Consider the following 118,728-nt stretch of genomic DNA (forward strand, 5'->3'; position numbering starts at 1 on the left):
TAAAAACTCTTCATCTCAATATGATGTTGGGCCATGTTGTGCTGCTGCTGCTGCTGTTGAACCTTTTTTGCCCACTTGTGCCTGACCCTGTTGTTTGGACGTCCCGGAGCTGCGCATGCCCAGTTGCGTCTCTCGGTGTAACTCATGAATATTTAATGTGGCTCCTCGCTCGGCGCCCCGTGATTGGTCGCCGTGGCCCAGTTTCCTGTGTTATGTTGTGTAGAGGCGATGTTTGAGGGCATCGGTCTCAGTGTGTGAATCCAGTGTGAACGCCGCTGCTGTCAGAGTCGAACCCCTCCGGAGCGATCGCACCATGGACGGAGGAGCCGCCTCCACGCTGTCCGCACACTAACGGGAATAACATCTGGCGTGAACTTGGATTTTGTGTTGTCGTCCTGTGGGTTCGGGAAGAAACGGGTCGAGTTCAGTGAAAGAGTTTGGACTTCACTGAGGTTCCTCACACAGAGCAGCTGGACTGCAGACAGGGAGCACTGTAGAAGACAGGATGGTGAGTGCTGTTTACATTATTATGGCACAGTCAATATAATCCAAATATTTAACATAGATCCACGTGTGACCGATACAGGCTTCAGTCAATACATATCTAAAATGACACTAATTCCAGTTTCCATAAATTTCCTTTTAACTTGAAAATCTCATGTCTATATTTGTTGTATTTTTCCACATATTTACAAATAAGTGCTGTAGTGCAGGTGATCATAAGTCACTGACCCAGAACTGATGTGATGTCAGGTGTCATTTAGAAACATTGGTTCAGCTCATTCTTTAAAAACCGGTTTGTCTTGGAGGACGCAGCAGTGTGTCATGTGGAGTGTGTGTACCGTATGTGTGTGGCTTGTTGTGGGTGCGTGCATTTCGTGGAGACAGGTTTTTCCTGGTTACTGGGTGCCATTCCTGACACGCCTAGAGCCAGGTAATGGAGGAGGACGTCATGTTGCCTCATCCTTGCGTTCTGGCGACAGCTCCTCAGGTCACTGTGGATGATCTGCCACCTGACTGTGGAAGATGGTCGTTCTGCTTGAAGTTTATATGACTGTGACAATATGGCCGCTTCTTCCTTATTGGATACATCGATATTAAGTAATTGTTTGTAATTTGGTTTTGTGTTGAATTCTAATTAACACCTCAGGAATGTTATGAAAACATGTTAAAATGAAAAGAAAGGTTGATCATCCTCATAGTTATCTCCTCTTGACTAATCCCATTCCTCAATATGTTTCATGCATTATGGCATCTTAGAGCCTCATCAATAATCCATCAGCCAAATATATAGGTCTATCAGATCAGAAATCATCAGTACTTTATTGTTCCTTGGGAAAGATTGGGTTTCAGTGGCTCCAGCCAGGCAAAGAATGTATAAAGACCAAGACAATAACAATAATATCAAATATAGGTCAGATATATTTGTATTGCTTTATATGTTGTCCATTTGTGCTAATACAAAAAAAGCCTTTTTTTATAGAACATAATGTAGAAAAAGATGCTTGTAGTAACTTAGAAATGGTGAAAATGCTTTAGTAGATTAAACTCAAACAAAGAGAAAAGATGCTTTGGACGGAATAAGCTGATTTAGCTTTATTTTGATTTGTAGTTCCGTGCCCAGGTCAACCAATAAACAAGCATTTCATCTCAACTACACCAGGACCTATAGAGTATATACATCTGTTCATATTGATTAATATATCAGGATCAGAACCTTTCAACTCCATACATTTGTTATCAGCATGGGCCCAGTATCAGTCTGGCTCTACTTCATTATCTGTTCTTATGTTAATAAACACACAAACACTGTCTGTTTAAAACAAGTACAGGGCTGAAACCTGCATCCTGCCATCGTTACTGCTCAAATGACCCTGTTGGTGGTGTTTCCCAGAGAAAAACCCAAAGTACAGGGGTCAGCATTACAGAGCGTTTGCACTTGGAACTGTGACAAAGACAAACAAACCAACCATTCTTTGAATCTGCTCATGAGGAGACATTTACACACTTTTAAAGCAGGAGTTTTTACGGTAGTATTTTCCTAATGTATAGCTGTCATGGTTAAAGTAATGTCGGAATGAATGGGAGTTGTTTTCTCCCTGTGAGGTATTATAATGATGTTGAGGTTGAAAACGTAACATCTTAACTTTTTCGAGGATTTGGTCAAAGTAAAGAAAAGTTCATGTAGGTTTTGTCTTTACAATGTTTTAGAGCAGGTTAGGGCGAGTATCAGCTCATGTAGTAAAAGCGTCTGATTGTCATCCTCACTGTCTGGAACAGCAGACTCCAGCATCGCTCACTGGATCCCTCTCTGCCAGATGCTGAATAGCGAGTCGGTATGACAGCAGATGGTTTGCATTAGTTTCTCCTACAGGGAGGTGCGTACCGAGCAACCCCCCTCTCCCCTTCATTTCAAAGCTGGCGCTCCATTTTCAAACCCATCACTGCTGTAGAGATTTGCTCAGGAATTCAAGCCCTCGCTCTGAAAACAGGACGAACACCCATTCTGTGGAGCTGGGGAACTCGTTAGGCTTGTCGCTGTGGTTCAGTGCGCTCACACACTCCTCCTGATCAGTTCCATACGTCTTTATTACAAAGCTGCAGTGTTTGCACTACTCTGCTGTTTGTGATGATGGACCTCCTCTGTGTTGACTTAGCATACAGTGGCACTTGTTGTAAATCATTTTGGATCAGAGGAGCACACAAACAGCACACTGTTTTTTTTTTTATTTTATGAGGAAATGTAACATTTCCATAAATTTAAATATTAAAATAAAAACATTTCATTACACACACACACACACACACACACACACACACACACACACACACACACACACACACACACACACACACACACACACACACACACACATATATTTCATGTTTGGCTCTCATAGGCATACAGAATGATGAGAAACCTTACTAATACAGCAGAGGGATGATGCTAAACTTTCGGTCATTTGTTTGTTTGTTTCTTGGTTTCTTGGTTTATTTGTAAGAAATATATCACAAAAACTAATTGACGGATTTTCCACTGGGAGAAGGATGCGTTATGGGTCAGGGAAGAACACCTTACATTTTGGTTCTGATGTCGATCAGGGAGCATATCAAGGAATTGGCTTTAACATTGGGATATATGGCATAATTAAACATTTTCACTGTTTTCCCAGAGAATAACTCATGGATCTTGATGGAAAAAATCTGGCATATTTAGGGAACTGATATCTATGAGTGAATGAAATTTGGTGCAGCTTGAGTTTAAGGGGACTGTTGGGCCTGTCTTTTGTTTTTGTTCAAACTCAGACATGGAGCCATTCATCTGGTTTGACTGTACATTTTACACTTACACATTTAAAAAAATGTATTAAGTGTTTCATGTTCCTACACAGATAGGATTCATTTCCCATAACAATAAATATTTATATTTGTAACTATTGTTGTCTACTGGCTGCCATCTCACCATCAAATTTTAAAATGAGGAACATGAGGAAGGCTAAGCATCATCTCCACAGAAACCAAACGCCTGATTGGTGTTGTTATTTTTATAACGTCGGGTGGTACATCAAGAAGTCCAGTATTCTAGTTACGGTGAAACATGATCTTCTGACCCTGGAAGTGGTGAGGTGACGAGCACTCCGTGGTTTTCTCTCCCTGTGACTCAAGTTTGTTTACTGTGTTGTCTGAGTCCCCAGAGCACAGTGCAGCTGCACAGTTTGGCTCGGCGTGGCTTTCATAGTGTACACGACTCCGCTGTAGTGCTGGTCCTGTAGTCGCAGCCAACACGGCGTGATGAGGAGAGGAAGCAGATACATCAGCTGATGGAGCAACTGAAGCAACTGAACAGATTGGTGTGTAGGATGCATGTTCACAGAGATGAAAGTTTCCTGCTTGTACAATCTATTACAATGCTTTGTGTTTGTTCACCATCGAGCAGATAAACACTCCCATCAAACAAGGAGAAGTGAAGTCTACATTCCTGCGTCTTAGTTTCTGTCTGTAACAGTTTCAAAATGTGTCAGGTGTTAAATCATTTTACTCAGCTGTTATCGGATCATTGTTTGCAACTCAACACCCGAAGAGACCACTTACATTAAATAATGATCTCAAGAACACAATAATGCTGTTACCCCCAGCAAGGAGGTTATGTTTTTACGTCCGATTTTTTTATTTGGATCTGCACTAAATTACACACACTCATAAATATCAGTCCCCTTAACATGTCTGATTCACTCTATCCATTAATTATTCTTTGAGAAATTAATAAAATCATTGAAAAAGGTAGGAAAAAAATATTGGAAAAACCCCCAAAAAAACCTGGATTACCCCCTGGTCCAGATCCGCAACAAAATGTATAGGGTTCTTTCCTGATCCATACCACATTCTACCACCAAGTCTCGTAGTAGTTTGTCCAGTAGTTTTTGCGTATTTAACAAATGAACAAACAAATAAATGCAGACAAAAACATAAACAACTGAGATCTTGATGAAAAAAATCAGGTATATTTAGGGGACTGATATATGAGTGTGTGTAAGGGACTGTTGGGCCCTGGCGGGGGGTCTCTGCCCTTGTGAATGCCAGTCAAGTGGTAAATGTTATTTGTGACAACAGAAGTCCTGCTTCGTGCGAATGTTAATACCAGTTTCATGTTTGTTTAGTTTATCTTCCTTGCTCTTCGATCATTAACCGAGTCGTCTCCTGTCACAGCCGCTTAGTTGAATTTGCATGTATGACTTCCCTCATCATGGAAAGGGAACAAGGTCGGACTCTTGCTGCTGTCCTCTGCTTATCTGCTCTAATAGTTTCTCATTGTTTGGCTTCTGACTCAGTGGTTAAAGCCTCTCACTCTGACCAGTGGAAACATCATGCATCTAGTTGTTCTCAGTCTGCTGTAGGATTGACCTTTACACTGCTATTATTGAACCTTACTTCCTTAACACAGACACTGTACTGGTTCAGGGAAGCAAAATGACAGTCATATCATAAGTTGAGTTTACTGAGTGGCATCTTGTCTTTGTATTTGTTTGCTCTGTTGAGTCAAAATTGGATGCCACCTTTTGGTTTTTGATGCTTTTTAATATCCAAAATCAGTTAAAAATGACCTTTATCTGAATATCTTACAGTGATAAGCTCAAAGTGGAAAGTGTTTAACTTTTCCACAGACCATCAAGGAAAAAGCTTTTTAAAGGGTTGTCAGCTGTTGTATGGGGAAGACGTGAAGGAACCGGCTGGAAACAAAGTCAAAATTAGCTGGTTTTAATGAGTTGTGTTTTCTGGCTGGTGTCCCATCATGTCAGGTCTGAATCAGTACATTTCTCACTATGGAATCATGCAGTGACTGGAGTATTAAAATAGCATCCTGTTGAGCTTTAAATACTAGTTCTACAGTGTATTACACACACTCACAAGGTTCAACTGAATATGGTCTGAGAGTAAAGATAAAACTAAAAGTCAAACCGATTCCCAATCAGAGTAGATTCCTGCTGTAGCTGAATGATAGAGACTACATGCTTTATCTTTCATGCTGTATTCGGTAGCAAATCCATTACTAAGGGTTGTGACGGCCGTGATGTTATCATGTCGTCACTTTTGCTCTCCATGTGGATTTGTCTGTACTGGGCCAAAATAAATATTGACTTGGATCTGATTGACGTTGGGTTTGGCTGCTTGCATTGGATCCCTGACATTATCGTGAGATGTGGTTTATTTACAGCAGCAAGGGTCACAGTTAAATGAATTCAACTAAATACATCTCCAACATTATTTCTTATTGAACTTCCTGCTCTTGTGAATTGCGTCTGTCTGTACATTCGTAAGCTAATTTTCCTGTTGATCATATTTAAAAGTGGCAGATTGTGGTTGAAATTAAAAACTGTGATTAACCACTGCAGAATATGCTTTGTTCTAAAAAAATTACAGTGAACAATTATGCATTTATGTGTAGTTTCATTGTACTTAAATTCTCAGACATTCGGTTAGCTCGTTCTCATTAATGAAAGATTAGGGGAACTAGATAGCGCTCAGTCCAGCCAGTGCCTCCGCCAAGGCCAAATAGCCCAGTTAGATTCAATAAAGCTGCACCAAATTACACACACTTTTTATTTTCCCCCATCAAGATCCATGAGTTATTCCCTGCGAAAAGTCAATGAAAATGTCAAAAAACACCCTTTCTCAAAATGTTCCCCGAAATTGAATGGGTTCATCCCTTATTCATATCTCATCCGTCCACCAAGTTTAATGGAAATCAGTTCAGTTGTTTATTGTGTTATCTTGCTCACAAACAAGCAAACCAACAAACAACAGGGGTGAAAAGATGATCTATTGGCGGAGCTTGATCACAACCCGACCAATCATGCTTCTCTACCACAGTTCTCTTTTAGCTCTTCGTAGAACCTCCTAGATTTGGAACAAACTAAATAAAATGTGGTTTACTGAACCACATGACCCACAATGACCTTTCTCACAGCAACACCAGGCACCTCCGACCAATGTTAGACTGTTGGACTGGGCTATTATCAACACTTATCAACACCAATCCCCATGATGTTACTGTTATTCAGTGATATACCTCTGCTTTAGAGGTTTATCTGTTTGAATGGGGATGATAGATTTCCCACAAACGGATGCACTGACCCTGTTCTGGGTACAAACACCCTGATCCAGCTGGAAGCTCTCTTGGAGACCTTACTTGCCCAAACTCATAATTCTAACTCCACCTTTCTCCTTTTACCTTCCAAGATGTGAAGGATGTGTTGAAGTAATTCCTGAGCCGCAGCCAACACAGAAAGCCCTCAGGTTTAGTGGCATTTCACCAAACCATGTGCTCTGTCAGGCTTCTCCTCCCTCTTCAGTTTGAGATGAAAACACTGCCGTTTGTGTCCAACATGTATTTTTCATGTATCCAGTTGCTAGAAGAGGAGATGCTGGTTTGGATTTCCTTAATTGACACTTGCAGTCTTGTTGTGGCACGAAGCACGGCTATGAATGAGTTTCCACTGCGGATGGCTTGTTTACATTCAACCACTACTGAGACTGCTTTACAGAGGAAGCACAGCACTCTGTGACATGTCTCTTGTCTAGGATTTCAGCTGAGTTCCACCCGAAAACCACATTTTCTTTGATATCAAAGTCTATTAGTGGCCTTGGTGCTGTTGTCATCCATTTAAGAGACTGATTCGGTTTGAGACGTTTAAAGTAAGCAGCTCTAGAGTGTCCACAGTTTCACTCCAGTTAGATAAAGTAGGATCGAGCCTGTGTGAAGTTGAAATGTAGCTCAGTCTGAGATGTGTTAAAAATCATCCAGTGTCTGTTTACACTTAATCATTCGGTCCTGTTTGTCTCTGGGAGGGCTGGTGCTCACTCCCGTCCTGCAGGCACAACATTACAGCGTCATCACAACCAGTCGCTTCTCAAGTTACCACATCGCAGCAGGATAATACATTTCCTTTCATTCTTCCCTTGTATGTGACCTCTCTCAGTTCAGATCACAAACACTGTGGCGTATCTAGTCATGGGCAGGGCCTGGTGGTTGCATTATTTATGGTGGTGTGCCCATTACATGCAAGTGACCAAGGCACCGTTTGAGATGCCAAGAGAACTCGTGATCTCTCCTCAGCATCATCTTCTACTGTGTAGTGTTTACATTTTTATATATTTCTTACTTCCAATGACTTTGTGGTGATGTCTGAACTGCTATGGTTAGTTATCCCTGGCTATTCTGGGTATGTGAACAGATTTGAACCATATTTTAGATCACACAAAAACTTAATGGCTCCACAAATTCACAGCTTAGTTCATATTCAGCTGCAGAAATAAAATTACTGCTGTGTTGACAAGCATCAGTCAGGGCTTTAGATGGAAGTAGATGGATGGAAATGACTTCAGATGGTATATCAGAAAGTTGTATTTTTTTCCTTTTAAATTAGGTATTGACATTTAAGAAGCTGGCTCACCTAAAATCACTTTATTTACAGTCTTATAATGCTGTGATTTAATGATTGTTCTAGAGATTTCTGTGGAAAACAGGGCACATTGTCAGTGATATATAAGTCAGATGTTTTAAAAGAGAGTAAGTATAATATGTGAGGCTGTGAATATTCTGTACATTTCTCTATGTAATAAGAACAGATGCTTCTCTCCAGTTTGTTGGCAGGTGAAGCAACTGGTTACCTACTTTCTTCCTCCTCTGTGGTGCTGGCTCAGATGTTACTGCATGTTGGCTGTAGCACCACATGATTGATTGTGTGGTTTCAACTGGGAGAGCGATTAGACTAGAACATGAAAATGTACACATATAAAACAACTTTTATTTGTCAGAATATATTTAGTTATACCAGCGTTTCAACCTCAGGGACAGTTGCAGTTTAGTTGTGCAGCAACACTTTTCCACTCTGTGTAATTCACTGTGGATTTACTCTCTAATCAAGTTCCAGCCGCATCTGTATTTATCAGCATCACTTTAGAGAGAGAGAGAGAGAGAGAGAGAGAGAGAGAGAGAGAGAGAGAGAGAGAGAGAGAGAGAGAGAGAGAGAGAGAGAGAGAGAGAGAGAGAGAGAGAGAGAGAGAGAGAGAGAGAGAGAGAGAGAGCTTGATGAATATCCCATTCCTCAGAATTTCAGATGGAATCAGACTGTCTCTCCCTGTGGGTCACTGCTCCTCTGACACCACACACATGCATGCACGTACCCCCACAAACACACATACACAGATGCACATTGCTTCTTCTGCTGCTTCTAATACACTTCACATCATTGTTGGTCTTCCCCCTCTAAAGGCCAAGATCTCGCTCAGCAGTTTTATCAGTATCTCGCCTGAAATAACACACACACACACACACACACACACAGTGAGTAATCCTGGACAAAGTGCAAACACAAGCAGCAGAGACCAGGTGGAAATGCTGTTTAGAGAGTAATACTTCCTTAAGCCCTTCTGAGATCAGATAGAACCAGATATGCTTCAGTTTCAAACAAGAGCAAGAGAGGAAATAATCGGTCAAAATCAGCCCTCACGTTTTTGCAGTGAATTTGTGCTGGAGCTGTTCCCCGACTTCTTTTGGCTCCGTTCAGGAAGTGGACAATCTTGGGAGCAATTAGAGCCCTTTCAGTAATTCAGTCATACCAGGCCGGTGAATGGTGTGAATGGTTGTCTTTGATTTTATTTCCCCACTATTGACTGCATGCACTGCCTTTCCTACCTTATCCTCAATGATAAGCAGATATGGCTAATGGATGGATGGATGGATGGATGGATGGATAGCAGTGCTATACAAAGACAATGAGACAGACATGTATATTCAGTTCGGTTTTTCTGAGGTTGGAGGTCAGATTTTTCCAGAAATGTTTGAACTAATCAGTGAGCTCTGAGTGTAGAAGACATTTTTATTCTTTCTTCAACTTTTATATCCAAAAACTAAAAAGAAACGAAAGTCAAATCAGTGGTTTTGAGACTACAAAGACCGTTGAGTAAAATAATAAATAGAATGGTACAAGCTCTTGATAAAGGCTCACAGTGTTCTCTAAACATGAAACATACTCACAGAACACAATGACCTGTGTATTGCTGCTGTGTGTAGTTAGACTGTGTAATAATAAGAACTGCGGAGCAACAGCAGATTTCCTGTCTGGTGTTTTTAATTTTGATGGCGAGCCAAACCCTTTTGTCTCCATTTGGACGACAGATTCTCTCAGAAAGCCCATTACTAAATAATTACTGAATGTTCCTATAAAAAAAAAAAGAACATTTAGAAAACCCTGCTTTATGTTACCAACACAAATCAAAAACACAATGATTTTCGTAGGGCAGACAGAGTTTTGTTGGAAACTCTTTGGACTTGTTCAAGATAACTGGAATTATCGTAAATTTTTGCTTTAATTTGTGACACATGTTAACTAAATTGGATTACTATTGGTTTTTTGTTCTTGGCTCTTTCACCAGCTGCCTTTTCATCACACAGTCTTTGGCAAGTCCTGATAATAATGTGGAAATAGCTTTTACGTCTGACTCCCACTTATTCAGTGCCCCTACACCCACAGGCTTTTATAAATGGAGAATTTTCTTCTCTTTGACCAACACTTGCCCTTCAAAGTAAAAAAAGTACAAGTACTGTATTGTTCTGCAGCCACTAGTGCATATGGGAGAGACCTGATGTTTACCTCTGCCAAAGAGGTTGTATGTTTTCAACTCTGTCCGTTTGTTTGTAAGCAAGATTAAATAAAAACAACTTAATGGATTTCCATGAAACTTGGCTGAGGGATGCGGTAGAGACAGGGAAGAACCCATTATATTTTGGTGCAGATCTGGGGGCGGATCTAGGATTTTTCTTTTATTGCTTTCTTTAACATTGCAAAATTGGGCGTTTTCTAAACAATATAACCATTTTCCCATTGATTAATTCATGGATGATCTGGCACATTGAGGGAACATATATTTATGAGTGTGTGAAATTTGGTGCAGCTTCATTGTATTTAAGGGACTCTTTTTTCTAGGGCTGAGGTATGCACATGTTTTAATTGTGGGTTTTTTTCACAATCAACACAACCACAAAAACATGCTATAGCAGCTATGAAAATGTCCTTTTGTAATACTTTAGAAATCAGGTCAAGTAAACTGGTGGTACATGGCAACACTACTAATCTTAATACACAAGGGTTTATCAGACCTGGGGTCTAACGCCTGTTCCCAGTCAAAGTCAAAGTCATATAGCTCTAAAAGAGGGTGTTTTTTTAAGATAGATTTCATTTTAGAGGCTTCAACTAATACATCCTGCAGTTTGTACTCCCCTTCATTAAAAAATGCCTTTTCTAATCTGCTGATGACAAACGGGAGACTTGGCGTGTTCCTTCACAGAAACCCAACATGTGTGTGGGACATATAAGCCCCCAGATGTTGAGATACTTGACCAGCATTAGATTTACTTTGACCACTCGTGGTGAGATGTTTTCCTCAGTCATTCCCTTGTATTGAAACTGGGTGATTTCTCCACACCTTTGTAACGGAGCGATGAACGGCTTCAGTTGCTTCTTATTTTGGAAGAGAGGAGTTTGTTCTCATGGCGTTCATCCAGATTTGCTACCAGAGGGCAGAGCTAAAACGCAGCCCTAACCAATGGTGGACTGTGTGTCAAATCCTGGTGTGGAAAAAGGAGAACGACACAGACGGGAGAGAAATGAGGGGAAAAGTGCCGCTTATGATACTGAATCAAACCCAGCCATTTCCTGTACCTCGAGCCAGAGCTGCGCAGCACTCTCCATATATGGTGATGGTATTTGCATGAAGGGAAAGCCTGGGCTTATGGATCAGGAACTGGTGTCGAAATTCCTTTGTATTAACTTCTGGGAAAAGGTTGGGTCCTCTACTTCGGGTTTTTTGGGCGGTCTCATTATCTGCCCAATGGGAAAACAGATTTTTTTTTGTATTCCTATTATTAACTTGTTACGATGTCAAATACTTAGCTCTTCTTATCACCATGTTGTGGTGATGTCAGATACAAATTTCTGGGTGTTGCTCAGCTCAGAGGGAAGCATGTGGTTCCATGGTGATGGTTGTTATGGCCACCATAGACACCAATATTTCGTGTGTGTGTGTGTGTGTGTGTGTGTGTGTGTGTGTGTGTGTGTGTGTGTGTGTGTGTGTGTGTGTGTGTGTGTGTGTGTGTGTGTGTGTGTGTGTGTGTGTGTGTGTGTGTGTGTGTGTGTGTGTGTGTGTGTGTGTGTGTGTGACACAAATTCCCCTCATCTGCATAGGGGCGGTGTTTACTGCGTATGACCAGTCACTAACATGGACAAGTGAACTGACAGCAGACACAACTTTTCTCAACGAGGAGCAAACTGTTATATTAAAAAAAAAAAAAAGTTACAGCTGCTAAATGCAGGAAGGACATCTGGTAAAATAAACCTCTGTATGTGTGAATGTTTAAGTCCCAGAGCCCCCCGGGGACATTTGGGGGGAAATAAAATATGACAGGACCATGACATAATAACCAGGAGATATGAATCTGATGGGAGGAGGGAGGGATGGGGTCTGTCACAAGGTAAATCTGTGAACTATCTATCCCCCATTCCAAAAATATATTTGATTTCATAGGATAAACCTACTTAAAGGGAAGGATAAAATAATAAAACTATGTCTGGTTATTCTGCCACTAACACACCCACTAAATCAATATCAGTAACTCCCACAAGTAATGTAATGTAAGTAAAGCGATGCAGACAGTCTGTGTTACTGTGAGCACGCTGCTCCTACGTGTCAGGTTGGTTCTGTTCTTCTCAAGCAGCTGACAAAGGTTTACCATTCCCTCCGATGAGGATCTATATCTCTCATAAAGACACTGATTAGGTAACAGGATTTTGTGGGTCTCTGAAGACCCTTGTCCTCCTCAGAGACTCTAACAATCTGCACCCATGCGGCTCCACATGATCCTTTTTTTGTTTTATTTTATTTCGCATGTTTCAAAGGAATTGATTGGTCAGTGGGCGGAGCTTTTACACTGGTTGATCTATTATCTCAAACTTAACCTGCTCTGGAACAGGTTAGCCATTCAGCATAAGTTACCATGGTGATTTACCCTGATAAGAAGTGAACGAGCCTCGTAGGACTGAAAACCCTGATATAAACCTGAAGTTACCCCGATAACCGCAAATCCTGCTTGGTAGTACAGGCCCCTGGTCTTTTGTTGTTGTTTTGATGGCGAGACCCCTATAGCGGCTGGATGTTGGATTACTGTGTCTGCAGTTGGTATGAGAAGAAAATCCAGAATTCACTAAAACAAAGGGTAATTTATCATTTTCCAGATTTTTTTAAAGTACACAGTCAACTCACAGTAAAAGTATTTTTATTACGAGGATGAAACATCTGCAGTGAGTGCAGAATATTACTGTGTGATTAGCTTTTCAGGTGAAGTGTCTGGATATAAACTGGCATAGCAGAAATGTAATGTTGATATGCAGAAGCATTTTTAGGAATAGCTACTGGTTCAGTGACCCCATCACCTCAACATCATGCTATGCTACATTCACTTTAGTGTTGGACCTCCAGCGCCTGGTTGCTGTGGAGTTTCTCAGCAGCAGAGGAGTGCGGTTGTTTTCGGGCACCTCCCTGACGTCTTTGTGTGTAAGTGTGCAGCCCACTTTCCCTGTGCAGCTACTCCCTTATGGTCCACTCCTTGAAGCAAGAATATTTTCTTACTCCTCTCGCCTCATTACACAAGGCCTAAGTCAAAACAGATGAAACAATCTTTGGAATATTTGACGTTCACCTCCATGGTCTCATGTTCATTACTTCTCCCTCCTTCAGTCTGCGCTCGTTCATTCCAGACATAGCAGAGAGAGGTTAAATATAGCGTGTTCAATTGTTTTCACTTTGTGGTCGGGGCCAGCACTCTCTTAATGTCTGCTTTTAGAGAGAGGCTTTTCATTTGCCTGAGTATTACTCTTAATAAGAAGGTGGAAGTGAAAGGATACCTAGTAATTGCTTGAATTAAAAAAAACATTTGGTGACAACAACAGTAAATAAAAGATTCAGGTTGTGCTGGTCCTGGAGATCACTGAGGCCCAGTCAGACCCTCAGAGGACAAAGTGAAGTCAGATGAATGAACACAAATCTGCTCTGAAAGACTCAACGTGGTGGTAAAAATTGTGTTAAATGTCCTGAAGCCCTAGAACCACAGGGAATAAGGCCGCTCTTATCGACCCTTGTCCACAGCCACAACCTTTAAACCAAACACTTAAACATTTTGCCTAAAAGTTTACCATGAAACTCAAATCACACTTATTTACTTACCCAATATTATACTTTTTGTAAGTTATTTACTGAATGTTGTCATTCTTTATCTCCATTTCCTAACTGTACTCTCTCTACCTCTGTGCAAACTGTGTAAAGGACATATATTGATTGTTCATCCTGAAAGAGCCATTTCTTCTTGTTCACGTTGGTGTGTTGTTTCTCTCTGTGTCTACTTTCTCCACGTCACAAATTAACTACTTGGCCTCCCCGAGACATCAGCTCGTCATCGTTGCTAAGGGAGGAGGGAAGTCAGCAGCTCCCTCTACAGCGCCCAGCAAGTTGTAAAACTTGTTAATGGGTGTGATCTGGAGAATTAATCCAGCTATAATTGGCTGCTTCCCTCCTGAGGAGAGAAAACTCACTGAATTAGGCTGAAAAAGTTGTTAACATTCCTCACCACAGCACCATCTCCCATGCTATGACAGAGTCTGTAAAGTGGTTTTAATTTTTTACTGCTGTAAAGAATAAAATCAGCCTGGAGGACATTAAAAGCTTGCTGGCTGTCCTCCATGATTTAGTAAGTTCAAGTTAATTACTAAAAGTACAATAACCTTCCACTGGTTTGGTTGTTTATGGTCCTTGATATTCACCAAGGTTTCTGTCTTTTACTTTTTTTCTTTCTAGTTGTGTCTAGTGTACAGGCAACTGCATTTATTGGTTCACAACATACATAACCTCGAATAACTTTTCATAATGAGGTTGAGACCTTACATTAGAGAAACTAAACAGTTCCCAGAATGAGCACAAATGTTCTTTATACAGGAAAAAAACTTGAACATAGCCAGAATGTGTGTGAATTATGATTATTGAATGTTACTCTGCTGTTTATGATGTGCAATACTGTTATCAGCAAGATATTACAATCTCTGAAAGTGAAAGGAAAAAGTAGGACACAAAAATACAGCTGAGGTTTAAAGTGCATTCTTGACATTGGAAAGAGCAGTTGAGAAAACAACTGGAGCTTTCAATCATATCACTTGAGCTTCATCAGCAAATTAACAGTGTCCTGCTGTTGTGGAGTTATATTGTTTTAGCAATTAAATTAAAATAGTTGCGTAAGAGTTGTTGTAGTACTTTTGTATAGTAGCTGTGGCTGCTGTTGCAGTCTTCAGACAGTTCACTCAGTGTATAATAGACTGTTTACTCAGAGTATATTCGAGATGGTTCACTCAACTGCTTTTCAATAATGAGTTTCGGAGCTCAGCTTTTAAGACAACACAGAAGAGTTGATGCTCAGAACAAATAACAAAGCTACTAAATACAGCCACTATACTAGAATGGCACTCAGTAGAGCGTATACATCCGCCATGGCCCAACAGTCCCCTTGTTTTCAGTCAAGCTCCAACAAATTCATAGGTATCAGTTTACACCAGATTTTTTTTCTCCATCAAGATCCATCAATTATTCCCTGGGAAAACTGGGAAAATATTGAAAAATGCAATTTTGCAATGTATAAGTAAGTGAAAAAATAATAATTCTGAATCCGCACCATGATTTGAATCTGCTACCAAAGTTTAATTGGGTCTTTTCTGACCCATACCGCATCCTTCAACTAAGTTTTGTAGAGATCCGTTCAGTTGTTTTTTTCATTTTAACACAAATCTAGATTATTCTTCAAAAATGAATTACTTGCTACATAAAGTACAGTGTCTTTGTGAAAAATCTATTCTTTTATTTTCCATTGGGAGCATTGTTTATTGTCACTTCCTCTTTCCACACTTCCTCACTGAAGACGGAGGAAGTCAAGAGTTAACTTGTGTGATGACTAATGTTCTGGACGCTCTCTGTGGCTTCGAGTGGTTCTGTGTCCAGGAGAAAGAGACTCACTCCTCCGAGCACGTTGTGACTCTCGTCCACAGTAGCCAGACAACACTGACTCATAGCGCATGATGAATGACCTCAGTTCTCCAGAGACTCATTCAGCTCAAACAAAAACAGGAACGTAGGGAGAAACTCAGAGTGGCTGACTGTGGGGGGAAAAAAATCTGGGTCAGAGCATCTTTAACATTTAGACAAATAACACGAAGCACTTCTGGGAATCTGACCTTGCACTATTTCAAAGTAAACATGGCTCATTATACTGCTGACATCAGAAAATGTCTACACGTTGAGGTTTTTACTGGACTGATAATAAACATTTTTTCCCCTGGCTTGAGTTTGGTCTGATTATCTGAACACTGTGATAAAAACCACACTACCTCGGCCTCTGAGTGCGTTTTAAAGCCACAGTTCCTTAATGTGTGTCTGTGCAACCTTTATGTCAGACTCTCGTATCGTCCACACCATCTCATTGTGTCTCTCTCAGCGAGCTAACAGTTGTGCATTGTGTGTGTTTTGTTGCAGGGGAGCCGGGGCCACTACCGGTACCACTGGCAGAGCCACAATGTCAAACACAGCGGCGTGGACGACATGGTGCTGCTCAGCAAGATCAATGAGGACGCCATCGTGGACAACCTCAAGAAGAGATATATGGATGACTACATCTTTGTATCTTTTGTTCACGATCGCAGCTCACACCCCAGTGAGGAATAGCTGAGTCCCATCTCATCTGTGCTGTTACCAGAATAGCTGAATGGTGCAGCAGTGAGTAATAAGTCAGTGTTGGAAGGTGACGCCTTCCCCCCGAGACACTGCTGTGAGCGGGGGGGGCAAAGGGCCTCTCTGTTCAAACTTCCTCCCAGACCTCTGGCTCCTGTTACTCCACCAGTGTCAAATTTACTCTAGCTTTGTCTCACCGTGGTGCAAAATGTGAACAAAATGGTGTGAAGAGTAGCAGATTGCATAAAGGAGATTATTTTTTCTTTAATCAGAGCATTGCTGCTGTCTTTTTCATAGTTTTCATTGTGGTAGTGAATTCGACTAGAGTCAGTGGCAAGTTTGGTGTGATTTGTACACAAAATATTGGCAATATACATAAAAATTGAATAAACAGGCGACCAGACATTCACGGGTGCTGAGCTCTGTTATGGCAACAACATTCTTAGAATCCCTTCCTCTTTAGCAAATTGTCTTCAAAGTAAAAGCGCAATGTTCATATTGTTGCTGTAATACTTTATATCGAGCTGAATCACAGAGCTTTTATTTTGAAAAGTGAAATGTGAAATGGAGTCCGAAACGTGTGTTGATAGCTGAAAAGACCTCTGAAATAGCCGACATGCAATGTATAAATAAATAACAGCAGTTTGGAAACTCATTTAAAATGATATGAAACCTTCACATTCTAACAGTAATGAAGCAAATTTAGTTACATTTTATGAAAAACATTGACTATGAAATCTTCATTGCAGATAAACCAGGTAGGATAACATAAAGTTTTCTAACTTGACTCTGCACCATAGACTGTTTGTAAAAAGCTCTGCACCCAACGTCCAGCGCACAAACAAGAAGTGACAGTATATTGTCAAATAACTGTTTGAGGAGGACTCACTAATTACAAGAAATAATTCAGAAGTACCTCCGAACTGTTACCATAGGCTTAACAAGCATGTTGAGAACGGGCACTGCACTAGTCACACAAATGCTAGGTTTGGGCTTTAAAAGTACAGCTGTGGCCATGGACACACACACTGTCACTGTTAGTGACGTAAAAAAGAGTTGATGAATGAATGAATGGAGCCCTTTGAAAAGCAACATTCTCAGGGCAGCACATTACATAAACTCCAATCCACACTCTGGCAGCGCTCAGGATCATGAAGTTTGGTAAATGCCGGCAGTTTTTAGGTTTGACAGCTCTGAGTCGGGCCTTTGATTTGGGTCAATCAATCGCTGTAACTGTGAGATCGGCCCTGCCAAGGCTGCGGGTCGCTGTCGGCCGCTGAAGGCCACCCACAATAGCAGCTTTATTTGCCTCGGGCGGTATTTTTGCTGCAGGGCATAAGAACCTCACAGTGTTACACGGCCAGTCTATTCTCTGTCATTTCGTAAGCACTGGATACTCATTTAGACTCAGGCCTCATCACCAAATACTCCACTGCTGCACTGGTGCACACTGTGTTGACGTCTCGGCCTCAGATGAAGTCATCTCTTTCCTACACATTCTCATTATCTCTCTCATTATCTCTCTGTAAAAACGTTATTTTTGCAGACTCTTGTTGGAATTAAACATTTTCAAACTTAAAACAAATGTTTGAACTTCCAGGAAAAGATGATTTTAATGGGATCCGTTCTTTTGTGATATTTTTGTCTTCACTGTATGATCCTTAATGCATCATGTCATCAGACGTATATCGGCCCTGTGCTCATCTCTATCAACCCTTTCAAGCTGATGCCGTACTTTGGAGAAAAAGAAATTGAGATGTATCAGGGTGCTGTAAGTACAACTCTATCTTTTCAATGACATGCGATAATACATGACACACTCAGCATATTTTAGAATTATTGACGTGCAACTGAATTATTGATGCCTTATTGAAATCCTCAGGGTTACTGAAGTGTTACCGGTGTATTACTGAATGGTTTAGGATGGGAGCAGAGTGAAGGACAAATGCTCGGAAATGAACTGGGTTAGGTGCGGTGCGATCTTCCCAGCAGGCTGGCGCAGATGTTGCTGTCAGAAACTTGACTCAACCATTGAGAGGCTTGGCAGCACCTTCACAGAACAGCCTGTTCAAGTCTGCCTTCTCTTGGCCAGTCTGCTGAAGACTGGGCTCGTCTACTTAAAGCCAGGAGCACACTGGAAGACTTTTAAAATCCTCCGGACTGACTGTGAAAACACTCAGTGTGACACATGCCAAATTTCACAGATTGGCAGATTATCATTTTTGCAGAAGTGCACTGGGTTCTGATTTGCAGAGTGGGCCAGCTCAGATTACAGGATGAAGTTCAGATTCGATCAGAATAAGATGAAACATTCATGAAGCTGCTGACTTTGTTTCCTATTTAAAGGGCAGCAGATTTGTCAGAGCAGTGCAGACGTCACAGACTTGGGCTCGGTAATTTCCTCAAGCATGTGGACACAGCAGTTTTTAACAAATGTTTTACGAGCAGGAGTTGAAAGTGCATTTCTTGTAGACTATTTTGAGAGGTGGATAAATACACATTTAGCACACCAGTGAGTGTTAACATGAAATTTGTTGACAGTAAGGAAAATAGTACGTCTGCCAAGGCCCAGCAGACCCCCGCATAAAGACTTCATGGAAAATAAAAAGGAAAAACCATTTGCTTAGCAAACAGACTAAAAACGTGGGAGTTACAACCACGCTGGATCTGTCCAAAGTTTATGAAATACAACGATATCTTACCAAATGCTAGAATGACCCTAAGTAGAGTGCAAACCTCCACCAAGGCAACAGTCCCCTCAAGAAACCACATTTAAATGCACAAAAACTGGCTTTTTATTTGGATCTGCACCAGATTGCACATACTGTCCCATAAAATATATATTTTTCCTCAAGATCAGTGAATTATTTTCTGAGGAATCAACGAAAATGTTGACTCTTGTAATGTTAAAGAAAAAAAAATCTGCACCAAAATTGAACAGGGTTTCCTCCCTGACCCATGCTGCATCCTTTCAAGTTTCATAGTAATTTGTCGTTTTTGTGTTAATCCTAACTAATAAACACAGATGAACGCACAACCTCCTTGAGTTAGGGAGGTAAATATACAATATCACCAGATTTATCCTCAATATGTTACAACCTTTAGTTTTATGATAGCTACCTCCACAGTGTTTATCGAAAGCTGTTTAAACACTGATATTTGCTGAATTATTCTTGTCAGGCTCAGTATGAGAACCCTCCTCACATCTACGCTCTGGCAGACAACATGTACAGGAACATGATGATCGAACGTGAGAACCAGTGTGTCATCATCAGGTGAGACTCTCGCACAACATTCTCCACCTTCTCTCACACACCGTGAACCAATGACATGTGACAGCCATAGTATGTCGCAGCACACAACAGAGAAAGTATTCATCTCTGTGCAATACGATGGCTCGTAAACCGATTGAATGTTGACCCTGTCACGTCACCTGTTCGCACTGTGCAGGACGGGAGCGAGCGAGACAAAGAGTGGAGATAGTAATCTGTGTGCAATGTGATCTGTGGGAGGATATAATGAAGCTGAAGTGAAGCGGAGCCAGTGCAGGTCATGATAATGGTTTGGGAGGGGAGCAGCTCGGAGAACCGACCAAACAGGTTGCACCACATTATTCGGTGCAGCTGACTGACCGAGAGTGACACACCCGTGGTGAAATGCAAAGGAATGAAAAAGTATATAAATGTGGATCATAAACAATGGATAAATCTGCCCATTGCTTTTATGCACCACATGCTTGGAATGAGCTGCAAGATGTCCTAAACTTAGAATCATATACCCTCCCGTGGTGCATTTAAAAATCATAGAACAATGCTATTGTTTTTAACATGTGCCTTTTATTTTCGATAGTTTCTTTTAGCCACAGATTCCTATATCCTTGTATGTCCTTTATTTTCAGTCAGTTTGCTGTTTCTGTGTGGTATTTGTCCCTGCTGGTATTTATATTAGAACATTGCTGCCCATCTTGACAAGGAGGCAGAAGAGATATTGTACTCAATGGGAAGTTTACCCATAAAAAAAGAATAAATGAAAATGTCCGTATATGGAAACAATGTGCGGTTCACAGCAGGATCTGGCCTCTTTTAACTTAGGATGTGAGATGAGAACAAAGCATCGTTTATAAAGGCTATTTTTAAAGAACTTCCTGGTTGAAATAAGAAAAAACACCTGCACGACCCTCTGTGCAGAATCACTCTCTCACTGTATTTGGGGGATTTTTAGATCCTTTCACAGCCTGTTTGAGTTTGTTGGTGGTTTTATTTTTTTGCGCTGCAAAGCTGCAGAGAGAAAAGTGTGGTGTCATGATCGGGCCTTTATCCTGTAGTCCTGTCACCTGAGCACCACGGTTACTATAGTGCTTACCTCATGATGAATGACCCCTGCTTCAGCACTTTCGCCCGTTGTTTGGACAGCCAGCAGTTGCTCGTTCAGTTTCCCACATAAAGGCACCGAGGTGGATTTTGTGACCAACTAAATCAGCAAACAAAAGCATGGAAGTGGTTTTTTATGATGAACCAGGTCTCGGCAAACAAAGGCTCGCTGTGAACTGCTGGCCATGCAGGCGGTGCGGTCAGCATCGGCCTGTGCAGGCGCTTTTTCATATTTACTAAGGAAACCCGTGTATTAAACGTAAGGGGAATTCAGGACAAAGAGGTCGAGCAGTTTTGACGACTCTTGAAGGGATACTGTGACTTTCCCAATAAAAAGTTATTTGTTTTATTCAGCAGTTTATCCATTTGCCATCTGCTGACCATAGCATGTGACTGACGTGCCTATCCTTAGAAAACCTTTATCAGATTTTAAAAGGAAGAATGGGAGCAGGTAATGTACGTAGGTGGTGATATCAGTTTGTCTCTCAAAGTATTCGATGAAATCAGGCCCATGACATCTTTCAAAGGATGATCAACCGAAACTTTTGTTATGTGAGAACCAGCTGCTTCACATCTGTCCCGTCAGAAAGAAAAATGTTTCTCGCCAAACAGAAGCTCCTTAATGCTTTAAAAAAGCCAGTTTATTCTGTGTCAGCTGGGTTATTAGGACTCCTTAAATTTGTTTTTCTTTTTTTAATGATCGCCTCATATTCCCAGACATGACTTTCTTTTCATCAGGGCCAACTGAGCTGGCTGTTAAAATAAGACCTGCTTTTAAAAGTACAACGTGTATTGAGAGATTGCCATGTTCTTTTTAAAAGTACAGGTGTAGTCACAGGGTGTTGCATACTGTTCCCTCGTAAGTGTTCCTTAAATTTGTTTAGTTAAACCAACAAGCAATACATTGATCTACTGTGTTAATGCACGAGGCAGAAAACGTTGTTCAGCCACCTATATAGGATTCATACAGGAATGAAATTGGATTACATATTATATCAAATTGTTTTGAATAAATAAGTAAAGGTCAAAGAACAGGCCCCATCTACCTGCTCAAACACCGATTTACAACCTGGATAATTATTACCTCTGCCTGGGCTGTTGTGTCTTCACTTTGTCTGACTTTGAGCATGATTACTGGACGGATTTCCACGAAACTTAGTGGAAGGATGTGGTGTGTATCCGGATCAGGGGGCGGATCCAGGAGTTATTTTACTTCCTTTTAACATTGCGAGATAGGGTGTTTTTCAACATTTCCCTTGATTTCTCTGAGAATAATTCATGAATCTTGATGAAAAATGTCAAGACGTTTAGCAGCCTGATATTTGTGTGCAATTTGTTGCCGATCCAAATATTAATCTGGATCTAGTGAATTTAAATGTGGTTTCTTAAGGGCAATGTTGTGTGCCATTTATGTATATATATAGCAAAGCTAAGCTATGATCTAAAGCTTAGGTGCCATCATGTGACCAGTATACAATAACAGTTAGTCATAGACCATAGCCATACAGTGGATGATCACCACTGTCTTTGTTCAAATATGGAATGTCGATGAGCTTTTTGATCCTTGTTCAACTGTCGACCGACTCCTTTGTCCGTCGATGACTTTGATCTCATCTTGAAATGAATCCAGCTCATTTTACAGATGTGCTGTTCTCCACAGCTGTTGCATGGGATGTTGTTCAACACTCCATCATTTTTGGGGGCAGCCAATGCGTTTTAGGCTGAATGGACGATTGAACGCGCTGCTTTGAAATGACCCCATCAGCAGGTCAGACTGGTTCAGACACGGTTTTGTGCCAAGAGTCAGATGTGAATCAGAAACTTCATCAAACACTGACAAGATAAATATTTGTGTAAAATAATAATCAAAGCAGCGAATGTCTTAACTCTTCTGCTACAATACGTCATAACACCATACTTCATGTCGCATTGGAATTCTGTCATTGTGTGAATTTGTCTCCATTTTGATTGTTTTTAGACTTTATTTATTTATTTACATCCATAAAAATGTTTAACCAATATGTTATTAATTTTCTCCTGTTAACAGAAGTTATTCAAAAAATGCACATAGAAATAACAAGTACAATCCAATGGCAATAACCACTTATTAATAGAAATCATGATACAATTCTAATGTAAAGAAAAAAAGAACATAAATGCTTTAATAACACAACCACATGTAAAGCTTCAAAAGTCTCCAAGCACTCTTTTGTTTGATTGCTTGTCATTTTATTTGTATCCGTTAATATGAATTTGACACAGACTCCAATAGCTTGGAGGGCATACAACGAAACCTCAAGTCTTTCTGTGGGAGCGGAGTCTCTGTTATACAATACCAAACCACCTCAACTAGAACTCAGTGTTGCGTGTGCATCTCCTCTCATAGCGAGGGTCTGTCATGACTTCTGAAAGTTAATGTTTAAACCTCCCTTCCCCCTGCATTGCCTTTTTTAAACTCATGTCCTTGTTTGGTTAATAAATCTCTGCAGAAGTTAACAAAGCTTTCAGCTCAATGGGTTTTCCCCATTGGGAGCTCAAATATGACTCAAGACTCCGAGCAGCTTCTACTTAAAATAGCTCTTAGGAGAATAACTTGCAGGAGCAGAAACAATGCTAAAACTCATTCAATATTTGTTCCCCCACTTCTGGTTACTTGAGTCCTCTGCAGAGAGGATATGGAAGTAACGAGGAGTTACATAGGGGGAGGGTTACAAACCATACAGAGAGACTGCAGTGTAATAGAGTGGCTCCCATGACTTCCTCTGGCAGCTCCTAACAGCCTGCAGCTGTGCTTCTCACAGAGGCATTACCAACCTGACCCTGCTTTAAGGCACAGAAAGAAAAACAGACTCCACTGTCATCCACTGCCAAACCACATATGTCAAAATAAGTATGACCCTGGCAAAGTGAAAAGGCAAAGAGGAAAATAGACAAGTGTGGGTCGAGGTAGGAGAGATACGGGGGAGTCCGTAAATGTGACACAACTGAACCAGTCTCATTATTACTGCAGCAGTTCATCGGTCCAGAGGTGCTGCAGCCAATCACTCATCCAGAGTTGACTTTTGCTTCTAGTTGTATAAACCATATTTTGGTCCATGCAGTAAATGGAGTGTGTACAAATCTTATCAGGGGAATGGATTTGACCTGTTAATTCAGCAGACTCAATATGACTGATGGACTCAAGGTTATCTTTACTCAGCTGGAAACATTTGCACAGAAACAGAGACGCACACAAAAAACCCTGCAAATTTGTACATCACAACTTGCTCTTACTTGTTTAGAGTGTGAAGGTTTACAATCTCTAAAACATAATGAACAATAACAACAGTTATGACTTTATTCAATGCAGAATTTTGACCATTTGAATGAGGAATGTGAGCTTGTAATAGTTTTGTAACCTCAAACATCATCATCAGGTGGAACATGCAGAAATTAGGTTTTAATTAATCCACAGACATTTTGTAGTCGGACCTTTTCCTCAGTGGGACATTTGTCAGACATCAGACGGCCGCAGTGCATCGGCCTCAGATATTCACAATAGCGGCACAAAGAAATAAACAATGAATACAAAGTGTCTTAGTCCCTTAGTGGACGCTTCCTGCTCTCAGGGTCCATCGAGCAGCGTGGATAATGGAACAAACAAGGCGTTTTCATGCCTCTATGCCAGCAGCAGACATGGCCAGAGGCTTTATGTGTCTGGGTTGTCAGTCCGTCCATCTGTCCCAATTCTCAGCAACACCTCGAGGGGATGTCTTTGAATTTGGCACAAACATTCACTTTGGACTCAAGGATGAACAGACTGGATTTTGGTGGTCAAAGGTCAAAGTTATTATGATCTCACAAAATTGATTGTTGGACATATTGCTCGAAGACCCACAAACTAATTGTGACAGAACTGCGCACAGACATCTTAAACACTCAGGTCCACCTACTCTTAAATTACTATCTGCCATTTGAACTATTTAATCTATTATTTAATTTATTAAGCTGGACCTGTTAGTGCATCTCAACTGAGCAGCTTTTATTGTGTTATTGTTTTTGTGGATCTTTGTCAACACATGTCTGTATCTTGTTTCGTCTTCTTTTACTTGCCCTAAACCAAATTGCCCCCAGGGATTAATACAGTTGTATTGTATTGTTTTGTAAATATCTAATAGGACTAAATGATGAAGTGGTTAAATATAATATCTGAAAGGTCAACTTCACTGTGACATCATAATGTTCTGCAGAAACCCTTTTCTGGTCATTATCCAAACCATAACTCAGGAAGAGAAGAGGAGATTGTGACCACATGTAACATTTGGTTAGATATTAAATTGCAAACACTAATCCTTGGTGCCCACCTTGAAACTGTCATGATTGTATAAATCAGGTCGATGCTGGACAGGAAACATTGATATGTTTTAGCATTTGTAGTTTTTTTTCATTTTGCTTTTTTAGTTTGTCTCAATGAATTACACAGTAGGAACACAGCAATAGGGCGGCACGGCGGTGCACTGTTCGTATCCCGGTTCGGTCGGGGTCTGTCTGTGTGGAGTTTGCATGTTCTCCCTGTTTGTGTGGGTTTTCTTTGGGTATTTTGAATTCCTCACACAGTTCAAAGATATGCAGATTGGGGTTAGGTTAATCGGAGACTCTAAATCGTCTATGCATTTACACAAAGAAAATCAGTTGATGTGAGGGACTGAAAAATAGTGTCAACCTGAACATGCACATGCAGTCACTCACTTGCCCTCCGCAGCCATAGGCTATCATGCCAAACAATCACTCAAGTGCACATGAAACACTTCAGGTGTTTCATGCCATTTCACAGTGCACCTGGTGGGTGGACTTGAATTTCACACAGCGGATCAGATTGCTTGTAAGAGAAAGCATGTGCTTACATTTTTATCTTGTCTTTCAGTGGAGAGAGCGGAGCGGGGAAGACTGTGGCAGCCAAATATATCATGGGCTACATCTCCAGAGTGTCAGGGGGTGGACCCAGAGTACAGGTGAGACTGGCTGCTTCTCTTTCTCCGTCAGGACAGAATGTAAAAGATGCATGAAACATGTGAGATGTTGAGCAACAAAGATCTAGATGGAGATGAGATTCAACGTCAAGCAGGAAAGTCATTTGCAAAATGTATTGACTGAGGAAAAAAGGTGGTCAGGGACTTTCTTTAAGTATCCCTTCTTAAATATTGTATTACAATATTTTAACTTAAATTAAACATTTGATTATCTCTTACATTTTGTGACTTCTCAAATTAGTGTTTGATTATATTTTGTCAGTCCTACTTGTAGAACATATAAATAAATATATAAATATAAATAAATAAATTGAGCATAACACTCTCATAACCTGTTGCTACTTCATTCCTGCACTTCTCCCTCCCTCTCGGATCCGGCCCTCATCTTATCATCCTCATCCCTATTCCCCATTATCAGGCCATCAGCGGCTTCTTGCTCACCCAGCCCCCTCCTCAGCCATCTGGCAGCCCCCCAACTAGCAGATGTCCAGTTCCGTAAGCTAGATAAAGATCTAAAGTTTGATGAGGAAATGCCTTCACCATGATGGCTGTGCAGTTTTTTTTATTTAATCCAGTCGGAGCTGCTGCTGGCATGGCCACATCAGAAATCATCTTTTGGCTTTGAACAGTAGAGTTGGTAGACTTTTTAGATTAAAATGAGTTATACTTCTATGGTATAATTCATGTTTTGTGTTGCAATTAACAATATAAAGGCACTTTACTGAAGGAAGTAAAAACATAAGTTATTATTGTTTGTTTGAACAAATGTGACTCACATTTGGTCTCCTCCACCTCATCCAGCTGTGTTGAGCTCAGTAATGCGTAGGACAGTACATTCTTATGCAATGTGGTCACATAGTTTTGAACAAATAACAACTCCCTGTCTGTTCCATATCTATTCATCTGTCTAAACATTGCCCTTATGAAACAGCATTTAAATTCCTTAGATCTGGATTTTTATTTGGATCTTCACCAAAATTGCCACACACATTGATATCAGTCCACTGTAGAAATCAACAGAAATGTTGTTCAAGAAAAGGGGGAACAAATCCTGCATCAGTTTCCTGGTCCGGATCAAAACCAAAATTTAATGGGTTCTTCCTTGATCCATACCACATCCTTCCACCAAGTTTCGTGGTAATCTGTTTTTGCACAATCCTGTTTACAAACCGACTAAAAACAAACAGACAGAGGTGAAAACATAACCTCCTTGGTGGATGTAAATCTAAATCTAAGGTTTTAGTTTTGGTTACTGAACTCAGCACGGATTGTCTTGGAGGAGTCAAATGTGATAAAATAAAAGACAAAATACTGCTTGTTTATTTCCTGTCTTTTAAAAAGAACAAAGTTTGATTTAACAAAGAAAACAAGAAATAATTTCCACTCAACTTCTGTGGACAGAAATGGAAGTGGGAGTAGCTGTGTCTGCTCTGCCGATTTAAAACTCATGTGTTTCTGACATGCAGATGGCTCACAGGAAAGATAATGTCTTCCAGACCTTGTGTCTGTCTGTCTGTGTGTGTGTGTGTGTGTGTGTGTGTGTGTGTGTGTGTGTGTGTGTGTGTGTGTGTGTGTGTGTGTGTGTGTGTGTGTGTGTGTGTGTGTGTGTGTGTGTGTGTGTGTGTGTGTGTGTGTGTGTGTGTGTGTGTGTGTGTGTGTGTGTGTGTGTGTGTGTGTGTGTACACACGCTTGTATTTGAGTGGAAAGTTCCAGGCTTGTACACAGCAGCCTGTTAGTGAGGGTGTGAAGTGTGTGGTGTCTGTACCTGCTGCACAGACCGTCTGTGACGTAGCTAACAGCTCATTGCGTCTGTCTCCTCGCAGCACGTCAAAGACATCATCCTGCAGTCCAACCCGCTGCTTGAGGCCTTTGGCAACGCCAAGACAGTGAGGAACAACAACTCCAGCAGATTTGTAAGGATTTTGTTTCACTTTTTTGTGAATCAGCGCCTCACATTCTGGCTCAATAAATAACTGGTTCTCGTTAACCAAAGAACTCGTATTCTTCCAAGGACACATTTCTTCAGCCACATTTCGTGTGTGTTTGCCAAATCTGGTTTGCAGCCTAAGTGAAGATGATGCTGGGAAAAAAAATGAAATAACACACCGTCAATGCAAATCCTATGTTTCACAGAGAGAAATAAATGCAATCGGTGCTGGAATAACTTGAGGAGTCAACTTTTTTGTGGTATATACCTTTGCATTCGAGCTGAGTCTTTGGAAAACAAAGATTTACAGTGACCGTTTTTTCGCCTGACTCCTGTTTTACTGGATGAGGCAGCAAACATCGTGTGTGTCCTGGTTAACCAGAGCTGTGCTGTGAGAGGGCTGTGCACAGAAAGACATACATGCACAACCACTGAGGCACATCCTCCACTGCTTATTAAGGAAGATGGTCAGCAATGACTTTAAAAACATGTTCCCTCAGAGTTGATTGGTTAAGTGTTTGCATACAAAGCAGTATTGTCTCAGGGTTTGCGATATTTTAGGAGTTGAAGTTTTGGGGAAAAAAACGTTGGTTTCTTTTAAGAAACTGTCTTTGGATTAAAAGTGTCTCCACTTCAGATTTGCTCCCACCGTGACTGGAACAGATATTACATTACATTCAAGAGAAGAGGGCATTGCAAAAAAACAGGATCAGATTTTTTTTTAATGTACACACACATGCACACACCAGCAGCAACATTAGAACAACCAGATGCCAGTTTTTACAGATCTTACAGCTTAAACTTTATTGCAGCTCCCTCTGATACTAAAAACAAACCTGCTTTGATCCATCAGGGGAAATACTTTGAGATCCAGTTCAGCTCCGGTGGCGAACCAGACGGAGGGAAAATCTCCAACTTCCTTCTGGAGAAATCACGTGTCGTCATGAGGAATCCTGGGGAACGGAGTTTCCACATATTCTATCAGGTGATTTTTCAAGCTGGAGAGTTAATGGGACACATTTGTGGAGAAGGTGCGTGTGTGTGTGCGTGTGTGGATCTCAGGACATATCGGACTCAGTGTTCCCTTTGGCTTCAGGAGGAGGGTGAATCTGTTTTCATTGTGCATGACCTGATTTTCCTATTCCACATAGAGCTGTTCAGATTTCTCCAGAAACAGATTGAGTAGATGTGCACACTAACACTACTACAGTATTTGTGAGATGTCACGTGTATAACTGCATAAATATACACTGTTGATTTCTGCCGTACAGTTGATAGAAGGAGCCAGTGTCGAGCAGAAGAACAGCCTGGGAATCACTAGCCTGGATTACTACACTTACCTCAATCAGTCTGGTTCCTACAAAGTGGACGACATCAACGACAAGAGCGACTTCCAGGAGACAATGGTTTGTTTTCTTTTCCAGACGATCCCCTGTTTTTTGTTGACCGGTCAAACCACGAGAGGAGTAATTAGAGGACAAGTACAGCAGGAGTTTGTACAGTATAAACCAAGCCCTGATTGTTTTTCTTTGCTTTCTCAGCACGCCATGGAAGTGATCGGCATCTCGGCAGGGGACCGCTCCATGGTGCTGCAGATTGTGGCCGGAGTCCTGCACCTGGGAAATATCACTTTCAGGGAATCGGGCAACTACGCTGCTGTGGAGAGTGAAGAGTGTAAGTGGGATCACATCAGCAGTTGTTTTGTGCTCAGTGTGGTTCAAACCAAAAACAAATAACCAAAGCTCACATTAAAACAAACAGGGACTATTTTCAACGTGTTGTTGAGATTTTGCTGGAATGGACAAATAAAGAAAATGAAAGCATGAAAACAAATATGTACAGAGAGAAAGTATCTAATTATAACTGAAAAGACTAAAAGTTTAAGATAATTGTTTATTAGTCCCACCATGGGGAAACTTACAGTCATGCTAGTGGCTAGAATGGTGAACTTTGACTCTGAGGCACAGCTTCGTGAGCTAACATTAGCTGTTGGCACCAATCCTGCTAGTAGCTTTCTCTGTAGCTTATTCTAGAAATCTAAGCGTTGAGTAAAAACTTTGACATGATGGTGGCGTCAGAGAAAAAGTCAGCACGATTGATCGTTTGGGGACCATGAATACTGAGATATTTCAGTGTGGACCATATTGTGTATGACCAGCATTGCCATGTGGGTCTTGTTGTCGGCGTGGCAGCACAGATACACTTGTATTGTTATGACTGAGGTGTTGTTCAGGCTGAGCAGTAACTCTCTTCTTCTGATTTCATTTGTCCTTCTCTGAATGTCTCTCCTCTTTCCAGTGCCCTGAGCTGCTCCTTCTCTAGTTTCCTTTTCTCTCACCACACTCACTCCTTAAAGTCTCCTTGAAGTTTTATTGTGTTAATGCAGGGATGCAGCCAACTGTCTGGAGTAATCCGAAACCATGCTAGATTACCATAAAATAAAATGCTATTGCTGAAGCTCTGGTCATATTTCGTCACAGACTAAAATGACTCGGAAAAATACTTCTCCCTCTGTTCCCTTCCCTCTTGCCACATTTTATTCTTCTGTCCTTTTTCCCCTCTCTCCTTCCTCCTCACTCTGTTTTGGTATGATGCAGTTGAGCGGTTGCCAGTGTACAAAGCCTCGGTCTGTTCTGTGCAGACAAAACAGTGGCACGTCAAAATCTCTGCTTTTCCTGTTCCCTCCAGTCTCACTTCCTGTGTGCTTGAACTGCACACTCCTACTCTGCTCTCCATATAAAACTACACCAGCCGAGTTCACATTCAACATCACATCACACTCAGCAGTGCAACATCATCTGATGTTGACTGTACTTCCTATAAATGACTAATTTAGCTGGTTGGACATTAAGGAACTTGAGAGTGGTACAAATGACTATTTTATTTCAATTTCGTTTTTTTTATAAATTCTCATCTTATATAAATGTATCTTCTAAAACAAAAAATGATTATATACACTATTGAATTTCATATTTAGTGCATATACACAAATCTGTTGCCCACAAAGGTGAACGTGTGAGAATCTTATAAAAATGGATAATGTTGATAAAAGATGAGGTTTTTTTTGAGCTTCATGGTTTTTTTCAAGTCTTTCTTGAGATTTTCTGAACTTAGATATTCAAATATCCAAGATGCTATAATTCCGACATTGAAAGTTAAGCAGAGTCAGTACTGTAAATGAACGTGAAAGGATCACTGTGTGTGTTACAGCTTCTTGAAAAGAATGAGGCCACGAGCTTGACAAACTTCTGTACTGATAACCCTTCCTCCAGTTGCTTTTATTAGTCACTGCTGTTTTAACACATTTCCTGCAGGGGAACTTGTGCATTGTTCCTGATATAAACAATGTGTAACAGCTTGCAGTTTGTACACTGTAGTATGTAATCCATAGTTGTCCTGCTGAACACATACGATGGCTTTTCCTGGTGATTTAAGCCGGCGTATGGTCAGTCACACCCTAATGTCCCAGAAGGGGAGCTACTGCAGAGGCCTGATGCATTCCCAGACACAGTGAGTCTGCAGGTCTGAGAGCTATTTCCTTTTAGGGGAAGTGAGTCACTGTAATAAGGCAGGGAGGGGCTCTCTGGGGACGATATCAACGCCAGGTTGGGGCAAATGATCTGTGGTGTGCTCAACACTTTTTTTTTTTATTCCAATGCTTAGCCCAGTACTGTTCTTCTATTTAGCTGTAATTCAGAGCTCATCTGTGTTGAATTTTCTCTGGAGGAAGTTTCGTTTTGGCGGTTTAGCTCCAATTGCATGCGTTGTGATTGTCAGTAGAACTTTCTCTGACTCGTGAGACCGTAACACTGATTAGTGAGAGTCAATGTAGAGCTGAAGGAACGTTGGAACCCTTATTTGCAAAGGTTACATAAGGCTGTTTGTCAAACGTATAACATCCTGCATATTGATTTTCATACAGATTTTTCCTCCTGGCTATTTCCGAGCAGAACCCAGGGCAAACTGCCTTAACTCTCAGTTTATCATAACAGTACAGCAACTACACAATATACTGTGTAGTTGCATGAACAAAATGGTTATATTCATTATGTATTTATCCTCCAATTATTTTGTAATATAGATTTCAAAACCCAACTATACCAGGACAAGACAAAGAAAAGCAGCAAATCATCACATTTAAAAGGCTGAAACTAGGCAATGTTTGACCCATTTGCTCCAAAAAACAAGTTTAAGGATTGTCCGAATATGAAAATAATAATACCAAACTGACTCTTTGTTAGAAATGATTGTGGGTGGTATTATTATTATTTATATATATATATACCATTAGCTATATTTTTACGTATATAAAATACAAAAAAATAGTAACTGTCTGCTGTTACATGATTTATTCCAGTTGAGTGTACAGATTCCAGCGCTGTCTGGAAAAAGATGACTGGAACAGTTTCAGTTGGGAAAATAAACATTTATAAAGTTACCTTGCCTTTATTTATTTCCCCTTGTCTCCCCTTCTTCTTTCTCTTCCCTCTTTTAACAGTTCTAGCCTTTCCTGCGTTTCTGCTCGGCATTGACCAGAACCGCCTGAAGGAGAAACTGACCAGCCGGAAGATGGACAGCAAGTGGGGGAATGCGGTGGAGTCCATAGACGTGACACTGAATGTGGAGCAGGCGTGTTACACTCGTGACGCCCTCTCAAAAGCCCTGCATTCACGGGTGTTTGACTACTTGGTCGAGGTATGATCTTACTGCTGTACGGCTCAGTGCGTCTCAAATAAATATCCACATATTTCCACGGATAATAAAGCTGCAATAAATCTACAGTAACACTCTTTGATTTCAGTCCATCAACAAAGCCGTGGTGAAGGATCATCAGGAGTTCAATATTGGGGTGTTGGACATTTATGGATTTGAAATTTTCCAAGTAAGTGTTTTTTCTTGTCTGTTTCACGAGCTGACACATGGCAACGGGACGTTTACCCTGCAGCAACACATAAGTTAGATTAACGGGCATTAACTTAAACAGATTAAACATCAAGGATAAAACTAATTTATTAAGTATGTGGATTAAGTCCCATCTCCTGATTGAGGCAGCAGACTTCAACATGTTCTTCTAAGCTGATTGTATCATTTGCTTAATAAGACGTCCTTGATGTGTCAGGAGTGGACGACCCAAATGGAGATGTATTTGTTTTATTTTGGTTTGTAAGGATATCAAGGTTGTTGGTGCTGAGCACGATGACATCTACTCTGTCAGTTTAGTTTCTTTGTATGCACAATGTCAGATAAGGCCAGCTGCATCTTGGTGGCCAAAGATTATTAACACAGGAAGATGCAGGCCGCAGTAGCATAAGGCTGAAAGCCCATTGTATGGGCTGTGAATTGCACAATATGGCCCTTCCTTTAATGCCAGCCAATCTGTGTGGAGCTCCCGCTCCAAACAATGGCCCCTGAGCTCAGAGGAAATCCGTCCTCCGCTCAAGATAAATCTCACTTAGGCTTTGTGGGTTTTATTAACTACATCGTCTATTCATTAGAAAAATGGATTCGAGCAGTTCTGCATCAACTTCGTGAATGAGAAGCTGCAGCAGATTTTCATCGAGCTGACTCTGAAGGCGGAGCAGGTAACGCCCCCCCCCCACACTCTTCTTCTTTTCTTTTTTCTTTTTTTTAATTTATAAGTTCTTCACATGTTTTATGTACTGACCCCGGACTCTCTTTTGCAGGAGGAATATGTGCAGGAGGGCATCAAGTGGACTCCCATCGAGTACTTCAACAACAAGATTGTCTGCGATCTTATCGAGAGCAAAGTAAATAAACAATACAGAGAACAAACTATGAGTTCACTGAGTTCACAACTCCCACAGAGGGTGCATCATTTTTACAAAACACAACATCACATAGTATAAATAGCCCTTGCATCAATTTACTTTAAAAGAAATTGGGACATGTAGAGTAGTTTTTATATTGAACATTTGTTAGTGTTAGAGTTCCACAAGTTCCTGCCAAGTTCCTGCTCTGTTGCCAGGACTTGCCGCTTAATATCCTCAAATGTGCCGACGTACCTCTTAATTTGATTTATCTGCCCCACTGAGGGGTCTAATCCATGAAATCCACAACAAGGGCTTTACAACAAGCCTCCCTCTGAGAGGAGCGGGGGGGATCTGTATCGGTGCCTGACACTTCAGCTCTGTACACCAGACCCACTTTAGTTAATCCAGAGACAGAGACGCGTGTTCTCTGAGTCCGACACACTGTTAACACTGTGCACGCACGGAGCAACACTGATCAGCTTTAATGGAGCCAAACAGGGCAAAGTGTGAGAGTAATGTTGGACAGAGGCCGAGCTTAACCTGCGACACAGTCTGATTTAGTTTACATCTCTTTTAGATGCTTATTTAGTGTCATAAAGATTTTGTACAAAAGTTTTTACATGACTGATAAAGCTACAAGCCGTAAATTGATTAATTCAACCTATATTTCAACTCATAAATACATAATAACACAATCATTTACTTTCCTAGAGGCTATAAGGTGACTTAAAATTGTCTTTTTTATCCCACCAACACTTCAAATATCTGTTTGATATTGATTTCACATAAAATACTAAAGAAACAAAAAATAACAGAAGTTGAAACCACTACATTTTTATTATTTTTTCTTTAAGGATTTAAACAATAACCTCAAACAATACGTGGTTTAGAGGATGGATAGATGGATGAATTTAAACAATAGTTTTCTCAACGAAGTTTTTGCTATTTCAATTTCTGTCAACCTTATAATTATTTTAGCGATAGCACATTTTAAACCTTGTATTGTTATTTGCATTTGGGTCTTTTTATGATTTTGTCCCCCAATAATTATAAATAAAGTAGCGAAAGGTAAAATATTATCTGCAGTATCAACAGTGTGTGAGCGACTAACTTCATCATAAGTGACACAAGTGTTGTTAGTTAAATGTCATATGTTTCCTTTGTGTTTTCCCAGAATCCTCCAGGCATCATGAGCGTCCTGGATGATGTGTGTGCCACCATGCACGCGGTGGGCGAGGGAGCCGACCAGACCATGCTGCAGAAGCTCCGAGTCCAGATCAACACCCACGAACACTTCAACAGCTGGAACCAGGGCTTCATCGTCCACCATTACGCCGGAAAGGTCAGTGTCAGTTTGAGTGCACTTCGCCCAGAGTGTGTTCTCGGTTTGAGCTCTTTATGAACACACACACACACACAGAAAAACCTCTTGTTACTACTTGTTGCTGCTTGCATGCTTTGGTTGCCAAAACAGAAAGATTTAATATTCAATATAAAGTTTACAGCAGCTCTATGCACTTGTCTTTGCTGTGGTAACGACTGTAAATCAATATGTAATGCCGACTGCCTGCAGTTGGGAGCTGTAGCTTCTACAAATAGAAGCTTATTAACATGTCATTTTTGATGGTGTTGGTATGGAAGCTGTTCCCGTCACTCCCCACTTCTACGATCTGTCATAAATACCAGTTTTGCAGCTGCTGCTTTATTTCTGGAGTTTCTGTCGTCATCTTCGTATTTTTAAACTTTTCAGTTCTCCACTCATTATTCTTCTTCGTCATCTCCCAGCTCTGTTTTTTGACTATTTAAGGTCTGTTTGTAACAGTGTCTAACGACGTCATGCATGTTGATCAGCTTTATTTCGCCCGTTCATTACAGTCCAGTAGCTGCCTTTGTTTTGCCATCCTTCTTATTTCTGGTGGTCTGGGCCGAGGTCGTCCCGTGTCATTCTCCAGATGTGCGGCGGCCTCAGCCTGGCACACATGCCGCAGGCTTAATGAGCCATGCCATAAAGACTTGAGGGGCTCCCATGACCGGGCTCAAAACATTCCTCCAGCCTCAGCCGACACTATAAGAGAAATAAAATGGTTCATTTTCTTCACTTTTAAACCACTGCTGGGTTTATAAGGGAGCTAATCCTGGGAGGTGTAAAGCCTGGATACGCAACCCGTCATTTTCTTTCCCCATAAAATTCAAGCCACTGATTTAGGTCAAAATATCAGTTACCATTTTTATCTTCGCACATTTACAGGTGTCGTTTTTTCCTTTTTGCAAGAGGTTTCAAATGGTTCCACCTCGTCCTCTTTGGTTATCATGGAATCTTTCTCTGTGTCTCTCGTCCAGGTGTCCTACGACGCGGAGGGTTTCTGCGAGAGGAACCGAGACGTCCTTTTTTCCGACCTCATTGAGTTGATGCAGAGCAGTGAAATGTAAGTAACTCCCATTTGCACATTGCACCAACAGGTGGTGAGGATTTCTATGGCGCTCAACTTGAAAGAACTCTTGTATTGTGATGCATATGGTTATAATTGAACACATGTGAATGAGCGCATCAGATGCTCCAGTGCATCTGGGAACTGGTGGGAGTAGCAGAAGTGTGCAGGGCTGGGTTGTGCCGTGCCCTCTGCCCCAAATCACGTCCGGCTGCTCTCCCGGTTTGCCTGCTTTATGGGGGTCTTCTCAGTCCGGCCTTGAAAGTGGGGTCTCCCTCTGGGGAAACACAGTGGTGTCTGGTCCCTCTGTGTCTTGGTTTCTTGGCCTTTCTTTGTGTCAAAGGGGCCATCTGTGCAAACAGCCGGCATTATCTGTGTAAACCCTGCAGACCTCAGCCGACGCTCGTCCCCTTTGTGGGCAAGTGTTGTGAGGCGTCACAGGCCATTGTGCCAAATTCACAGTCACGCACGCGTTGTAAAATACATACTTGAACTTCACTCTGCAAACATGTGCACATATAGATAGTTTGGCACCATCGGAGATAAAGGAAGCACGAGGAGGAAGGAAGCAGCCTCATTCCTTGGAGCAGCAGGTCTGAATAGAGAAGAAAGGAATGGGCAGTATTGTCAGCTGGATAATATTAGAAGACTTCTGGTCTATTTGTACACACGACATGCTGATCCTTTCTTCTGTGTCCATGGCCCAGAGCCTGAAATGTCAAATCAAACAAATACCAATGTGGGAGCAAACTGGAAAGGGGCTGGAATTAGAAGGGAGAAAAAAAACTACATGAAAACGCACTTTGAAATAATAAAACAATAAACATCAAATGCAGCGACATATGCAAGTTGAAATGTGTGGAATGCTCAGCTGCACTACGTGTTCGACCAGTCCTGACGGTCACCACATTTCTGCCTGAATGACAGATGTGGTGAAAATAATACTGAAGAAAGTGTTAAATATAACTACTGTCCTTCATTAAATTGTACCTCAATCAGATTATATATATTAGAGTATTTTAAATGTGTAACCTTCAAATAAGTTTTTGAATAAGTCGGACATTTATAACCTAAGTCTGCTGAGAAAAACTAAGACATTATTGTTCATTTTATTTTACAGCTGTGAGTAAAACCCTGGTGTTATTATAATATTCCTGTGTATTCATTTTCCTTAATACAGGAACATGTTGACACACAAGAATATGAGACATGAGTAACAAAAGAGTTAAATTGTGTTTTATATGAGATCAATATTTGTATTTGGTGTCTTATTGTGGCTCAGTCCAGTTCGGCAGGTGGCTACAAATGTTCCTTTGTCACCATATATACACACATTTCTCTCTTTTACCACCATATATTAAATTCTATTTAAAAAGAGAAACCTTCAGTTTTACTGTTTGTATACATCAGGGCTTTGGTTGAGACAAACGTGACGGATTTTCTTCAGCTGCTGAAAGATTCTTATTCATCATTTCACAATCAGAAGAAATGTATTCTTTTTATTTAACCAACCTTGTTGTCAGATAATAGCAGCATCACTATTCCTTTATATAGAGCTGTGGCCTTGGGGAGATCTGGTGCACAGAGGGGTCACACACACACACACACACACACACACACACACACACACACACACACACACACACACACACACACACACACACACACACACACACACACACACACACACACACACACACACACTTTTCCCACCAGCTCCGACCTTCCCAAGAGGTTCAGGAATTTAAACCATTGACCTCCGTTAAATGTCCTTGGTTCTTTAATCATTAACTTTGTCTTTGTTTTTAGCTTCCATGGTAACTCATTATATATGTTTTTAGGTCTAAGATACTTTGTTTTGGTTGGAACGAGGATGATACCAGTGTCTCTGTGTCCTCACTCCGTGTCCTCCCCCTCTCCCCCTGACAGCGCCTTCATCAGAGCACTGTTTCTAGAAAACCTCAACGCTGAGAAGAAGGGTAGACCCTCAACTGCAGGCAGCAAAATAAAGGTGTGTGTTCAGTAAAGTTTGCTTGTGTGTATGTACACCTGTCCCTCCGCCTTATCAGGGTGGCTGTGGGAGAGGCCTTCATCAAGAATATGTGCGTTTGTTGTTCAGTAGCATGTCCTTCAGCCAGTCATTCATTCTCAGTGTTTTGGGTTTTCATGACTTTGACATCGTGATCCTCAGTCTCATCATCGTCTTATTCCTCTTTTCTTGATATTTGCTCAAACTACTCTCCTCAGAAACAAGCCAACGATTTGGTGAGCACACTGATGAAATGTACCCCGCACTACATCCGTTGCATCAAGCCCAATGAAACCAAGAAGCCCAAAGACTGGGAGGAGAGCCGGTAAGTTTCACTGTGGCCCCTCACAGTCACACACACACAGACATTAGAGACAGCAACCATCCACGGGCTGTATGTATCATTATATGTAAGAGTGCTCTGAAGCAGCAAAGTGAGAGTAGAGTACAGACTGAGAAGAATAAAACACACTTATCAAGTTCACAACAACAGGAGCATTCAGGAGAGGGGTGGCACCAGAGTAGAGCAGGTACAAGGTCGGATATGACGTTTAAATTCCCCTGCGGCGATCTCATGTTTTTTTTTTAAACACATCAACACCAGAATTGGCTCTTACAGCTTAAAGCTCTTCTCGAACTCAAACATTTGTCGGAATCTTCTTCGTGTATGACTCCTCCTTTTCATCCAGAGATATTCGTATTCTTTTCGTTTTGTTTTTTTTTACTTTTCCATCCGTCGCGTATTAGAAACTCCATCAACACGTAAACACCATATTCATTCAACTAGGTTATCCATCATCATATCCAGATTATATTTTGTGTTTGGTACAATCACTCTTTCATTTCAATTTTTTTTGACTTTTTGTAGTTTGATAAACACAGGCCTGTCTTTTTAGTTCTCACACAAACACAGGATCTTATTTTGTATTTTTTTTAATGTTTGTCTTCAGACTAAGTCATGTGAGATGTGTTGGAGACATTCCCTCGCCGCTCTTTATCCCTTTGTTTCAGCTTCCCGCTCTTTCTTCCCTGCTCGCAGGCGTCAGGCGCTACATGTTCAGATGTATTGTTCAGAGCCGATGACCTTCCTGTTGTGAGTCAGGCACAGGGTGGCTCATTAATTAGCAACGGAACCGTTGTTTTCACAGGAAGTCTGAGTGCACTAAGTAGTCCTTAAGTTCTTTGTGTGAGGAAAAAGTTTGCAACATGCAGCTGTTTTACATACAATGACCTGTGATAAGTCCTTCCGCCAGTGGAGAGGAAGCTTCTTGTGCTGAAGACATGGCAGCTAATATACTGGTGAAATGAAAAATTGTGGGTATCAATCAATGTTGACTAGAAGGGCACTTTGAGAGTGTATACTTCTGCTGATTGGCCACTTTATCAACATATACGTACAGAATATTGCTTCAGATACATAGACCATGCACACACAAAGGAACTGCTTACATTACACAACACAATATAGTGAAAGGGATATTTGTATATTTGAGGAAAGAGCATTCGCCTAAAAATACTTAATTTGATTCTCAAAATGTGGATCATTATCTGGATAATGATCTGCACCAAATTCAATGAGTTCACAAATATTAGCAGTTTAAAGATCTGTGCATTCATTCTAGTTGAAAAACGCCCTAATTCGCATTGTTATAGAAAGTGAATGTAAAATTTCATGTTTAAGGTCTTCCCTGATCCAAACCTTCCACCAAGGTTCATGGAAATCAGTCCTGTAGTTTTTGCATAATCGTTGATTAACTGAAGAAACAGAAGCTTGTTCATTTTCTGCTCATGTTGACTCTGGCTTCTTTTTGTCTCGTCTTCAGAGTGAAGCACCAGGTCGAGTATCTGGGTCTGAAGGAAAACATCAGGGTGAGGCGTGCTGGCTACGCCTACCGCAGAGTCTTCAAGAAGTTCCTCAACAGGTAACTCAGCTCACACTCACAGCACGGCCACATGTGTTTCTGACGGGGATCTCGTCTAAAAGTTGGGCTTCGCTTTAATGGTATCCAATGGAGTTCCACCTGGAATGGTTCTAATAAGATTTTTACCATTCAGGTATGTGAGTGATAAATATCCAGATTTTAGGTTTTTGGAATTCGATTCAGGACAGAAAACATTGAGTTGGTCCCACATCAACATTAAACTTCATCCAGCTTTGAACCAGTGTCCTATTGTGCGGATAAACAAACACCCTGTCATCCTAACCCATACAAGCAGCCCATCTAATGCCAAATTCTTCACAACCTCCTGGTGCTCAGGTACGCCATCCTGACCAAAGAGTCCTGGCCAACGTGGCGAGGAGACGAGAAACAAGGCGTCATTCATCTCTTACGCTCTGTCAACATGGACCAGGATCAGTTCCAGCTCGGTCGCACCAAGATCTTCGTTAAAGCCCCAGAGTCGGTACGTTTTTCGTCTACCATGTGTCCATCATGTCTTCTGCTCTACTGCACTTTGTAAACCCACAGAGTTATTAGAAAGCTTTCCAGGAAAATGCACTACGGGGCAAAAAAAACTTGCAGACCAAGTTTTTCACATGTTGTTCTTGTATTGAGGGAAAACTCGGATCACATGTCAGAAAGTCCGCTGGTACGTAAAGGCCTGTTTGTAAGAAGGGAGAAAACTGAACGTGCTCATTTTACACTAAATACCATAAATGGGCACTAATGTCCCAAATCATGCGGAAATCCTTGTAGCAGGGGCGGAGATTGAACCCGACCCTCGCACCACGTCAGCACTGAGTCAACACCGCTCTGCAACTAAAACATAAGCACAGACTGTGGTTGCAGAGTTTGGGGGGGGGGGGGACATCATAAAGGCTCGTCTTTTTCCACCATAACTGCCCTTTTTCATGAGTCCTATGAAAGCAGCACTTGTGTGACGCCTGTGCGCTCACTTGTTGACATTTGTACACTTTGTGCACAAATGAGCATGCACGTGTACACACACACACACACACACACACACACACACACACACACACACACACACACACACACACACACACACACACACACACACACACACACACACACACACAGATGTATGTTTAGAAGCTTATACACAGGCATCTTAGTCTTAATTCAAGCCTTACAGCTGACCCTGAATGCCTTTACTTATTCATCGCAGCCAGGCACTGCCAAGAGGGTCCCATCCCCCCACGCTGCCAGACTGAGAGTCCAAGTCATGGAGGTGTGCTTATGAAAGGCAAATATCACACAGGGCGGGCCGCTGAAATGAGCTGCCAGGCTTCTCAAAACAGCTCTGTCTGATAAGACACTGACACCAGTTAATTAGTCGTAGGACTGAAGCTTTTTCTTTTTCGGGTTGGATAGAATTAGTTTGTTTGACATGAAGCCAGATGTTGGAGAAGAGCTGCTCCCTCCAAGTGTTGATGGATGAGCTGGTGGGTCACTGTCAGTCAGAGGTCTCACTAAGGCTGCACTGGGAGCTGCATTTGGCTTTAAATCCCTTCATTCTTTAATTTATAAACAGCATACATGTTTTATAATGGTTTATAAAGCAGGGTTATGTAGCTGCTGTAGGGACATTTTAAATGTTTTTAATTTACACTATTTGTCAGCATTTATAGCTTTTCATATGACGACTTTTACATTTTCGTTCATTACCTGTTTAAACAGCAGATATAGTTAATTAGACATATAACATAATTATATAACTGTATGTTAATCATTAATTAACAGAACTATATTATAATGTCTTTTAAACCATTTATTAAATGTGAGGGGTTACTGACTAACTCAGCAAGTAACTACCTAACTATTATTCACTCAAACAAAGAGAATTTCTTTTTATAATAAAAATAATCGATAGTTGCAGTCTCAATAATGATTATTACTGGTTTGGTACAAAGATGTCGGATGTTTTTTGGTAAAACTATATAATATAAACCCAAACCCCACCTGCTGTTTGTTCTTGGATTTGTCACAGTTCTGGTGAAAAACTCTTGGTTGTGTAGTTCCCTTGTCTCAATCAGTGACTCAGTACATTTTTCTCCTCACAGCTATTGTGGTTAAAGTTTGTTCCGTGACGTTGTGTTTTGGTTTTTGCTCGTGGTCGGTTCCGGCCCCATCGCCCTGTGGCCTGTGGCCGGCCCAGTCGATGCCAGTCCCGTCTCAGCAGCGAGGCAGTGGGCAGGATGTTTAGTCTGGGTGGGAGAGGACAGAGAGTGTGATTGCATATCTACAGGCCTGTCAGGAAATGACATAGGCTGGTGAGAAGACTGGTGGTCGTCAGCTCCTTGTACAGGAAATTATGAAATGACTTTATGGCCAAAGAATAAAACTATATATTTTTTATATTATGGTAACCATTATATTTATATACAATATCAAAAATCATGCCACCTTAATCTTTTAATCTGGCCAATAAAATACTAACATAATCCTATTATAATTCAAGTATCTAAAGTTTAGTTGACTAGGGTGAGGAAAAGAAAAACACAGAAACATCAGGAGAGTCACAAGTGATGGATCCCTCTCACTCTAACTGGACATAAGTGCAATAGAAGTCACGTTTAACAGAGCACGTCAACAAAATAACAATATTTAAAATATAAAAGATATTTTCTAACATAGAGGTTTATGTTCAAGCTTTTATGCAAAAAGCAAATGTCAGACAGAGCAGCAATGACAGTGGTAATGATAAAGGTGTGGCCTGCAGCATATGTGGGCAGGCACACTGTATGTGTAACGATTACAGTAAAACTTCATGTCAGCACAGTCGTCAGGGGCACTTTGGGTTCAGTATCTTGCCCATGGACACTAGGGGAAGACTGGGATCGAACCACTGACCTTCTGGTTAGAGGACGACCCACTCTACCTCCTGAGCCACAGCTGCCCAAAATATGGAAGACTGTCGATACGTTAGAGAAAAAAAATCACACACACACACACACTGACAGGTTTGTACGTTGCTACTCTACAGTACTGAACGATCTGATCCCAGCACTCGGCTGTTCCTGCTGTCAGATAGGGATCAGGACAGTTCAGTAGTTGAGTTGTTAACGTTATCAGTTGACACCAGAGTTTAGTGAATTCACCTGCACACAGGTATGTTCAGTATGTACGTGTTCTCATTCCTTGTGTCAGTGTTTGGGTTCGTGTCTCTTACATTGTTTTCCTCTCTGTTTGCCCTCACAGCTCTTTCTGCTGGAAGAGACGAGGGAGCGCAAGTTTGACGGCTACGCCAGGACCATCCAAAAGGCCTGGAGGAAATATATGGCTCGCAAGAAGTACGTCCAGATGAGGGAGGAAGGTGAGTCTCGGGACATGTCACAGCTTTATCTGTTTATCCATCTCCCTCCGTCATGCTCCTCTCACTCTCTCCTCCTCCTGGGTTTATCTAGCTTCTGACCTGCTGGTGAATCGAAAGGAGAGGCGGCGACACAGCCTCAACAGAAACTTTGTAGGAGACTACCTGGGGATGGACGACAGGCCAGAGCTCCGGCAGTTTCTGGGAAAGAGAGAAAAGATCGACTTTGCAGACAAGGTCACAAAATACGACCGTCGCTTCAAGGTTGGTTTCCTCAGGCTCCGTCTGCAGCCTGTTCTCTTTCTTTCCCTTCAGCTAAAGAACATCTATGGAGTTTTTGTGTCTTTTTCTGCTCTGTAGGGAATCAAGAGAGACTTGATCCTGACGCCAAAGTCCGTGTACCTGGTTGGAAGAGAGAAGGTGAAGCAGGGACCAGAGAAAGGTCAGGTGACCGAGGTGATGAAGAGGCGGATTGAGGTGGAGAAGATCTTGGCGGTATCACTCAGGTATGAACTAGTCAGAGAATTATGGAATTATATAAATAGGATTACTCAGTGGAAATAAAAGCCAATGTCAATCATTTGTGAAAGAGATCTCCATCTTGGAGAGGCAATACCGATGTTTATCCTCGTTTCTGTCATCACCCTTTCCAATTTTCGCTTCTTTGACGACACTGGTCTACGTTCCCTTGCTTTTTCTGTTGTTTCTCTACAAGTATGATCCTCCATTTAGCGTAATTTCAGTTTTCAAACTTCCGGAAAAAATTTAAGAACAACCTCCTCACCCAGCTTCTTCTTCTTCTTTGGTTTTTCTATGGACGCGGTTCTTCTTCGTCCGTCAAATCAAGCAGCTGCATCAATGTACAGACACGGAAAAGCCATCTCTAACAGATTTGTCCGTTCTAGGCTACTGTAGAAACCATGACGGTGCAACAAATGGCGATTTCTTGTTTGAGCACTTTGTAACCTCGTTTAAATAAGAGATATAGAAATGAAGTATTATGATGATGATTATTATGGTTGGATAGGATTGAATTTGAAACCTCTGTGTGTGTTCTGTGCTTGTGTGCGCTGCTGCGAGCGGATACCAGTGGGTAATGATTTGTTTCCACAACAAGACACTGGCTGTTCAACGAGCAGCAGATTGTTTTGCAGGGATCCGCCATATAATCTGTAGACAGTGCAAAGAGCCGTGAATCTACTTCAAGGCCACAGCCTGTTTTTGTAATAACACAAGAGACATGTGGAGATTATTAAAATGACCTCTCGTATCCGTCTGTGTCCCTGTTTGTAATGTTGCTGCAGAAATGTTGCTGTGATAATGAACAATCAAAAACACTCGGGTGAAAGAATGTAGGCTGGTTCACTACAAAGAAAGAAGAAAAAAGGAAGAGGAACTGAAAGAGTCGCGGGGCCTTTGTTGTTGATGGGAACTCTGTATAAGCGGTTTGAGAGGTAGGATTCACAGAGCTGCTGGTGCGGGCATGTGGCTTTTGAGTCACTGGGGTAATACGGACCAGGTGGCGCAGTGAACGAAAGCAGGAGTTGTAAAGGGCTCATCAGAGAGAGACTCCACTTCACTGGGAGGAACAAAGTATCCTTGTGTGGGTTACGGGACACGAGCTGTCTTCCCTCTTCAGAAGTGAGCGGGCCCCGTGAGGCTCCCTCTGTGTCTATGCAAATGTGAAAGACGATTCTGACGCTGAGGCCTCATCAAAAGGACAAAAGCAACAAAACCAGCTGTGAGATTTATCCTTTAACGGAGTACGTCTTCTTCACGGTTTTTCCAGCACGATGCAGGACGACTTCATGATCCTACACGAGCAGGAGTACGACAGCCTGCTGGAGTGCATCTTCAAGACCGAGTTCATCAGCCTACTGTCCCGCAGGTTCGAGGAGAAAACTCAGAGGAAGCTACCACTCAAGTTTAGTAACACGTAAGTCAACACACGCAGCACGATCCCAGACAACCACACAAACCAACCACAACACATGATCCTATACTTCTGATTCTGGTTTTTGAATAATTGATGAATTTAAAATGAATCGATCAGATAATAGATGATCAGTCATTTGAACTAATATTTTGTATTAACTATGAAAAGAATGATGCCGCTAAGTAGGCTCCTTACTGTGATGCGTAAAAAAAAAAGGATCCATGAATCCATGATGCGTTTAGTGGCTTTTAAAAGCTAAATGTGACGATCAACAGAAAATATCGGAGCCCACCGCCGTTAAATAAACAATAAAAAACACTTTGGCTACACATACTATGAAAAAGATCTTATAGTTGTCCTCACTTAAAAGAATCAGAATCAAACCGGACCCTCGCTGTAATATGAAGCTTTTATCCATGTCGTTTTCAGACTGGAGTTGAAACTGAAGAAGGAGAACTGGGGCTTCTTGAGCGGCGGCGGCTCCCGGCAGGTCTTGTTTGTCCAGGATCAGGGAAACGTGGCCGTTCTGAAGCCTTCCAGCAAATCCCTGCAGGTCAGCATCGGCCCCGGGCTTCCCAAGAACACACGTGAGTATAAACAGCCCCGTCAATGACCTGCTCTGACAACGAGCCTTAAAAAAAAACATCTGACTCTTGGATTTGAACCTCATCACTCGAAGTAGATGATGTCAGAGGCTCATTCAAAGACAGCACAGATGTTTTGGTGTTTAAAATATAAACATAGAAACGTATTTAACCTGTATAAGAGGATGTATCTATCGCAGACATCTAGTCTCATGTCTACCATATGTACACATGTATTTCAAGCATAACCTAGGGAACTTTCACACCTTGTTAGATCCAAAACAAGAGGTGTGAAAGGCGCCTCAAACCACCGTCGTGATCGTTTGCAGTGTGAAAAACTTTTTGGGACCAATTGCAGGAAGTTGAGAGAGCAGTAAACAACAGAAGAAGATTAAGATGCAGAAACAGCTTCAGGATTTGCTTGTAGTCTTCACCTTAGACGATATAATGTTTGAAAGATGAGGACGTTCATTTTTACTGCTCGAAAATAATATAATACAATGATGGTGCCAACGAAATTAACGTGTTTGATTCATTTTCTCCATTCAAACTGAAAGACAACTATTTTTCTAGGCACTTTCTTTATAAAAGTTAACGATACAAAAGCTGAATCAACAACAGGCCGACGTCAGACACACAAACCAATCTATGTCAAGTAAAGGTGACACAGCCCATGTAGGTGATGACAACAGGACGTATGTGACGTCATACAAAAGTCTCCAGTCCGCTCTCTAAGCTTCAAACTAAAACTAACTGGATCAAATGTTAAAATGTATAAATGTTGGCCATTTCTACAATTCCTCTCTCTCTCTTAGCATTATGTCAGATATTTACTTTCTGAAAATCTCTTCCTCAGGCCCCACCAGGAAGAGCTTCACTCAGAGTCGCACGTCCAGAACCCACCAGAACATCCCTGCGCGGGCTGCACCAGGACCTCCAGGTACGGGGACCCTCACGGTGTTCCAGCTCCTCTTCTACACTGTCCCCAACACAGCATCACACAAACCCATACTTTGTTTCCTCTCCACAGGCTCTCACCAGAATGGTGGCTTGAAAAACACCAACCAAGTAGCCAATCAGAGAAACTCGCAGCATCACAGCCAGAGGCCTCCGCCGTCCGGCAACTCAACGCGCCCCTTCCTGCCGAGCAACATCAGCCAGCTGAAGGAGCGAGGCGGCAGCCGGCCGCCGCCCAACCTCGACTGTCTGAAAGTGCCTGATCAAGGAGCTGCAGGGTGAGAAACCCAAAACACACAGCACTGCGTACACGCAGAAGTTGATGAAATAACACACACACACACAAACACTAACATGTTAGTGCTATGAGGATGGGCCATATTAGGTTGAATTTAAATGTTTCAACCCTTCACATTGGAGCAGAAGTTTATCATATCTCTTCTGGTTGGTTTCATCGTGTGAAAACTCTTTCCAGCTCTCACTGTAAGTTGTACAGTTTGATTATAAGCCTCAGTGCAGGGGATTTGGTCTCTTTGGAGATGTTGTGTAACTTTGTGTAGATCAAGTTCATACGTTCAGCTCACAGCTCCGAAATAAAAATCTCACACCTGCACGGTTAAAACCTGAAAATAAAAAGCGTTGTGAGTGATACAAAGCTGGTGATAAGCAACAAAGGTCAAAATCAAGGAACGAGTTTAGTTTCCATTGGCACAAAGGGCAAGTTGTTGGATCTTTGGTGAGACCAGACTTCCTTTTTTTCTTTCCATTATATTTCATTAGTCTCATATATCAACTCATCAGCTGAAAAATGCTGTTTATTGTCCCTGAACCTAATACGGCCCAATGCTGTAGCAGTGTGATTTACAGTTCAAAGTTTATGATCCTTATTTTTTATATTAGTTTGACTTCTCTGTGTAAATAAACGTACGAACTCACATAGGACTCACATAAGACACATTTATTTATATTTGATGAAGTCTGGATTTCTTGGCGTGCGAACAGCATCTCTGCACAAAGCGGTAAAGCTCTCAGGCTGTTCTATGTCAATAGAACACTCATACACGTACCTGTGTTTCTGTGATGTGACATAATTTGGATGATTTATTCTTTTGTAGTAATGGAGACAGACGACCAGCTTCCAATGGAGGAATGTGAGTTGGAGTGTTTGCGGTGTTTCTGGTGGTGGTGGTTCACGAGTAGCAAAGCTTCCAGCAGCAGCACATGTTGATGCTTCTGCTCGTTTTTTTTTTATTTGATCATCCTGGAAATGAAATAGTTCAACCTCGCTAAAGGAGCCGACTGTAGCACACAACTAATATTTCATTTTCTGCTGCTGATGCTCATTCTAGTGGATATCAGAGGTGACCTGTTGGGACGCATCTTTCATGTGTGTCATGAAAGACGATTGAAAGAGTTTTTTTAGTGAAAGAGTTCCTGCTGTGCCTCAGGAATCCTCTTCACTAAAGAAATTCATGACATTTACTTTCACGTACACGGGCCATAACTGGAAGACATATATTTTTATTCAGTACATAAAATATATTGTATAAACTAACTACTTCCCTCTGTGCTCACTGCTCCCTGAGGTGACGCCACCTAAACTATTTGGTCCTCAGTTAGTTGAGTCGTTCTTTGACAGGACCTTTTATGAAAAGCACTAGAGCACCATCTTGTGGCGAATGTGTGAACAGCTGAAAAAAATTGATTTTTCATATTCATCACAATATTTACACAAAGGAAAAAAAAATCTAAATTGGAGTATTTTCATACAGTGAAACAAGATGGTGATTATGCATGTACTCGTATGTTGGGATATACTCTACGACGGTGTAATATCCCATTTTAAAAAGCCTTCACCTGAGTTTCCTTCACAGCCACTGCAGCACAGTGAACTCAATCTTTCACTTCTCGTCCGCCTGCACGGAGCTCGTCCTGACAGTCCTGTGGTTTCTCTCTTTGTCTCTTGATCCCTCAGAGCCCACAGACCCTCAGCCAGCCGACCTCCGCCGGGAGGAGGACGACCCAAACCTGCCCCCAAACCCAAGCCTCAGGTGCCGCAGTGCAAAGCTCTGTACGCCTACGACGCTCAGGACACGGACGAGCTCAGCTTCAACGCTGACGATCTAATCGACCTCATCAAAGAGGGTGAGCGCACAGCAGGACTCTCTCTTTCTGGAGGTAGAGGGGGTCGTCCACTAACCAGGAGGTCGGTGGTTCGATCCCCAGCTCCCACAGGCTGCATTCCAAAGTGTCCTTGGGCAAGATACTGAACCCCAAATCGTGTATAGAACCTGTGTATAGAATTACTGTATGAATGTGTGTGTGAATGGATGATTGTGACTTGTACTGTACAGTAAAGCACTTTGAAGGTTCAGTGTGTAAAATTTAGTGACATCTAGTGGTGAAGTTGCATGTTGCAGCTGAATACCCCTCACCTCACCCTCCCCTTCCAAAGATGAACTAGAACCTGTGGCCTTCAGTTGTCATTAAAACTCAAAAGATGTTTAGTTTGTCTAGTCTGGGCTACTGTAGAAAACATGGCTGCCTCTGGAGAGAGGACCTGCTCCCAATGTAAATACAAATTATTTCAATATAAAGGGACAGTTCTAGGGTAAATAAAAAATGTATTTGTACAGTTTAGATGAAACACACTAGTGAAAACAGCACTAGGATTAGTTTATATTCAGTTTCTACCAATAGATCCCTTCACCTAAATCTTATACAGTGAACCCTTAAGACTGGAAAAGCAGTAATATGAATACTGTCCATTTATCTTAATAAACTTTGTCATTCTTCTCATACTCTCGGTTTGAGACTGTAAACTAACTGAGTCATGTTTTCCCCAGATGCATCAGGATGGTGGATGGGACGACTGCGTGGAAAGCAGGGACTTTTCCCCAACAACTACGTCACCAAGATCTAAGAGCTGCAGGTTTACAGCACAAGGAGGAGGGAGCCTGCTGCGGGCCCGCCGACCCCCTCAGGCGACGGCGTGGAGACAGGAGCACTGCGAGCTTCCCTGAGGAGAGAAACTCCCGCTTCCTCCACTTTCTGCCTCGTGGTGCATGAGGGGTAACCCCTCGGCTCTGCCACCAGACCAAAAGACCGTCAGGCTCGACAGCGAGGCTCCGCTTTAAAGACAAGAACACTGTTTGACCCAGGGGTCTGGTTCCCTCCACAGTCCCTTTGAGTAGTGAACAAAAACTATTTATTGTATTTATAGCTTTCTGTGTTCTCCTCGCTGCCATTTATATTCTTGCAGAGGATTTGAGCTCAAACGTTTTGAAGCGCTGGAATGAAGTATGCTTTATCTGTGGGACCAGGCTGTGATTTATTTTTATTTTTATTTTTCAACATGTCGTCTTTCGATGAAGGTGTGCTCTCCGAAGCCCGGGCGGTCGTCTCGGTGTCCGAGCTGCAGAGAGACGGCTGTTTTACCAGGTTTTATTTATTTTGATGCAAAAGCTGTAACTGCTTCCTCGGGAAAGGACGTTCAGTAAATCACCACACTGTGATTGTTTTTAAATGATTTTTACCAAAGGAATATAAATTTGAACAGGTCTGTCCGAGGGCAGCTGGGTGACTCACCTGGAAAAAAAACACCTTCATCTTTGTTGTTTTTTTTTTGTTTTTCTATCACACCAGTATACTTAACCTACAGAGTCGAGGCCATACTGTAACCTGAGCATGCTGTCTGTGGTGTATTAGCACTTTATTGGTACAGGTACTACCTTTGGATACAGACACCGTCACTCGTTCATGCCACAGCCAGTAAGTTTAGTCTATGAAGGACAGGTTGCCAAGCTAAAGCAATAAGCCCAGTTACTGAGGAGAAGAAGTTGTTTACATGAGATGATGAAACTAAACAGGCGTCGTAGAGCTGATTCTGTATATGTGTTCATATTTAGGAACGTGCCTGTCGTTGGTTAGATTTTAAATTATTTTTTTTTTGTATTTTCTCTGAAGGATCTTAGTATTCTTTAGTTATTTTTCCTGCTTTTGATATTCACGGAGGGCTGCTTTGTTTCCATTTCAGCTACAAATAGATAATAATAGTTATCACACACGAGGGTGAATGGATTTTTGTTTTGTCAAGTTGTTTTGGTAGAAAGAAAAGATTTGTTCACATTTTTCCCACGGCACTACAAAGAATTCCTTTTGCTTCTGCTTGATTGTTTCTGCACATCCTTTGCACTGCTGTTGAATTACTCACACATTCCTTTAGTCATTTGTTTTTGTTTTATTTTCATTGAATAACCACATTATACTCGAGTCAGTAAAGAGACATGCTGGGACTTCTTGTCACAGATCTTCCGCATCATCAAATATAGTTTGATCTTGGATGGTTTAAAACATCCTTGTGCAATACAAAAACAGTAGATGAGTCTTTTAATGAAGCATGTAATATTGTATATTGAACTGCTTTTTTGTTTTATTAAAAAGATCATTAAATGAATGACCATCAATCTGAGGTTCCTCTTTTTTATCTCGCACACATGGCACCAGGGCTGCGTGGCTCAGGGTAAGATACATGTTGACACATAATAAACTTAATAAACTTATGTTGAACAGAGCCCAAACTGTCATAAAGCCCTGATGAGGAAATAACTGAAACCACTGAACTGTATTTTTTTAATAGATGTTTTTTTTAATTCATTTTTAAATAATAAAGAGGCTGGATTTAATAATAACTGCTGTTAGCAGGATGACCATTACAAAGATCTGGATAATGGGCAGATCCAGGATTGTTTTTAAAGTGGGTTTGCCTTGGCGGAGGTCTGTGTCTCTGATTGTTCTTCTAGTTTCTTTGAACCACGGAACAGATTTGCACAGAACTTGGTGGAAGGACAGGACATGGGAAAAGAGAGTCTGGGAAAAAAGGGACAACTCCAGGATTTCATTTTTTGTGTATTCATGTTTTTTTCCCCAAATACATTGAGGAAAATCTGGCAAGTTTAGGGGATTATTATCTGAGTGTATGCAATTTGAATGTGGATTCATGAGGGGACTGTTGGGCCTTGGCAGAGCTATGAACTGTACGAGTGTCATTCTAGTTGATCCAGTTTCTTATGTAACAACCTTTACAGTTCTCCTACTCAGACCTGAAGATACTTGTCTTTCTTAACTAAACTAATAGAATCATTTTCGAATATGTAACTCAAACATCACCACATCATTGCTGTGTGGTTAGTTTGTTTCAGTCACTTGGTCAGAGAAAATAAAATCACACTCTAAAGTTTAAATGCAGAGTATCACAGATTGTATCATGGATCTAATGACGTGAACAAACTCTTCCCTTCACTGTTTATTCATGGTCACTGATCTGTCCTCCACTGCAGCTCCTCTGCTCTTCCTCTGCTCTTCCTCCACCCTGCGGCTGAAGCTGGTACTGCATCTTGATTTACTGATTTAAAAGTCATACATTTAATGAATAATACAGCAGCAGCCATGTTTCTTTATGTAGAGGTGGTGTGAAGTATTGTCGTTTTGGTTGTCTATTCAGACGCGATATTAAATTGAAAATATGAATAAGAAATATTTTCTGTTTTCATGAGGAAAAAAAAAGCTGCTCTTTTTGTCTGAATTAGCAAGACAATTTTCTGTATTTCTGAACAAACGACAACAAAAGCTCAAAATCCTGCGAGAAGCTCTCATCTATAACTTAAAGACAAAACTATTTCCCAATGTCAGGAAACTAAAATAAGACTGAATTGAACTGCACTGTCAGGACATGTCTGCTTCAACACTCTCTGAGCTACATAAGAGCTTCTTTTGGGATTTTGCGTTAGTTTATCTCAAACAGAGCATCATTTTCTCTCAGGTGAATGCACTACACTATACATTACGCTTCTGTAGCATTGATTATAGTATATATAAGCATTAAAGTGAGTATAACTTTTATAATAACACATTTGTCTCAGACATGAAACATGATCATTAACTGATAACACTCATGGTCTGTATGGTTTTACTGAAAGTGACCTTCAGCCTTTATTACATCTCAGAAAACTCAATTCATCCCAATTCATCCTCACCGTTTTCATTTCCTTTGAATCTATTCATGTTTTGTTCAATTTTTTGCAGCCTAATGCTCAAATAAAATCGACTTATAAATACATAAAGAAGTGTTGCATAGTTGTGTTAATGTGATATTTCAGTCTTACTTTTGATGAATTTGCAAAAATTGCTGAAAGTCAGTTTTTGCTTTGGTAATATTGGTTATGAAGAGAAGACTTATGATTGAAAATTACAAATTTGTTTTATTTGAGTATGAATGGACTGAACTTCCTGAAAGGGGACATTTTCCTCTTTATACAGATTTGTGCAGTTTAGGTTTTTACACTTTAATAAATCTTGCAGCCAAATCAATTTGAGTATATACTATATTAAGTATATAACATTGGATGTGTTTATTATTAAGATACAACTTGGAGGTGATTATTGAAAACGATAATATATCCTAAAAAATTGTGAATAATTTTTCTATGTCAAAAAATGCTTTTAACCCGACATTGTTTATATACATGATAAATACATTTCATATTTGAACATTTTCTTCAAATATTTTCAGCACTTATTTGAACAAATACAAGACGTTTTTAGGATGAGTGTATTAACATTGTGTATTTACTAAATCAAATTAAAACATATTAAATCATAAAACACCAACAATCACTCAAACATCCGCGTTTTCAAAGAGCACGCCAAGGAAAGGAATCAAGAGTTATCCAAGTTTATTATTTTTTAAAACTAATATAAATCCCACAGAATATGATCCTGGTGCCTTTAAGTCAATGAATGCATGGATACCTGCTTTAAGTACTGCATTTCAACACTCCATTCAAAATATTGTTTTTTTCTTCTTCTTTTTTCATATTCATCAGAGTCGAAATACATGCCCTCAGCGCACTGTCATATTCACTACTATTCTCCTACCTTTTTCTCTCTTGTGCAAGTCTATGCGAGTGAGTTAGTCAACAGTATTAGTGTTTTTCTTTGCTCAGCAGCCGGAGCGGACACTGCTGCTCGACCACAGAGAGACAAAAGGGCAGGTGGATAAAAATGGTTTTGAAGTGCGAAGAACAAACAGTAAATATTAATCCCACATTGAGCTGTGCATTTCCCTCTGAACACACACTGGAAACCAAAGTCCACACCACTGCCAGTATCAAGTCGACAAAAATGACCCCAGGTTGCAGGCTCATGCGAAATGTCTTTACACTCACACACACAGCCCTGAGATCATCCTACCGAGATCGAGTAAACTGTAACAGGCCTGTCTGCAGGGGGGGGGGAGAACCCCCCTCCCCCCCGACTAAATGAAGAAAAAGATTCACAGCAGATTCCCCCAAAAAAACGCTCGGTTTAGAAAGAACAGTCAAGAGAGGGATGTGACATTCTTTTTCTGGTTCTCTAAAATACATGAGATGGTGGTGCTAACGGTGTTCTCGTCAAATGAAGGTGCTGGAGGAGGGGGGGGGTAGGAGGTGTCATCGTAGCAAAGCATGTGCATATTCTGGGAGTGAGGTGAACATTGGAGTTTATTTCCACTCTAGAAATACTGGGTGTGCACTAATACAGCAGCTGATCTGTTAACATATTTCCCTAGTTAGGAATGTCTTGATTTACTTAAAAAACATCTTTCACTAACAATCCACATCTTCTAAACATAAACTAATCAATACAATGATCGGTAAAATGAATCCTGCAATGTTTTTTTTTTTTTTCAAACTGGAGGCTGACATTCTATTCTAGTAAAGCAAGGCATTAAGTTTACAGAAATGCGTCTTTACTAGAGCAGCTATCCTCACCTGCAAATTGTTAGGCCGTGTTAAGCCCACGTTATATGTGCAAAGAAATGCATTGCAAGGAAACATGCAGAGAAACAAAAACAAAAAAATGACACTTGAGGAAACAATCAAAAGCTACATAAAAGCTTTATAAATACAATAAAATCTTAAACCCTTAATGGAGAATTCTAGCTGTTGTAGTAATATGTGATAGCTGGCACTCTAGGCTCAATGCGTTTATGTCAGATGTTTTTTTTTTTATTTTCTCAAAGTGGAGCTGCACAGGTAATTCATGCCATCTTTGGTTGACTGCAGTACTGAAGAGATAATTCATATGATCTCAAAATAAACTTTGAACAAAAGGGGTTGTTAGAAAAACAGCATCAACTCTCGGCAGACAGCTGCGCCTCGATGTCCACTCTGCAGATGGGGCACTTCTTATTGGTGAGGAGCCACTGGTCCACACACAGCTGATGGAAGAGGTGCATACATGGTAGACGTCTGCAGGAGAAGACACACAGGCCAAGAGAGATGAGGAGCGGTACAAACGGAAACACACATCTTTTTATAAACCTACGTATATGTGGGGAGATCCAGCTCATCATCTGATGTACCTGCTGCTCTCTTCCTGCTCTTTTTACCTCCACCAAGGACCTTATGTTTTCACTTCCTTTACCATTGCAAAATAGGGATTTCTGTACATTTTCAGCAATTTCTAGGGTGAAATTCATTTATCCTGATATAACAAATTGATATCTGTGATATGTGTGCAATTGAATGAAATAAAGAGAAACTGGTGCAAGTGAGTGCCATTCTAGTTTTTTTGTCGTAGTAATGTACTTAGACCATGTGGTTAGTTTAAATATCCAGGTGAAAGACTATATCTTTTTACTTTCACCAAATCCCGTAAGACCATTTCCAACAATGACATCATCCCTCTGAAATGCGCACAAGCAGGTTCGCGCACACACAATCCTCCTGCAGTAAAAACCCTGTAGTCACTAGACTTTAAATGTCACATTTTTGACCAACTCTTATCGCAAACTATTGACTGATGTAGGAACCTGAGGCTAAAAAAGCCTGAACACAAAGTGTTTAAGTCCAACAGGTTTGGTCTGTTAATGGTAAATGGTCGCAGTAAAATGTGAACTATCGCTGACCTCACACACAAGAGCGAGTAGGGAGCCGCTGATGTTTCACACTGACTGAAGTGTGAAAAACATCAGACTAAAGGAGAAATGTGTAAAATATAATCTACAACCAGAACCATTTGATACATGTACACACTCAAAATCTTTCAAATCTTTGTGGTTCAAGGACAGTAAAATGTTTATCAAAAACCTTGATTTTAAAAACCTGAGTTTTTGTACAAACTGAAATGTGAGGCTCATCATCACCTTTGTACCAACAGAGGGCAGACAACGCTCTCCCAAAACCTGAGTGTGTGGCAAAGTACAATTCCTTGAGGTGGGTAATTTTGAGGCACTCTGGGGTTTTCTGCTGATTAATATACCTCTGGGTTTTTTCAAAAACATATCTCTAGAGATGGTGGCGAAACAGAACAGCTACACCTGCCACATGTCTGTTTTTAAAGGCTCACACAAAAACACACACACAAACACCGACACACTCCACATACAAAGCGCAATTTAACACACTTAAAATTGTGAGCAACAAACACCCAAGAGGGGAGCCATTTACCTGACGTCCTCCCCCTCCTCTAATATTGACAGACAGATGGTGCACTTTTCTTCCGTGTCTTCATCTGCCCCCTCGTCTTCCTCTTGCTTGCCAAGCAGCTTCCTCTGTTTGTGAGAAACGTTTGGACACGTGACTTTTGATCAGTACACACTCATTACATGTGGTTAATAATCATACTAAATCAATATTGAACTGCTCAACTAAACACTGCGGTAACATTACAAATACATATTTTACATTTGTATGAAAATAGAAATGTTGCTCATGAAGAGGTAACTCTACTTAGAAAAAAACATTTCAACAAAAACATTACATTCTTTGGGGACAGAGAGAATGGTCATTTTGTCCTTAAAACTGTTTCTATACTACACAGATAAAGTTGTTCAAATCAAAAGGTATTAGCCGAATTCCCTGACCCACAAGACTAACACTAACATCTACTGTACATGTGAGCAGAGACATGATTCCAAATTGATTTGTTCATTATTTCTCACCGATTCTGGGGTTGCGTGCATATTTTTCCCAATAGATGCCCAAGCTTCAGGGGTTAACTGTTGGTCAATGTCTCTCTCCAACACCTTCTGTATTGGGTGGCAGGGTGTTAGATTGCTTATTTAGATACATTTGGAAAACTCTAAGGAAACTTTTCCCCAACATTGTCGTCACAGCTGCAATCTCTGGTCAAAGACACTACAGTATTTTCTAAATGTTGGCAAAACATCATATGTTTGAAAAGAGCACAAAAGACCACTACGCACTCTGTCCCAGAATAAACTGCAACAGTCATGCACATCTACATACAGCTTCTGTAAAATACATTGAACACTGAACACAGCACAAAGCTGAACACAAATTCTCACAGGTCCTCACCTTTTTGTACTTGTGTGGGTAAGTGCACCTCTCTATGGTTCCCTGAGAGGCTCCTCGGTTCACAGTCCCCAGTCGTTCCTCTAAATGCAGCAGGTCCTGACGGAAATAAATTAAGAAGAACGCGATGAGACAATAATCAATAATCCGGACAAACTTGGCGGAGACTAAAATAGTCTGCCAATTAGTTCTATTTTTAAAAACATCAGTGATCACATTGACACCCGTGTGTCTGCCCTGAACTCTGGCAGAGATTGTTGCATTCAGGTGTCAATTTGCTGGAAAAACAATCGAACAGCAAACTTTAAACATTATTGTATTTCCAGCTCAGAACAGGCAACTGATATCAAATTACATTCACTTAGCAGAAACTCCTGTACAAAGCAAATTTAATTTTTCACATACACATGTATTGGTATTAATTTGAGGTTCAGTCTCTTGCTGCAAGGAATGTTGACACTTGGTCCACATCTTGTGGTATCAGAGTCAGCACAAGTCAGTGCCGGGAAGGGGAAATGGTATCTGAACATATCTGCTTGTTTCCCTGAGCTATATGACACGTTAAACTGGAGGCTGAAAAGCTAGTATGTGAATTTTACTTTTTTCTTCTCCTTTCCTTATGAACACTGTTCATCCAGTTCCAGTGATGGTTCTAAATATAACTAAACCAATATTGGATGGTGACAGTAAGTAATAATGACTTGCTTGTTTGTTTTATGTGTTCCCGAAGCACACACAACCACAACAGTGGTATTTCAAACAATCAAAAACAGTCCTCACCTCATAAGTTCTTCCGAAGCCAGATGAGATGTACCGAATGTGCGGATAAGTCACATCAGATATGCCAGTGTGCTGCGAGGGAGAAAACAAAACATGCACAACACATTACTTTTAACCCTGAGAAAACACTGTTTCATAAAAAAGACTACCTTCAGACACAAGACTACTGTACATTCTTACCACACAGTTCTTATTTCTTTTAACAGGCTATAAATACAGGGTTAAATCAGTGGCTGAGTACTTTGACTTTCAGCTATAGTGTGTATTTATAGTTGTGTAAATAGCAGAGCCAGGAAGGATGTTTCTTATGGAGAGAAGGACGTGTACATTTTCCCAGGGAGGTAACATTTGGTTTAACTACATCTTAAAAAATAAACAGCTGAAAAAAGGGAACTTCTTTGCAAGATGAATGTAGGTATTGTTTGTATTAGAGGAAAAAATAAGAGGAGCATCTAAAAGTGTTCACATGGCACGTATGTAATGATGAAGGTCACACACAAAACTATAATTAAAACTCATCTGCTGAGTTCATCAAAATTCTTGGGTTCCACTTTGCTACCACCGGATTCTGAGCATCATGTTGTGATTAACTGGATACACTCAAAACATCTGGGAAACTTTAAGCTGCAGCCTGACTTCACATGCACTTGCTTTGATGCTTCAAAGAAGAAGCGACTATAGAGGACAACTGATGTTCTGTTGTTTGAGGGTGACCATGGAAGGAAACAAAAATGTCACAAAACTGTCGACTATATTTGCGCAGGATCTGACTCGAGGCTTTTGGATTTGTTGAGTGTGCATTTGAAATGCCTGATGAGCCACTATTAATTGCTAATGAATTATTCATCTGGTTCACCAAACCATCCTTGAAATAACTGATGTTATAAATAAGAAGCCAGCACCATTAATCTCAGCTAGACTTCATATAAAAGTGATTCTCTCATTTATGCTAATGTATGCATGTGTGCTGCTCACCATGAAGGGAATGGGGAAGTGGTGCAGTCTGGGGGGTGGGTGGTAGTGGGGCAAGTGGGAGTGCAGGTGCCCTGAAGGGTATGGTGCCATAGTTACTCCAGCCTCAATGCCAAGCTCCCTGTTGACAAACACATAAACAGCCATTAGTCATCACTACCAAGGAATCATAGCTCCGCGTTAAACATCTGTAATATTTGCATGTCTGATGCTGACCATGCTGTTCTCTGCTCGGGCTGGCGAGGATGGGAAGACATAGTTTGTGGCACATGGATGTGGTGTCCATGGCCATAGTTGGGGTGCATTCTGTGGGGGTGTGGAGGCGGCCGTTCATGTGCTCGTCTGCAAGGAAATTAAAATTTCAGTTTGACACTGATGTGCATCACAGCTGGAGATTCTTCTACAGAAATATAAATACTCAGAATACTCACGTGGGGTGCTGCATCATCCTGCGCCTCTGGACCTCCATCCTCTGCAGCATCTCGTGCTGATGGAGCCTCTGCACAGATGTCCCCAGCGCCGGCATATGGTGCGGCAGGGTCTGGTGTTCTGTAGGCAGGTGCTGGGCCAGTGGGGCACTTGAACTAGAGAGGTGGTGGCCAGACAGAGGTGGGGGAGGGGCAGGGGGCACAGCGTGGCCTGGAGGGTGGGATGGCAGTGGCGGATGAAAGGTGACAGTGTGGGGGATGACATAATCGCCTTGTGGAGCCGGCTGAGGTGTAAGCTGGGGGTTCCCATGGGAGTGAGGGCAGGCGGAGGAGGGCTGATGATGCAGTGAGCGTGCTAGAGAACCATCTGGGTGAGAGGAAAGAAAAACAATTATGTTTTTAAACACAAAACAATAAGGCTGCTGATATTCTTCATTTTTGTTGTTGTTGAACAAATCTCGGTGAAAGGCCAAATTCAACAACATTCAAGTCAGTGGATTTCATTCATTCTTACTAAAGGCAGAAAGGGGTATTAATAATGGGTTATGAATACATGCTTACATAATTAGAAGGCAATGATTCATTTTTATGGCATTGAAAACAAACTACAGAGCCCATGCTCGTTTTAATGAAGAAACATATCTCACATGGATCCCTGTTTCTGTCTTGGGCTTGAGATTACTTTTTCTACAATTTTTAGTTCTATCAGACTTTGGCCACACAGGAAATGGATGTTTATGAGATTTAGGTGTTTGTATGTTTGCTGTCAATAAACATTAGAATGTCACCTGACCTTAAAGTTGCAGTGTGTAGAATTTAGTGACATAAAGTGGTGAAGCTGAACACCCCTCACCTCATCCTCCCCTTCCCAACATGAAAGAGAACCTGTGGTGCCCTTCAGTTTTCATAAAAACTCAAAGGGTGTTTAGTTTGTACAAGAAACATGGCAGCCTTCATAGAGAGGACCCCCCCTGATGTAAATATAAAGTATGTCATTATAAAGGGCCCATTCTAAGGTAAATAAAACAACAATTTGTATAATTCAGATGAAACACACTCGTGAAAAAATCCCTGGGATTACTTTATATATAATTTTTGTCAATAGATCCCTTTCACCTAAATCTTAAACACTGGACCTTTAAAGAAAATATTATTTAAAATGTATCAGCAGAAATCATCAGGTTACAGATATGTTATGGGATTCAAATGACTGTTTTCTGGGGGGGAAACAGCAGTTTAAAAGCAGTTTAAATTGACTTGTGACTCATCCAACTAATAAATGTTCAGTTTTATTGTAGTTTGGAGAAACAAGCAAGAGAGGGGTGATCACAAGCACCAGCAGCCACTAACAGTTTTGTTCCATACCCACATGAAAGCCTTGTCACTCTGCTTCACTCTCCGTACTGAGCCATTCTGAGTAGAATGAGCATTTAACTATTTCTGCCTGGTACAGTGCCCACAGCACTTGGGACATTAAGCATCAGCCTGTGTTAATTACTATTAGCATTAGGATTTAGGAGTGTAGCTGTCAGCAGACAATTTTCACTAGTACCGCTAGTTTTTTTTTTGAATGTCTGGTTTCCTGAACTGCATAAGGGCGATGTACTCACATGAGGGGTGGATGTAATGTCTGCAGGGCTGGGGCTGTGTTTGTGGCTGGGGCTGAGCCACCATGGGGGAACTGAACGAGTCCACCACGGCTGGCTGGCTGGGCCCAGGGGTGGCCTGAGAAACGTAAGTGGGAGGCCGCGAGGTGGAGCCTGGGCAGCACGGGTCAAAGGCCGAGGTGCTGCCATGGAAACTTGCGCCGCTATTTGCACCACCACGAACACTGCTGTTGCTCAGATCCACTGGCAGAGTTTGCTGTGGGAGAAAGGCAGAGAGGTTTTAGAAAGAAGAGGGACAATGTTCCCCTGTGGAATGCGAAATTAATCTACAAGTTTCCTTCAAGGGACATTTTCCCAGGCTTCAAATGTACAATGAAATCGACTTTTTCTGTTGCTCTTTCAAGACGGTAGCATTGATACCAAAATCAGGACTTTGATACTATTCCTGCATAAATAACTCGACACCAATACTGAATACCAAGTCTGTTTTCATTAACTGTGTTTATTAAATCTAATTTGACTGAATAAAAAAACTAGAGAATGTGCTCAGTGGAGTTCAGACTTCTGCCAAGGATGTGTGGGAGACTACTAACGGTATAAATCACAAGCTACTGTACAACTACAGCATGTAGGTGTTAAAGGCAGCATAGGTATACCTGGTCGTGGAAGTGGCCTGTGTTGCTGCTGCTACTACCGCTGTTACTACTGCTGACTCCAGCGCAGGGAGCAGGCAGAGCAGTGGGCCTCTCCACAGGGCAGCTGGCCTCTTGAAAGGGCAGGGTCCCTGGGGGCTGGGGTGCTGGGTGATGGACATGGTGGAGGAAGTGGTGAGCATTGCTGTGGCTGTGGCTGTGGCTGTGCTGCGAGCCGCTGGTCTGCTGAGATGACGACGCCTGCAAGCAGCTTGAATGGGAGTGGCTCAGGGACAGGTGACCAGGAGAGGGGCCTCCACACGGGGAGTGCTGCTGACAGCATGATGGGAGTCTGGGCATGGCCGCGCCTGTGTTCTCTCCTGCTGTGGCTGACAAACCTGGTCTGCTGTCATCTATAAGAGTCAGGAATATGATTGGGAAAACGTTTGGGTAAGACAGTACAAACATCTTAAATTATATCAGCAGCTGAAAAGATGTAACATTAGAACCAAGCTGCCTCCGAGTTTAACAGCTGAAATAAAGTAGTAAACAGCAGCTGGTTTCAACATGCCTTGTCCCGTCTTACCCTCTGTGGCTGTACGAGAAGAGCCACTTGGCCTCTGGGTGTGCATACTTTCAGGTATTGACCCTGGGCAGCTAGTAGAAGGGCCTGGGGCATCATTGAGCTCTGAGGTAGAGGCATGATGGGAAGATGATGATGACGACGACCTGACTGTTTGAGGGTGAATGCCGCCGGAGGTTGTTGGCACAACTGACAGATCTGGGGAGACAGAGGAAAACACAGGAGATTCTGTCAAAACCTAGCTTGTGGCTGGACCATGTGTGGTGAATGTGTGAATTGGAGAACTTAACTTAAACTGTAATATGCTAATTAACCCTCCTGGCATCATTGCAGTGTATTTACATTACGTATAAAATCAACCAGTTTCAGCCCTTCATCTGTTTGCACATCAGCTCAGACGGATATCACACAGACTTTGCAGAAGGGATCTGGAGGTTTAATATCTATTTAATGACTGGTTCAAGTAATTTGTACATTTGCGTTCACACATGAAAGCAGCTTTTTTGTGGCACATAGGTGGAGCAGCAGTTTGTTACCCAACGAAGACTGTATACTCTCTGCCACTATCTGAGCACAGGAGACGTAGAGACTGGTCTGCCCCTCACTCACAGGGCAGCACCGATGACTGTTCTATAAAGCCTCTTTTCCACTGGTTGAAAACACTACCAACACCTGATAACATCTGCCTTTTGTCTGCAGGGGGAATGGAGACAATCACCTTCCACTCGCGGCTCAAATGACTCTGCAGTTGATACATGTTTGTTTAAATCAGCCCTGGCTCCAATCACCAGTGATGGAAACATGACACATAGGTAAATGCGCCAATATCTTCTTCTTCTTTATTTTAGCAGACTAGATGCAAGTTTCAGGACTTTGGTGCATAAATAGCCTTGAACATGCTTAAGTGATTTTGTCTCCGTATTACACAACACTGGCAAGACAGCAAGTTGAGAGAGCTTCTCAGTTTCCGGCAGGTTTGTGATGTCAAACACGAATCACACTCATCTACTGGCAATAGGAAAAGGCGTCAATTGTCTTTTTCAGCAGGTGTTCAGTAAAACCTGTGTGTACCCACCACTTTTGGTGTAAAAGAGGTGTAAAGCAGGAACTGTTCAAAGTAACTATTCATGTCATACACAGACATGATACATTCATCCATTCAGGGATGTTAGCGCGGGACCGGCAAATAATATGAAAAAAGGAGTCCGTAGGGAAAGAAGGATTAGTAACAAGTGTTTGTGAGAGATACAGGAATCATTTCACCAGTCTGTATATTAAAAATAAGGAAATAAAAGAGGACACAAACAACAGTCAAATCTCGAATTACTGACACAAATGAGAAGTAATGAATGATCCCAAAAATCTGCAAACAGTTCACAACAAAATCAACAGTCGCTACAATTAGAAGGGTCTGGGTTCTGAGTGTGTGTTTAGTTTTACACATTATCCTAATATCAATGACATTTTATGATGTTATGCAATGTTAGGTTTCAAATTAATTCACAATAACACTTGATGACATAAGAAATCAAGAGGTACCAGTTGTTAATTTGTAGATAAACATATATAATTCTCACATTTCTAATGACCATCTAAAATCCATCCTGACACTATTATCCTCATTTTGGGCTGTAGCATGTGTGCCTGCAAAAACTGAGCAGCCAAGGAGAAGAGCAGAGCTTATTAGCATTCCAGTGTGTGAGCTCTCTCTGGTTTTCATATTCACAAATTAATTACCCCCTCGTTCTCCTGACAAATGCAAATATTCTAATACTCAATGCTCCACAGTTTTTCTGTCCATCATGGGTGTGGGCTGATAAAGAGACTGACATTAGACTTCAGTCACATAAACACCTATGGTCACAAAGCAGCCTGCTTTTACAGAAATGAAGGCACTTGTTTACTGTTGTAAGAAATGCATGGATATGGTACTGCTTCAGGTTAATGGTTAATAAGCAAAAAAAAAAAATGTAGATTTTAGATATCAAGACTAATATTCCTTTAATTAACAAACATCATTTCCACATCTGTACAACTATTTTGATTGCTCGGACTCTGACAACTTTCTAATGAGAAATTGAATACGACATATTATTTGCAACATTTAAGGTATATCTTAAATTCTAGCTTCCTAAGTCTTCCATAAAACTCTACTCTCATGTCCACCTTAAAACAGAGATTTTGTTTGGGGCCTAATTTAGTACAATCTCTTATTTAAAGTTAAATCGGAGATTTAATGTTTGATTATGATGTGTATTTAATATTTATCATTTTTATTTGCTTTCTGTTTTTTGTAATCCTGTAAAATGTTATTCAGCAGTGTTAAAGGTGCTATAGAAATAAAATGTATATAATTATTATTTGCAGATGCAACTTCTGTACAATTAAATCCAAGGTGAAACATGATTCTAGTCGCTAAGTTGTAAGTTATATCTCCCTCTCTCGACACTAATGTCTTTAGTTAGATTGTCTAAATACATAGACCATAATTTACATCTTCAAGATACTAATTAGACTCATTTCACAGATAAATAGTTACTGTGATTTCATGAGTAGTTTGCTTTAAGAAAGCATCACAGAGTAATGGCATGTGCTTTTGTGCAGCTGGGAGGAGGCAGATTACTAGAAAAGTCGAACCTGAAGTAAAGACATGGTGACAATGTAGTTGGACGGGGGACTTTTCTCGGTTCATTCTTACCATCTTCATCAACAGTGAGATCCACCACCTCCCCAGCATTCTGGCGCAGTGGTTGGATAACAGTGGAGAGTCTGTGACGTCCTCGTGGCTCCTGGAGGCGATTCTGAGAGCAACTATTAGCCCAAATCCTGCCAAGACCTCCCACTGAGCGTGACCTGTAGATACATAGACATGAAAAAAAAAAATCAATTACACCAAACCAGCAGGAAAATCTTAACAGCTCAACTGTGCAGCATTTGCTTTGCCAGAGCCAGACTCTTGTTTCCAGGACAGCGGCTGCTTAGAAAAGTCAGCTGGTGCAATAGTATGTGTGGAAGAAAACATGGACAATTATGATAAAAGCATTCAGATCTGCTTTCAGAAAATGTATGTATTGTGGTTTTTACTGGCCTTTCTCTAGATATTTCCTTCACATATGAAGAATGCAGCAGGAGATTGTCCAAGTCAGATGCATTCACAACAGAAAAATATCCGGAACATGGTGGTGGCTGGGTAATGCATGCAGGAGGCAGGACATGACATACAAATTATCTTCGGTGATGTCTTCTACGTGTATGTCACCTCTTTTTTCTCCTGAGATTTATGTATTCTTGTTTTTGTTTTGTTTTTCAGTTTTACGTGGCCACTCGCTCACTGTACATTTTTCAGACATCATCCTGCTCAATTCTCACATGGGCTCACTCTGACATTCTCTGGACATTTTACTTGGGGGCTGGTTGCAAAAACTCTTCACATGCAGCCCCCTCGGTGTGTAAAAAGGTGATTGATCCTTATATGATTACTAAGACAACTTTTGTTTATTATATTTAAGTAAATTAGTGGTAATAAAACAGCACTTTAAGGGCATACAGACATATCCGAAGCTGAAATGGAATACCTGCTAAGACTTGTGTGTTCTATGACAACTATTTAGGATAAACATTTTCTAATACATGTTTATAAATGTGTGTTGTTTTCTCTTGTGTCACAACTGATCATGTAACAAAACAGTGTTTATAGTCTGTGTATTAAACGCTGTCAGCTGTATCCATGACCACCCCAACACTTCCTTAGAAACCTTACTATTCATTCCAAATGTTTTCCTTTTCCTCCCCGCTTCTAAGTCGAATTCTCTGCACCTCTCTCGCTGTGGCTTCTGCCCTTCCTTTTTTTTTTCTCCTCCTTTTAATTTTCTCTCTCAAAGGCTTCTGTCGCGGTAGCCCTTGTTCTCTGAGACTGGAGTGAGAGGCCAGGGAATAGTTGTATTTCCCCACAGTGCCGTAAAGCCAGGTGATCAGAGGGAGGAGGGATGAGCCTTAGGGACAGCTGATAAGAGACTGAATGGGAGTGCCGTAAACCTGGACACCATGGAGATGTGCTACTCAGGGAATTCACTGCTTCTCCCTGGGTGATTTTTAAAAATACAAAGGAGCAAAGGGAAAAGGCTGTATATGTGAGTGCCAACAGCACGGCTTTATTAACCACAGAGCTGTTTGTGTCGAAGTATATTATAGACAGGCTCGCTGATTCTTATAGATGAAATCATGGATACATAAAAAACTACAAATGATTCAATTAATCCTTTTTGTGATGATGTGAGTTGTTTTTTCTCCCTTTGGCTGCATGGATTTCCCACAGACCAAATTCAGACAGGTAACGTGGATTAGAAAAATAAAACTGGCTTCATGTCAATGTACTGTTTATGTGATATAATGTATTTGTCTTTGTGTTAGCCTTGTGACAGATTAACAAGCTACATATAAATACAGTGATAGGCTGCACACAACTGTGAGGAATACATGGAACAATTATTCTGACAATACTTCTGTTTGGCTATTCTACCTTTATGATATGAGCTCTTAACTAGTAACTAACTCGTGACTAGTGTGTATTTAAAAGTGTTTCATTCACTCAAAAAAAATGAACAAATTTGTTTCTACAAATCAAGATAATACTAAAAGGTGTGATCCTATGAGAGTGTCCTATGAGACACACTGCACAACTATGAAAATGGAATTAAGGAAGTTGCTTATCTGTCTGAATTCACAAATGGGAAATCCACACACACACACACACACACACACACACACACACACACACACACACACACACACACACACACACACACACACACACACACACACACACACACACACACACACACACACACACACACACACACACACACACACACACACGAGGGTGATATGCAGAGGGGGGCGTGTGGTGGTTGTTGTGGGGTCTAATTGGCCAGGCTCCACAGCTCTGGGTTGATCCCAGGGAGCCGGCCTACCCACTAGGGAGGAGTATCTAATTAGGTAGACCTGGGATTATTTTGTAAATATCTGTTTACCACCATGACCCCCTGAGTGTGGGGGGGAGCAACCAAGAGGAAAACAGTACATTATAAACATGAAAGCTATGGGAATGGGTGGCTTGGTTGTGCCAAACCGATGTGATGTGAGCCACGTACCCCGGGGATCTGAGCAGGGCTGAGCACTGCGATAATGTGGAGCAAACTGCAGGGACCGATGCTACTGACAACCAAGGCTGGGAGTTTGGGAGTTAAAGAGGAGGAGATCAAGCAGGTGAAGAATAGCACAATGTAAGTGGTAAACAAAACACGTAGAAAAGCATTGAGTTGGACTTTACAATTAATGATAACATGATGTCACTTTCTAACTCTCAGCACTGAATATCTGTCACTGAGCACATATCTGACACAAGAGGGGTCTCGACGACATTAGGCAGGTAGTTTTAATGTAGTGGCTGATCGGTGATAAAGTGTTGAAGTTTCAGAAATGAAAATGGGAGGCTACAAGATATATTTGGGCAGAATAGATTTTAAGCTGGAAGTTGCAACATTTGCTTAATCTCCAACTTGAATGGAATAGGTCTTTATTTTAAGTTGACAGAATACACTTATGAATCAGTCATGCAACCTGAATTACGTCAATACCTGATTGTTTTCAGCCAAACACAGGTACAACATTACCATGTTGTACATGATCACTGGAGTGACAGCTGATGGCAGAGTGTTAAAAGAAAGTCTAATAACATACAAAATGTTTTGTGATCCCACGACTGTTTGTGTCCTGAGCTGAGCTGCAGAATCAGGGCAGAGAGTGATCATGGCCTTTTTAAATTGATCCATATCAGCTACACAATCCTTGTTTATTGTAACTCACTGCGCTCTGGGTAAAGCAGCTGCCAAACACGCCCCACAGTGCGCTGTTAAAGCACTGGAATGTTCTCCTAATGCACTGCTTTACAAGTGAGCAAAGTGTGGAGTGGCATGAACAAATAAATAACACCCTGCAGTTCAAATTAAAGATAGAATGGCTCTGAGCAACGTGAGAGGGGCAGGTTTGAAATGATGGCTTTACCCAGATTTCAGTAACTTTTTGCAGCATGTCCCTAAACTGCTGTTGTTTGAATTCCAACATTTTGTAGGAATGAAGCTGGGAATGAAGAGAGGCTTTTTTAAATCCTTTCCAAGCCTTTGAGCCACAACTTCACCAGACTGCCACTCTCGTATTCACAGATATTATGATAAATACTTGTTAGACTCTATCAAAACACCAAAGGAAACATTCAAGGTAAAGCATTATTTGTTCATATAAATGTTAAGTGATTTTTACTGAATCAAAGAAGGCCAATCTGTGCACTGTATAGCTAGCTTATACAAGAGAATGCAAATACCCCACTGAACATGGTATTTGCAAATAGTCAAAACTTAATGGATGGGATCAGAGGCAGCATACCAACCAACTACCAAGTAAATGAAAAATACTTTTGAAAAAACTATGATAAAAAAAAGCCATGACACAGTATGTATGTGTGTTTTGTGTATGTGCAAATGTATAGTGCCTATGTTGACATAAACTACACACACAAACACACATCCACCAATTGGAGCACCGACAGTGTAAACAAAGATTTCATTGCTCATTCTGTTGGCCTTTGATTCTCCGCCCTCCCGCTCCACTGCTGCCCATCCCCCCAGTTAGTGAGGCTCATCTCTACATTCTCTAGCGAGCCAGGACATCTTTGGAAGTCAGGAAAACAGGCAGATTAGACAGGAGGCTATGGCATTCCTTAGTGGAATCGTTTCCGGGGAACTATTTTCAAATATTACTGATACATTCAAATAAAGTACGCAAAGAGGGAAAGGTACTGGAAAGGCTTGTAAATTTAACTGTTTATGCACCTACAACAGGAATTGGGGGAGTTCTAAGACAGGAAGTCATATCATGAAAATGAGGAAATAAGATGAAAATGGAGATAACTGAAGTAGCGGTGGTGGGAAATATCTCTTGTAAATGTATTGCTCTCGCACTGTATTTATATGTATGTATTTATATGTATGCCCTGATGTATCCAGTTGAAAGTGTTATGTTCCAATTCATAGATCATCCACTGAGAAAACCTTAATGTACTCCCTCATATAACCAGTTACAGATGAATGATATGTAGCATTTAATACATGATATGGTTTGACTGCTCTAGTGTAGAATGGGTGTTAATTGTCATCACACTGCACAAAATAGTTTATTTTCTAGAAATCTAATAAAATTGTTCACATTTAATGACCTGGGGTTGTAATGTATGAGTTTTTCACATGTAGCGATGGACATTAGCTCTGCGCTCAGTCAGTGAGCATCTTGTCGAACCTGGTACATTAATTAAAACATCTATTACTAAGAACTACGTAACAGAAAATCTGAACTACCATTGACATGAAGCTTACTGAAATACATTTTCTATGTCCTGCTAGTTTTGGCTGGGTGGTGTGACAACGCATTTAACACTAATGTATTTCTTGAGAAATGTTTTGTTTTAAAAATCAGAGTCTATATAATTTACACTAAATGGGCTACAGCACACAAAACACTTTTATAATAATATTATATAATATATCAATATTGCAACATGGGGCAATTTTCAACACTTTGATAAATCTTTCAAGAATTAATGCACAGGTTTTTTTGCTTTTATATTTCTACAATAAGAACTGGACAATGATGTGTAGGATTGTTTGGCCCTGGTGATCTACTGAGTGCCATTCCAGTTACCTAATGTATTTCATTTCCTGGGACACTTCTTTGATGTCAAACACCAGATCAAATCAAATATTAGCAACACATGGTTTTAATATGTGAGTTGCCTGCGAAACAATGACCCTTTCACATGCTCAAAGTGCCATGTCCACTCAAGCCATCCATCTGGGAGAAAACTAATTATGAACATTCAGTCCGACAGTCGGAATGTTTTGGGGTAATGTCGACTGAATTGGCATATGACGCTGTGTACAGTGAAACATCGTGATGAGGGGGGTGTTACAGGTTTGCCAAGCTCTAACACTAATAATCGTCAGCAAACATAATTCGCATTAGCAGTGCAAAGCTGTCACCAGGGTAAAATAACAAACATGGTCGTGATTCTCCGTCAAATAAGCTGTAAATGATTATCTCGATGAAGGGCCTAGATTAAACGTGTCTGTTGTGTGCTCTCTGCTGCTCCCAGTTCTTGTCAAAGACAGTTTGTGACTAAAGAACAACAACTCTGTAACACAACTGTACAACCACAAGCAGAGTGTTTTTTCAGTGAGACATCTCAGCATTTTCATTATAGCACTGACAGTGTTAGTATACTCAAGAATGAAACCATTCATTCATATTATATAATTAATTAAGCCAACAAACTATATATTTTTAACCATAATTTAAGCATTTGTAGGAAAAAGCTCAAAGCTGGGCTAAGTATCATGATGACTATCAGCCATCGGCAAAGGATGAGGACATCGTCCATCTGCCCGACCCTGATGTGTGATGATTCTAGAAAGAGTTAAATAACAGGAGCGTTGCACACATTGCTTCAGAGTGATGTAGTTTAACTATCCATACAGCTCTACTATGCCTGTGCTGTCTGGGCAAAGTCAGCAGGGCTATGGAATTCATGAGCAAATCCTAAAGCAAATCCATGGGAGCAATACAACACACTCTACCCTGTGCTTTTTCATCTAAAGAACTATCCCAAAGTCCTTAAAGGCAAGTCTTGCCACTTGGCATCCATCTTGAGAACGCCCCAGATGGTTTTCTAACAAAAGCGGCATCCTAACTAAATGAATGGGTTGTGAGTCACAACTGCACTGTCACTGGCACAAAAACTGTATACAATCCCCCATTCAAATCTGATTTTAAATAATGCTTTCAAAATTTGGCTACATCAAAATGCTTTTCCTCCTCAGGTTATACTTCTCTGCATGCACACAGCATCACAGCCAATGGCCACACTCTAGCTAATGTTTTAATAAGATGAAGGTATCACATAATCTAAAACATTATCCAGCTGGCCAATAATATATATAGAGTAATGATTGAAGTGGCAGAACATTATCTATCATCATTGCCTACCCTGAAAATAAAAGGTCTAAGAACAAAAGGCATGAACAATCTCCCACTCTCATGATGTACTACTTTTTAAAAAAACACTGAGCATCACAAACAACTGTCAACACTTCAATATGCAGATAGTCTTCATACAGTAAATATCATTTGTAAGGTGCACATAAACCTTGTGTTTTCTCTTGCAACATTATCCACTTCTCAATTGTTTGTTCCAAACACTCATCGGATTGCCTGAATATTGCTGCACACACTGCTTCCGTTAGTTGCTTGCTCATGGGTGCAATCAAAAGTGTGACAGGCTCAAGAGGACGCCCAACCCATATCACCAACTCTAACTTCTGCATTTCACAAACAGTACGCAGGTCAGTCCTGTGTGCTGCTCAGCTGTAGGTACAGTGCTGTGTGAGTTACTCCAAAAGTTACTGTTTAATTTCAAGTTACTGTTTCATAAAAGGTAAAAAGACACAAGACTACCCCGACATATAAATAGCATTACCTATGCAGAAGAGGGAAAGGGGCTTCGTTTTGTTTGAGGAGTCCTGCAAAGATCCTGATGAGAAGCTTTCCCTCAGCCCCAGGCTTCTACAGACCTGACTCCTCGTGAGTGAAAAATGTTCCGACAAGCAATGACACATTTCAGATACTTTTCTACCTGGAAAGAAGTTTGATTTATAGCTCTGCAAATGAACACCTCTGTCATCAGTCTACTGTTCAGTTTTAGTTTTACTGGAACCCAAAGTTTATAAAAGCTATGGATGCCAGAGCGTGGAAAATTTCCCAACGGGTAATAAACTCATAACAACACAGGTGTTACCAATTACACCTGACAATTTACAAGAAACGACAAGTGTCAGCTCAATATCTGTCGAGTGCTTACTTCTGATCTTTAACGTTAGATTTTGCTGCGGGCATCCTCACTCTTGTGCTCTTGAATGTGTTTGTATATAAGAAGTGTTACAACCAAGTGCTGCCACCTTTCTCACACAAAGTTTCGCCCCATCAATGTTATCAGGTTCCATTTTGGCATCAGACACCCCAATGCTCAGCCTTGTCCATCACTTCTCTGCTCATCACATAGCAAGACTCAGCTACTCTGCTCTTCTCTGCATTGAACTGACACGTTTCAGTAATTGCAGTGTACAACTAAGTATTAATCAACATTTTACAAAGTGAGGTTTTTTTAGATGATAAACATGGGAGCTACTGCTGAACATGCAAAAATTAAACAAGACTTTTATGTTATTAAAAAAATGTTCAGAACAAAGATCAGGATTTTAGCTGGGCAGCGTACACACATGGCTGTAAAGAAAACTTTAAAAACTAGAGCAAAAGAACATGAAGTAAATAATGAACTGAACTGTGTTTCACAACAAAGAGAATAAATATCAAATATTTGTATCCAATGTATCTGAGCTACAGCACAACAACAACAAAATTATATGAAGCACACAGCGCACATCCATTTTTCCTGAGGGTTAATTTTATCATCAAACATAATGCAAAGTGTGGCTGAAAGAGCTGAGGTGCTTACCTGAAACCATCCCCGACAGTGACTATCTCCACCTCGCTGTCTGTTGACGTGACGTTGATCTCCTCATTTGCAGGGACAGCGGGGGCTGGAGCTGGAGTCGCCTCAATCACCACCACATCCTCATCTAAAGCACCTGAATACATGGTTGGAAGTTAGTATATAGCTCTGTTGTACACATTATGATCTCACAAGTATACAACTAAAATAACTAAACATGCCTGAAATGAGTTTATGGCTATTTGTCATTTCATTTTAATGCTTTGCTCTGTCTGGAATTTGCACATTAAAGTTGGGTGAATAGTTTGATGAGAAAAAGAAACACATAAATATGCCTTTCTGTGTTTTGAGTGCAACAACATTATAAGGCCATCGAGATGTACTTCTATTCTGTGGCATCACCAAAACAAACTGTGTCCTTCATCTGTGCCAAAGTCATTCTGCAGCAACAACAACCCCAAACATACAACTTGAGTCATCAAGAACTATCTTCACAGCCAGCCCCCCGCAGAGCCCTGATCATGACATCATGGGATACATGAAGAGACAGTTACAGAGATAGTCTACCTCCACAGAAGAACTGTGACAAGTGCTTCAATCAGCTACCTGCAATATTAATTGAAAAACTCTGCACAAGCGTTTTAAAGACTAGGTGCATTATTTTCGAAAGAATCCTTACTTTACTTTTAGTGCCTGAACCATCTGCACAGTAATCTATCCGTGTTAAACTGACCAACAATGAATATGCCTGTATATACTTCACCTCCTGCATGTGTATTATTGCCGTCCACCTCCTAAACAAGGGACCTAGTCCATCACACGAGTTAGTCATAGCAAACTAATTTGAGACGAATGCATCATTCTCCTCAGACAGTGGAGACTGTGCCAGTGCCAATGGAGAGCAATGAGGGCAATGACTCCCTGAATATATCTGAACACACAACTTAATCTACAGGATTATTTTAGGGTGAGGCCCAGGCATTTATCTATCATTAGTTCCCACCAGTTATGAATATGCAGCATATAGTCACAGACAATGAAAATTTGTTACTTGTGCGACAGTCTTGAGCATGTTTCTAATTATTATCACATTTTCTCAGTGTTAGTGAGTGTTGCTGACTCATGCATCTGATATATGACTCAACTTTACAAATACTCTCCCTGGTTCTCATGCCTAACATGTAAATACCATGCCAAATGTTTTTGGCAAATGTGAACTATACCATTGTCAACCTGCATTCAAGACATATATATATCGACCTATAAGATCTAAGACCTTTTTCATATATTTGTTAACTGCTAACACTATGATGACAGTGAGCAAAACCTGACCACATTCACTTCATCTAGAATTCAGCTAATTTTAATCTGGTCTGTGAACGCTTGTATGACTTGCAGCATTTATTTGTGTTGTAGGTTTGTGGTTTAGTTTTGAGAGTTAAGTTTTATGCTTCAGTAGTGCAGATTGTGTTTTTGTGTACAACGCTACATGTCTCATGCGAGTAAAGTCCACAAATCCCCAGAGTGATTTCTATTCCAATGTCTCCTGAGAACTGCTGCTTAGCACCCTCTGCAAGTCTTGCTGCCTGGCACTGATGTGGTCTTCATGTGGTTACGCAAACAACAACACCTTTCAAGTTGTCAGAGAAGTGTAACAAATATTTGTAGAGTTTGGCCAGGTAAACAACCTCTACTACTATTTCCTAACACAATTTAGTAACATAAGACAAGACAAATATGAATGCCCTCTCAAATCCAACATGGGTAGCAACTTGATCAGATAGTAGTAAGAGGATTCAATATCCTCTGTAGAGTGTAGGTTAGAGGTAGGACTAACCTGTTTCCTGACTATATCACACACCCACTCTAACTCTGGAGCTGGTGTGTGATGAAGGCAGGTTTCATCACTTGCTTTCCCCTGCTGTAAACACATGGCTTGTTTTCCCTGTGAGACCGGCTGTTTCTATGCAAAGGCTAACACTCAACAGCGACTGAGTTTTCTCCCACTTGCCTCCCACCATAGAGGCATAACAACTAACTTTCCATTCTCCCTCAGGGCCACAGCAAAAGAAATATTGCTGAGGCCAAACAGCTACATGAGGAAAACAACGAGACACAGTAAAGGTGGGGCTTTTTCACAGGATACATTGAGTACATTTTGGATAAGGCAGTAGAAAGTGCCCTGCATGTGCATAGTGGGCCGAGGTTCTTCGCTGAGAGCAGAAAGTGATGGTTTAGATTTAGGAGCGACATAAAACTGTTGCTTCAACAAGTACAGAGGGCAGCCCTTTCCATTACATCCTGCCAGGTGAGGGGTCTTGAGAGGCACAGGGGAGTAGATGTTCCTTTATCAGTGGTGCAGAAGCAACAGAGACCATATTCTCATGCAAGCTGCAACATTTAGCAAGAGCAAGAGCAAAGCTATAATAAAGGTTTATAACTATCACCAAGTTATTTGTAACTACACCTACACCTGGGGCAGATAAGAGCCATTTGTGAGAATATTTTCTAACCTGTCAAGTACTTTGCAAAGACTATGCAAGGTGGGTCCTCTGACTATATGTGTGGGAATCTCATGATTTGATTCATAATCAGATTCTTACTGTCATGATGATTCTTGATTCAATAAAAAGAAAGTTGAATTTTGATTCCGAACCTGACAGGCATTCTGTTTTTTGTGTCCAAACCCCACCCGAGCCCTATGCAAATGATATATGCTGCACTGAGTGTGTGTTACCCTGTCCCTGACACGCATGGTTATTTCATGTTTTCCCTGATGACAGACATGTGCAGTTCAAAGGAAACCTCAGCCTAGCCAACTTGACTAACTCAATAGCGGAAATAAGAAAATGAGCATGGCTCTAGCCAACATAGTTATGGAGAGATTTGGTCTGACATACTCTGAGCTATATACGTATGTGCCATGACCAAGCTAGCTTGCTTCTGAATGTTATTCTGATCACACTGCAATGACACTGTACTTCCCTGTTGGTTTACAATGCTTTTAACCATATAACATAGCCTACTTAAACATACCCTGATGCCATAAATCAACATATGTTATATACAATGCAGAGATTACGATCTAAAACAAAGACACAACAGTACTAGGGTCAGGGTTTGTAATTACCTGTGGCTACAGCAGCACTGTTGGCCTGGCTGCTGGTGCTGCTGACATCTACATACAGCTCATCTTCTGCTTCGGTAGACGAGGGGGAGGAAGAATCACTACTTAGCTCCTCGCTTGAACTACTGGTGCTATGGAGAAGAGCATACTTCCTACGTGCAATCACTTCACGTTTCTTCCTCTGCAGTAATAGTCGCTCCTTTTGCTTCTGAGTCCGCTGACCCCCTCCAGGAGTTGTTTTCACAAAGCGTTTCCTATGCAGAGGCCGTCGGCTGTTCATACATGGCCGCTTCAGCAGCACTGGCTCAGCCTCAGACCGCACCCACTTATGAGAGCGATTCCCCCGAGTTCGACCCAGAACAGGACGCAAGCCATGTCCAGTGGCTCCTCCTGTTGTAAGGGCAGGAGCCTTGTTTTGGCCCCCTGTCGCTCCAGTTTCCCCATCTTCCTCTGAACTGAGAGTGTCCGATTCCCCAAATCGTAAGCTCGAGGAAGGGGAGGAAGCACAGTCACTAAAAGAGGAATCGTGATTATGTTCATCCTCGCTGGGGTGCTGTAAAAGTTCTACCCTGGGACGCTGAGGGGTCAGCGAGCTCTCACTGATGTGGCCCTCCTTCAGTGAGCAGTCTGACGGCCCTGCCTGTTGACCTTTTCTTTTTCTTCGTCCAGGGAGGCTGCGTTCTGAGTCTCTGTGTGTTGCTGTGTCCCTCAGAGGCCGATGCCTGGACTCACACAAGGTTTCAAATTCACTGCCTGCCTTCCCGATCACCTCCATGTTGTTGGGAAAGCTCTTGGCTGCCTCCATTGGCTCTGGGTTAACCAGTGGCTCCTTCAGATGCTCCTGTCTGCTCGGGGCCTCAGATGGCACCTCACTCTTCATCGTGGCAGGTCTATCCTCACAAGGGGAGAAGGACAGATCATTATGTCAGTGACAGAATTGAAAGTGTTGGAATATCAAGATCAGTTTCACATCACAAACCAAAACAGTGTTATCATCTAATAATAAATTATCTAAAAATATTTCATGTTGGTAATCAACCATTGAATACATATCTGAAAGGAATCATTAGATAACTAAACTCAAATTAATGAATTAAAACATATGCATTGAACATAACGAGATGTCAAATCAATTAATAGATCACCTATACCTAAATCAGCTTTTTTTAAACTAAAAATGTATCTCAAGTCATGGTTATGTCATGACACTGGAACATTTCTGTATTTGTGTGCAACTCCTAAGAGAAAGAGACTTGTTTCCGCACATTGCAGTGGGACAATTTGAACTGTGGGGTAATGTCTCCCAGAGCAACAACACATTCCAGCACTACCAAAAATGTTGGCAACTTCATAATAATGCAACAAAAAGTCGATATTATGATTTCATGGGTATCTTCAGAGGCCACATGGCTGAATACCCCCTCTGTCAACCAGAAGTGGTGTTAGCATTGAGAGGGGTTACAGCACTTAGTACCTGCACTTCTAAATTGGCAAGAAAGAAAAGGTCTGTATGTCCTGTGCTGTCAGTAATATTGAAGCTTTTAAAGTAGGGACTAAATGCTGGATTTTACTGATCACTGCTTTCATGAAAACTGAGCTGTTTTGGTAAATGTACTCCTCAGTAATACCAATAACCTGCTGCTTTCAACTCACACTGTTATAATGGAAAGCTATTGTATATTTGTACATTAAGAAATAAGGATTTAGGTAAATCATATATGAAAATGATTATAGTATAATACCAAAGATCTTTAACCAATATCAATGGTGTTCTATCAAGATTTTAATGACTAATAAATTAAAGGATTCTAAAAAACATGAACCCCAATACTGACCACCCATATCAGTTTGAACATCGCAATTGAGTATCCCAGCCAAGAAACACTCAGAGAGTTCATGTAGCTGCAAAGAGCAGATATGATTCAAAAGGATTCAAGGAGTTATCAAAATTGTTGTGGATATCTCTGTTGCAGCTATTACTGTGAAATTAATCACACAGGGTGACATGTTTCCAGGCATTTTCAGTGACTGCATGTTAGCGACAGATGGGTAAATGACACAAGAGCAGGCGTACACACTGAATGCAATTGGTGATAACACCCACAGCAAGAAGCTGAATACACTTCTTGATATGACGTAATCAGAAAGACAAAATCACAGTACTATTACTTCAGCAAGTGATTTAAGAACATATTGTACCGACTCTTTCTTTGTTGTCGTCTTGAAGAACAAGTGATGCAACACAGCAGAAGAAATCAAAACCGATGCTCTGTTATTGTCATCCAAATAGTTTGCTGAGTATACACAAATGAAGAAATGTTGGTGTCTTACTTCCTAGCCCTGATATGAAATATTGAAATGTTAAATATGTTATTTTATCTACATCATAACAAAGATATTTTAACAAGACATGTATTTCCATGTTGGGGGCTCAGCTGTAAGAAATTTTAAGACTTAAAAAAATATTGGACAAATCTGCTTTCCGTTCCAGTAAAAATGTAACCACATTTGTGGTAATGTTTGCTGCAGGTTAACTGTACACTAGAGTGTCCATGATGTACCTATGTGATGCAGTGAGAACAAACGGCATTGCATTCTTCCTTCCTGGGTTATTTCAGTATAATGTGCTAGTTCTCACTTGACCTGAAGCTGTAACTTTATGTTAATGGGGCTGATGTCATTGATGCTGCCAGGGGATGTTTCTCTACAGAATTTAGTGAATTCAGTGAAAACACTGAATTCATTGAGCCTGCTATTGATAGCACATGCAATAATGGTCTTTCTGTGTTTAAATACATGAGTATGAGAGTCCTTCAGATGCCACAGAGAGAGCTGCGCAATGACATGCATGAATTCAGGGGCCTCAGAGGACAGCCCTGAAGGAAGAAAAAACACCCCCAGGCATCAAAGCTGAATAATACAGGTTTCTGAATAACGATGAAGGGGAGATAATGTTTGTAAGTCCAACAGAACCGGTGGGAGCGACCTGTAGAAGAGAATACATGGTGTAACAGAAATGGAGTAAAGCAATTCAAGATGTACGACTGAAGTGCTGAGCTGCTGCTAGCGATGCCCACTGTGCTTCCAGCCTGTGAAAACCCAGCACCAGCCTCTCAGATTAAACAATAAACACCGCTACGCGTTTCTCTTGACAGCATCGAGCCTGGGACCGGTGCTGTGCATAGTTTTCTACAACGTTTAACAATCACAATAAGCCCAGCAGCAGCTGTCCGTCCGCCTGTGCCCCACGAACGCCGCTGATGTGACTGAGGCCAAAGCTATTCGCGTTGACGGGGAAGCCATTAAAATGTGAAAAATCAAATGTTATGAACTCGCGTTGCGATCGTTGCAATAAGGACTGAGGGGGAAGCGGAGTGGACCCAGTGGCCAGCTCGCCTGACACATACCCCAGACAGAAGACAACAAAGACAGCACGTACCTGGCTCCGAGTCCTTTTTTCAGAATGTGTCACCGTCCTTTTCCGAACATGGGAGGTTAAATCCTGTGGGGGGATAATAATGACACACGTTGAAACCGGGGCAGTGATCCCAATGTTACGCCGAGCAGCAACTAGACAGGCCTGTACAGAAACCGCAGGAGTCCCGCGGAGGCAGCGGCAGAGAGAGTGAAACTGACAACAGCGTCCCGAGCTGAGCCGAGAGGCGACGGCAGCAGCAGCGGGCCCTGCTAGCTACGAGCTAAGCTAACGCAGAGGCTAGCTCCACTTCACTCTGCAAATACCCGATTATACTCAGCCATTTTGACTCGCGCGGCTGTTCTATCACACCGTAAGAGCTGCTGCGACATCGCTACCATGTATGTTTTGGACAAGAGAGAAGAGTCTCACTATTAGCCCTCGACGAAGCTCCCATTCCTGCCTTGTTTACCCAGCAGGTCGTCGTTCTGCTGGATACGGCTCACGGCCACAGCTCTCGTCGTTACCCCGAGCGCCGTACGGGGGCGCCAACTCGCCGTCAGCCAGCAGCGACTTTGCGACACTTCGCGACAGTTTGAGTTAATCCTGTTTTTTTTATGGAAATTTACACAAATTCCACACAGAACAGTCGCAGAGATCACACACGTGTTGACAAAGAGAATATAAATGTTGAAAAAAACAAACAAAGGGGATCTATGCAGACCAGACTAAGAATGAGACTGAAAACCAAACACACACATAGATTACAATTAATGGGTCAGTGTTTAAGCAGCATTTCATTGTTGGAGCTGAGGTGTAGCCAATTGAAACTGCTTTATATACAATACTGTATGTTTGTGGTGATTCTCAGTCATAATGAGAAATTATCTGGATCTCTGGGAAGCTCTAACAGGCATTTTTCACATAAAACGAATAAATGATTAAAAAGAAAATCATCAGCTGATTAATTGTTTATGAAAACAATTTGCAATACTTAAGATTCTAATTATTAATAATAATAATAATCAGAGGGCCACAGCAAAGTATCAGATTAAATAGGCTGGAGAAATGACATTAAGAATCCTGGTATACAAACAATAAAAAATGTTTATATACACAAATTATCCATATGCACGCTGCAACAACTGGTTATTCAAGATGACTTTTGAATAGGTAAAAAAAATGTGGCTGGAAAACCATATAAACCACACATTACCTCCACTATCATAATTAGTCACCCATACAGAAATAAGTATATTAAAAATTATCATAGTCAAATGTTCAACATGCCTGACATAAAGGTATACAGTATTTAACAATGAAAGTGAAAAGACTGGAGAAATGTCAGAATATATATATATATATATTTTTTTATTTTATAAATTTCAATATTTAGATATTTGGATATATTATAGGCTTTTTAAATACAATTCATGTTCAGTGAGTGCTAAATTGACGGGTGTGGTAAGTGTGGGGTTCAGGAATTAAACTTGATTTGTGTCTCTGAAAGGTCTTCCATGTGACAGTAGGTCTTTCCAGTTTTGTCAATGGTCATATGGTAAGAAAAAGCTATGGCTTATTAGATTTACCTGATGAAGGTCTATAGAGCCATATTCTGTCTCCACTGGGAGAAACAGGGACAACATTTCTCCCTCGCAGGTTTAACTGAGCAAATTTACAAAAGAATATAGACCAAAATTAGTTTAGCGCGGGAATAATAAATCACAGGTGCTGTACAACACAAGACGGAATTTTACTTATTGTGAAGAACTCTATTTTGAGACAGTAGACATAGTACCTGAGGTTGTTGTGACAAAACTAAGTTGGAAAAGCTAAATGTCTTTTGAGATCAAACAGCAACAGAAGAAACTGATTATAGTGCGTGTAAAGGTATGTGCAGGATTCATGTGGGATAAAGAAACTCTGCTGACCACTCTGAACAGGACATTTTCAGCTCTTAGATTATACTGAACACCATATATCACAAGGCCTGTACCTGTTGTTTTTAACAGCACATTGTCTGTTTACAATCACATTAGTATTCTTCTCTATTTTTTTATTTTATTCTTGCTTCTGTTGCATGTTAAAAGTGTCAACATCCCCCCCACTCGCTCAAAGTGAATCCTGTGGCGATTCTCCTGCTGTTTTGTCATGTCAGCTCCTTCAGACTTTCTGCAAACTTAATACCGGGGGGGCAGATGGAGAAAGTCATCAGAAAGTCTGTAGGCTCTCACTTGGACATTTTCATTTACACAGCCCCTCCGGACAAAGTGTGAAGGATCTCCAGAGTTCAGTTCATGTTTGAAAGCAGCTTAAATAAGTTTCTCTGCTTCTTCTGCAAGGAACCCATATTGAAGGGCCCTCTCACCTGATCTTTGGATTCTTCAGGACGGAGCATATACTGTTGTGGGGGCAAGAGAGATAAAGATTATTTTGAGCAACATTGAAGGAACAATACCACAAATAGAGAAGAGGAATCGCACACACTATCCTGAACTTGAAAAAATGTTATTATTATTATTCTCAAGTGTACAATGTTTCGGTCCTGTGGACCTTCATCTGGTAAACAGTGAGACGTAGGACATTCAGACATATATAGGCTACACCTCTTTGAAAGCAGCCAATCAGAGAGAATAAACTATCAGGCTCTCAGACCCACTGTCTGTTTCCATTTCATTAATTAGTAAATATTTCACGCCACCAACAGTAAGGAAACAGCCTGCAATCAAGAAAGTAAAGTTAATATGAGTACAATAGCTCATCAGTGTAACATATTACTGTTTAGGTTAACTTCTAAAAATGCCTCTAAATGGGTTCCCATTATACAAAGTACAAATCGGATAGCCATAAGCAATGACATGGTGAAATTAAAGATTAATATATAAGATAAGATAAGATTATTGTTATTGTAAGTCACTTTGGATAAAAGCGTCAGCTAAATGAAATGAAATGTAATGTAAAAGATAAAACAAGGGATATCAAATCAGGGCTGGATGAAGATAATGTACAAGCACCGACCAAATGGAGATACAAAACAAGGGATGATGTCAAAGAAAAAATGGTAAAGATCATCCACTCAAGGTTTCAATACCTGGGTGAATAGAAACATGAAAACATTGGTGGATGACTCTGAGAATCTAATCAAAAAATTAAAGTTATCACACTATAATGTGTAAAAAACCAACATAATTAGAAATAGGGGTAGTACATTTTAGAAAAATGTATAAAACCCATTAGATCTATATAATCAGAAAGAATCTACGTGATAACAAAAAAATCAGAATGGCTTAAATGCCTTGACAGTAGAAAAAATTGACATAATGAAAACTTTAAGGCTAACCAAAGTATTGATGACTAATGTGCCAACAGTGTGTGTATGTGTGTGTTTTGATTAATAGTTTACGAAGCTTTTATCTTACACTAACTAATCCCTTCCATTGAAATGATTGAACAGTATTTATATGAAGATTGGTTTGATGTTTTGCTCCTGCGTTATTTTATAGGTCATCGGTTTGTTTACATGTTGCCAGTCACTGGCTCCTCCACAACAGTAGGTGGCGTCTAATGACAACGGATGAAAACAACGAAGAAGAAGAAGCGTGGCCAAAATGGTCCACGCACGCGCGCGGTCAGTTCAGTAATCTCGAGGTAAAATGGCGTCGGGAGCCATTTCCACGGATTCGAAGAAATTAACCGAATTAAGAGTTGTCGATCTTAAATCCGAGCTGAAGCGAAGGAGTTTGGACACTTCCGGTGTGAAGAGCGTGCTTCTAGCGAGGCTGAAACAGGTGAGTGAAAAACCAGCCTGTTTGCTAGATGAGTGGTTGCTATGCAGAGATGCTAACGCTAGCTACATCCGTGACAGGTTTGCTGTTGGCTCGATAGACGAGACCTGCTGACCCAGTTTAGCTCTACACACGTCAACCTTAACACCACACCTGGTAAACAGACGTATTAATATCGCTCGACCTAGAAACGCGTGTGAGCTGCTGGGGTGTGAATTAGCACCGGAGCCACGAAAACAACGTATTATCCTAAACGTTAGCATCGACCACGATAGGCCTCGAGACGACATAAGAGTAATGTGAATTTAAAAAAACAAACATTAAAAGCCTCACATTGTTAAATACGACATTGTTTATTTCCAGAAGTAGAGGCGATGTGATTGATCTCGGCTTGTTGCTTCTGGCTGGATCGTTCGCACAACCCTTTTAACTGTGGTTTTTAAAATGTCGAAATGTGCGCAGGGTTAGTTTGTTTCCCCACTGGTTGGTTACTATGAACTCAGCCGTTAGGAGGCATGGGTCAAGGTGTCGGACGGTTATTAGGGCCCGAGCACCGGACAGTGGGAGGCCCTATTGAAATTGTAAGGATTATTATTTTTTATTTGTTTTCAGGCAAATGAATTGGCTCTTTGAGGGCTTTAACATGCTCAAATTCTTACCAAAGATTGCAGAAAATTAGAAAGTGGTGAAAATGTACGTATTCTGGAGTAATTCTAAATGGGCGTGGCAAAATGGCTCAACGGCGCCCCCTGGAACGCGTTCACATTGACCGATCTTCACAAAAATCGATACACAGGTGTATCATGACCAGACAAACAAAAAGTCTAGAGGTGCACTTTGAAAAAAGCAACAGGAAGCCCGCCATTTTGCAATTAGTGGCCATTTTTCACATTTTTACTTTGACGAACGTGTCCCAGGGCTTTCATAAGATCAACTTCTAATTGAGATGAGTGTCATCTAAACAAGCTGGAGATAAAAACTACCTCAAAGATCGATTTTTCGTCACACCGTGGCTTCAAGGTTTGATTACACGCCATCAAAACACGAAGTTCTGTATCTCGGACATACATGGACCAAACAACTCCACTCCTGCATTATCAGCATCAAAGGGTTCAACAACAAATTAAAGCCCTCAAATTCTCACCAAAGCATGTGCTCGGGCCAATTATTTATTTATTATTTTATTTTTATTTATTATTTTATTTTTTTACAGGCAAATGAATTGGCTTTTTGATTCAACAGTTGAAAAGCTGGAACTCGCAAATATTTAGCATTTCTGCTTACAAATGATAATGTTTATTTTATATTTTATAACGTTTAATTGATTTTCCGTTGATTGAATGATCAGTTAAAAGCTGTAGCTGTCTTTGGTCTTATAACATACATTTTTAACAGATTATGTTGCCAGTTTGAATTACATGTTTTCTTTAAATGTTTTAAGGCTGTCGAGGATGAAGGTGGTGATCCCGAAAAGATGCAGCTTTCAGGTGATGCGTTACCTCGGAAAGTTGGAAAAGCTAAAGGTAATTTTGCCCTTGTCTTCACTGATGAGACAGGGTGGTGAAGCAAGTCTGTTATTTTATCCATGTTCATCTTTCTTTATTTAAACTTTCAGTGAAAAAAATGGATTCAGACGCCGACACCACCGTGGAAGAAGATGTCCTTTACAAGGTGACTGGCACAGGATTTTCAATGTTTGCCACATGACTGTTGATTTTAGTATTTATCCACCATGGTCCAAATTTTTAGATACAAATACAATCATTTCTAATAGCGTACATCTTGGGTAATTTTTTAGGAAGTTGTTTTAAGAGTTAGCAAAGGATTGTTTTGTTTGCCTGATCACCAAAATGAAAGGTGCTTGAAGGGATATTTGGGGAGTTTTCACACTTGGTCCCTTTCAGCCCTCCAAACGAACTCAGAGAAATGAGTCAGCATTTTTTGCGCATATTTGAACACTCCAAAAGAACTGAGTTCGACTCGGCTCGCTTTAACTCTGCGTTTTGGTTCGCTTAACTTTTGCATTGTGAACACAAAGCGATCCAGGTTTGCTTCGCGTTATACCATTGTATCGCAGTGAACTGTGCATGCATCGATGCAGTGACGGAACAAAATCCCTTCAAGTTTTCTACAACATTCATTTCATAGAAGTGTCCCACGGCTGCAATATTATTATTATTATTACCAATGCTAATACGGAATCAGGACAGAAGCACATTATAGGTCCGGTCGCCTTTTACCTCGTCAGTCTCTTGTGTCCTTCCTCCTCACTCCCCCACTGACCTGCACTCACTTTACACTTAAACACCATCACTGATCAGAAGGGAAGTACTAAATATACTGAACTGAGCTTAATTTGCTTAGAAATAGTTTACAAATCGTCACACTTGCTATACAGAATGTTTTTCTTTCCCAGTTAGAGCTAAATAACTGAAATTTATGTCAGAATTCTCTGGTAAATGATTGAATAATTTTAATCTACACCTTGTGGCTGTGGGATTGTTTCAGGGAGTCATAAAGAAGCATATACTCATCTAGAGGGAATATTACTGAACTAATGCAATGAAAACTTAGCCAGAACTACTTTTCAACTACTCTACCGAACAACTTTCCTCGCTTGAAATAGTTGTTTGGGCTTACATCTGTGTTCTTTTTTCCCCCCCCTAGGAAACTGAAGAGTATGAATCAGAGAAGGGTATGTATGCTGGCAGTCTTAATGCCCAAAGTTAATATTAAGTCTCTTTTTTTGCAGCTAACGTCTTATGGTGAGATTATTTTGTGCTTCTGCTAGCTGCTGTGGTATTTCACAATATGCTAAAAGCAGCCATATAGACAGGCTTGATGAAGCAGACTCCAGGTTTTTTTTGGTCATTGGTACATGTAAGAGTCATCGAATGCGGGTTGCCTTGACTAAGGCACCTGATTTCTTTGGATTGCACAAAATATTTCAAGTTAAAGAACTGTTTGCTTCGGTGGATTTCCATGCCCTCTGGCACCCAGCGTCCTACACTCCCCATGGAGACAACGAGGGAAGGTTCGCCAACAAACGGACATTTTATTACAAACAATGAATTTGAAGAGTCAGCAACTTGTAGCCCTCGAGGATCACTGCACCTTGCTGCTGACATTTTGATTGACATCATTGGTGGACAGAGCAGTGACAAGTGCACCGAATACTTCACCCCCTTTACCACAGGAATCTGGCAGCTTGTTACAGGTCTTGCCAGGTGAGACAGCCTGTGAGTGAGGCTGGTATTTGGGTAAATCAAGGACAGCTACACAACTTAAAACAAGTCTGAGGCCTTGTGTCATGAGATTCCTTAAAGACCAAGAGACGTCATTCATCACAGTCAACATCCATTTGACATACAGCATCGCCTAGGACTGCAGACAGCAGACTGTTATAACCAAAGGGACACAAACATTTTGACCACAGTTGGGTACATTTGACAGGACACATCCCAGCAGATTGGATTTGATGAGTGTCCTGAAATCTGCTGATCACACCACAACGTCATTCATTATTGACGAGATGTTAGACGATGTTTGAGATTGCCTAAAAATCAGATGACTTTCCACGGACTGATGCCATGCATTTTGTGTAATGCACAAAACTGAGGGATGAACTGATGGCCTTTTCCTCCTAATATGTACTTGGCCCAAGATTCCCACCTGGAGAACTATTACACATTGTGGGGAAACATCTGGACTTGCACATTCAGTATGAATTGAAAGTGAACCAACTCATAACAAGTCAAGAAATGAAGACCACAGAATCGTCCACATTTTCAGTGAAGATTGTGTGTTTAGTGTCTTCCTATGGTGTCTACGCCCTCGATGACCATTAACACTAAATGTGCTTTCTATTCTACTTTTTAGGTGAATGAATATGCGACATGAATGCTAAAAGTTGTTTTGCCATGTTTATCCTATTAACTCCCTCAGATGTAACTGATACAGATGATGGTACTCGCGAAAATTCTAAGCCTGCACCGAGAGAGGACAGCCTCGCTCAGTCTGAGCCTGAGGCTGAACCAGAGCCTGAAGCTGTGGCGGCTGAGGCTGATTCAGAGCCTGAGCAAGAGGTGGACGCGGAGACTGAGCCAGAGGTGGACGCGGAGACTGAGCCAGAAATAGACGCGGAGACTGAGCCAGAGGTGGACGCGGAGACTGAGCCAGAGGTCGATGCTGACCCCGACGAGGATGACGATGCTGACCCCGACATGGATGACGATGCTGACCCCGACATGGATGGGGAGGCTGAGCCAGAGGTGGAGCTCGAACTGGCTGGGATGGATGCTGACACCGAAGCCATGAATTCCTCTAAAGATGTAGAGGACGATCACCTATCCGTCTCAATCCCAAATGAAGATGCCATCACCCTAGATGTTGATGGTGACGATCTCCTGGAAACAGGTAAACATGTGAAACTTCCAGATGCCGAGAAGGGCACAGATGAGCCAGAGGCCTCTACTGATACGGGCCCAGATGATGACATGAAGGATCAAGAGACAGAGGGCCACAGAGATGGTAAGAAAGACGATGGATCCAGGTGTGAGCCCACGAAGAAAGACAGCAGAGAGTCCTTGAAGAAAGCTGACACGGGAGATAAAGAAAAAGACTCTGGGAAGAAAGGCCCCTCCACTACTGGGGCATCAGGTCAAGCAAAGAGGTTTGTCTTTCTATGTCAGTTCTTTGATACTACTACCAAGTCCAGCTCACTAAGAACGCACCATTGTGGGTAGCCTCAAGATTTTTTTCGCATAAGGGAAAAGTTCACTGATGTACCTAATCCTGCCATTTACTACTTTGATGTATTTTTGTGAAGTTGGTTAAATTCTGACATTAACCAGGAGATGAAAAAAACACCTTATTTTGTTACTTTGACGTTTCCAGAAGTTTTAAAGCCCTTTCCAGTTTCCACACAAGGCATTGTAAAAGAGCATTAGTCCCCAAGATGACAGTTTTTTTTCTTTTTGGCCAAAACATTCACTGAAGTTGAACAAAGCTCCGAAGATTTCATTGGTCCAGGGAATAAATTGGCTGACAACCTGACCCATCTCACCTCTGGAAAAGCAATGAAGCCGTTGAGTCATTGATTCAGATCCACTCTTTGCCTACAGGAATTTTTTTTCTGAAAAGTACTAAATATGTTGCTGTTTTTTTCCCACAAGACGTACATCTCTCACTTTACACCTTGGTTTTATTTGTCTGCGCTCATTTTCATCTGTTTGTTGTTGCAACATTTGCTCCATAGCTCTTCAAGAGACCGAGATGGAAAAGATGACAAGGGTAAGATATTGTCCAAACATTCGAAATAAACCCAGGAAATCACTTTTGACCAGTTGATATAGTATCTTTGTGTGTTCTGGCAAATCTCTTAATCAGGAGTCGTTAGCAGCAACGGTTCGTCTCGTAACATCTGGGTGAGCGGCCTGTCCTCGAACACCAAAGCAGCTGATCTAAAAAATCTGTTTGGCAAATATGGGAAGGTAAATAATGTGCAGTTAGTTGTTGCTTATTTTGAATAAGTCTGAAATTATCGGTCATAGAAAAATGTTGAACACATTTTGCTGCCAACAGGTTCTGAGCGCCAAGGTGGTTACAAATGCTCGCAGTCCTGGTTCAAAATGCTATGGCTTGGTGACGATGTCGTCCAGTACAGAGGTGACACGTTGCGTCTCCCACCTTGACTGCACAGAGCTCCATGGACAGCAGATATATGTGGAGAGGGTAAGTTAGTAGTCAGATAAATGGTTTCTGACCAAAACTTGACTGATCTAATGCTATCTTTTTTATTAATTGAATAATTTGGGGCATGTGTTCTTTATTTAATATTCTGCCGTCGTTTTTCAGGCCAAAAATGATCCGTTCAAAAAAGAGCCTTCAAAGAAAGAAGCAGAGGACAAAGCAAGTTCCAGCAAAACGAGTGACAAGCGCAGTTCCACAGGGATGAAATGGACTAACAAGTGAGTGACAGAATAAGTTGAACAGTTATTCCTTTACGTGAGGACAACAAGATATTAAATGTGCTTTCAATCCAACAGAGCACAGCCACCTTACAAGAAGGAAGACAAGAAATCTGATAAACTGTCAGAAAAGGACAAAGAATTATCCAAGAAACAGGAGGCGAAAAGTGGAAAATCTGACTCGGTTTCATCCAACTCGGGAGCAGATTCTCTGAAGAAAGACGACAGAAAGCATGGCCGTAAGTTTTATTCCTTTTTTCATCACCGATTTCAAGAATTCAGTTAATCATTCAGCAAGGCCTTTGTTGTAAATAGTCATTCTCTCTCTTTCTAGGGACAAAGAGCCCATGCAAGGTGATGGCAGTAGATTATAACAGAGGAGATCCCAATTTTGGCAGAATGAGACCTTTCAGAAGAGGGAGGTATTTTGAGAAGGTAAGACCTTTTATTTACAGTCTAATTATATTTAATATAAATATTTTATATACTCTAAGTTTAAATCAGTAGATATCAAATGAGAAACTTTTTGAAATACTTTTCAGCCTCCAGTCAACATGAATTTTCAAAGGCGGCCTAAGTGGTTGATTCCTCCTGAAGAGGTATGAAGCTCCTGATACGAGGGACACACACGTTTGTCTTTTCATTTACTGTGCTTCACCGATGAGGTTTTACAACTATAATCTCTCTTCTCCTCTCCTAGTTGGAGATGTTCAAAGACAAACAGCGACCTTTCATGAACAAGGGGGAAGAAAATGACATCCTGCCTTTCGAGAAGATGAAAGAGCAGAGGATGCGCGAGCGAGTGGCTCGCATGGAGCGGGTCCGCAGAGCCGTGGAGTTGCGCAGGTATCCTGGAACAACACGCATTTTGTAGACTCAAAATTTAGTTGCTCTTTTTTATTCTGCAGTTTTAAAATGAGGCATATTTTCTCGTTTGTAGGAGGCGTGAAATTGCTGAACAAGAACGACGGGAGCGTGAGCGTGTCCGCCTGTTGCGAGAGCGTGAAGAAAGGGAGAATCTGCTCAGGGAGCGCCAGAGACTGGAGATGGAAAGACAAAAACTGGAGAGGGAGCGCTTGGAGAGAGAGAGGCTCGAGAGAGAAAGAATACGCATTGAGCAGGTACAGTGAGCATGAATACATTCACCTGTTTGTAAAAGTACACATCCTTTTTGCAGTCACATCTTTATCTTCAACTGTAAAACTGGAAACTGTCCACCTCAGGGATGAATGATGTGTCAAATTGCATTATTACAAACGGTAGTATCCATCCAGTAACCATTTGTCAATTAAGCACCCCTTCAAAAAAATTAGGCCGGGGGAAAAGACAAGTGTGGATTAAACTCCTACAGACAGTGAAAGAACTCGTATCGTCAGTTAGCTTGTAATTTAGCACTTCTTTACAAATGCTTTTGATTTTTATAATTACTTGTAGCTATAACAATATCCACATCTCCTAGTAATTGATTTTAATTCGAGTATTTTAATTTAACCTCTTTCAGGAGCGGCGTAAAGAGGCAGAGCGCATGGCACGTGAACGCGAGGAGCTGCGGAGGCAACAGGAACAGCTCCGCTATGAGCAGGAAAAGAGAAACAACCTCAAAAGAGGGCGTGAAGTGGAACACGGGTACACACTGTTTGAATGTCCCTCAGTAGTTTGGTAGTTTTACCTTGATTGTAGTTAATTTATTGTCCCTTTTTCAAGCTATTCCCTGGTTTGGTTTGATGCTTTGGGTTTGTTAAGGGGTTTTACCTGTTAAAATGTACATCAATGCATAACCCCCTCTAAGCAAATGTTAGTGTTTTAATTAGGGATGCACCGATATGGAAATTCTTGGCCGATACCGATATTTAAAACAACAATCTAGCCGATAGCCGATACCGATATTTGTTTATTACTTGAATAATATGAAAAACAGAAAAAGTGACAAGTGTAACTTTAGATGCCATGTTGAAATCCTTGGTGGTATTACCCCCTCTTGAAATGTCGGCTGAACATGTCTTGCAAATTGCTAAACGGCGATCTTTCTCTGAGACAGTGAAGAAATCCCACACAGCTGCCGACATTGTCTCTGCTGTTTGTATGTAGTACCTGTTGCGCATGTGCACACTGGACCCGCATTTCTCCGCGCCAGTCAGCCCGCGATTCTCCGCTTGTTGTTGTATGTAACCCGTTCAATGTCGGGTGTCGGGGTAAATGACGTATTCTCCAAAGAAGCCTTTAGCCCCCCTCTCTCTCTCTTTTTATCTATATGACTGCTTGTGTGGCTGTAGTGGATGGGCAGAGGGGGACATTTAATTATGTGATTGGGAAAATTGGGAAAATTAAAACTCCAGGACAACAGAAGGGGAATACAAAGTATGGGATGCATATTTGATCATTTATATCATATAAAATGTCATTTATATCGTTTAAAATCATTTTTCAGTCTGTTTCCTGGCGCGATACGCTGCCGCACGCCGAAACCATCGGTGAAGGGCGCTGGCGCGCCGCGCATCGCAGCCCATGTGAACCGCACAAAGGTTTAACAGGGGTGGATGGGAGGCGCCTGGCTTTCCTTGGCGCGCTGGCGCTTCAGCGCCCGTGTAAACCCGGCGTCAGTGTACCATAATCTGGATGCCAGATTGGCAGGCTGCAGAAAACATACCAATGAACATCGGCCAATGTTATCGGTGAAAGTCAAGTTTATTACCGATACGCCGATGGCAGTAAACGAGGCGAATATCGGCCGCTACCGATATACAGCCGATACATCGGTGCACCACTAGTTTTACTAGAAAATGTCAGCACAGTATTTAATGCATATTCAGTGTTTCTGCTACGGGATCAGGGCGTACACGCATTATAGACCCGTTATCCTTGTACTGTCCCTTATCACCCGCAGCATGTCCTCCCTCCCCTGCTGACCTGCACTCACTTTACACATTAACAAAAAAATGCCATCACTAATCAGAAGTAGTTAGGACCCAAACAGTACTTGAAGTTTACTTTGTTTGTTTGATTCACACTAGAGTTTATGAGACGCCTATTTAAACACAAAAAAGTCCAACATTTTGCGTTCACCTGCCACAGACGAGACATGGTGCTCACAGCCAGTACATCTGGGTTAAAGTGACCGGAACGATACAGATTCATGATCCGGCACCATCGCTTAATAACTAAATAAATGTGATCATTTTGGTTTGTGTGAAGAGTAACAGATGGCCAGACATACGTACACACTCCTGACATGTGTCTCCCCCCCCCCAACACGAAAAAAAAAATACTGGGTGAAACGCTGATCTTGAGAGAAGCGTTTCATTGAGTTGTTTCTATTTATTCCCATTGCTCATGAGGTGTGTCTGTATGTGTTGTTGCAGTCGCAGGGACGATCCCTATTGGAATGGCAACAAGAAGATGCAGTCAGACTCTGATGTCCGCTTGAACCAAGGCTCCAACTACAACCGTCAGCAGAACCGCTTTTCAAACTTCAGCCCCCGAGAGAGGGGACGTTTTCCAGAAGGCGGCGTCGAGCAGACCAACACGTACGAAAGGTACAAGTTGTGGTGAACTGGTAAAAAAAACCCAAAACAGGTCTTGGTTTTTCTTTAGATGCCATTAGCTTAGTTTCGCTGTTCATCGTCTCCTTGGACAACATTGAAGATATATAACAACTGCAGTCATTGAGCTTTCGTTCCCACTCGTCTTAAAATAAGCTTTGAACAGACCATCAGTCAGAGGAAGCTCCTGAACCAGCGGGTGATACTCTCATCTCATGTATCTGCACAGATCTGTTTCTCAGTGTCAAGTGTCCTCAACCTCTGTGTTTAAACAACATGAAGGCATCTGTGTGATTACTTCACAACAAAATCACAGCTACACTAAGGAATAGTTGCATATAATCAGTTATATAGGCTTTACCCCAAAAATATTCTGCAGTTTGAAAAAAGTGTCTGATCGGAGACTACTTATAAATCTGACTGACAGATATTTATGTTGCCTTCTGGCTCATTTGATGTTTCATTCTATCATTTTAATCACATTCTGTTCTTTTTTTGCCAGACGTAACCGATTTGATGGCGAGCCAGAGGTAAAAAAGAGTCGCCCTGCTCCTCACAGAGAGGGTTCTGGCTTTGAGCGCTACCCCAAGAACTTTGAAACAGTCCGCAGAGCTGAGCCGCCGCCTCCTCAACGCAGTGAACTCAGGGACACCGACCGCAGGGACAGAGATGAAAGACGACCTGTGCCCATGCACGCTCGCCCAATGGGAGCCAGAGCGGGAATGCCTGGCATGTCACACAACCGTTCACCCAGGGACGGAGGGCATGGATGGAAGAATGATGGAGGGATGAACACTAACAAAGGAGACATGCGGTAAAAGAAGAGACTTTGACACTTGAGTATTTCTTTTTCTAATACGTGAAAAGTAATACGTTTTAAACCCGATCTGTCGTAATGCTTGGTTGAGCAGAGGACCGATGCGTATGCGAGCTGAGCGGTCCGGTCGGGAGGTTCCAGGTCCTGTGCTCAGAGGAGGCTCTTCGGCCAGCCGTGGACGGAGCAGCTTCGGTGATCGAGATGGAATAAGACCCATGGTGATGAGTAATCAGGTCAGCTCATGTTGTAATGAAATTCTTAAATTAAACATAAACTAAACATTTACAAACAAACTCCAAAACTCCTTGATGGAGGTATTTAATGAGACCAAATTTGTCAACTTAAGCTGTAGCTGACACATACATTTAACAGATCTCTTGTCTCCAGGCGTTCAGCTCCAGCCGCCAGGTTGTGGTGGAGCGTCACGGCAGGGATCAGGGCGTGAGGAAGGAGTGGCACGGTGGCTCAAGCTCCCAGCGCGGCGGCTTCTCTGACAATCGCAGGATGGGAGACACTCGCAGCAGCATGATGTCGGCCTCCAGGTGTGACAGATGTGTAAATAAATGATGACAGCAGTGACTCTTGTTCCCAGCAGACTTTGACATAATGTTTTTGATCTCTCTGCAGTCACTCTTCATCTGGAATGAACCGAATTGTGCAGATCACCAGCAACTCCATTTCCAGCGGTGGCAACGTGGGCGGATTCAAACCCTTCAAATCGACACAGCGGCAGTTCTAACTGCAGCCATACCCTGTAAAGCCACTTTAAAGCACCTGGAAAATTTCGGAACTCTTTATTTTTTAGGATATCAACTGTTTTAGGTGGTACATTTGTAGCCGCGAGGTTGACTACTTCATTTTATTTTGTATAGACAAGTGTTTACCTCAGTGTAGGGTTTTCCTGACAGTTCCGCTGTTACCAATAAACAACCCTTGCACATGTTTTACTTATATTTAGGAAAATATTGTACAGCCCTAGGTCTTTGTAAGTAAAGTTTTCCAGTGATGTTATGATCTTCTCTAATTGAGTGTTGTATGTACATTTTCAATAGACCAGTGTCTCTCACGGTTTCCCTGTGTACCGTCTAATTTTAGTGTATTATAGAGCTCCCTCAGTGATGAGCGTTCACTAACTTGGATGTTTATTTGTCAGGAAACATGACGCAGGACACCGGAAAATTCATACTTTGTGTTGCTTTGGAAACATTAGATTGTAAAATAACGGGCACTGTAGCAGATATTCCTCTCAAAGGCCATGAATTAAATTACACAGGCCAGTGTCTCTGAAATATAATCTAACTTTCAAGTGTGTTGCTGCAAGGCATTCACTCAAGTCTTTGAAAGGACTATCACACAGTTTCTTTAGTTGCTCATTGTTATTGCAGTTATCCTGTTTTCAGTCAGTTTTCTGGTTAGACTGATTTTGTAAGATGTATGATATCATGGCTTTATTTAACCATATGTTACAAACAGGAAGTTCTCTGATGGCAGCATATAAAATGTTTGAAAAACTTGGTACACGACAAAAGGTGCATTTTGACATAGTTGACCGGTTGATTCTGTAGTGGAGGAACCATCATTTATTTCAATTTAATTTATTCTCGTTTTCTTTTTATACCTGTCGAGTTTCTTTAATCCTTTTGTATTTGGACCAGTGCTACACACCCGGGGCTGCCATGCACCTACTCATAACACTCTTTACCTACACATCTGCTGTAAATGGTTGATAAAGCTTGATTAAACTACAACGAAAGTGAGACTCAGAATGACTTGTGCTGATTGTTGGGTCATGCTAGCTGCTGTTTCTCCTCTTTTCACCTTGTGTTGATTCTATGTAAACTCTGTTTATTAGTTACACACAGCTTCATTGTTTTCTATAAAGAGCCAGTGTTCTCATACATGAACAATACATGTAGTAATTTTATACTACAGTAAAATACCAGTTTTAAATGGTTTATTCTGGAATATGTATCAGGTAGTATTAACAAAAATAATAATTGATGTGGGTTTCTGACAGGACTGTCACAAAAAGTCCTTTTCTCTAGTTAGAGCAGCTTCCTCCTTAGAAGCCTGTCTCGTACCTTATTATACATACAATAGAAGACAAATGTAATCTCAGACTACAAAATATAAAAAAGATAAGGGAATTGAGTGCTTTTTAAAACCACTACTCACCAAACGTATTTTTTAGTAATTCGCAGGGAGATTAGTGAATGTTTTAAAGGGGAAAAAAATCCTGGATCCACGCTCTCATTTCATGTTTTTCTCCTTGGTCCATCCTAACATCAAGTTTGGCGTAAATCAGTTCAGCAGTTTTATTTAAATAATACTAACCAAGCAACCATCAAACAATCAGACATGGGTGAGAACTACCTCCTGGGTGAAGATTATGATCATAATGAATTAAGTTGAATCCTGTCTAAGCAGCAGAAAATGCAGACTTTGTGAAATTGGTTCTTGAAGGATAAAAAGTGTAGGAATAAGTTGCGACAGAGATAAATAATTGACACTGAAGTTACATTGTGATCAACAAAGTGATCGGCTGACTGATTACCAATGACAACACCGAAACCAATGATTGATCTTATTCTTTTATTATCCTCGTAACTTCTAATCAGGTTGAATGTCCCTCGTCTATAAGGCATTTTGTTATATATTTATAACCATATACAATATGTGACTGTAATGTGAAAGGCTACATACATTATTTGGTCATTTATGTAAATAGATGAACATTGAAATCAACACAAATGAGTAACCTCCCATATTCACAACCCCATTCCTTTTTGCTTGTGTGTTGTGTTGAAATATAAACACTATGAGCCGCACAGTTGAAATGATATTCCTAGGGGGGGGGGGGAGAGGGAGTTGACGATTTCATTTCTCTTAACCTTAAACTGTTGGGTCCACACGATACTGCACGAGCACCACTAAGTCTAATGTGGGCGTCTGATATTGCAATAAAGGAAAGGTCTCCCTTTAGATTGTTCAGCACTGTGGAACGTCTGTCTCGCACAATAACAACGGACAAGGCCCTCTGCTACATACATGACAACGCTCGAGCCTTGTGAAGCAGAATTTCCCCCTTTTTTTTTTGTTGTATGTTTAAGTTTGGGTGCGTCGCCCCTTGTTTGTGAACATCATGTGGTTAAATGATGGGACTGTGGTCTGGAGAAATAACCTGAATTAGAGGTAAACCTACACCAGTTTTTTTTTTGCTGATTGAATGGATGCCAGTGTCGTCTACGTGCTTTGTAGAAAACTGCTTTAAATGATGTGCATGTAGCTACTGTTGTCATCCATTACGTCCTTCACCACCCACGAGCTGTGTGCTTGTACTCAGACCTTTGAATTGGTCGAGTCTGGTGTTGGTGTACCGCTAACCTGAATATACCAAATTGCATCAAGTTCTATTGAAGTGGAGCGATCATGTTGTTGTCTTTTTACAAATGTACTCATGTCATTTGAAGCCAAAACATTTAAAAAGCCCTTTCATACTTTTACAAATGAATATTATTCTCCCGGCTTTAAGATCAACCACTCGAGATCATTCTTTTGGCCATTATTCAGTTGTTTTTTTTAAAAGGTACCAATAGAACAATAGCACTCTTGCACAATTTCTGTTCTGTATAAAATGAGGTATGTTTCTCTTCTGTTAGTGCATATAAATGTAACAGTGCAAAACCAATTACAACGATTATATGTTCAACAACCACCTTGTCAAAATACTACTTTTACAGCATTTACCCCACCATCACTTTTACAAGGCATACAAGAAACCACGCCGAGACACTGAACACACAATATCCTTCTGATCGATTCGTCATAGGGGGGAAACAAACACGTTACAACAGAAAATATTCAAATTCTGGTAATAATGACTCGGGATAGCAAGCAAAAGCACAAGGTAGTCTGAAATAAAAACAATAATAAAAATGTGTGGCTCCACGTTCTTTTCACTCTTACAAACACCAACCAAGTAAAATTGAACTCAAACTGCCCTAAGTGAAGTCTCATTTAAACCTAAACTTCCACTGGAATGATAAATCAGCATGTTCACTTGATGGGCTGAGACGTAAATGAGGTGAAACTCGGTAAAGACAAGAATAAAAGGGAAAAGAAAAAATATTGCCACAAAGCCGCCCTGTTGCCTTCTGGCTTTCACCTTATGATTATATCTCAGCTGCATGGGAAATAAAACAACAACTAAAGGAGTCAATGAAACGTGTACATAGTTAACGATGTTCCTTAACCCTGTCCAAGGAAGGAGTTTATTTTTCTTTACATAGTCCAACTTAACACAAGAGGAGCAGCTTTAAGTCAACCCTATATTTTTTTAGTGTGACGTTCACCCAGCAGGGTCTTAAATAATAATAGTGTTAAGTCCTTCAAAGTGTCAAATAGTAGTTATGATCATACACACACACAGACACTTAAAGTCGTGACGGACAAAGTGAATACAGGCCGAGGAACTGTGCCATTACAAAGAATACCATTTGAAAAAGACACTCGAGGATATATGTCCCTTCAGTAAAAGGCCTGAGAGTATTTCTGATGTCTGTGTGGAAAATGCATGGATTGTCTCATTCTGCTAATACGCCTGTTTCCTTTTGTCCTATAAAATATGCTGAAATGTCGTAAGGCGTCATATATATATTTATATATATGTACATACAAAACATAGACTTGTTGGGGCCAAGCGAACACACAAGCTCAAACTCAAACTGCAGGCTCCCACACAGTAGGTAGCCCCGCTGCCTCCGTCCTGTCCCGACAGTGAACCTGTTCTCACCGAGCCAAAATAACGGAGGCCGTTTTTTTTTTTACAAGCACTGTGAACACCTCCTGTCACAACTGTCTCCCTCAGTCTGTGGTCGAAAGGCTTGAGTCAAGGCATCCAATTGGAATGTATAGGTAGAAAAACGATTCTCAGGAGGCAGTCCCATGGTACAATAACAATGGCGCAACCCACCAGCTGGAGAAACGCATCAGGTAAATATGTACATCGTGTGTTTGCACGCTCGGTGCTGAAATGAGGACAAGCTCGTACCACAGAGGTTCAGCATTCAGAATGTATATTCAACACCTCCAGCGCAGATCAATATGTAAACCTTCTAATTTACACATCTCTGAATGTGACAGAGGGGCTGATGGTAATTTCTACTGTAATATTAAATTAGAGATAACAGTGGAGAAAGAGAAGGGAAATATCTACACAATAGAGCAGAGTCCAAACATTGTGACTGGAGTTAAAATCCATGCTTTGTCTTAATGTCCCAGTTTTGTGTCCAGTTACATGTTCACAAATATGAATCGCACTTTCCTAGTGTAGTGGAATATTACATGTGAATTACTGAAGTCTGTGGTATTTCTTTTCAAAACCTGGGTGCAGTGGAACTTCTACATCCGGAACCTAACAAAAGAGATCAGGATAGTGCCGCACACACGTTTGTACTTCTATCTTAGTGAGGACACTCATTGACACAATACATTACCTAGCCCCTTACCCTAACCATCCAAACTAAATGCCTAACCCTAACCTAAAGCTAATTCTAACCCTAAAACCAAGTCTTAACCCTCAAACAGCCCTTTGAAAAAGTGAGGACCTCACTCTGTAGGGTCTATGCTTAAAATGGTCCACACAAAGATAAAAGTACAGGAACACACGCACACATGCGCAAACACAAAAACACACACACACACACACACACACACACTGTGTGACTGTGAGGAAGAAGAGGGTCTTTCAGAACCACCACACTCCAAACTGGGTGTAATCTCATACAAATCTAATCTGCCAACAGCTCGTTGTGTCTCACACAGGAGCATCAGCTCCGATCAAAATTTGACCCAGACTTTTGTTTGTGTGTGTGACATATTATCACAACACAAAGGACATCAAATGTCCCGAATTTGCAGCTTAACTAACACAGCGTAAAAGAGTTTGGCTATTTCCAATTAAATGACACATGCCAGCCGCACGCCGCTTTACCACGTAGCACACATGTACTGTACAAACCATACACATGGAAACAAATACACATTCAAACAGAGCAGGATACGACACTGCCACTCTCTGTTAAGGCAAATCTGAACAGGGCAAGCTGTGATGAGTATTGTTGTGAAGCTACAGTATCTGGCAGCTATCTGGCATTGAGTGTTTCCATAGTGTTTCAGAGGGGACACAAACGGTGTCACTGTGAGTTCCAACAGGCAAATTATCAACAAAAGAAATCCCTTTCAGCTTAAAGAAAAAAAAAAAAATGCTCCCAAAAGCTTTGTGTTACACAGAGACATAAATAAAATGTGAATCTTGGCATCGACAGTAAACTTACAAAAAACAATACAAACATGTGGGTTTTTGTCTACAAACGTTTTGTAAATATTTAGTACAAGTAAAAAAAAAAAAAAAAAAAGCTTATAAACTGCAATAATGAAAAATTAGTGAAATGTACGATGGGTGTTTTTTTGGAAAAGATTATGGTGAAAGCATAACATTTTGTTTCTTAAGATTATATATTTTTGCTATAAAATATACCAACCCAGATAAATTTGACCCCACATCACAAATATAGTGCACTGTGCAACTTGTAACAAAGTTTGGCCGACTCTATGAAAGATAAGGGGTAGTTGTTGTTGTCGTGTCCCTTCCTCTGATGTCTAGGTTTAGAGGATAGCAGGCACCAGTGGTTTGGGAACAGCAAATCCTCTCTTAGTCTCTCCTAAATTGTCTCCTTCCCTTGTTTGTCATCCAGTGGGGCTCCGAGTTGTGTGTCCATTCCACGGAGAAACAAATGCTGTCCCTTTCCTCACAGATTAGCAAATGCACAAAACACACACACACACTCACACACACAGACACGCTGTATGTTACAAAATAACACATTTGTCTTTATCCTTCGCTTCTTTCTTGGTTTTGCGCTCCCCACTTGAGGACTGCTTTCCCGGGCTGGGCGTGGCTCCAGCTGCTGCTGCTGCCGTCCCGGCGCCGGCTGCTGCACCACCTGCCCCTGCACCTCCTCTGTCCGCCTCGTCTCCCTCCGCAGCCTCCTGCTGGCCCTGTTGCACAATCAGGATTGAAGAGCAAAAGTGTATAAATATATAGATATGTGCATGTTATTATGAGTGTGTTAGAGCTGCTTTGTAAGCATCTGCTGAAATTAATGATTCCTCACAAAAAAAGAGATCTTTGAAGACACACGATCAAGAATTGTTGATTTGCATAAAGCTGGAAAGGATTACATCTCAAGCAGTTCAGATATTCATCCGTCTATAGTTCAACAAACTGCCTACAGATGAAAGATGATTTAGTTCTGTGGTTGCTCCCCCCCTTGAAGTGAGCGCCCAATGAGATGACACCATGTAGAATGATCAGTGAGGTAAAAATATGGTCCAGAGCAGAAACAGCTGAAGGCTTGAATGAATCACTGGAACTGGTTAACGTCCCTGTTCATGAGTCACCAAACACAAATCACGGTGCCTGGTTGCATGGAGCAAAGTGTTCATGACCACACACGACGGAGGGAGCTACAGCTCTCTAAAACATCTTCACTGCACACCTGAAGTTTGCCACAGAGCATCTTCACAGTGTTACTGGAAAAATGTTTTGTGGGTCGATGAAGCTAAGGCTGAATTGTTTATGACCAACATGCTGCTCTGCTCATGGGACACACCAAGCTGCTCGGCTGCCTCTGGGCCTGGATAGCTCTCCACCATTTAGGGGAATTAATTCCCAAACTAATGAAGACAAGTGCAGCGCCCCTTCTAAACCTGCCTGTTAAAAATGGGCTGCTTGCTCGGCCTGCGGTGACGCTGGCTGCAGCTTTCTTTTTGAAACCAAAAGTGACCGGCAGTACAGCACCCTCCTGCTGGACTCAGTCCACGGAACCCTGAAGCTGCACCACGGCTCCAGAGCGCTGGTCACCGGTGTATTCAAAGTTTATTAATATTGAATGTATCGTGTTATAAAATCCCACCAAAAATTCGTCACTGCACCAGCACCTCCCTGGGCCCTTAACAATGCCAAGTGTGAAGGCAATGAGATGAATGCTGGAATTATTAAATAGATATATCTTTCAGACTGATGTCATCTGATTCACATCAGAAGCAGAAGGTTTGACCAGTTCTAAAATTCAAGGTTTCACTAGCTTATCCCTTCAGGGCTGTGAATGTTTTAAGGATGTGTTCAGTAAAGACACAAAACACTGTAATTCTTTGTGTGTCCTTGGCATGTGCCTTGTGTACTTTGATGAAGCTCCGATCACATTTTGATGTCAAGTTAATGCAGAAAACCGTGGAAACCACTGGAATGGATCATTTTTCTTGCCTCTGATTATCTGCAACAAGGGAGTGTAATGACTTTCCATAGCACTTATGCAGCTCTACAGACGAAGCGTGCGTTGACCTCCTGATGAACAGTGGCAGCTTCACAAGAAAGAAGGAGGTACCACTGTCCCTTTTCATCCTCGGTTCCTCCTTTATAGCTCAAACTCTCTGCTGCACACATCCATCTGTCTCCTCCTACATTAAATGACCCACATTTGTTCAAACTACTTCTCCTCCCTCTCCCATCTGCTTCCATCTCCCTCAATCCCTCCCTCCCCACCTGTGCCGCTGCCGCCGCCGCCACCGCCGCCTGCTCCTGCTCTTGCTCCTGGTAGTACTGGGAGGCTCGTCGGTCCTCTTCCTCCTGAAGCTTCTTCGCCAGCTCGAGGTCGCTGATGCCCTCGGGGAGCTGCTCCCACTGTAGGTCCTGGCTTTGCTGCTCCTGCTGCAGTGAGAGCGCCATCAGGTAGTCCTGATACGAACACACAATGAAAGACTCGATCATTTAGGAGCACAGCTGTCAGTTTGGGGCCGTGTTCTGATTATGCAACTTGGTCATTCCTCAGCCTGCACAGCACGGACCAATCAACAATCCACAACCACAGTTCTTTGCTTATTGATTGACTGACCGAACTGGGCCTGTTGTTATCAATTTTCACTTATCTTCCTATTTTTAATGTTCTCCTTTTGTATTATATTCAGTAGGTTCCACTTCAAAGACCCAATTTCCCCACATGGAATTACAACAAGTTCTCTCCAATCTAACTGAATTGATTATGAGTACATAAATTGCCTGAATAGATTTTTCTCACTGCGCTCTATCTTGCAGATACTGAGGCCTGGGTAAGCACAGAAAATAAGAAAATAATAGCCCCCATGCTCAGGTCCAGCCTCTGTGTGTATGTGTGAAGGTAGATAATTTGTCTTTGGGCCACTCTGGCAAACCAATAAGCAAACAGCAGGGAGTTGAAGCAAAACGGTATAGGAGACGTAACCCTGCTGCATTGCTTTCGGGGCCTGTGTGGTTGTATAGTGAAGCACAGATCAGAATGAAGGGAGGGACTTGGTTGCACTTGGCAGATTGGTGTAGTGAGGCATAACACATCTATTATTTAAAAGCCCTCTCGTAATTTTTTTAGCCTCGGATGTTGCACAATTGATTTTTCCCTGTAATCACTCCCTTCTATGATTGTGTGACTTTCTGGTGTTTCTACATTTTTGTCTAATATCTGATGATTGTTTTGTTTTGTTTCTTTTTATTTTATTTTTCCACACATGCTTGAATAAAGTACAGTGAGGAACAGTGTGCCAATGCTGGTCCTGCATTCTGTCCTAACGTTTGTGGTCCACTGATGGCGAGAAAGGCGCATCAATAAATAAGCATATCAAGATGTGGCGGTAGACAGTTGCTTGGTTCTGCTAGTCTTGCCTGCGTCAGTGCTCAGACCTGGTCTATCTGATCTTGCTGGCCGCGGTACACCGTCTCTGGATCGGAGGGCGGCCGCAACCGGAACTCGGAGTCACAGAAGTTGCCATCTCCGTCGACGTTGTGCAGACTCTCCCAGACGACCTTCTCCTCTGTCAGGAAACCTTGGTCTGTAACCAGGTGGTACAGCTGGCCCTGGGAAACACACCACATACACATATCTTATCAGTGTAACGCTACACACTGACCGTTAGTACACACCCACACGACCTACATATGGCTGTTTATCATGTGTGGCTATATGTGTTCATGCACATGTCTGCAGATGAGTGATTACAAGAGAACCAAGGCCGAGGCTGAGGTTATAGGTAACACACACAGCTTTGCTTGAATTGGCAAGGATGGTGTACGATTAAAAAGGGGGTAGTGTGCAGACTTCACTTCCCCTCCTGTGGTCAACAGGAAAGGCCTGTTCCAGCTGCAATGATATGGTGATCCAGCTGTGGGCAGTTACAGATGGGACGCACTGAATGGGAATGAGAATGATCTAATATTGTATATCAGTTACAAAAGAAACACGTAGCATTTATTGTTTTAAGAATGTGTTATAACAAGTCTGTGTGGTGAACAATATTGTAAAGTACTAATGAGCTTCGTCAGAAAGGTAAGAGAAACAGAGAGAAGAGGGCGGAGGGTAACACTAACTAGAAAAATCTGTAAATAATTCAAAATCGAATCAAATTTAATCATCATCAGATTTCTTTATAATAATTGTAAATAATGATTTCTCAGCAACGACTCAAAAACCAAAGCTCAACATTTCTGGAGGGCTTGATGACAACTTGAACTCTTCTAATCACTCACAATACTCTTAGGATAAAGATGGAGCTGGAAAAGAGCTTTAAAATGATATGAGAACCTGCTGCGTTGTGCATGTGTGAAAGTCAAACTGCGGTTAAACTCCGGCTTTAGACACGACAAGTTTTGATAGCTTTGTCATTTAAACCATATCAGTAAGCCGAATTTCATTTCAATTTGGGATGGTGCAGCCTAAAAGTGTGATGATTTCACATGGAATTACCCACAGGTGGATCGGCTGATATTTGTAATGAGCATATGGAGAGAAATACAAATTCAATTTTATCTGCTGGTTATATCTCTGAAGCAAAAAGCAATAACTGTCCTATAAAAGATTTAAGGGCCTCACTGACTAATGACAACATCTTATATTCAAGTTGTTGCAATTTCTACGTTACGCTCAGAAAATGAATTTTGGTTTATTGCCCTAACAAAGCCAACAGTAATAGGGAGGGAGTTGTTAGAAGCCTTTAGTGTTGTACCTTGTATTTGATCATGGTGCTGAAGTGGTTGTTCCTGAAAAAGACACAGAGCTCTCCCTCCTGTACGGTGGATGTGAGCTCACATAGGCCATGGTACGTCAGCTGAGTGGCTGTGTTGCTCAGGAACTGCTCCGCTACGATGCCTAGGATATATATGAGAGAGAGAGAGAGAGAGAGAGAGAGAGAGAGAGAGAGAGAGAGAGAGAGAGAGAGAGAGAGAGAGAGAGAGAGAGAGAGAAGGAGGAAATGTGCAGAGAAGAAGTACAGAAGGAGAAACTGAATTAATGCTTGATTTTAAAATGCAAAAATATGGAAGCATGATAAATCTTACTTGAATATTTTACAAAATCGAATGACTTTAGTGCTCGCATGCAATCAAACACTCATACATGAAACTATTCTGAAAGCATATAGTGGCAAAACTGTTAAGGCTGAGAGACAGATGAGCGACTTCTGTGAGGCAGAACAGCTTCCAATTGGTTTTCTCTGAGTTTTCTGAGAGTCATACCCACCAATTTAAGCAGTGACCAGTGGCCCCAGCAGCAAACCACTCACATGGAGTGCTGAAAGGATTTCCCTATGCTGCACATGGAGAAGCAGAGTAGAAAAGAAGGGAATCTTCCACATCAATATCACCATCGACTAAGATGTTGATGTGTTGACTTGGGCAGCCGCCCAGCGGACGACCGCTCAGGAAACTCAGTGTTGAATGAACAAACATTTACTTGAGAAGTTTCTGACAGCTGGGAAAGTGTGAGCTGTGGAAGTAGGTCATTTGATGAGTGCCCTCGTGTGTCCTGGTTGGATTTGAACTCGGTGCCGAATGTGTTTGCACCCGACGGCCCAATAAGCACATGTGGTGTAATGAATGTGCCTCTGATTTAATGTTAAGCTGCACACTGCTATTCCTCTGCAAAGTGGCACATGTGCCACCACAAAAACAGAGACCGGAGTCAGACAAGCCAGAAGAAAGTAGTAGGAGGGAAGAGAGAGTGCCTACCTTCACCTGCCCGCTCGCTGTTGTCTGACTGTTTGCAGGATATTATCTTCTCCACCAGCTGGTTGTAGCTGCAGTTGCCCACTGCCTTGACAATGTCATGCATCTGCAAACACAGATAAAAAGCTGTAGTGTTGTTTTACTGAGCGCCACTGAAGATCTATTCAAAATTTAAAACCGGCAACAAGGGGGTTTATACTAAAACTGCTACCGCTGTGTAAACCTGATTCCTTTGGTTCCACTAAACTGGAATATAACCCATTCGTTTGGTGGTATTAGATAGGACATGAGTCTAAATTAAAAAGCTAAACGATTACATTTACAGAATCCATCTGCTGTTTGTAGGAGCCATCAGGGAAGTCATCTCCTATAATTATTCAAAATGAAACATACAAATACATATATCATCACTGCTAAATGGACCCTACAGCAAGTCAAACTAAACTTTACAAAACCTGATCATGAGCATTATTAGTCAAGTTAAATTTAAGACCCTTTGGGGATTTTTTTCAGACCATAATGAATGAAATGTTCGGCCTGGGTTAAGTTCGACAAATATGAAGGAATATGAGAGTCCCAGAATTACTCACACTCCCCATTATTAAAGATTTTGTGAAGTAGCCGAGTAGAGAATGACCCTCGATATGCTACATTATGTCTCAGGTGGAGACAGTAGATCATCTTTCCCACAGACAAGCTGAGTGTAGCTGAGATCAATTCTGATAGAAAATCTGTTCTATGTTGTCTCGTTTGTAACATTGTTACATTGTGTGAACTGTGACAAAAATATAGCAACAGGAAAAAGAAGACACAGTTTACTGCTAAATCACATGAGGCAGGACATAAGCACAGTTTGCCTCTTTTTTTTAATCCTTTTCATTTTCTGATTTGTTGATAAAAGTCATTCTGAAGTGCTGACAAATATATGTGTTACCACATATACCAAGGAGTTTGCGATTAGCCATAACAACTAATGTTTACTGTGCTTAGTTTATTTGTAATAAGATGGTCTGAATAAAAACCGGAACAGAACTACAAGACAATGAGGACACTGTTTTACCATTAAACTGGACTAAATATTCCAACCTTCAGACGTGAGGCAACCACAGACTACTGGTAAGAATATCAACAACATTTCATATTCACAGTGGATTTTAAAAGAGATGAGAGTGTCGAGGATCGACAGCGGGACAAAACAAAACAAAAAGATGGGCTTCAGTGAGGTGAGGAGAAAACAGAAGTGAAGCAAGTAAGGTCCATCTCACCTGGGGGTCGACCAGCCAGCCGTGGTAAAGGGGGATGTCCAGCAGATCAAACACAATGCATTCTGGGGTGTACTCGAAGACTCGCACCCCCGTGAACTTCACGTTCACATCCAGACCGGTCTGCAGCTTGTGCAACACGGCCATGGCATCACTCATGTTCTGGGAAACAAGGAGAACAAAGACACAGGTTCTTGTTCAAATATAAGAATTCAGAAGACAGGTTAAACGATGTGAACTTGAGGTTTACTCAAACAACTATAAAATCACATAATGTCGACCCACTGAATCCAGCTGCTTAATGTGCTGTAAGCTGTCTTTATCTGTGACATTCTTCCTGGCTGCCCGCACCGGCAGCACATCTGAAGCTATCAGCGATTGATTTTTCTACCTTTACAAGAAACCATTAGATGCCATTTATTCCTGTATAATACAAATAAATCAGCTTCACAGTCGCCTCATTGTGACGAAGATGAGCTGTTTTCATATTTACTGCTCTTAATGGCTTCATCAATCAAGCTGCAACCACAGGAAGAAATGGAAGTCGCTGCCAGGAAACCATGTGATATTGCATTTCTGTGGGAGCTTTCAGACTCCTCATCATGAGACATGATATTTCCCTTTGACAATATTAACAATGACTAGACAGATTAACAGGAATAAAGGGCAATACAAAGCAATCCAGTAGCTCTGCAGCCCAAAGCTTTTGTTTGATTTTTGGGGGCATTGCCTGCATTTTTTATAGTGGACAGTAGAAACATGAGAGTGAATGAGGGCAGAGACAGAAGGGGAATGATGATGCAACTACGGTCCTCAGCTGGGCCGAGGCCGCTGCGCTACATGCTCAGTAAACACCAGTTAAACGTTAAAGTTTTAGTTCAGTCACGTCAGACAGATGATTCAACTTTGTTTCTATGTTAAATGTACAATGTTTAACTTCAACCACTAGGGGTCCCTTAATCAAAACAACAACAAAAAAACCTAGTTTGATGATGTTGTGAGGCAGCACGCGATCATGGGAGTTGTCTTTAAGTGAGGGCGACTCAGGTGCAAATCATGTTTAAGAATGAGCTAATGCAAAGTTTTATTCACGTAACACATTAAACGGTTCATGAATTCTCCTCAATGAGTCAATGAATTAGCTTAAAACTCACTACTTCCTCCTGTGAAAGCCGTAATTATTGAAGATGACTGGGCAACAAATATAATTCACATTTTAGTAAATTGAAATGACTTTAACCAGGAAAACTTGTGATGTCTTCATGTCCAGTTGATGGGAGATGAGTCACTGCAGCAGCAACATGCACTTAAATCACTCCTCACTGTTACTGTGCAGCTATAAACAGCTATTAAGCTGCGACTCCAAAACAAATAAATGCTAAAATCTTGAAAGAGTAAAAGACCAGAAGGAAGTGCAATGCTCTGTGTTATAGTAGCAGACAGTTTGCTGAAGACAGAAAACTAAGTTCCTGGTGTATATACACACAGAACCTTCACACCAGTTGAGTAACTTTACACAAAACAGAGAGTGAAGGCACAAAGATGCCGGGGGCAGGAAACTAGATACGTTTACTGAGTAAAACCCAGAATGCCCTCAAACACACAACATGGTGTAAGACGAGCTGTTCTGGGTTTCAAGGTTTCATTCAGCAGAACCCAACCCATGATGGGCGTCATATTATAATCTGTGTATAGCTTTGCAAATATAATTTAACATTATTCCATGTTTAATCCAGTAAACTGCTTTGATTGTGGATGTTACACATACTCTGAGAAAGTATGACTTCAGCTTGGCTCTCTTCCCTTTGACCTCAGTAGATTTCACTGAAATAATATCCGACTTCATTTTTTTTCTTTTTAAAGCTGCCTTCATGCTTTTGAGAGGAAGACTGGCATCAGTCTTACCAATTTTCAACTTGCTGTCTCTCTAATTAGAGAACCCTGGAAAGAATTTAGTCAATTAAATTCAATGAGAAACAAAATCTGAATTTGACCTAGATATCTAACATAGGTAATAGAAATAAGCACAATTTGCTCTGTCCCAATTTTTTATAATGACATTGTAAGAAAAGTTGTCTGTTGAACCTCTCTCTCGTTGCATCTGCCAAATATATGTGGATAGAAATTCCTTTATTTTGAATTAGTGACTGAAGGGTTGAACAGAACATTTATCCTTTAACAATAGCTGAGGAATTCATTTTCAGACCAGCCTTTTACTGCACTGTATGAACATTAGGGGAAATACTTTACATCCACATCACATCATAAGTGTGCCACATGCAGACACACCTGAGAACCCAGTGAGAAAGACTCATTTCTGCTTTCCGCCTCAGAGCTGCGTTTCCCAGCTGGCTCCGAACCTCCGCTGCCATTTAACTCTGAGCTCAATATAAACCGTACAGCTGAGCCCCGAGTCCGTCACAATGCACAACAACAGAACCATGAACCAGAGTCTACAAAAGTTTCTCAGCTGAAATAAATCTGGATGATAAGTAAATTTGATTATTCATCATCTTTAAGTGGGTTTGTATTGTAATAATAATAATAATAATAATAATAATAATAAGTAATAATAATAATAATATAGAATAATAATAAGTAATAAGTAATATGTTATCATATAGTTTACTCCAATAAAACAGTATTGACATAAGGTGGTTATGTTTACACCCCTGTCTGTTTGTTGGTTTCTTTGTAAACAGGATTAAGCAAAACCTATGGGATGGATCACCACGAAACTTGGTGGAAGGATGTGGTTTTTCTGGCCATTAACAAGGAGATGGCGTGTTTTTCAACTTTTTCATTGATTTCCTAGGGAATGATTAATGGATCTTGATGAAAAAAATGCATGTTTAGGGAACTGATATCTATGAATTCGGTGCAAGTTGATTGAACTTAAGGGGACTGTTGTTCCGTGGCGGAGGTATGCACTTTACTGACTGTCATTCTAGTTTTAAGTGAGAAGAAATTGGTCAGATTACTTTATGTGTTTGTACCATGTTGATGTAGATACTGTGGTATTCATTTCAGCCAGTGTGTTTTGCTTAGTTTGCTTTGACACACAATTGTTGAATGGTTAAAAAAAAGCATCACTATTGTGAACATGGATCTTTAATCATCCATGCTACGCTGCATTCCTTGCCTATGTACACATTACGAAATGTAATGACCCATTATTTTTTACCGTCTTTCATTGTCCTGTGATGGTGTCATGATATCACATAGCCTAGGATTGAAATAACAGAAGAGCAAATGTTCACAGTGCAGTGTGTGGACTCGGGTTACAGAGTCAGATTCTATACATCCCATGAGCAGTGAGTTACTTCAGCTTTACTGCGGAGCTGGAGGTGAAAAAACTTTCTGAGTGTGCGGATTAGGACGCTTCTGAGCAGCACTGATGGCGGGATTAACCGGGCTGTGTAACGGACCACATCTTTTCACTTTAGGGCAGAGGGCTCCAACAGCAGATGAGCGCTCAGAGATCAGATGATTAGCACTGCACCGCTCACATTCATCTGTGCTTGTGTTGGATACATTTTCACAGAATAACATTGACTCTGCAGAGGCTTTGCTTGGGTTTTTTTTCACTTTCACTCTTCTGTCTATGGGAACTTCTCTCCGCTTCTCAAACTAAATTTACCCGGAGTTGATCGAATGAACTGGTGGGTCACAGAATATGGTATGAGGGGAGGTCTCGCTTCGATATGAGCTACTTTCCTCACTTTGGTTTCAGTTTAAAACCAATAGAGCAAAATTTTTTGCCTTTAGAAATACACATGAATATATACATACATCGTTCTCCTGCTGTATTCTCTCATGGGCTCCTTCAGACATTTTACTAAGGGGTTTGGCAGGAACAGTTCCAGAAACAGTTTGGAGCAACTGACTGACATTTATGTTCTCAAATACATCCCTCTGGAAAATTAGTACCTGTCTGAAAGCAGCTTAATACTGAAACAAAAATATTTTTGCATCATAGGGTTTCTGTTGATGCACATTTTAATCGTCTGACTATATTTGTGTCTATAAAAATCTTTAAAATAAATAGAGCAGATCTATGCACATTAAAAAACCAATACAGTGAACTATTACGTGATGCCATGAACCATCAGTGGGAGCTGTAAATAATGAACTGTTTACTAGACTGTAATGTCCCATAATGTGGGTCACACTTGCATGAAACACATCAGTGGCTGCGACTGCTCTACATTTTAGACCTGATTTAAATACATAAGGACAGAACACCTCTCGATATAATGCGATCTAGGCTTAACATTGACCAAAGGGGTGAATCAGCTCCTTTCCCACATAGTCAACATAAAGGGATTATAAGCTTTAAAAAATCATGCATTGTTTTTGCACTGGAGCTACTGTAAAGGATTGCATTCGATTGTACACGTGTACTTCACACACTGATGACAAGCCTGTTTGTAGCTTAATGTCTGATTATATAATAAGATGGGCCCTGCTTGAATTAGTCCAGCACCATAACCTGCACAACTGATAGCAAAGTCTCCCCCTCTACTCGCCCACTCGGGGCTCTGTTCTCCATACGGAGCTAATAAACTGAGCTGTTTCTTTTTATGAGACTTTTATGATTCTAATTTTAAAAAGAACCATTTATTTGCCTTTTGTGTTTCTGTTATTGTCTCTGCATATTCATAGATATATTCCCGGTTGATTAATCCCAGCCAAGGAGGTTGTGTACGTTTGTTTGTTGGTAGTTTAGTATGTTTGTATTACACAAAAACGACTGAGTTGATTTCAAAGAAAATTGGTGAAAGTATGGAATGCGGGTCAGCGACCAACCCATTAAATTTTGGTGGATCTGGATCAAGTGGCGGATCCAAGTAATGATCTCACTTTCTTTAACATTGCCAAATGGAGCGTTTTTCAACATTTTCCTTGATTTCTCAGAGAATAATGTCTTGATGAAAAAAACAAGGCAGATTTATGGGACTGATATCTATGAGAGTGGGAAATCTGGTGCAGCTTCACTGAATTTAAGGGGACTGTTGGGTCTTGGCGGAGGTATGCACTCTACAGAGAGTCATCCTAGTTAATAGAGTGTCTATCAAACAGATATGCATGAAAAATTTGCATCCACTCATTATTCGTCAGGCCCGGGCTAATGTGCAAGATCAGAGAGGGATGCTTTTTGAAACCCAAACTGGGACTGTATCTGCTTCAGTCAGCACAAAAGAAATGGAAACATCAGTGAACAACGTCCATTACTGCAAATGACGTCAAATTAAAACAAGAGGCTTCTTGACCGTGAAAACACATTTTTACTCCAATGGCTGAACAGTCATCATTTTCCTTGCTGCTGAGCTGGATCCGCTGAGACAAAAGCAGAGCAGAGCTGTACTCTCACTTCCACAGCTCCTCCGAGTAAATATTTAACAATAGCTAAAGAGCCGCTGTGCAACTGCTATTTTAATCCCTCATACACTCCTGTGACAGATGATGTTTTTTCAAGCTGAACATATAAATAGAACCACTTCTGTTATGCACTCCTACGGCTCTTTACTGAGTCTGAGCCACTTCAGTTGTATTTTATCACAATAAGCGATGAGAACACATTTCTTTATCGTGTATAGAGGAGGAAAAACCTCCTGTGTGATGTGCACATGAACACAACTCACAGACTTTCTCTCACATCCCTCAGCCCCGCCCACCGTGGCCTCCAAATTCTGTGTCGACCACAGCACTGACACGCACGGCACATGACATGAGGACACCCACATGCTAAACAGCTCCCCAGGCACTGGACCGCCATAATAACTATGCAACACAAACTTTCACCACTCCCTGGCTTTAACTGTGCATGCCGAGTGCACCACTGACCTATTTAAGAGGCTGCATTTTAGTTTCAACTTAAATTTAGAAATAGCCATTCAGTGAGCATCTATGAGGAGAGCGATTTTTTTTTTTTTTTCCTCCTCCTCTCTAAACGAGGGACAAGTGTGGCTTCAAATCATTCACAGATGTGCTGGTGCTCTGCCACGCAAGAGGAGGAGAGGCAGGGACCCTCCCACTCCATCGGCGGGCAGTGGAGATGGGAGGAAGCAGGGGAGTTAGTCGGAGTTGGAGCTCCATCTCTAAGTGTCTTTCATGGTTAACCACACACACACACACACACACACACACACACACACACACACACACACACACACACACACACACACACACACACACACACACACACACACACACACACACACACACACACACACACACACACACACACACACACACACACAAATAGTCAGGCGCTGAACCCAGCCATGCATCCCTAAGCATCCACCGCCATGTGAAACAACATAATCGGACACTCCTGACCTCTGTTGTTCCCTAGACTTTGCAAGACACATCTTATGTAACCTATAGAGCAGTGGGAAAAGAAAAAAACGCTAAGCTGCAGTTTAGTGTGGTTAGTAATCAACCTGATGCTTATTTCCATTTTACGGAACATCCACTGACCTTCTCTGCAACTTTAATGCAAATGTAAAAAAACCTGCTTTTAGCATGAAGCAATACTGAATGTGTATGTGAGCGGGTACATCAGAGAAGCGTGGTGATAATATATTGATAATGGTCACAAGAACAGATGAAGATATTTGAGTCTGTCAGTGCGACATGAAAGCTAACGTTAAACTTGCAGAGTTTTCGACACAGAGAGGGAGAAGGAGAGGAGACAAAGAGGGAGTTCATTCCAACAGCCCTGCTCGAGCACCATAAACAGTCAGCAGGTTACAAATGCACACAGATAAGCAGAAACACATGCCCGTTTAACAGTAGAACAGTATTTTGTGTCGACTGGGCAGATCTTACCTGCTCATAGTTTAGCCGCTGAGCCTCAGTTATCTCTTTAGGCTTGGTTTCCAGGATGTAGTCTCCTACAGGAGGGACAGAAAGACAAATATGTTGAGTTAATGTATATTGTATTAACAGAGCAAAACAGTAACTCTTTTAACCTGCTCTGGTTATGACTGAGGATTCTAAAGTATTCGTAGGAGAGGCTGTGCCAAACAGCATCATCTGAGTCCCTGTCCACCGCGGTGTCACCTGAGATCTCTGCACCTCGGCTCTGTAGCAGCGCGAGCTGTATCAGAGCCTGGCAGATGTCTGGCTCCTGCTCTGTTCCGGCCCGATCAGCACTTCAAAAAACCCCGTGCTGAAACCTTTAAACTATTTCACACACTCCGAAGGGCGAGCGAAAGCCAAGCAAATGCATTCTTGCTATCGCCTTCGAAAGTGTTATTGCGTGTCTACTCCTTACTTTTCAAACTCTGGTGTAAATATTGTTGCAGAATGTTTCTCGGCGAATCATTAATTTATTAGAGAGCTGGCAAGAGCATCATGCGGCACTGTCGACACAGACTATCCCTGAGCATTTACTCAAAGAAATTCCATCAACCTCTTGTCATCATCTGCTATGTTGAGTAAAAACAGCTACACATGGAGATAAATGTGCACAAGCAAAAAGAATGAGCTTACGTTTTTGTTTATATAGTTGCAATGCCTGACCTACAACAGTAAAATGGACGGATTACCACGTTACTTGGTGGAAGGATGTGGTGTGGATCAGGGAATAGCCCACTAGGTTTTGGTGTCGATCAATTTGTTGCCAGATAGGGCATTTTTCAATATTTTTTAGCCATTCTAGTTTCTTGCTGTGAGAAATGACTGATTAATCCTCAAACTAAGCACAGAGTATAGTTAATATCATCATTTTGTATTGTAAACATACACTTTACTAACTGAAAGGTCTCGTCAGACTCGAAAACTTGTGAACTTTAAGTTTCCTCAAGAGGTTCGGACTGACCAAGGCCCAAGCTGCTGGTTGCACTTTCAAAAAACCTTCTCACTTAATTGTTATGCTGTCACCGTACATTAAGTCTTCAGTGCGAATGGAGATTGTTCCCAGCAGGGGGCTGGCCAGCTGAGAGGCTTTACTATGGTGCACCCCCCCCCCCTTCACTGCTGTGTGGTCCACTGAACTGTGAACTCTCTCATCCGTTGTCCCCCCTGAATGTATCTGTATCCGTCCGTCGGGATCGTGACCGTGCTACGCTGCTTATTTCCGAGCTGCCGAGGGACCGTCAACCACCGCCCACTTTGTACACCACATCTGAAATTCATCACCCATCTTCAGCCTTGGTGTTTTTTTGCGTGTATGTGTTATGACAAACACTGTGCAGTTTCAAAGTTATCCAGCAGCCCCTGAACATAACACGAGATTAACTGTGTGCAGGGACAGAACTCGGGTTCCTGAATGGCACACAAATGGACAAATTTAGATGAAAAGAAAAGAACTAATTGATCAGTTTCTTTACTATTTAACTGTGATTTACAGACATGAGAGTGCTGTTGGAATCGGGCAGCTAAAAGACACACATTCAACTAGAATGGCACATACCCACACCGAGGCCTGACAGTCCCCTTAGATTCAAGCCGCAACACATCTCCTATCAGTCCTAACAGAACATCTAGGTCAAATAATTCCATTGATACTGGAGATAGATACTGAAGATAGATACTGACACTCTGCTTTGATATTGTAGGTGAATTTAAGTTATGACGGGCAGGAGACAGCCAGAGAGAAGAGATGTATCTCTTGTTTCCCTTGCGACTGCAGAGGATTGGCTCATGGGGGTTTCCCCTGCTCTCTCCTTCCTCTGTTGACTCTGGAATATATATATCTGACCTTAAGTATCCACTCATTTGAGGGGAAGTGAAACCCTAGAATGTTTACTGGGTTCTGTGAAGCTCGGTGCCAGTGGCTTTTGGGCACTAGTCTGTTTACACGTGTGCACTCTGGTAAACAAGGTCCAGCACAGTGATAAGCTCCACTATAAATGTGTTATTATCCCCGAGTTAAGAATCAAGTTGTTATTGTGAATGTCCCCTGTAGATAAGGCACGATGCATCACCCTGCTCTGGTCTTGTATAACAGGTTTTCATGGTGACGTACACTCACCTAGATACTCCATCAGCTGCTCAGCGGTTATGATCTCCATCATGGGTGGCATCTTAACCTGCAACACAGACATGTGGACACTCATTGTTCATTTGTTTATTCCCCCCTTCATCGGACAAGGCATGGCCAACCAAGTTCACCCAAAAACTATTCACTACTGGAGCATCAGCTGGTAAGAAACAGGCCTCACATCTCCTCCTCAGAGTTCAACGTGTGCTGACATGGTGAAGTAAATCTACATCTAATTCTGACATTGAGCAATCATATATGAGCGAGTCCGGACAGACATATTAAAACAGGAAACGATGAGGGATCCGGGCACTATGGTCTACACAGTAGATCCAGTGTTAGATGTGTATGTCAACCGTTAGCAGAACCAAATGTGAGATTATGAGTCTCACAACAAACGTTCCTCTGTGAGAACATGAAAACACTGGTGATGATGACGGATGAGCTCAGAGCTGCTCCTCATGAAATATGACTATTTGTATTGAGTTAGAATCAAGTTTCTATTGATCTGTGCTCGTCTCAGAGTCTTTTACCTTCCATGCGAGCAGAAGGACATTCATAATTGCCAGTAATGGACACGGGCCGTTCTCGTTCTGGGTGATGATCGGGGTGTTCTCCTCCCTCCACTTGATCCACTTAATGTGGTATATGGACTGTCCGGCGGCCCGGTCCTTGCTGCAGGCGGTCTTCGACCCCTCGGCCCCGTACTCGCCCTGCAGGGCCAGGGCCAGCCCCCGGTCCTCCAGCCCCTCGCTGTTCAGGTCCGAGCTGGGGCACGAGTTGAGGTTGGAGAAGGACTCGAGTGAATCGATGCTTCGGGACTCTCCGCCGAGGCTGGGATCGCGGTCACTCCCACTCGGCAATCCCTCCGATAAGGTGCGATCGCCGGACTTACCGTCCGCCGTGGTCGCGTTGTCCGGACACAGATGCGTCGGCTTGGCAAGTTTAGTCGCTTCACTTCCCGCACAAGCCGAACCTGCGCTCTCCTTTGCGGGAGGCGAGGACGCTCCATCGCTTGTGTTGTTTACTAACTTTGAGGCACCACCCTCTCTATCTCCTGCGGCCAGCAGCACCGAGTCATGCCCCATCCCGTTACTGATCCGATCCCCGGACCCAGATCCGCTCCCCTCGGGTTTCGCAGCCTCCTGCGCGGGGGGGACCTGGACCGGCACCGACGCGTCAGGCTTCCCGACGATGGACGTGACAGGAGCGGCGCCGGGAGCAGCAACGTCCGCGGTGCTGTCACTACAACTAGCGTCCACCAAAGTACCGAGGGGAGCCGCACTATTCCTGCATTTCTCGGCGGCTCCTTTCACTCCGCCGCCGACCGAGACGTCGCCCATCTCCGGCGCGATCGTGGCGCACACGGAGCTCCCGTCGGCGTCTCGGTGCAGGTTTGCATTTTTCTCCATGTCGGCTCACGCACCGTCGACAGCTTGTTTTTTAGCTAAATTGCAGCAGCAGCACCTTCGGTCCCAAAGACGCCATGACAACTCTGCGAGTGACGTCATCAGCGTGAATCGCTTTCAGGCCGAGGAAGAGGGAGGGGGGGGCGGCCCGGCGCAGCTGCGTTTGGGTGCGCTCGTATTCTGTAATACTATTTAAACCGAGGATTTACTCTGAATTAGAAACAAATGTAATAGTTTTTTTAAATGAAGATTTAATGTTGATAATAATCAGAAAATCTGAATTAGAAAATTTTGAACATAATTTTTGCTTGTAATTTTTCTTCTTCTCCTGAAAAGCACTCTCACTCACCCAAATTAACATATCATGTCATTAAATCTTGAATATCTTAGGAGGATTATGTTATACTTTAATAGTTTTAGCCATATGGTTTATACTCAGATGCAGATTTACAAATAGAAGACCATTGTTTCAAATATTTTGAATGGGGTTAAAATAAATAGTTGAATTGAAAAATGCCTTCTTATTTATGACAATATGGAACTTTTATTTCCAGCCTTGACCTCTGACCCTTTTCTTTCTTTCAATTTGTTTTGTTGTCTGTTTATGTTCTATATCTTCTTGCTCAGTCTGGTTCTGTATACTGATCTTGAGTTGACAACATGAAATCTGTATTGGCCAGCATTTGATACTTAATAGATTTAACAAAAAACAACATATTGTATGCTAGCTGTATTTCTTCCACTGTAGCAAATTATTCTGTTGTTAGTTGTTTATACAAATCTATATTTGCATGTTTATTTCAATATCTCCTTAAACATAAAGCACAAATACAGTAGGTATACATCCTCGGGCAATCATCCTGTGCCACTGCACTTTACTCAAGCACGTTTCTCTACAAAAATTGTATTTGATTAAATTCTATTTTAAACTTATCTTATCTTGACGTGTAGATAAATTATTCCACGAGCTCAAATCTTTGTAGTGTTTTGCTGACCGCTAAACACAAAGCTTTGAGTTCTCCTTTTTACGAGGATTCATGAACGTAGAATGAAAAGAACCTGCCTTGGCCGTGACCGTGTTGCGCACGCGCATGTGTAAAGGCAGTTCTCGCGTGATCTGACCTCCCGAGTTCCCACCACAAGCGAGACTTCAGAAATGTTGAGGCAGTGAGTTTGAATTTGAATTTAACATTTTTTTACCCATTAAAAGTTTATAATTATTTTTCTACATAACGATGTGTTGAATTTCTCCAAATATAGTCCGCTGTTCATATGGGGCAGTTTTATTTATTATTTATTATTTTGACAGTTTCACATGCAGTAACTCTGTAGAAACACTGGGTGGCAGCCATTTCTCAGCTGTACAGGAGAGAAGCCTGAGCACAGACACATCACATAACTGCAGACTGTATAAAAACATTCTTCCAACATGAATGATTCATTTGTATCAGTAAGACAATGACAGTGCAGAGGAAGTTCTGCAAAGGAACGTTTAATGTTCAATTTAGTTTTATTTTTTAGAATAGAAGTAGTTTGATTTAATTCAGACTCTAAATGCCAACACATTCAGTGTAAATGATTTCATCAAACATTGATCTGATTTTGTAACTGTGCCGTGCTACATATACAGACTTTTACTGCCTTAATAAAAAAATGTTTTCACTAACTAATTACTTTGATTTCTCAATAACTTGAGTGATTGTGATTCTAAATGTATTTGTTAATTTTAAAAGTATATTTTATT

At 41.4% G+C, this 118,728-nt stretch overlaps 4 protein-coding genes across 7 annotated transcripts; 2 read left to right on the forward strand and 2 right to left on the reverse strand.

The window, feature by feature from the left end:
- The first annotated feature begins 214 nt into the window (after positions 1-214).
- Positions 215-51,072, forward strand: myo1ea (myosin IEa). Of its 2 annotated transcripts, XM_035153861.2 has the most exons (29): positions 215-508; positions 16,126-16,269; positions 18,002-18,091; positions 19,501-19,595; positions 25,594-25,681; positions 27,523-27,612; positions 28,480-28,611; positions 28,898-29,032; positions 29,168-29,300; positions 32,125-32,321; positions 32,428-32,508; positions 33,122-33,208; positions 33,311-33,394; positions 34,572-34,739; positions 35,738-35,823; positions 37,756-37,837; positions 38,074-38,180; positions 39,679-39,777; positions 40,114-40,258; positions 43,018-43,132; positions 43,224-43,393; positions 43,490-43,635; positions 44,919-45,065; positions 45,495-45,652; positions 46,506-46,589; positions 46,680-46,884; positions 47,722-47,757; positions 48,582-48,751; positions 49,453-51,072. In XM_035153861.2, exons 1-29 carry the CDS (start codon positions 506-508, stop codon positions 49,527-49,529), a joined length of 3,354 nt encoding a protein of 1,117 aa, XP_035009752.1. In that variant the 5' UTR covers positions 215-505; the 3' UTR covers positions 49,530-51,072. The 2 variants fall into 2 exon arrangements, with proteins under 2 accessions (XP_035009752.1, XP_035009841.1); XM_035153950.2 differs by lacking the exon at positions 47,722-47,757.
- A 1,774-nt stretch (positions 51,073-52,846) lies between these two features.
- Positions 52,847-79,697, reverse strand: rnf111 (ring finger protein 111). 3 transcript variants are annotated; one of them, XM_035154078.2, is made up of 16 exons: positions 79,556-79,697; positions 79,148-79,210; positions 75,712-76,598; positions 72,585-72,717; positions 64,665-64,819; positions 61,970-62,164; positions 61,408-61,796; positions 60,755-61,007; positions 59,148-59,511; positions 58,933-59,058; positions 58,720-58,837; positions 57,745-57,816; positions 56,968-57,063; positions 56,592-56,678; positions 56,098-56,201; positions 52,847-54,897 (listed from the first exon to the last, which is right to left on the reverse strand). In XM_035154078.2, the coding sequence occupies exons 3-16, from the start codon at positions 76,586-76,588 to the stop codon at positions 54,780-54,782; spliced, it is 3,087 nt and encodes a 1,028-aa protein (XP_035009969.1). In that variant the 5' UTR covers positions 76,589-76,598; positions 79,148-79,210; positions 79,556-79,697; the 3' UTR covers positions 52,847-54,779. The 3 variants fall into 3 exon arrangements, with proteins under 3 accessions (XP_035009969.1, XP_035010053.1, XP_035010139.1); XM_035154162.2 differs by having other exon boundaries at positions 79,596-79,614; XM_035154248.2 differs by lacking the exon at positions 56,592-56,678 and having other exon boundaries at positions 79,148-79,651.
- A 3,042-nt stretch (positions 79,698-82,739) lies between these two features.
- On the forward strand, positions 82,740-94,990 carry sltm (SAFB-like, transcription modulator). Its single transcript, XM_035183683.2, has 20 exons — positions 82,740-82,911; positions 84,350-84,431; positions 84,524-84,579; positions 85,576-85,603; positions 86,854-87,580; positions 88,166-88,200; positions 88,297-88,400; positions 88,492-88,641; positions 88,765-88,877; positions 88,956-89,116; positions 89,212-89,312; positions 89,420-89,476; positions 89,578-89,723; positions 89,818-89,998; positions 90,379-90,503; positions 92,237-92,410; positions 92,919-93,230; positions 93,328-93,466; positions 93,621-93,775; positions 93,861-94,990. Exons 1-20 carry the CDS (start codon positions 82,777-82,779, stop codon positions 93,970-93,972), a joined length of 3,093 nt encoding a protein of 1,030 aa, XP_035039574.1. The 5' UTR covers positions 82,740-82,776; the 3' UTR covers positions 93,973-94,990.
- Positions 94,991-98,856: 3,866 nt separating this feature from the next.
- mindy2 (MINDY lysine 48 deubiquitinase 2) lies at positions 98,857-117,085 on the reverse strand. The gene is made up of 9 exons (XM_035155700.2): positions 116,109-117,085; positions 115,567-115,624; positions 113,418-113,482; positions 106,587-106,745; positions 105,325-105,427; positions 104,325-104,467; positions 103,006-103,179; positions 101,839-102,030; positions 98,857-100,292 (listed from the first exon to the last, which is right to left on the reverse strand). The coding sequence occupies exons 1-9, from the start codon at positions 116,985-116,987 to the stop codon at positions 100,104-100,106; spliced, it is 1,962 nt and encodes a 653-aa protein (XP_035011591.1). The 5' UTR covers positions 116,988-117,085; the 3' UTR covers positions 98,857-100,103.
- Positions 117,086-118,728: the final 1,643 nt, after the last annotated feature.

This window comes from Hippoglossus stenolepis, chromosome 1 (genome assembly GCF_022539355.2).
Source record: "Hippoglossus stenolepis isolate QCI-W04-F060 chromosome 1, HSTE1.2, whole genome shotgun sequence".
In the NCBI taxonomy this organism is placed as follows: domain Eukaryota; kingdom Metazoa; phylum Chordata; class Actinopteri; order Pleuronectiformes; family Pleuronectidae; genus Hippoglossus; species Hippoglossus stenolepis.

Coding starts and splice junctions, on each gene's coding strand:
- mindy2 (XM_035155700.2), bottom strand. CDS start 116,987: ATGGAGAAAAATGCAAACCTGCACCGAGACGCCGACGGGAGCTCCGTG. Junction 106,746..113,417: donor AGCGGCTAAACTATGAGCAG/GTAAGATCTGCC, acceptor CTTGTTTCCCAG/AACATGAGTGATGCCATGGC. Junction 104,468..105,324: donor CAGCGAGCGGGCAGGTGAAG/GTAGGCACTCTC, acceptor TATATATCCTAG/GCATCGTAGCGGAGCAGTTC.
- rnf111 (XM_035154078.2), bottom strand. CDS start 76,588: ATGAAGAGTGAGGTGCCATCTGAGGCCCCGAGCAGACAGGAGCATCTG. Junction 61,008..61,407: donor CAGGCCACTTCCACGACCAG/GTATACCTATGC, acceptor TTTCTCCCACAG/CAAACTCTGCCAGTGGATCT. Junction 59,512..60,754: donor ACATTACATCCACCCCTCAT/GTGAGTACATCG, acceptor CCTCTCACCCAG/ATGGTTCTCTAGCACGCTCA.
- sltm (XM_035183683.2), top strand. CDS start 82,777: ATGGCGTCGGGAGCCATTTCCACGGATTCGAAGAAATTAACCGAATTA. Junction 89,999..90,378: donor AAAGAATACGCATTGAGCAG/GTACAGTGAGCA, acceptor AACCTCTTTCAG/GAGCGGCGTAAAGAGGCAGA. Junction 93,467..93,620: donor CCATGGTGATGAGTAATCAG/GTCAGCTCATGT, acceptor TCTTGTCTCCAG/GCGTTCAGCTCCAGCCGCCA.
- myo1ea (XM_035153861.2), top strand. Junction 35,824..37,755: donor TTGATGCAGAGCAGTGAAAT/GTAAGTAACTCC, acceptor TCCCCCTGACAG/CGCCTTCATCAGAGCACTGT. Junction 43,133..43,223: donor CGTCCAGATGAGGGAGGAAG/GTGAGTCTCGGG, acceptor GGGTTTATCTAG/CTTCTGACCTGCTGGTGAAT.